Below are 144,179 nucleotides of genomic sequence, written 5' to 3' on the forward strand. Positions count from 1 at the left end.
GATGCACCCAAGGATGCTGAGGAAGTTGGCTGATGTAATTGCAGAACCACTGGCCATCATCTTTGGTAACTCATGGTGATCAGGAGAGGTCCCTGATGACTGGAAAGGGGCAAACATAGTGCCCATATCTAAGAAAGGGAAGAAGGAGAATCCAGGGAACTACAGACCAGTCAACCTCACCTGAGGCCCTGGAAAAAGTCATGGAAAAGATCCTCAAGGAATCCATTTCTAAGCACTTGGAGAAGAAAGACGTGATTAGCAGGGATCTTGATTTTCTCTGATTTAAAAAAAAAATCTCCAATTTTTGGGTTAAAAAAAAGTAACCCAAAATCCACATTTTTTCCGTGATTAAAATGAAATGCCACTAATATATAGATATATATAGTGGTGTTTCATTTTGATAATGGAAAAATGTAGATTTTGGGTTACTTTTTTAACCCCAAAATTGAGGATTTTTTTTTAAATCGGAAAAAGCCAGGATTCCTGGTGATTAGGAACACTCATCATGGATTCACCAGAGGCAAGTTATGCCACACCAACCTGACTGCCTTCTATCACAAGGTGACTGGCTCTGTGGATGTGAGGAGGCTGGTAGATGTAGTATATCTCAATTTTAGCAAGGTGTTTGATATGGTCTCCCACAACATTCTCATAGACCAGCTAAGGAAGTATGGGCCAGATTAATGGACTGTAAGGTAGACAGAAAACTGGCTTTGAGCATTGGGCTCAGAGAGTAGTAAGCAATGGCTTGATGTGTAGTTGGCAGCCAGTATCAAGTGGAATGCCCCCAGGGTTGGTCCTGGGGCCAGTATTGATCAATGTCTTAATCAATGACCTGGAAGAGTGCTTAAAGTGCACCCTCAGCAAGTTTGCAGATTACACCAAGTTGCGGGGAGTAGTAGATATGCTGGAGTGTAGGGCTAGGATTCAGAGTGACTTAGACAGATTGGAGGACTGGATCAAAAGAAATCTTATGAGGTTCAACAAGGACAAGTACAGAGTCCTGCATTTAGGATGGAATAATCTCATGCACCATTACAGGCTGGAGGATGATTGGCTGGGCAGCAGCTCTGCAGAAAAGGACCTGGGGGTTACAGTGGACAATAAGCTGAATATGAGCCAACAGTATGCCCTTATTGCCAAGAAGGCTAATGGCATCCTGGGCTGCACTGGCAGGTGTGTTGCCAGTAGGTCAAGGGAAGTGATTATTTCCCTCTATTCAGCACTGGTGAGGACACATCTGAAGTACTGTGTTCAGTTTTGGGCCCCCCACTACAAAAAGGATGTGGACTTGTAGCAGAAAGCCCCCTTTTCCTCTTGCCTGCAGTTGCTCTCCCCTCCTTGGATATGTTTTTCCTCTTCTACCTTTTCTTCCTTCCTCTTTCTTTCACTTTAAGATAAGGAATTGTGTTTTAAAATTTGTATGTGTACATTTTATATCTCCCCTTGTATTTTGGTATTTTTATCTATTTGTGTGCCATGGCATTACTTTTGTAGCTTATATTTTATACTCCTCACCTTTCAACTAAATGTGTTTAGTTTCAAAAGTAAGTTATACATTGTAACAATGCTAACAAGGGCAGGAGTCAAACTGCTGCTTCCCCGTATCAGGCGGGCCCCTGAAAGAGCGAGTGAGTCAGTGATTGAATGCGTAACACAGTAACAGACAGCAATTAACACCTCGGAAAGCCGCAGATCAACCAACGGAAGAAATCAACAGAAGACAATGTAGCAACCGGGAAATCTCTAAACGTCACTGTTCAAGGGCTAGAAGCCCTGGTCTGAGTTAATCAACGCCGGGGACCAACTTTTGGGATGAATATCTCCAGATTGACCGCTCCCAGAGTCCTATTCAAAATTCATCAACAGACTCCCAAACCTGCACATACATGTGGACAACCCCTGGGGCTGACAGATGCCATCCAGTAGCCACCTAGGGGGAAGTCCCACGAGGGTCAATGACCCCTGGATTGGGCAAACCTGAAAACTGGGGAGTCACCAAAGTCTGCCAAGGACAGATAAAAAGCAGTGAATAGTGACCCTCAGCGGTGCCCTCTTGATCTCCAACTTGACCAGCACCCGAACTGTCCAGCCAGAAGGACCAGCCTGTGACCCTTTTCTAGACGATAACACCACGCTGAAAGAAGTCTCAATGGCAGACTCCAGCACTTGTAGGACAGGTATACCTAACTCTTGTAGCTTGCTACTGTGTGTGTGTGCATGTGTGTGTGTGGGTGGGGACCAGCTCCCCGAGGTTTATGATTTAACTTCATTACCGTGTTTTAATCCACCTAATAAACCAGAATTTTAAGGATCCCGAGTTGGACATTTGTAGCCAACAGACTAGATGACCTCCTGAGGTCCCTTCAAGCCCTACTTTTCTATGATTCTATGATCCGAACTGCAGTATGTAAAGTCAAGAATATGATGATAAATACTTATAGTGTGGTAGTGCACTTGCAAATGTAGGGATTTTTTTCCATTTAGAAGATACAAATTACTTTGGAGTTCCTGATGAGCTTAAACTGAAGCACACAGTTGCTTTAATCCACCCCCCCCCCCCATTAAAATGATAACTTAAATGTAAAGGATCTTGGGTGTACAATGCTTATGCGCTTTATTGTCAATAGTTGTATTGGTAGTATGCACATCTGTGCTAATCCAAGCAACGTAATATTTTTTAACAGAATCAAGCCACCTTAAGATAAGGTAGAAAATGAAATGGTGGGGTGTACACTATCCCTTCTGGTAACAAGGACCAAGGCCTCTATTACTTACTAAAACAGTGGACTAGGATTATATTTTGCTGGGGCCAGCTGCATAACAGTAGCCAGGCAAGAGAAATCCCAGATAAAGGTTTTAGAGCAGCCTACAACAACTTGGGAGCTAATTGGGCGTTAGGTAAAAAAACAGGGCAGCACTCCAGACATATAGAAAGGGCTACAGTTCAGCTGTGCCAACCACAGTTGATCAAAACTGGCTGCTATTTCAATGTATGGAACATTGCTGGGGCTAGTCGGGCATCTGTGACTGGGAGGGGTGGAGCTGAGGGAAGTACGGCCTCTTCTAGAGGACCATAGTGGAAGAAGAAGCTCTTGGCACAGAGCTGAGAAGCAGTTGGAACTGTGGCTAAAGAGGGTCAGAGCTGGGAGAAGTTAGCTGAACAGGGTAGAAGCTGGGGAGAGCCTGGAGCTCATCTGCAACTGGTGATGGTTGGGTTTTTGGTTATTGTGGGCTGTCAAACCACAGGTTTTGGGTTGTGGCTACAGGGGAGGTAGAGACCCTGGGTGAAGTACCTGGGATGCCAGTTAAGGCTGCCTTAGTATCAGGGCATGAGGCCAAGAATGAAACCAGCAAGGCTCTGGGAACCCATGGGATCCCGTGGGCAGCATAGGCCAAAGCCAAAGGCATCAGAGGCAGTGAGTAAATGACCCTGCAAGGGGCCAGAGACCCAAAAGGGATTTAATAAAGCAGAGCCAGGGGGTCCAGTGTAAGAGATGTAAGACCATGGGTCTTTTTCCCCCATTGAGGTTTTTCTGAAAAATTCAAAGTTATTTGTCATTTCTGAGTTCATTGCTCTTCAAAAAAATGTCATTAGATCACAATAAACACAGATTTTTGTGGCAGAAAGTCAAATTAGTGAAGGCCTTCCTGCCTGGCTTCCTGCTTGCTTGCTTGCTTGCTTCCAAGTTAACCACATAAATTGTTTTAAATAACCAGCTCATTAAAGTAATTCAAAAAAATATCAGGTGAAAGTTCTCTCATTGAACAGACCAATTGTTGGTTACCTGCAGTCATATGCCAGAACTACTTGTGCTCCTGTGCTGAATCTAGCATCCTCCAACTAAACTCATTTCTTAACTCAGGCCTTTGGGTTCTTTGTGAGTGGGCCCTGTGGTCATGCAGAATTTCACTGGCTCCTAAGGAAGCCAGCTTGATAGAAGCAGTAGCTTGATAGGAAGAGTAGAACATGAGGGATCTCATGTTCCCTGAGAGCAGGAGGCATGGGAATCAGGAGACCTGGGATCCAATGTAATCTCTACCACCTCAAACACCAGCTATGTGAGGCTGTTGGTACCTCTGGCCTACCACACTTGTGAACCAGTTCCAATCAGTGACGATTGATAAAAGTTAAATTTTATGGGAGTGTGCACCCTAAGGCAGTGTCTAGATGAGTGCAGCTGTGTGGTATGTGGTGCCATAGACCTATCTGTGGCATGACACACCACACATTCAGGCATTTCCCACAATGCTACCTTGTAGCATGGGGGGGGGAGGGACGTGGGAAGGGGGGTGGCCTGTGGAGTTCCAGGGATCAAAATAAACATGCAGAAAAAAGAGTGGGGTGGTTCACATGGAAGCAGCACATGCCACCCAAAACTGGAGCCTGACTAGCTAGAGCCATTCTCTGGCTGCCAGCTAGGCTCCCAGCTGCAGAAGCAATGTGGCTGCAGCTTCCCTGCCCCCCAGGGCCCCAGGTAAGGCTCCTGGGGCCAGCACAGTTGCTGGCCTCAGCCTCCCCTTCCCCACCTGGGGTAACTTGCTGTGCACCAGAGGGCAAATGGCATGGGCATTCCCCAGGGACAACTAGCTGCAGCAGCAGGTGTCCCCCTGCTAGTTGTCCCTGGACAACCAAACACTCCCACTCATCTGGATGCAGCCTAAGAGTGAAAACAAGCATTCATCGCACCTGATTTAGGTATATGCAGCTTACTTGAAGCTGCCTATGCCTAGACCGGGAGCAGATGCATGCAATTTGCTGCTCCCAGGAACAGCATGTACATGCTTTTGCCCCTTCTAGGAGTTGCAGGGGGAAACTGAACTAAGTAACTTGGACTGGGGGGAGGGGGAGGGGGCTGGTGGGTCTGCAGGTATTTTGTAATGTCTGGATGGAGGAGGGTGTTGTCCCCAAAGGACAGTGAGTTCGTGCCTGGTGCGCTTCTGCCAATAAACACGCAGGGGTGAAGGATCCAACTTAATCTTTATTTCTGTGCAGAAAGTGGTGCTTGGCAATCATTCGCAAAGCAAGCACACCCACCCAAGTGGGCATCAACCTTATATAGCCTCTTCTAGCCTTACACACTGTACAGTCACTATAGGTTGCCCCTTTTGGTCCATGCGCACTTCGCCCTAGCTACAGACTACCCCCTAGCCAGCTGAACTTGCCTTTGTAATAGTTAATTTGCTGATGTGGCACCTGTTTATTCAGCAAACTCAGCAAATAACCCCCCCTTCCAGCTCCCCCCCAAGTAACCCCCCTTCCAACTTTCTCCGGGACCTTGCTGATACAGCTCTTCCTTCTAGCAAGGCCAGCAATTAAGCAACTGAGCAACAAGCGATCTCCCCCAGCCTAAACAACCTACTCTATGCCCTTGGTTAGATAAAATACTTTTTCAAAACATACAAAGCTGTTCCCAAAGTATAGAAAATGCATAGTGAAAGTTCAGGGGTGCTCATCAAGGGGAGGTTTGTGGGTCTGTGGCAGGTGAAAGGGGATTGCCCAGTTAGAGACTTAAAAACTAGCCCAGTCAGGGTTGGTGGACCATGGCATTAGAACAGCCCTGGGCTTTCCAAGCTCGGGGGCTGTGCTGCAAATGCATGCAGGCATTTGTGAGATTCAGTTAACCCTTTCCTAAATCAAGTAACCCAAGCTTGATTTAAGTTAGTACACTTACACAGGTGAAATAACTTAGATCAGGCGGACCATTTTTGCCTGATTTAACCCCTCTGAGTGCCTACACAGATGGGCATTTAGATTAATCCTAACCATGGTTAGGTCCATCTAAAGGTAATGGTTGTTCATACCCTAAGATTACTGCCACCTTAAAAAGAATATGTTTGCCAAATGTGCATTTTCACACATAGGCACACATATGCTAACAAAAGCCATTCAAGAAGACTTACCTTGACTTCTTGCGTTCTAGTATGCCAAAATTCATACATGGGAGAGCAAGGGAAGGAGAAATCACATCATTTATATTTGCAATCAAAGGGCAAAACTCTAAAATTATCTACAATTTATCTCAATGTTCAAAAACAATCATTAAGGAAGTTTAATTTTATGAATGGATGTACATGCACATTTTTTTTGGTAACATTTTCTGCTGGCATGAGAAATATGGCATAATTGATTTTTCATATGTACAGGGAAAAAAACAACTTTAGTTTACTTCACTGAAAACAGAAGAGTAAATTGGAAGAACAGTATGAAAACTCTTTTGGAAAAACAACCAAAAGTTTCAAATGCTTCTTGACAAGACAACACCTAACTTGTTAAATAGATACTATTGTGAGGCTGCCAAGAACAAAGAGTCTAAGAATTTCATTCTTTCTATAAGGCTAGGTTGGCTTGCCTTTAGTCATAAACTAGTGAGTTCTCTTTTATAATGAAAGTGAATCTTGCAAAATAGCTCACCTGTCCTGTCTGTTAAGATGTTTTAAAGTCTAGACTGTCTTGTCCACAAGTGTCTGCCAGAACATGTTAGAAAATGCTAACTAATATTATTTTAAGAGTCATTGAATTTAAGGCCAAAGTAGACTGTTGGATCATGTAGTCTGACCTCCTGTATATCATGCATCCTTAAATATCACCTAATTATCAGTGTATTGAGTCCAATCACTTGTGTATTTCTCAAGCAGATTTTATAGAAAGCCATCTAGTTTTAGCCATTTTGAAAGCCATCATCACTGCCTTTAAGTGTGCTCTTTTCCTCCTCCTCCCCCTTCCCCAGCCCTCCACCCAGTAGTTAAAACCCTAACTGTTTAAAGGAAAGGTGCTTTTATTTCTAATTTTAATTTATCTAATTTCAGCTTCCAACCATTTGTTCCTGTTATACTTTTCTCCACTTGATTAAAGAGTCCTTTGGCACTTGGTATTTTATCCTCCTGGAGGTACTTAACACCATAATCAAGTCACCTTTGAATCTTGTTTTTTTTTGATAAGCTAAACAGATGGAGCTTTCTAAAGGTGCTCTTACATGTTGCTTTTCCTATGTGTTAAGGGCTCTTAAGATAGAAGTGTCTGAACATTAAGGCAGGAAAAGACAAACTAAGTGAGGTCTGAGTGTCTCAGAGATAATCCTCTTTGGGCAAGGATTAGTTCTTACAATTTAGTTCTTAGTTAACTGAATCTCATAGCAGCTTTTTCAGTATATTTCCTAGGTCTGACAGCAGACTGATCAGCTTATAGTTACCAGGGTAAGAGTCTGCTACTGGTCATTTCAGAACACCGGCACAATAGCACACATCCAAGCTTCTGGAATGTTCCTGGTATTCCCAGGATTTATTTAAAAATAATCTCAGTCTATTAACTTCAGTACAACAGAGATCTTCTCAGCCAACTTTTAAGGGACTCTTACAAGTACAGGAAGTCAAAAAGTCTGAGGCTGAATTGATTCAGTCTTTGCAGTTTAGTCTAAGCTGCAAAGATTAAACTGAGAAACAACTGGACAGACATTCACTTTTTATTCAGGAAATGCAGCCACATACCTGCAGTGGCTCAGGCCAGAAGCCTGGAGGTGCTACAGCATAGCTCTCTGGCATGCAGCCAGTATGGTCTGTGTGTTCACTTCCTCTTCCTGCTACCCCAAAGGTATCTGGGATTTGCAATCCAGACTCACAGCAGCAGGACTCTGCAAGTTTGCTCATCACTCCCTCTTCCTGCTTACAGGAGCCTCTGGGATTTGTAGTCCACAGTTGCAGCCAGCAATTAGTTTTTAGCCAGGCAGGGCAGGGCAGCTGTGTACTTGGGGGAAGGGAAGTTTAACCCCCCCCCCCCCCCCCAGCCCCAGCCCCAGCCCCAGCCAGGGTTTGCCTGGCCCTTCTTTGCTAGAGCAGACAGCACAGAGCAGACCAAACCAGCCCGGAACTCAAAAGCATGCTGGGATTCTGGGGGACTGTGATTTAACTTGAACCAAGAAGGGGTCTGGGCAGAAGTTTCATAAGCCACTTTGAACCAAATCAGTTAAGTCTGATACTACATTCAACCAGGTTTAGCTTAAACCAGTTTCAACCATTTTGAAACTGGGTTATATGCACTGAACTTCTGTTCTGTTACAGGTTTAAACCAGTTTCTGATCACTTAAACTAATTTGTGTGCAACTTCTGTCCCTAGCCTTTAGCAACACAACTTTAAATTCTAGTTAAGACAAACTCTGGCTCTTTACTGCAGTTACCTTGGGTGCTGGACCTAAATCCCTCATGTGCACCCATCCACACAATAAAACCACTCACTAAAATTCCCTAATGCTCTCAGTTTAACTAGTTGGGTCATGTGGGGCTAATCCTACCACTTTGCACTGGGGACCCAGATTAGGCCAAATCAAGTGCTAATAGTTCTCATATGCCTTCACACAATTACCCATGTATGTAGGACAAACAAGTTCTTCCACAATACACTGAGATATTGAATGAACATCTGGGGTTCATTCAGTCACAGAACAGTCATGTTCACTGGGGAACAAAGAATAATGGGATATTCTTTCAGAAACCCTAGTGACACATGTCTATAGCTTTATAGCTTGGCTACTAACAAGCTACAATATACCATCCAGGATGCTCCAGATTAGATGCTGATGATCCAAGTTATTTTTGAAGTGCAGATACATCCTGAATGAAAACAGAAAATGACAACTTCCCAGATGTCTCCTGGGTCACGTCATTCTCTTGTTGTCCACTGCTGTCTGTCAGTGGGTGCATCTACATGTGCAATTAATGTAGACCAATAAACTGTGAAAAAAATTGCTTCACAGTTCATTTGTGCACACCACATGGAGCCTGGTTGGAGCAGTCCAGGCTAGCAGGGGACCCAGGGGGTCAGCCTGACAGCCCAGAGCTGCTCTGACTGGGCTCTATGTGCTATGTGGGACTAACTGGGGCACAGGGTGCCTCAGTGTGGGGCTAGCCAGCAGGTAATCCCCATGCTGTCCCTGTGCCTCAGCCAGCCATGGAGTGGTGCATGAAGATAGAGGAGCAGCCGGCCTAGTCAAATTAGTCTGCTGTGCAGTAAAACCTCTTGTATAGACATGCTCTGTTAAGGGCAAAGTGGAATTGCTAACCTGAAAACATTTAAACAGATTTTAAAAAATAAAATAGTTTTTTCTTGTAATGCTTTTAACAAACTGTGACTGAGTAGAGCATTCTCTGAAAATACAAATATTCAGCCCCATAAAGGGATGTATTTACCTGCCTTTGTGCACTTTTTCTTTCGACCTATTAACATTTGTTATCTAAACAGATAGTTGGCAGATAGTGGCTCATTGGATCCTAATGAGCTTTAGCTTTATTAGTAATTCAACACACAAATTAGTATTTGAGAGAAAAGAAGAATTCTGTCTTTCCCAAAATGTTAAGGTTTCAACATTTTTTTGACTTCTTGTACACCTTTCATAATCAGAAAGGAGGGAGTAAGACCCAAAAAGAGCCTATACCTCATCAGTTAAAGCATTGACATGAGATACAGAATCCCTAGTTTTAAGCTTTGTTCTTCCTGCTTCAGAGCTTGAACCTTAGTCCAAAAAAAACCCCATGTGAGTACTTAGTGGGTTATTGGCTAGTCTGAAGAGGGGCTCCCTCTGGTGCTTTTGCCCAGAAATGTCAAAACCAGTACATTTTCACAAAAAAAAAAAATTGATTCCAGGTAAAAATTCTGACTAGTTCTAACAGCAATTGAGCCAACACATAACCTTTGACCTAAATTTTCTGCTCCTAAGTTTGGCTCTGCCCTGGGTATCACCTGCCCTCTACTTTACTAGTAAGACACTCCAACCATTAGTATAGCCTACTTGGACTTAACAAAAGCCTCTTGGGCTAGGGCCAGAAGTTACACATAAATCAGTATAAGTGGTCAGAAACTGGTTCAGATCTGTAACACGACAGAAGTTCGGTGCACATAAACCACTTTCAAATTGGCTGAAACAGGTTTAAGATAAACCTGCATGGATGGTATCAGACTTAACTGATTTAGGTTAAATTGGTTTATTGAACTTCTGTCCCAGGTCCTCTCCAGATTCAAGTTAACTCACAGTCCCTCAGCATTTCAGGATGCTTTGCATCTCCCCCACAACCCCCCACCCCATCCCCTGCAGGGTGAACGGGCTAGCCTTGACTGAAGATGTCTGCTCCAGCCAAGCAGGGAGGCACGCTCTAGTGTCCCTTCCGCTCCCCTCCCCTCCCCCCCCCCCCCCCCCCAGCTTCTGGCCTCAACCACTGCAGGAATAGGGCTGCATTTCTGGAATCAAAAGTGAATGTCTGTTCACTTGCTTATCAGTTCAATCTATGCAGCCTAGGGTAACCTGTGAATCATCTTATCTGAAGAACCCTACATTTCCATGCTGTCATAGAAAGGGCTACTTTATTACTGAGAATTTCGAGAAAATTGAGAACATTAAAAAAACTGGTGTTGGTGATCCAGTAAGTGGCACAAGTCTTTCTGGATATTTTTCCAGCTTTGAATTATTACTTACAGGGATATTTGCAATATAAAACAGAGCAACAGGATTATTGGAGAACTGTATTTCAGGATTATGCCACACTACAAAATGCCCTATTTTAGGGCAGGAAAAATAATATTGCATCCACCCAAACTGCATAAGGAATGTAAACAGGCAGAAAATGCAAAAATTCAAATTAGGATATGTCCAGGAGATAATGGTTCATATCCCAGTGACTGATGAATTTTGGATGGGAAACAGGAATACAAAATTAGAAGAAATCTGTAGAGAAGGAAATTTGTCCTAAAGCAGAAGATGCACACAAAGTCTTCAGCATCTCTTAAGCTCTTAATGTAAACTTTAAGTGATGCACACAGTTTTGTTTCATATGGTTGCCTCAGATTTAATTTATTTCAATTACCCATTGTCATTTGTAACAGCAGGCATATTTTCTTGATATAGCAGGGGAGATGTGTTCAGTGTACAAGCATACTTCATCATGCATTGTGCATCTATAGTATATGTTGAAAAGAAATGGGGGTGAAGGGTGACATTTTAAACTTTGAAATTGTGTGCTTTACTAGTATAGTTTTCTGTATCCTTTGGTCTGCAATTTTGCCTTGCTTAAATTACACTACACAAGCTTCATGATGACAGGAAAATTAGTTCAGTCTTAAAAAGCGTCCATTAAAATGTACTAACCTATGCACTTCTTTTTAATTAGATCCATTGATGGTAACAAAATAATTATATTTGACAGAGAGAACTATTTTTACCGTGTTACATTTTTTTGCGTTTGGATACCATCTTTCATTAAATGACGTAATCCTGTTTACAGAACTAGCTATTGTTATTCCAGCATTACAGATAGGGAAACTCAGACACATAGGGCTAAATCAGTAATCCAAGACTGAACTCAGCTCCCTGGCTGAAATAGGTAAAGACATGTATTTTCTTTCTCAGCCCTGTCATCTTCTTAAAGGTTATTCCAGGCTGAATAGTTCAGATCCAGATTTTATACATTCCAATGTTATTGTTTTAATTCCTGTTCTACCTATAAGCCAAATTCCATCATCTTTACTTACATTGAGTAGCCTGTGTGATGGGAAGGAAGAAATGAGCTCTGTGTCTAAAAGCAATAAAACCAAAGTTTATTTTCCTTGTATAGCCATGTATTTCTAATCACTGTTCACTACTGTGCATTTCTGCCCTCTACTGGTCAAAATACCCTATCTGAGAACAACTTCAAATGACTGCATTCTACAATGGCTTGAAAACTACCAACACATTTTTAGCTACAGAATTTATAAACCATGTGTAGACTAGAGTGAATTCATATCAGTGGAGCCAGATTTAGACCCCATTCCAACCTGCTACCAACCTGAATGACAAGAACAGCAGAATCCCCCTGGTCATCCCTGATGGCACCCAGATTGAACACTTTAGATACAGCATTAATGACCTCCAGACCCTCCTGGAAAACGATTATTATTTCAAGGAGTCTTGCGGGACAAGCCTGTTCTGACCTACAGGCAGACTTCCAACCTAAAATGATGTCTCCCAAGCAACAGACTGCCTAACTCCAATTATCCCCAAGCCACCAGACCTCGCTACAGACCTAGAAACCAACACAGACCACACCATCACCAGCCCAAACATCTGGTTACTCATGTGCTTGTTCACCAGTGTTACATACTCCATCACCTAATTAGAGTTGTCCTTTGCTGTCTACATTGTCTGGACTTAAAGAATGAACAGATGTCAGTCCAGTGTTATTTCTGGAAACACAAAAGCCTGTGGCAGAATACTGGACTTTCCATCACTGATCTCAGAATAGCTATACTTAAACAAAAACAGGGAAAAATGTTAAAAAACAACTTGAGCCTGAAATTGTTTGACAGAAAATCATCACACAGACTGGATTGTGTTAACCTTGGTCTCAAAACAAGCTATGGATTTTTATCCCATTACCTGGACTAGCTCTGAGCTTCAGTGTCCCTCAAGATGTTAACTGCTTTGTCCATCTCAATTTCTCTAATTATCCTACTTTTAACCTCTCTTAGTAGCATCACCTCTCCCCATTCCTTTGCCTTCTATATAAAACCCCTTTGTTTATGCTAGTCTATTCATAGCAGGCTGCTGCCTAAAAAAGCTCATGCTTCTCTGAACCAGTTAGTCTCTAAGGTGACACCTTGCCTTAACTTTGACTTGTGTTTCAGGTGTCACCTTCCTCCATTTTCCTCTCTGTGTTGGAACAATTTAGAATAGAATGGAGGTGAGTAAAGAGAGGAAGAATGCTGTTGTTCTTGTTGCTAAGGATCAGGAACTTGGAGCTCCCCTGAATAGACCTCGACTAAAAACGACACTGAACAGAGCACCAGGAAAGTAGAGCAGCCAATGGATCTGGGAAGACCAGCATGATGGTTTTGTTGCAAATCAGCCAGCTTATACACAAAATGGGGGGACTCTTTCTGTGTGTGTTTATAACATTTCAAAATTGGCGAGTGTCTGAAATGTGTTGTGTAGAATTGTTAAGTTTGTAATTAATTTCTTTTTGTTTCTTGACAGTCAGGGAAAAATTCAAAAATATTTTCTGTCCAAAAGTTAGAAAGTTTTTTTTTTCCTTAGAAATAATTACAAGGACAATTCAGTCATCCTCTATAGAGTAGCTGTGTTAGATCTGAAGACTCATTCATCAAAATCTGAAAAAAGCAAGTTTTTTCTGCTTCAGGTGCACATTTCAACACATATGTAACTATGGAGTCGCCACTCAGGTTTCCACAGTAATAAGTGAAAGGTGAGATACTTCCTGTATAAACATTGGAGATATTTCTTACTTGAGTTCCTTTGTACATATTAGAAAGAGCAACAGAGTAGATTTCAGGGTTTGTCCTAAAGCACTGATCAATCCCCAGGATAAGACAACATTGAATTAAATTATTTTAATTTCAGGAACTTGAATTACCCAAAATTAATATGAGCCACACAAACCCAAATTGGAGAGGGCAGAAATCATACATACTGATATCTGATATCTGTACTGGAAGGAAGGAATTTAATCCTACACTTTATGAACTGGTCTTGATAGGTCCCTGAGTAGAGTGGAAGGAAAGAAATAAAAGAAGTTACAGGACTTGACACTTTTATAACACCACAGTTTCCATAGGCTATCCACCATCCCATTCAATAAGCATAATGAATAAGCAAACAAGCCTATCTGAAAGAATCCTGATATTCTACTTATCCCAACTATTCTACTTATCCCAACAAAAGCAACATAAGTTAAAGTGATTTTCCCCCATTATTATTTTTAAAAGTACAGCATGTACATGAGGAGAGAGTCTGAGACTGTATTTACTGCTAAGTAAACTATCCTGGCAAAGTACTGCTGGTGTGGATGCAACGTGAATTGGCAAAACTGACTTCTGTCAATTTGTTCCATCCATCCACACCCAAGTGAAACAAGTGATGCGGGGAAAAGTACAGTTTGCCTGCTATAAGTACATCTGTATCAGAACTGTTTTTCATCACAACTATGTCAGCCAGGTGTTGCCCCTAGGATTCCTTTTACCAGAGACCCCAAGGATTGACCCAGCCCCTTGTCCAATTTGGTATCAACTGAACTTTAATAGAAACCGCTAGGCTTTATTACAAGTCTCCTCCTTATAATATGACCTGGCAAGCAGTTCCTTTAGATCTTACAGCAGAGACCTTCAGTGGTACCAGCCTCAGATCCTCTGCTGGGTGTGTGGGATGTTAGTTTCCACGGTCCTCAGTATTCAAACAAGAATTCCAAAGTTGCTTCCGTCTCTCCAGGGTGGCAACACAAAACACACATGGTCCTTTGTTTGTCCACCACTTTTGTAACTTTTCTCATCCCAAATTGTCCAGTGCCCTGGCTCTGTGCCAAGCACTCCATATATGGTGCACCAGTCCACTGACATTGTGCCAGCCACGTTCCTGTTGTGCCTTGCTCACCTGCTGCCTAATCACAGCAGTCGCATCTCCCAGAGCCATAGAAGGTGCTCTGTTCAAATTTGTTGCTTAGTTCTGGGAAGGCCTGGACTATGGCTAAAAAGCCTTAGCATAACTCAGTTTGTTCACTACACCAGGGATCACATCATTTCATACCCATGACCGACATAACTATACCAGCAAGGGTCTGTACTATAGACCTGACATAAGTGATCAACACAATAGCGCTTATATTGCCTAAAGCTGGTTCTCAGCAGACCGTCATGGTTGTGTTTTCTCTGTTTCTGTCTATACAAGGAATCCAGCATGTCTACCATTTTTGCTTTTGACACAGGCTTACCTATTAAAGGGATAAAAATATATTCACTTGTTCTACGTTACCACTTCAGCCATTGCTGTCACCCCTGGTGCTTACTGGTACTTGACCAATTTTTAAATACTGGTAAATACTATAACTATGGAGCAAGTGGCAGGTGATTTTTGATACCCAAGGGTCATACTCTTCAGGGTTACAAGTTGAGAATACTATTTTTTTTATTGGGGAAAAGGACAAGTAAACAAAGGCCTTTGTCCTGATTATAATGTTTCATAGGACTTCCCATTTCAGGTCTGTGTTCCCATTTCAATTTAGCCATTGTGAGCATTAACTAATACCAGTACTATAAAGTTGTGCTTTTGAACTTGCAAACTATGATGTATCTTATCAGTGACTATTTTCAGAGAAATACTGAAGATGCCTTTCATTTGACTTATTGGCAATCTTAGCTTGATATAAAGTTTCTACATTCCAGAAAAAAAAGGAAGTAGGACCCAGATAATCTTGCAGAGTCTGTAGATATCACTTCAGTCTGTTGTTACTATTTTCTGAGGTTTTCCAAGCTAAATTGTGAGCATGATTCTTTAAATTATGTTCTCCTAATTCTTTAGGTTCCACATATCGCATACATCTTGTGTTTTTTTCTACGTGCTTTGGTTGACCCCCCACAACATTTTTTAGGACTTGTCCAACATTTTTGTGGAGCCAGTCATGAATCCTCCTTATCCCCAGGGATCCTAGTTTTCTCTGATAAAAAAAAAAGATCCTTGATGTTATTATCTTATTGGGAGAAAAGCTGCCTATGGATCCTAGAACAAGCCTGCAGTTGTTCCTATTTTGGGCTTTGGCCTTCTTAGTCTCCACTCCTTTTCTCTTGCTGAGTGCTCTAGCTCCAGTCCACTGTACTGGACTAAGCTTCTGGGTCTCCAGCTTTCTAACTTGCCCTCCAGGGCCTTTGTTTTGGCCCCCTCTCATGTGCTGGGCCCTCTGGCCTCTATCTCCACCCTTCTAGGGCACTGAGCCTCCTTAGGTTCTCCCTCTGTCCAGTCCTGTCTCTGCCCTTCTTGGTCTCTGGGCCCTCTGGCCTTCAAGTACAGCCTGGCCCTGGGCTCTGTACCCACTGGCCCCTAGTCTCTGCTTGAGCCTGTCCTGGGCAGGACTCAAAGCAATTGCATGGCTCTTAGGCACTAATGGGATTGATGCAATCCCAAGCACTACAGGATTGCCCCTTTAGGCACTATGGAGCCCCTCACAGTCCCACTCAAGTCACCAGACTAAATTGTAACCAAAACATAAGCCTTTCTTCCTATAACTAAAGTTCTAGCCTCCTGGCAATCATATAAGTTCTCAGCCTCCTGGCTATCTCCTAAATTCTTTCTTCTTTCTGGGTCTCAGTCCCCTACCAGCCCTCAGTATCTTACTTGCTGTTTTCAACCTGGTGAGGTCTTAGTCAGTCATCCAGCCAGGCCTTTCACAGTTAGCCTCTGGGGCTACACTGCCTACTCTGGGTCTTGCCCTAGCTTATATCCAATAATCCTGGTTTTCTTTGATAAAAAAAAATCCCCAATTTGCAAATTAAAAAGTAACCCAAAATCCACATTTTCCCATGCTTAAAATGAAATACCACTAATATATACAGATTGGATGAAACGGCACTATATACATACATATATATATATATAGATATAGATATATATATATATATATATATATATATACATACACACACACACACACACACCACTAGATGAAACACTACTATATATGTATATAGTGGTGTTTCATTTTAAGCATGGGAAAATGTGGATTTTGAGTTACTTTTATTAGTATGGAAATTGGAGGGGGGGAGGGGGTTAAATCAGAGAAAACCAGGATCCTTGCTTATATCTCTCCCAGTCCCTGCCCCTTTCCCATCAGGTTGCCCTGGGTTGCCTGTAGGTGCTCTCTAATTAGGCTGAATACCAGGACTCCATTGCAACCCTGCTGAAGCTGTGCCATGCCTCCCCTGCAGGGCACTCCCTGGGCTCGTTCTCCCTTAAGGTGACAGAGAGTCCCACTGTCTCTGCTACACACCCATATACTTGTCAGATAGGCTCTCCCTTGCTCTTTGTGAATGTACTCAGTCTTGACATCTGAAAATATTTGAAAAAATGTGCTGTAAATTTTCAATCCTCCCCATGTAGCTAGAGCAGCACCCCACTGAGTCCAAACCTACTGCTTTAGACAAAGACAACCTCAGTCTTGAAAATCTCATGAAATGCTAGTTCTGAGGATAAAGTCAATACATTCTGCAGATTCTCAAAAGCCTGTGAATGTACTTTATTCCAGACCCATAATAACTTAAGTAGTTTTAAAGGGCATGCATTTCTAGTAGAGATTAGTTATAAAGTTTGCCTCCAAAAAAGTTTGCCTCCAAAAATGATCACACCAAGAGTTTGCTTTGATTCTGTAACAACTTTAAGCACAGAAAATCTTGTTGTTTGAATTTTTTCAAATCTGTCTTCATTCCCAGTTGATCTAAAGTAGCTGGATTTGTCATTTTTTACTCTTCTCTGTGTAATTTTAATCCAGCAGTTAATTATTAATATCTGCACTACTCTTACTGGTCTCACATTTTGCTTTCCTTCTATTTTCCAGAGCAAAAAATATGTGGGATAGATATTTTACTCAGCCAACTTCTATTACCTCAACTACTAAATTAGGACCTTAAAAGGGACCTCTGAAAAGAGCTGTTGAAAACTAGCTCCTGCACAAGTGGACTAGTCTGAGTAGTGGTCGTTTTGCTCCCAGTGCATGTTTGTTGTTCCCACAAGAAATAAAATTATGAACAAGAGAGCCTTGTGAACGCCTTGCAGCCTAGCTGGTGCCACAGCTGGAGAAGCCCACTATCAGAAACTGTAGAGCATGGTGATGCTCAGTTCATTCTGCCTTGCAAGCTGTCAGTGGGTGACATAAAGTCAGTCATCTGTGCACATCTGGTGCACAGGTTCCGTCCTTGGTTCCAATCTAGCTCACAGAGCTATGTCATTGAACCCAAGGACTCCCCATGGGTCTGGAAATGTGGGGGCAGGATATGCAGCAGCAGCATTAATTGCTGTGGTTCTGGGAACGCTGAAGAATTAGCACTACAGGCCATAAGATGTGGCTCCTTATCTGGCCTGTGGGCTATATCTTTCGCAACCCTGGTGCAGAAGGTCAGGATTGCCAGCCCTGAAAGCTTAAAAAATTGGTGTCAGACTTGGAAAAATACCCATGAGATTCCACCCAGCACTACCACCAAATCACAATTATTTGTAAAGCTATATTGTCATTATAATATGTATTTGGATTTTGGACTCCCTTCTGTGCTTACTTGCAGCATGTTAGGGGTAGTCACAATGTTGCCAATTTCCCACATACTATAGATTTATGTGATTTGGGTCCATAGTACATGAATTCTCACTAGCTGCCCAATAGGGTGGAGCTTTCAGCTTTCACCTCAAAAGTCTAAATTAGTGGTTCTCAACCTTTTTAGACTCAAGGGACTCCTTGTTACGCTGAAGACACCCCTTCAGCCTGGCCAGCAGCTGGAGTATGGCTGAGGCCGGCCAGGCTCTGGTTTTAGGTAGCGAATGCTGCCGCCATGTGTGCCGCCCCACGTTTTTTCCATGTGGGTTATTTTGATAAGGCAGAGGATTAAACTCCTCTTATTAGTGAAATACTGACTCCACAAGGAGCCAAAATTCTAGGAATAGTCTTGGATTTCTTTTTTTTTTTTATGTTTTCTCTTTAGTTTTGGATTTTGGGATTTTGGATTTTTCTGTTTTCCTTGCTTTCCCCCCCTCCCCCTCTCCCTCCCCTCCCCCTCTCCCTCCCTTAGTCTGAAGGGATTAATATAAAATTGTACTATGCATTATGTAATGAACTGGAGATGTATACATTATATCTTGTACTTTTTCATTATGCTTTAAATTTATAAGTGATATACCATGCTTTGCATTGCACTGTGTCTTTTAAGCTTGTTCTGTATTATTAGATTATAATTTGCAAATACTGTATTCTCTGCAAGCCTATTCACACCTTAGCTGATCACCCAGTGAATGGAAGGCATGAATGGGAATTGATAGCACTACTGTAGACAACAGGGATTTCCTGTAACTGCAAAATAATGAGATCAAGGGTGTTCTTGGAACATTGTATCAATCCGGCGCAGACAGAGTATCAGCTGTAACAGACTGTTGATTATGAAAATACAGAACTGAGAACAGGATTGCTACCTACGCACCAGAGGACATGAAGTGACCTGCCCCACCAGATTGGGCAGCCGAGAATTCTGCCATACAAGTATAAAGGGCAGTGAAAAGTGAGTCCTGGTGGTGCCCCTTTTACCCAGCACCTGACCTACCGAACCGGTGTTATCTCCAGAAGGACAAAGCCGGCGACCCCCTTCTGGAGATAACACTGCCTCGGAGAAGCTTCGACTGGCCATTGACTTCAGACCCACAGTGCCTCAGATAGGTAATAATCGTTGCTCCACTGTTGCTGAAGCAGCTGTGTGTGTGTGGGGGCGAGGGGGTGTTACCTTGGGAGTGATCACTGGGCTAATATTAGATCTTTACTTTCCATTTAATAAATTGGAATGATCGAGACTGCACATTGGCTCTTTGATGTAACAAAATCATAAAAGCTGCAACATTATTGCAGCACAAGGGATCCAGTGAAGAGGATCCTTCTCATAAGCTGAACTTTGCCAAGAAGTCTATGAGTTCCACTTTGACTTTAAGAGGGAATTAGAAAGAGCATATATTATCCTGGAGAGCCTAAACTCTCTACTGGAATGTCCGCATGGGAGGCCACGCTTAGACTTTGAGTTATAAGTGAATAAGCCACTAACCTATGACATTTTCACCATGAACCCTTTCTGCAAGCCCTAGCCATGTTGAAATGATTATTGAGAATCACCATGGCTAGAACTCAGAGGATCCAGCAGTGAGAAAAGTTTCACCACTGGTCTTTGAGTTGAGGTACCTACTGAGCATTTTAAATGTCTCAGAAGATGTGGTATACTATAGCACTGAACATTAGTAGTATTTGCCATATACTCAGGGAAGCAATCTGATGGGTAAGATGGCGCCATATTATAGAGACATATCACTGTAGAACTACACTATAAAAATGCGATCCCAGCTAGCTGAGTGCCTTTATAGAATGTCACTGGCCTGTCCTTCTTCCTTCATACTTATTTAAATGAGCAGTGAACATGGTATATACATCCTCTCCTACTCCTATTATTGCACACAGTGAAATGCTCTACAAGCCAAAGGCAAGTTTCAAAGAGCTTGAAGGGCATATCTTTATACATGTAACCTAGCAGCATACTTGCAAAGCTTGTACCTACACTGTAAGAGCTATCTATCTTCCAGCGCCACTTACTTCCCCTGCATTTTATTTCCCTTCCATACTCAACCCATCAATGGGTTGCACAGTTTTTAGGTGTCTAAGGTTTCCTCCCTCACTCACCTTATCAAGGGAGAACCATCTATTCAAATTTAGTTTACTGAGCATGAACACAATCTACTCTGAGCCAGGTTTTACAAGCATGTTATTCCCAACCACTGTCAAAATCCCACTCGTATTCTCAACAGAGGATTCTCAAGCTATGGAGAGATGTGTTTGCATGATTCTTACTGGGTTAAGTGTTACTGGAAACTCCCATTTATGCCCAGGAGGGTATTTGAATAAGGCAGGTGCAGCAGACATAAATCTCTGTTCTGAAATAAAACACACATTTAGGTTTTAAATTGGCCACTAGAGGGAGCTTGGGCACCATATTGCATTCATCAACTACAGTAATAAAAACTGGTACTAGAAACTCTTTGTATACTTACATTTAAAAGGACTTTACAAAGACAGATAAGCGTAATCTTCCCTAGAGTTTTCTTTTGTGTTAAAAATGATTCAAAATTCCTTGGTTTACACTGAGTGCCATGTAACTATAGACTTAGGGGGCTTTTTGCTTTCCTATTTATTTTTCTTCCAGCTGAGCTTTTACATAAGTGGATCAGTATAAAAGCATGGCATTTTTTAAAGGTCACTAAGAACTAAAATGTATCTATGTTCCAGAAGGGTTTCTTGGTAGGCACATGTCACAATTTGCTACTTTCTTTGGGCTTTTTCTCTGAAAGGTTGAGTATCACTTCCTACCTTACCTTAATTGGGCGCATCCTCACAAGTGTGTATGTGTAGGTGCCTGCATTTCTCGTGGGACAAATAGCAGTATAACATTTTTGTGCCGCTGCTATTTGTCCCTGGGCACACCCTTACACATGCCAGTGTCCCAGGTGGAGTAGGGGAGGCTGGGGCCGCCAACTGTGCTGGTCCCAGAAGCCTTACCTGGGGTCCTGGTGGGGCTCTTAGGGCACCACCAGCACTGAACTGGCCACTCAGAGCCTGGACAGCAGCCACAATATGGCTTTGACATCCTTGCTCTGGTTTCCTACAGTGTACACTGCTGCTGCATGTGCCATACCAATTTTTTTCAGAGGCATTTTTTTTTTTCACACCGGGATCTCCCAGTGTCAAAAAACCCACCATGCTGCTAATTAGCGGCACAGCAAACTGGTGCATGTGTGCCGTGTGCAGTTTGCAGTGCCCCAAATGGGTCTGAGGAACCGCAAACTGCACATGTGAGCTCATGGGGATGCACCAATTATGTTTATTATGGTTAGCACTGGCTAATTTCTATTAGCTGACTGAAGGTAGAATAAATGTGTTTTGTTGTTCGTTTGTTTTTTTTGCTTTTTCACGCCAGTGCAATTAGTTTTACAGTTCTACATTAAAAGCAATTGTTCATACATGGCAAAGTAGGAGACACTTAAAAATTTCCTTACATGTATATATACATGAATATTTTAAAAGGGTATACAAATCTACTTTTTACTTCTTTAATAAGGTAGTTTTATATTTTGAGGATTTTATTGTCCGTTCATAGGTTATTGATGAACTGTTAGAAGTCCCTCCTTGTCAGAAGTGAGGATATGCTGAAGAAACCATTCCCACATAGAACTATAAACATTCATTTGGTTTTTGACCAGATTCTAAATTTAGTAAAAGAGTTGGGAAGTAAGATGATAGTTACAATCTAGTTCTCCATGCCTGATGCCAAACAGTTTAAACAACACATAAAAGCATGAGACAAAGGACCAGATGGAGCACAAAGAAAATTATAGGAAAGCTTCATCTCGACTACAATTAAGATTGAAAAAAAAATAAGTACTGACTTTTCTAAGTACTCTAGAAGTTGCATGCTTACTTGGATTGCCTTGAAATTTATCGTGTTTCAACCCAGTCATTTTTGTCACAAGAGAACCCCAAGATACTACCAGCATTTTTTGCTCCCGTTTAGGGTTTGAACTGTATGATCCCCAACTGATCTCACTCATTTGACATACGTCCCCACTAGTGTCTGGCCTTTTGAGGAAGCTGTATTGAAAATGCTGTCAAGGGGAGATTTTACCTACCTAGCATGTACAAAAGGCGCACCTACCAAGTATGTGGTTTTCTATTCAGCCTGTTTTCACAAGTCTTGGATTGCTCAGAAAGACATGCTGTGGCCACTGACCCAGAGCTTCCCCCTAGGCACAAGATGTTTAGTGTTTCTTGATAGAAATCTAGGAATAAGTTGAAGGCATGCTGCTACAGGCAGCCCTTGTCACTGTTGTTCCCTTTCAACATTGGAGGAAATGTTTTCTTCTGAGTTATTTTATTTGTTGCTGTACTCAGAGAGCAAATTACAGAGGTGATTGCTTGCAAGGGGGGGGGGGTGGGGGGATAGACAAGCAGGGAAAAGGAAGGGAGGAATATTGGGGAGCGGTAGGTGAGAAGGAATGAGACACTAGGGAAAAAGGTGAGAGTGAGGTAGGTAAAGTGGCAAGACTTGTAGGGGGGAGCTATCAGGCCCCTATTCTCTATTTATGTGTATGTGTAGGCCAGTGTCTGGGAAAGATTAGAAGGTCCTGAAAGTAGCAAAAGTATAAACCTCTGAGTAAATACCGACGAAATGGACTGTGTTGGCAGCTTGGACTCCATTTCCCAGCAGGATCTTAGGAAAGAGGCAGGAAGCCCTGGGGGAAGCTGGGGTTTGGTATGCAAACCAGCTGATGGAAAAAGAGAGTGAGTGAAGGAGGGAGGCTGCTATTGGTGAGCTGAGATTCCAGGACTGTAACAGGACTGCTCCTGACAGGCGGTAGCAGGCAAGACATGCAGGAGAGAACCCAAGCATGCAGCAGAGCCAATCTGACAGGTCACGGCAGAGGGGACCCAATTGTATAGTATGGGACGAATGGTAAACAGATGTCCAGGAAATCAGAGTCTGGTTTGAGAGCTCTCCAGGATCCCTTGGTGTGAATATTCCATTGTTAGTGTTTCTTACTTGTCATTCAGTTATTGGCAGCTGACGGGTTTTTACCACTGAGTTACTCTTAATCCCATTATGTTTATTCCCAGTGTAGGAACCCTAATGCTTCATCTGCTATGGCTGTTCCAGGTGTATGAACCTTAATGCCTATCTGCCTGCAGTTATGTGTTTATAATCTCCTAAACCCATTGGCCTATGACCCTAACCCCTCAGTACCGCCCCCTCCCATAAATTCTAGAAATTCATCTTTGGCTCCCATGTGGTTTTGGGGTATGCTGCACTAGTAAGGTATACCATAAGAACAAAAGGGGTGAAGGATTAGCTGGACTGGTGGTAGAGTATGTACTCCTGATGAAGGGTTGGGGAGGCCTGGAACAAACAAGGGAGGGATCCCTGATCAAGGCAACTATAGTGGACTGCCCAGCTATTTGTGCTGCTTGGTTTATCTCACCATGGAAAAGTAAGACCTGCCTATGATGTCTACATAGTAGCAGAGATCAACAAAGAATGGTTCTTACATGCCAATGGCTTCTGAATGGCTAGTAGTTTAGCTGGATGAGGAGGGGAGGATTAGCTACAAATAACAAAGGAGTTATCCTTTCTGAGGGATGGTGGAGAGAGATTCACCAATCTTCTCCCATGCACTTAAAATTATTGTAATTAGTATAGGGGAAAACAGACCTGGGAAGATTTTGGATCATAGACCAGGTCCCTAATTTCTCCTCCAGCCCTGTCAGCAACTCTCTTTTGGAAATATTTTAAATCATAGTTAGCATCACAATTCCACTGAAAGAAAGAATACAAAAGGAAGGAGGACCATAAAGGAATTACAATGCATCTTCTAACTAGCCACTGAATTACAAATGGGAGAGATATCCTGACAAAACTTCATTAATGCAATTTTAATTTCCTTGGAAGTAGTTCATGCCCTTCCAGAATATTCAGTTCAACAAAACTCAGAAATGTAAAAACAAGGAAGTAGATTGTTAAGCCAACATAACCTTATATAACCCATCTTTGAGGAATAAGCAGAAAGCATACAAGAATTAGAACATGTAAGCACAGCAGCATAGAGTTCAATGACTTGTCTTTGTTAAGGCAACAGTTGTCTTTAGGTGAGCTGTAATGAGCAGGTACTACCTGCCCTTGCCCTGGACACTCAAACACAGAGTCTACTCCACAGAAGCATTACCACATTTGCTAAATTTTATGACCCTTACCCCCTCTTATGAACAACCTCACCCTTACACACAAGCTGCCATTTAACACTAAATTTTCATTTGTCCATGATTAAACATACCGATTTTTCCCATATGGGTAGGTCTTAATTGACCAATCTTATTTCCTTTTACAACCAGGTGACCTATTACCTAGACAAGGGGGAAGAGATTGATGTCATATATCTTGACTTTAAAAAAGCCTTCGATCTTGTATCCCATGATTACCTCTTAGCAAAACTGGCCAACTGTGGCCTCGGCCTCACCACGATCCACTAGCTTGGGAATTGGCTCCATGGTCGGGGCCAGTGGGTGGTGGTTGATGGAACTCAATCATCGTGGTGCCCTGTAACCAGTGGGGTCCCTCAAGGCTATGTCCTGGAAACTATATTATTCAACATTTTCATTAATGATGTGGGCATTGGAGTCAGAAGCGGACTGGCAAAGTTCGCCGACAACACCAAACTTTGGGGTAAAGTGTCCACACCTGAGGACAGGAGGGCAATCCAGACTGACCTTGACAGGCTCAGGAAATGGGCGGATGAGAACCTGATGGTGTTTAACACCGAAAAATGCAAGGTTCTCCACCTTGGGAAGAAAAACCCACAACATGCTTATCAGCTCGGCAGTGCTATGCTGGCTAGCACTATAGATGAAAGGGACTTGGAACTCATGATTGACCACAAGATGAACATGAGCCTGCAGTGCGATGCTGTGGCTAGTAAAGTGAGCAAAATGCTGGCTTGCATCCATAGATGCTTCTCAAGCAAATCCCGGGACGTCATTCGCCCCTTGTACTTGGCCTTGGTGAGGCTGCAGCTGGAGTACTGCGTCCAGTTTTGGGCTCCACAATTCAAAAAGGATGTGGAGAAGCTTGAGAGAGTCCAGAGAAGAGCCATGCGCATGATCAGAGGTCAGGAAAACAGACCCTATGATGAGAGGCTGAGAGCTATGGGAGTCTTCAGTCTGGAAAAGCGCAGGCTCAGGGGTGATCTGGTGGCCACCTATAAGTTTTTCAGGGGTGGTCCCCAGGATCTGGGGGAATGCCTGTTCACCAGAGTGCCCCAAGGGATGACAAGATCAAATGGTCACAAACTCTTGCATGACCATTTCAGGCAGGACATAAGGAAGAACTTCTTTACTGTCCGAGCCCCCTAGGTCTGGAATAGACTGCCGCTGCAGGTTGTTCAAGCACCTACTTTGAACGCCTTCAAGAGACATTTGGATGTTTATCTTGCTGGCATCCTATGACCCCTACTGACTTCCTGCCCCTGGATCAGGGGGCTGGACTCAAAGATCTTCCGAGGTTTCTTCCAGCCCTAATATCTATGAAATCTATATCCTACCTCATCACTGACACTCCCTCTGGGAAGAAGATTCCTGTGTTCAAATTTCAGAACTCATCATTGGATGTAGGCATACCATATCTTTCTTAGTATACATGTTTTCCTTTACGCTTACCATGGACACACACACACATGTGTGCTAGGGGGGGAGTTCTCAGCTCCTCAGAGGGTAAGATCTCATTACGTCACACTCACAGCTTTCACAACTGCTCAATTCCTACACCATTCAATACAGCTGCAATACTCGTCTATGGAGTGTATGACAATAATTAGTAACTTAAATCATTAATTTTTTCCTTTACAGAGGTTTGAGTTTTGCTGTATCTGTGCTCTAGAAGGAATGTTATTTGTTAACATTAATTCTATATTAACACAGTGTTTTGTTATTATTAACTGTCCAGAAACAAAATGTAAAGTTTGTTTTTAAAGGTTTTCTACCTTCCTATTCTTTTCTTGTGTTCAGACTTAGTCAGTCAGTCTGAAGGCGAAAGGACTTGAAAGTGTTTTTTAAAATCAAAATCAAAATACAGGTCTATGCCTACAGGTATGATTTAGTATGTGTAACATGATAGGCAATGGCAGCAGTTGGTAGACTTGTAGGTGTATAGAATTAAATTATTTTAGAACACATGAATAGGAGACTGGAGTATAAGAAGTAAAAAAAATGCACACAAATGTACTTGTCACTTGCATTAATCTTTTTAGTTTATTTCATAAAAAATAATAGCAATCATAGAAATTAAGGGCTGGAAGGGACCTCACAAGATCATTAAGTCCAAACCCCACCCCCCTGCTCTAGACAGGAACACTGCTAAGATCAAATGATCCCAGCGAAGTGTCTGTCCAGTCTCCTCCTGAAGACTTTGAAAGTCTATATTGGCCATTTTCCAGCCTTCTGGGACCTCTCCTGAGCACCACCAATCTTAAAACAACTTTGCCAACGGTCCCACAATGAGTGTAGCCAATTCCATCAGCACTCTTGGGTGCAGTCCATCTGGTTCTGATGACTTGAAGACATACTCTAAGTGCTCCCTCACCAGTTTGACACTGAACATCGGTTGGCATTCGTTCTCCCCCGCATCCATCCAGTATCCAACCAGATGGGTGACCACCATTTGTATGCAGGAACAGTAACGCAAAGTACTCATTAAAGAGTCCAGCTTTCTCCTGACTGGCTGTTATCAGCTGTCCTGTACCATTCTGCAATGGCCCCACATTTCCCTTGGTCCTATATATATTTCCTGCTCCTTATATACCTAAAGAAGGATTTCTTATTGCCCTTGATTTCAGTTGTCAACCTGATTTTGGTTGCTGTTCTTGTCTTCCCTGCAAATATGGGCTACACTTTCTCCTTGGTGGAATACACGAGTATAGTACAAGTTTTAGTACATCATCCTAAACTACTTCCTGATAAATAAACGTGTTGGTCTTAGGGGCATGCTACAATCAGAATAGCCAGCTTGAAATAAAATAATTCTACAGGATATTGAATTTTTCAAGGCTTGTCTTGAAATTAGATCATACTACAACATGACCACAAATGTTATATTAAATGACATAATTTGAAATGTAGCTCTGCAGTCAATTGTAGGATCTTTGTGCCATTAATGCTGCATTAGCTAGTTGTGAATAAGTCCTAGTGCCTACTAGGCTTGATCCATGACAGTGCGATGCAGTGTCTCCTCACAGTCCTGCATCGATGGCACTAAACCACCTTGCCCAGAATGAGCTCATAAAGGGGTAGTTTCATCCAAGTGTTGGTAGTTCTTCAGTGGATTTCCACAATTTTCCAATGAGCCCCTGAAGGAGAAAAAGGTTCATTCGCAATTCACTGGGAAAAGAATCATGAAGTAACCGAGCTTATTGTAGCCCAAAAACCCCTGGGATACAACACCAAAAATCGTAATACCACATGGCAATGGATAGTACAGCACTACTGTGGATATAAGAACTTGAGTTAGAGTGTGGCCACTCTCACTCAAGCCATTGTAAAACAAAAGACAAAATTTGAGTGTAAATAACTTGAATTAATTCTTTAGTGGAGCTATACCTTTTATGTGCATTGGTCAGGCCAGCACAGACTCAGAACAACCTTTAAAATAATAACAACAAATGCAAAGGATCCAATTACATGTTCAGATACATATGTCCATATTTATATTATAATTATAATTATAAATATTTTTTTAAACAAAATGAAGGATGACTAAGGATTTGTGTATGTGTATGTATACATATATGTATATGTGTGTGTGTGTGTACATACACACACACACACACACACACAAATATATTTGTATTGAAGCACTTAATCATTAATAGCTCAAAATGCTGAAGTCAGTATCTGAGATGTTTTCCCCCACTTCCTGAAAAAAAAAATTGAACTGTGGCTTTGTAAATGTTACTCCTCACTTTTATTTCCCTGGTTTCCAGGTTGAAATGATGAATGATTGTGAGGAACTGTTTGCTAATGGATTATTATAATTTCCTTGGAATGTGCTGAGCCTGACAGAGGACTCTTAATCTATTTTCTGGAATCCAGTGAACAGGCAGAAATTATATTAACTACACTTTTAATGAAAGACCTACTGTTCAATGATCTGAACCATATGTGAGTCTGAATGCTAAAGTCTGTGCAAACATCAATGGGAGGTGCAGTTTAGGGAATGCTGGCGTAACAAACCTATCTAACAGCAAGGGTATGTAGTAAGCTTTCATTAACTTAGCTGCTTGTGTTGTACTAGCAAGACTAAGCTTTCCCCTGATCCTTTTTGGTTTTGAGCATTGCGCATGAGCAGATAGTGTATACTGCCTTTGGAAAGTGAGGATAGCCTCTGTACTGTGGCAGGACTCCTTTCACAGAGAAACTTAGAATCAACTCTGGAACTGAGATCACATCCAATGCGTGGATTGCCTACTATTCTAAACTACCAGGGTGCAATGTGAAACTGCCAGGTACTGTATTTCTTACTTCCTATGCCTGGAAATGTACAGGGAATTTTTAATAGGCTTGCAGAAAGGCCTTGTACTGCCCTGGACACAAATAATTGGAAAAAAGCTTCTGAAAAGATGCTTGCTATTATAGTGACAGCTGCTATCTGCAAGTATTTCAAGAATATGCCTGTGTTTTGTAAAGTGGGATCAATCAACTGTGGTTGCTTTGAAACTATGAGAACTGCTTTGTGTTGTATGCACCCAGTCTGCCATTAGGAATGTTTTAAAAGCAGCTATTCTAACAAACTGGAGTAAGGAGTCATTATCATATAAGAGATTTCCAGGAGTTCAGCTGGGTGCTACGGCTATGTTCAGCTGGGTGCTACGGGTATGTTGTTCGCATGGAAAGGAAAATGCATCTAACAATGGGCAGATTTTGCCTAGGGAGATGCAAAATTTAAGCTGGATGTTTAGGAATATTTTAATGGCAAAGTGGAGAGGATTTAAACAATGCTATTGGTATAAAAGTCATCTAGTTAATAAGATGTTAAAAGTTAATACTCAATAACAATCTTGATTAATAAAACTGCTGATTTTTTATTTAAATTTTACTTTTTTTGTTTAATCATGACTAATCATAATAAAAAAGACTGTTATATATGAGAAGTTAAGGCCTTGGGCGTTTTGTTCAGTGGGGTGAGGTGTCCTAACCTGTAAATACTTGCAGTCATTTTAACTGACTTGGTTTGATAGACAGGGATTACCAGAACCTATAGTCTTCCCACACGCTATTTCCACCTACACTAGAGAAGGGATTTGAAGAGAGTGAACCTATATAAAAAGAGTGTATTTGTTAATATACTGTTTTAGGCATCTCCAGGAAAGAATTCTGGTGTTCATTCTTGTATTTAGAATAAAGATAACATTGATGTTTAGCTCAGGAATGACTAGCAGACAAACACATTGTAATTTTAACTGATTTTCAATAATGCTGAGACCCTGCAACTTCCACTAACTTCTGCGGATAGTGGGATTACCTAGAACCTCTGAAAAATTCCACCATAGGAGAGATCTGAAAAAAATCAGGATTCGTTTCTGCTTCCTCATACGGTATGTAGCTAAATTTGTGTCCGCACAGACACTGACTAGGGGCAGTAAAGGTCTAATAAACATTTGCTTTTTTGACACCATTTAGAAAGTTACTGTCAGTTTCTTGTGTGTATAGTCTGCGGGGTATCAGAATCATATCCATTCTAAATCCCTAATTGTAAAAAATGCAATTTTTCTGCAAAGGTTTGTAATCCTAGTGAGTTAGACTTACTTTGTTATTGTGAAAGTTATTACCAGTATCTACACAGAACTGAGTATTATACGCATTTTCAGCTCATGTAGGTATTAAACTAAACTGTAGAGCATGGCAGTTAGATTATTAAACAAACAAAACCCACAGTACTGGGATATTTGGTTTATATTCAAAGCTGTATTAGCAATCATTGAATAAGCTTTGATAAGCCCATTCAAATGCTGTGAACCAAGGTCATTTTGGTCTCTCTTTTCATCCTTTGTAACTACAGCTTCTTGTTTTAAATGCATGCCAACTGGAAAGCAGTAGGAGTGATAACACTTACTTAGCAGGCATATACAAAATATGTAAAAGAACAAAGGTAAAGTCCACAGATAAGAGCGGTCCAGAAACAATGTCAGGAAAATCTGACATTTTTTCTAAAAGGAAATAAAAGGTATGTTACAGCAACATGATGCACAGCAAAATACAAAATGAGAAAGATGCATGGACTACACATTCAGAGTACAAGGAAGTCAAATTTTCAGTGTTTCTATAAAAATGACATCAGCAACAAGGGTCTGTGAACATGAATGAGAGCGTACTTTTCGTGTCTCTAAAGACATCCTGAACTGTTAAAAAAACATCGCATTTTGGAGATGACAGTGAACAACAATTGTTTCTATTATTACAGGGAATAAGTCTTATCAAGGATGAAACTGTAAGTAGATCTGTAGGATTCCTTACTTAAGAAAAACTGCTCTTAACTAAATATAAATGTCTGTTGGACATGGTTGAAAGGTAGAGGAAAAGGAAGAAGGGGTTTCTGTCTAAAAGTTAGTGCAGAGACAAAGAAAGCATGTCACATTTTAATTGCCATCATATTAATGGGATATCATGCAAGTTATTGATTCCAGATGCCATTCCAGTTGATTCCAGCTGTAGTTTCTGGTTACTGTGGACTTGCATGACAGTTGCATCATACCTGATTCAATGACTTAAAAATAAATAAATCAGAGAACCAGGTCCAGAAAAAATAATTATTAGATGCATGTGAATAATCAATCCTTTCATTTGCTAACCAGATCAAAATATTTAGGGGGAAGGGTCTTTTTGGTTTGACCCCAAATATTTTTTTCACTTTGTCCAGAGAAACGAAAAATGTGAATAATCATTCTGTTTTAGTAGGATACATTACCTTGCACAATTTAAAAGTACCTAATTTTTAAAGTGAAATATTAGTTCAAAATGTTTTGCTTACAAATGTTGAAATGAAGAATGTGACTTTTTTTGCCTGAGAGTTGTAGTATAAAATTTGTGAATTGTGTTGGTCAGCCTGTGTAGGCATTTTTCCGGAGGGAAAAAGAAGTTACACCTTAAAAATGTTGCCCAGCCTTATAATGTTTCTCTCTTTGAGCTCAAGCAGATAGCTAGCTTTGGGTGGTCATGTGAGTAATGCCCTTTAGGAAAACAAATTAATGGCAAAGTCTAGTATAAGTCTGCTTAATATATAAAGAGGATACATACAGACCACAATAGGAATCAAACAACAGTATACAGCATTTTTGCCCATCGTTCCATGTTTCTTTTTAGACAGTCCTCTGTCCAAAGTGCTCTCCTAGCTTTTCCTCAGGGGCATGTTATTAGCCCTTGGTCTGGTTATGTCCGTGGTTTTCTGCAGCCTTGTCTACAGATACTGTCTCATGCACAGAGACAGAAACACAATTACAACCAAACTAATTCTTTCACCTAAGCCCCGGTACAACAACATAATGTTAATCTCTCTACCTTCTCCAGCTACTTGTTTACTTTTTATTATTTAAAAGTAAAAACTCCTGAGGGGTGGACACATCCCGCCTTCACTGTTTAGAATGGGAAAGCTAAGAGAAGAACAGGAACTATCAGTGATATCAGAGTATCGTGACCTGCTCTTAGACCTTGATTCCTTTTTTATTTTTTTATTGTGATTGCTCTTCTTCATTTTGAATCTGATCTGAAGCCCACTAAAATCAGTTAAATTGATTCCATTCATTGGACTTTGAATCAAAACATTTATCTTTTTTATATAATTCCATTTTTATTATAACGCTTGAAAATGTTATTTAAAACTAAGACTACTGTTTCTGCTTGCTTTACAGAATCCTTACCACAACAAAGAGGCTAGTCGATCAAAATCATGCAGCAACAAACATTTTACTGGTAAAATAAATTATTTTCTGGGATGAATTACTGTTTATCTTCACTTGTGAGTTGTTGTTAGTTTAACAGTGGTACGCTAAAATCTACAAGGTTACAATGAATATAACAGAATATTGGAAGAATATAAAATAACAATAACAAGCTTTGATGGAATCAGTGATGGATTAAGATATATTGGGGTCCAGGGCAAACAGAAAATTGGAGGCCCCTCATACCCCATTATAAACATGAATGTATCAAAAAGCATTAATAAATAGACCTGTTAAATGGTTACATGATGCATTAATAAATAAAACACAACACATAATGTCAGAATTAACTACTCAGTTTTGCCACACACAAAACTGACTAAAACAACTGCCTTGGGAAAATGACTCAGATGTATGAGATCTCCATAAACGTATGATAACACAAAAGGAAAGATGTTTAGGTTTAGTGCTCATGTAGACTCTTAACTCTTTTTTCAAATATATATTCTACATTGTACCTACACTACAGTAAACTACTACAAGAAAAATACAGGCCACACCTATAGCCTCGACTACAAGTCTAAGATTACCGTTTATAATTCTTCAATTAAAATAAAGCAGTAGGCCTACACAATATATCTCAATGTTTTGTTTTGTTTTTTTACCTTTCCTGAAACATTAAACATGTGCTAAACTCCATATGCTGTACTATAAAGCTGTCTCTTTTAAAGTACCCATGTTTTAATGTTACCATCACATAATTATGTAACCAACATATGGTATCTTGATATACATGAACATACACACATCTCTCTCTATACCTGTATCTCTCTATATATAGATATCTTCATAGATGTTTACATGTATACATACACACACACACATATACAAAATCTTTCTCCCTATATATAATGCATCTCTCTAGACAGACAGACAGACAGAGAAATCTATATCTAATCACCCCCTGGAAGAGCTCACGCTTACCCACACGAGCTGCCATCACTTGGGAGAGATGTAGACCTCTCACTAACAGCAGCCTTATTTGGGGTCCAGAACTGCAGGCAGTATCCCAGAGGCAGGGGGATTTCCCTTCTTGGCAGCAGGACTAAAGCACCATTCACTGCCCCACAAGGGGATCTGGTGTGGTTTGCAGTCGCACCTCCCCAACACACACACACACACACACACTGCACCCTCTACGAGAGACACAGCAGCCTATCCCAAGCCACCTGCCTGCCCTGTGACCTGACCTTCAGGAGGGAGAGAGGAAGAGAGAGCAGGATTGGACTCCTTGTAGGCATAGGGATAGGAGAGAGACAGGCCAGCTGGGCAGTGAGCAGCAGGGTCAGTGGGGATCCTCACTGCCGCTTCACCCCAACTATCCCCACAGAGCAGTTGGACAAGTTCCCATCTGCTGCTTCCCACCAGCGCTCATGCATTTAATGCACGATGGAGCTTCAGTGCTTTGCTGGACTTTCCCCTTCAGGCTGGAGAGCATGACAGGCCCTGATCCTGGCCCCGGCCCTGGCCCTGGCCCTGGCCCTGGCCCCTACTCCTGCCCCCAGGGTGTCCCTGATTGTCAACTTATCTTCTGGGTTGTTTCCAAACTTCCCAGAAGATTTCTACCATGCAATGTTTATAGTAAAAGTGGAATTCTTTTTAAAGTTTTATTGCAGGGGTCAACAATGTTTTCCAGTGGCTGGCCAGAATGACCCAGCTTGGGTCTGAGGTGGTCCTGCACTAGGACCAGACCACCTTCACTACTTCTTGTGGCATAGGAAGAGCTCCCTCTCCCCCAAAGCCTCCACCATGTAGCTTTGGCATAGTGCAGACAGAGCCCCCATGACACCAAATACTGTCTTTGCTACAGTTCTAAGGGCTGAATCCAATGGCTCCATGGGCCGTAGGTTGCCAATCCCTGCTTTCTCTCATAAAATATTTATTGCTGTACTCGTGTTGATACCAGCTCATATCAAAGATCACATTTATGCTAAATCAGATTGGTGTTTTCTTTTGTTTGTCATGTATTTACTTCTATAAGGACTTAAATTGTCAGCTATTGTTACTATGGTCCAAATGCAAAAGTCAACAGGTAGTTTCTATAACAAATTGAGAGACATAAAAGCATAATGTTATAGTTCAAGATTGTGCTTTTTTTCCACAAAGAATCACTAATTAACACCAGTTATAATTGCATAGTCCACTCACCTACTACTACAAGTTAAATTCTGCTAAACTTCTGTTTCTTCCTAGGATGGGTTCCTGCTCCCTTGTTGCTAGGAGGTATTAGGTGCACAGAAATGAAGAAAAAATGGAACAAAACTATCTGTAGCCTAACTGATAGATTCAACCACATTAGCTGTCTTTACCTAAACTTGTATGTTGAGGACAATGGAAGTATTTGTCACTTCTAACTGTTCGAGTAATTTAAAAAAATAGGTTGTTTTATTATTAAAGCAGGTATTAAAATAGTTTGAACTTCACTGAAGTCTCCCACATGGCCACAGGCTACCTTTAAAATATATGTTTACATACAACACAATGATTTTGTTTTGTGCTGCTAGCTCTTCATGAAATTTTTAGCTCTCAATTTTTCATTGGGCTTGGGACACTTCGATTTCACTTCATATGTTCCCTGTGGATGATACTTAAATATTTAAATGTCTGTCCATCTATACTGAACTGTTATTCTTTGTATTTCAGGAACACTGTAGCCATCAAGCTGGTTTTGTGCCTGTTTCTATGGCTCCCTGGATCACAAGCTTCATCTAGCTTTAAGCCCAACATAGTGCTGATACTGGCTGATGATCTTGGTATTGGAGATATAGGCTGCTATGGTAATAATACCATAAGGTAAAGAATTTGAGTAAACTAACATATTAATTTACCTTTTAATTTAAGATTGGCATGTTCTGTCCTAAGTGAAGCCACTGAGAGGGGTGCTGTGGTCGGCTTGTGACAGGTTCATGCCCCAGGCCATGAATCCCCCTGCTGGTCATGTGATGGCTGCCCAGCTCAATCTCTATTGCAACCGTCCCTTAATTGCTTTCCTGCCATGCTTTGTTCTTACTAGAGGTTGAATAACGGAGGCTGCCCATGTGCCTTAGAGTGAGCCATAGTCCACTTTTGGTACCACTGGGTCTCTCCTGGACCCCCAACCACTTTGATCTGACCCTTAAGCTCAGTAGACCCTCTCAGCTGATCTGTGCCACTGCAGGACCCCTGCAGCATTGAAGGCTACATGCATAGCTATGCCCCTCCAGGGTACCTGTAGCCTTAAGGGTTCAATGCGTGGCTCTGTTTCCTCCCCTACATCATGCTCAAGCCTCACAGCTGTTCTCTCTCTTTGATTTTAACTCTTTATACACTTGGCCCCCTTGAACCCTCAGACCTCCTGGTTCCTTATGCAGTCTCCCTCTACACTCTCAGACCCCTGGTCCCACATGCAGCCCCTCCTCTGGGCTCTTGGACCCCTGATCCCATACACAGCCTCACCTCTGTGTTCTCTAGTCTGGCTTAGCCTACTCTGAGCTGCAGACCCTCTGACTCAGCCCAGCCCTTCCCTGAGCTCTTGAACCTTCTGGTTTGGGTCTCAGCCTTTTACTAGGATGCAGGAATCCACTAATATACAGATATATAATGGTGTTTCATTGAAAAATGTGGATTTTGGATTTTTTTTTTTAATCTGAAAAGGGGGGGTGGGGGTTGGACTGATTGTTTTTATCAGAGAAAACCACGATCTCTGGTCATAAGAAGGTGCTGACAGTGAACCCAAAAGTCAGTTAAGTCTCCCTGAGAGTGACTTGGGTTTTATATATGCGGAACAGATTGGCTCTCTCAAAAATTATTGCACATTTTGAACACTTTTACTATTATTGGTTGTACATTGTACAAGAGTTGAAATTATTGTACAAACATGATAATTATTGTATACCTGGCAACACTGTAATGCAGGCTCTGGGCTTATATAGCTCAAGCCTTACTCCTTTTCCAACCAGGTGAGTCCCTCATTAGCTCCTCTCTACTACCTGCAAGTAGCCTCTCATTCTCCCTTTCTCCATGTTAAACATACATGGTTCCTCCAGTCTTTCCTCATGTGGTTTCCATTCTAACCTTTTTATCTTCATCGCTTACCTCTGAATTCTTTCTAGTTTCTCTATATCCTTCTTCAAATACAGTGATCCAAATTGATTGTTTTTTTAGGACCCCTAATATTGACCGTCTAGCAAAGGAAGGAATAAAACTGACTCAGCACATTGCTGCAGCTCCACTTTGCACCCCAAGCAGAGCAGCCTTCTTGACTGGCAGATACCCCATCAGATCAGGTCTGGATCTATTTAATAGTATAGTGTTCTCTTAGCAAAAGAATGTAGTTGTTAAGCATTTTCCTTATGTTCTTGTTATAAGAATCCCTTTTTCCCATTTTCTACACGACAACAATTGTATATTACTGATAGGAAAGAAGTCTATGAAGTACAAACAGATGGGATCAGCAACCATATTAAGTCCATTTAGTCACTCCCAGTACCCCTCCACATAGACCATACTATTTTGGGGCTCCATAGATATTTAGGTGTAGCTGACCAATAAAGAGAAGAGCAGGGTAAGAAAGCAGTAGCAATTCTTATCAACATGTTCCCCCCCAACTGTATGTTTTGTGCCACTAAAAAGTATGGAATAATGCTGCTCTGTTATATTATTTAAGTAGTGATATCCTTAATTTTAAGTAGTTACTATACCATTATGAAGTGCAAACAGTTGATAGCACAGTACACAAATGGCAAAAGATTTCTTAAATGTGTTTTGCTGAGAGGTACTAAAAAGAAATACCTTTGGTAGTATACTTACCTGTCAACAGAGGGTAAATGAATGTTCAGAAATGTTTGGACTTATTTATTCCCTCCGCTTAGGAGACAGAATGGCAAGAATGCTTTCTGTAGCTGTATCTTAGAATTCACTCATTACACAAAATAATCAGTTGACATTTACATTATCTGCGTAGGTTCCATTACTTGAGAAAAAGCCATCCTGACAAACTCAGTCCCTGGAATAAAACAATATGGAAACTAAATATTTATACAAGCTTCTATCCATAATTTCTTAGTCATTGTACTATTGTAAATTATAACAATACGGAACACCCCAAGGGTTTGAAGCTGATGTGTTGGCCTAGTGCTATCCTGAGAATTCCCACTGAGATCAATTGGAGATGTGCACACAGAATTGTGTATTTGTCTTGGCACAGTGCCCACATACCACGGATGCTACTGTACAATATAAATAACCTTTATAATATTGTCTCTTTTCAGACTTACAGAAAATTGATATTTGAGTTGCATTCCCTGTGTATTTACATATTTGCTCTCTCACCTCAAAACGTTCACTTTGGTAGACAGACTTCAGTAAAATGTTTTGGCTTTTTACTTTGGTTAAAAAAAAAAAAACAGAACAAAAAACAACTTCCAACTTCACTGCAATAATTATCCTGGTTTTCTCTGATTAACACTCACTTCCCTTTCCCCTACCCTCCCCCCATTTTCAGATTTAAAAAGTAAGATGAACATTGGAGATTTTTTTTTTTTTGTCAGAGAAAACCAGAATCCCTGATGTTTATTAAGAGTTACATTATAGAAGAAAATTTAATATGAATAAAATTCAATGGAACTAGTGCTTATTTACAGGGGCCAAGGCCCAAGCACATCAATATTTTTTTTTCCCATTGGCCAGCTTTGGTATAACCTGGGGGAGGGGTTTTCAACCTGAAAGCTTGCTAAGATATATTTCTGTAAGTATTCAGTTGGTCTGCTAAAAGATACCAGATTGGATTGACCCAAAGGACCTTGTCTGCCAGTGCCATATCCTTAGACGAACAACCCTAGCATCTAACTAGAAGGACACAGGGCCCTGGGCACATCTAAGCCCCCAGGCTGGAGCTGGCAGGCAAAGTTCTCTGGCAGCTGCTAGAGAAGAAGCTCCTGCAGGAAAGGAAAGAAAGGCTCTGTGACAGTTTGGCTGCCTGAGATGCTACTGTGCTGCTCACTAAGTTATTTTATTACCTGTTGTCATTTAACGTGGTGGTCTGACCTGAGGCTGTAGGGGAGGAGGAGACCTCACTGGGGCACACTACCGTGTTGTGTAGAGGCCACAGTGCCAGTGAGGCTGCACCTTATCACACACACAGTCACGAGTTTTGCTTGTCAGCAACCTGAAGTGCAGTTTCCCAGAAACTGCTGCACCTAGCTCCTTGAAACCTGGCAGGCTTCATGGCCTCAGCAGGAGCTACCATGCCTGTATGTTTCATATGAATCGGGCAAGAAATGACAAAGTTATAGGCAGTTTCATGTTTCCCCAAACGGAACAGTGCTTTCAAAATGAAACAAAACTCAAAATGAAACACTGTTCTATCAAAATGGTGGAACGGCAGTCAAAACTAAATGGTGCTGTTCTGCACAGCCCTAATGATTTGTCCCCGTAGGCCCATTTAATAAACCAGAAACCAAAGGAAAAATCATAAAAAAAAACTTCCCTCACCCCTGGGGCTATTTCCATACAGTCTCTCTCTATCTCTCTCTCAGGCAGGGACAATCTGGGCTCCTTATCAAACAGGGCTGTACTACCTCTCTCCCTCTGCTGGCTATCTTTTATCCAGCCCAGCCGCTCCCACCTTCCAGTTATGTAGCCTACTCAGCCACACCTGGCCCTTGCCGGGCCAAAAGATCCTTGTCTTAAAGTGGCCAGGCCTTTGTTCTTCATTCTTTGCAACATGGACTCAGCTCCCTGTTACACCAGTAAATTAATCATTTATTAAAAAAATGTTAACACAGTGGAAGAACATAGCAGAGGGGTTAGCAAGTTTGACAAGTTTCAACTGTGAAGATAAGTGAATTCAAGTGTTATAATATAAAAATGGCCCTAACTATAAGGTTAGAGTTGAATACAAGCATTCTCGTTACTTGTTTAGCACTGTTTTAAATGTATATATTTTAGGTATGGATTCCACTAGCGATTTTCGTGTTATTCAGTGGAATGGTGGTTCAGGAGGCCTCCCTCCAAATGAAACCACATTTGCCAAGATATTGCAGAAGCAAGGCTATATCACTGGACTCATAGGTATGTAAAGGCTCAATAGCATCTGCATAAAAATAATGTCATCTGAACACCTGTTTTTGAGTTTCATTTACTTGGAGATTGATCTGTAGCTGTAATGTTTCCTTTCATGGGTGCATCATGTGAATAACACTTCTAAGCCAAAGAAAGTATTCTATGCAGAGAGAGATTCAGTCAGCTGGGGAAAATAAATAACATGCTTGGCCTTTAGTTAGAACTGTATCAAAACAAGCTACAAGTAGGAATTAAAAATCTAACTGCCTGTACCATTACATGGATCTTACCAGCTTCCTATAATACCAGGATTCTCAAAATAGATTATACACAGAGAAACATTTTGCATGTGCATGTTCAGCTTTTAGACACTGCATGTCAAGTCCTTTGTTGATACCAAGATGTAGCAGACATTAAAATCAATGGAGCTGCACACCATCAGGGGTTTGGCCCTTCAAATATAGTGCCCTTCATGCACCTGTTCTCTGCCTGACTCCTTGGTGTCCCCCATTAGCCCAGGGGCTTGTCATGCCTTGCCCCATCCTCTTAAGAGAAGCCCTCTACCACAAATTGGGACAAAGGAAGCTTACAGTGTCAGACAGGACCGTGGAATAAAAAAAAAAAGAGCATGCTTATCTTTTCTCAAGGCAATTGCTTTATGAAGAAGTTAAACATAAGTTTAATTAGTATTCAGATCAGGCAATCAAAATGCAAAAACATACTCACGCCTGAGTGGATGGGTGTAAGCAGGACCCCCAAAACTCTAAGCTTTTGTTCAATTTTTCCAACAGCTCAGGTCCATGATTCTCCTCTTCCTGCAGGTTTACAGTCACATACGTATACATATATACATACATACACACACGCACACTTATTAGCAACATACATCCATTTACAACTTAATTATGCATAATTTAATAAAAGGGGTTGATTATGAAGACTCCCTCCCCAGCTAAATGAAGAATTTATGACAAATACTTAACAACTGTTTAACTAAGATGGTCTCAGACTTTATCAATTAGGTTTTGACTCTTGACATTGAGTGCTGTTCTATATGGTAATAGGTTTTAATTGCCTTGTTTGTGTGACTATAGTCAAAGCACTTAAATCGATGCTTTCTTGTTTACATTGGGAAGACTCTGGCCTTGTAAGCCTGTCTCTCTACAAGGTTACCCAAAATCTATTCAAACATTTCTATAATGGAGGATGTATACTAGATGGAGGCACTTTTTCCGAGGCCTCTAATGTGTTCCTTACACCCCCCCAGACCTCACTTTAGGATATTCAGAAGCTAGAATATATCATATTATACATATGCACAATTTTTTGATACATTCACATAGTACATCATCTTATACTGCAGAATTAAGGAAGATGTTAATTTTATTTATAGGTATCTAATAATACCACAACATATTCACACAGGCGACTTGTGGAAACAATTTTCCTCCTTCTGATCATGATCAGGGTTACCATATGCCCGAGTTTTCCCAGACATGTCCTTTTTTTTGATCCCCTGTCCTCCATCCAGGTAGGTTTTTAAAATGCAAGCAAATATCTGGGGTTTTGCTCTGCCTCCACTTTTCCCCTGCACTTGCAGTTTGGCTGCTTGGGGCTGGGAGTCGTAGGGGAAGATGATTGGCTTTTGGGGGATCATGTGCTCTGTGCATAGGCCTTGGCAGCTGCTTGCAGGTAAGAGAGAGAGCACGCATGTGAGCTACATGGGTAGCAGGGCTGGGGGGGGCAGGGGTTGGTGGGTTGGGTGTGAGAGTCACTGGCAGGACTGGGGGCAGACGGGGCTGTGGATTGGGAGGGAGGGGCACAGGCAGGCCTGGGAGGAGGGGTACAGTGGGTCAGGAGTGAGAGGCAGCAAGGCTTGTGGGGGATGTCTTAGGAGTGAGGGGCAAAGGCAGGGCATGGGCATATCACTGCCCCCCCCATTATATACCCCTTCCCCCTCTCCTCCCCCCACAGGTGTCCTCTTTTTTGATATGGGAAATACGGTGATACTAATCATGATGCAGTTCTTAAATTCTCCTAAAATATTCCAGTAAGATAACTTTTAGAAGGACTCATCAGTCTGAAATAGGTACCTAAATTTGGGCATCCCACTGATGACCTACCTATATAACATGTACACATGCAAATTAAAAAGATACATTACTACACATTATACTAATGTATGTGCATCTACAAATTGATTTCTATTCATTCAGATTAGACAATAAAGATGAGAGGATGATATTAAAAATGTGACCTATCAAGGCTTCAGAAAAGAGGAAAGCCAAGAATAATGTTCTAATGGCTGAAAATAATCATCAACATTACATTTGAATCTTTCTATTTCACTTTGGCCTTAGCATTTAGTCACTGAAAAAAAGACACTTGTTTTGTATTTTACCATAAAGCTTATCCCTCAGGGACACCATGGCATGTCAAAGAGTACTAAATTTCAGATTCCTACATTTGAATCCTAACATAGACATCAAAAATATCACATAAGTGAGAAAGACTATCTGTCTTGGTTGAAAAGAGTCTCAGAGGTGATGAAGTTTCCTGGTAATAAAGAGCAACATTAAAGACTATGATAGTACCTATCTGCCCCCAAACACTTAGGCTGGCACTAAATTAACTCACAGTTACTTTTAGGATGTGTATCAGATCTGAATAACTCAGAATTGCCTCAGTGCTGAACATTTTGCTCTCTTTTCTAAAAATTCAATCCAGTTTAGTGGTAATGTATATGCAGCAATTAATTATCAGTGATATGATATGAGAGCAATGATTTTATTATGAAAATGTTTGATGAGTTATCTTTTATTTATAGATAATGTTATTTCATACATGACAAAATGATTTCTTTTGTTTACACCCTTTCCCTTTTCTCATAGCTTGCAGAATGCTGTGTATGGAGGAAATTGTTTTGTTCTATGTGGCTTGAAATTTTGTGAGGAATAGGCATGCATGGAAGGATCCAGGATTTTCTAAAGTGGGATGTGAGAGATGAGGCAAGGCATGGCTAGAGCCCCTGGGCTGGTGGGAGGTACCAGGGTGTTGGGCAGGGACCAAGTGCACAAAAAACCTGCCTGTCATACCTGGCTGATTCAGGGGCAGAGGGAGCCCTGAAGCTGCTCCTGCCTCTCTCCTTCTAGATGCTTAGAAATGGCTTTACAGGGTGCCAGGATTGGCTGGGGACAGCAGCAGTAGTAAGCAGGATCCTTTTTCCAGCACCGCTCCCTGCTGTTTCCCACCAACCTCCTCCTACCCATCCTTCATTGGTCAAGAGCAGGCACTGGAAGAAGGAATTGGTGTGCCACTGCCACTGCCACTGTCCCTGGCCAAGCTCTGCACTCTATGCAACTGCTCCCTTCAACTCATGGCTGAAGCAGGCTGGGAAGAGGTATAGCAGCAGAGTTCTGTGCCTAGCCAGCTATGTGATGTCCAGAGCAGCACTGGATAAAAGTGTCAATCACAGCAGCTCAGTCAGTCATAACTAGTATTTCACTGCCCCTCAAAGGTGGTGTTCAGAACTACTGCTCCAGTTGTGCCCCTCTGCCCTCTCAATTACACTACTGGGGGTAGGTGCAGTTCTGGGGCTTCCTCCATATCTGCATCAGCTGGAGACAGTGGTATCAGTGTACACATTCCTTCTTCCCCTCCTGTTCCCAGCCAGCAGATGCAGAAGAAACCTGCTCACTGCTGCTGCTCTTCTCTGCTGCGGCTGGCACCCTGTGCAACTGCAGAATGGAAGTAGAGCAGAACAGTAGGACCTTCTCAGAGTAGAAAAAAAGGAATGTGATTAGATAAATGGTATATAGATGGAAAAGCACATTTTTTAAAAGATTGCAACCTTTTACATGTTTAAAACTTTGTATTTTCAGGAAAGTGGCATCAAGGTATTAACTGTGAATCCCGCAACGATCATTGCCATCACCCTTTAAACCATGGGTTTGATTATTTTTATGGTATGCCTTTTAGTCTAATGAATGACTGTCACATAACAAAACCTCCAGAGAAGGCCAGAGCCTTGAGATCCGAACTTTGGCTTCTTACTCAGATACTTAGCCTTGCTGTACTCACACTTGTTGTAGGAAAACTTGCTGGCCTGGTCTCATTCAGCTGGAAAATAATGATCTGCTTTGCTTGGTTTGATTTCTTGTTCTTCATGTCCTGGTTCTCAATGTATGGATTCACAAGATACTGGGACTGTATTATGATGAGAAACCATGAAATTACAGAACAGCCAATGGTGTTAGAAAGAACTGCATCTACTTTCTTGAAAGAGGCTGTCTCCTTTATTAAAAGGTAAAATACATTCCATTTTGAACATATTTGCTTTGCAGTTTATTAATCAATTACTATATTCTAAACAAATTATTTACAAGCATAAAGCCCTCTGTACACTATTAATAAAAAAAGTAATTAGTCTAAAAGGGCTATCCAGAGGCTTCCTTTATAATTTGCTGTTTTCAGGAGTTTCTAACTTCCCAAAATATTCATGTTTTAGACTAAAGCATGTCTAGAATATCTATATGGATATATTTGATTCTGAGAAGCAGGATAAATTTTGAATGATTTTTACAGATTTGAGCTATTGATCCATACTGGTGCCTCAACATGTTCGTCCTCTTCCTCCTCACCCCACCATCCCAGTCACTGCAACAAGGAAATGAAGTCTTGAGGTCCAGATTCTCAGTTAGTGTACAATGACTTAGCCCCTTTGATTTCAGTAGAACTATTTTGATTTACACTAGCTAAGAATGCTCTCTCCACTACCTAACATCTCCACTCAAGACTGGACAATAAAAAGGGGAGTATGTTAAACATTCAAAAATTAGTTCAATTTTCTGGGACAAAACAAATTTGCTGGATAGTGATACTTCACAGAATGTAAATGATTTGGGGATGAGTTGCTGGAATGTTAATGCAACTAATAGTGCAAATTATATTAACAAAAGAGTCTGCCTTAATATGTATGACTAAAAGCTTTCTTTATAAACAAATAATAGATGTATTTGTGTGTTTGTTGAACTGGTTGTTTTTATTCATTTATTGTTTTGTTTTTTCTTTAAAGAAACAAGCACAGACCATTCCTCCTCTTTGTTTCCCTTTTACATGTCCACACCCCGCTTATCACCACAGAGAGGTTTCTTGGGAAGAGTAGACATGGTTTATATGGAGATAATGTAGAGGAGATGGACTGGATGGTAGGTAAGTTGACTTAGCACAGATGTCTTGCTTTAAGTTATCCAGATGCTTAACTATGATGATTTAGTCAGGGATCATCCTGCCTTGAGCAAGAGGCTAGATTAAATGACCTCGTGAAGTCCCTTCCAGCCCTAATTTTCTACAATCCCCATAACCACTTATGATGTAATTCCAAATGTGGAATAACAAATCAGGTCCTCTTAGAATTGAAAACTTTATAGAAAAAGCAAGGAAATGAAAACTGTCCAAATGCAGGAAACAAAGATGATAAAGGGCTTGGAACATAAGTCATATGAGGAGTGGCTGCAGGAGCTAGGCATGTACAGCTTGCAGAAATGGTGTTTACAAGGGGACATGATAGCAGTTTTCAGATAATTGAAGGACTGCCATAAAGAAGAGGGAGAATACCTTTTCTCTCTTGCTGCAGAGAGGAGGACATGGACCAATGGCTTGAAGTTGCAGCAAAGTAAGTTTAGATTAGATATTAGGAAACACTTCTTCACTGTTAGAACAATGAGGCAGTAGAATAGAGTGCGTAGGGAAGTTGTAGATTCTCCGTCACTGGAGGTGTTCAAGAAAAGATGAGACAGCCATTGGTCAGGGATGATCTAGGTGTAACTGTACCTCTGTTATTCTATAGGTATTTCCTATGGACTTTGCTGGTTATCCCCAGCCCAGTTTTCTGCTACATGTTTCAGGATGTTTTGAGGCCTCACTCAGAGATACTGGATGTTGGTTGCAGCCAAGGCTGGAGATTTTGATTGGGGTGTGTCAATGCCCTGGCTGAGATCAAAGCCAGAGGTTCCTGGCTAGAGGGTCTTGCCCTTCTGCTCAGGGTCAGACTCAGCCCCATATTTAGGGTCAGGAAGGAATTTTACTCCATATCAGTTTGGTATGCACTATGGTGGGGGGGGGGGGAGGGGGCAGGATTGCTTTTCTTTGTAGCAAAGGGTGTGGCCCTCTACCTAGAATCTCTTGCGCGTATATTGACAACCTTTTTTAGAAACAGGACATTGGTTGCCATGTCTCCCCTGCTTTACCCATGGCAGGTTACGGTGTTTGTTCTGTGTTGTGTCAGGGTTGACAGTAGTCTTACTGGCTAAGTAGACAGTCAAAAAGCTTGAGGCTGAAGTGATTCAATCTTTGCAAGGTTTTTTAAACTGCATAGATTGAACCAATAAGCAAGTGAACTGAAGTTCACTTTTTCAAACAAGAAAGGCAGCCCGATCCCTGCAGTGGCCCATGCTAATAGCCAGGGGGTGCTAGAGCATGCCTCCCAGGACGGGTAAGCTGAAACTGTCTCCCCCCACACTCCGAGGTGGGATTGGGACTGGAATCTCCTAGATATGCCCCCTTCTCAGCCTCCCAGCCAGCTGAGGCACTGGGGGAGGAAAGCCTGCACCTGGGCTCGGCTCTGCCCCCAGAGCTGGAAACCAGGAGTCACACCCACTCCTCAGCCTCCAGGCTTAATGGGGGGAAAGCCGACAGTGGGTTTTGGCTCCATCCCCTCCCAGAGCTGGGAGTAGGGCTGGAGTCCCCTAGTCATGCCCTCTTCTCAGACTCTGGTCAAGCTGAGGGGAGAGGGGAAGAAGGAGGGGCTTGGCTCCCCCCCTGCCCCCCCACAGCTGGGAGCCATGGCTCCTTCTCAGTCTCTGGGCTGGCTGAGGACAGGGGGTAGGAAAAAGCCCTCACTGAGGCTTCAGGGGTGGCTGAAGGAAGAAGGGAGTGAGGAAAGGAGGGAGAGGAGAAACCTGTACCCGGGCTTGGCTTACCAGGAGTCACACCCCCTTCTCAGCCTCTGGGCTGGCTGGGAGGAAGGAGAAGCCTGTACTAAGCTTTGGCTCTGCCTCCTAGACCCAGAAGCAGGGCCAGAGTGCCTTTGCCATGCTTTCTTTTCAGCCTCTGGACTAGCTGAGAGTTGGGTTGTAGCTCCCAGCTTTGGGTGGCAGAGCCAAGACTTGCTGCAGGCTTCTGCTTCCACCTTGCCCTTAGCCAATCCAACCAGCAGCACCTGGCTGGGGGTCTGGTGCTGTGCCAGTGGGGTGAGTTTTTTTCCTCCCACCCCATCCTCAGCCATCCAAAGTGATAGTGCTCTGGCTAGGAGCAGGGGGGGCAGGGAAGGCTAGGAGCAGGGGGGGCAGGGAAGGCCCTGCTTGCTGGACTAGACAGCACAGACCAGGGCTGCAAAGCATCATAGGATGCTAAGGGACTGTGAGTTAACTTGAACCAGGAGGGAATCTGGGACAGAAGTTCCACAAACCAGTTTGACCTAAATCAGTTAAGTCTGATAATACATCCAACCAGGTTTATCTTAAAACAGTATCAGCCATTTTGAAAGTGGTTTAAGTGCACTTAGCTTCTGTCCTGCTACAGGTTTAAACTGCTTTCTGACTACTTAAACTAGTTAATGCATAACTTCTGTCCCTAGCCATGTAGAGTTTAGATTATGGACTGTATAGGATGGTTTAGATAGGGATGATGACCTCTAGAGGGACTAGATGACCTCTAGAGGTCCCTTCCAGCCCTACTTCTCCATGATTCTATATAAGTAGAGACAAATTTTGTATGACTTGATATTCGAAAATAATCATGCCACCAATGTGTAGTTTGTTATTAGCTTCTCTTTCCTTAAAAAAGGCCTTAGGTGACCAATCACAATCAGAATAACAGATGACAAATAATTAAAACATACAGTTCACAAGCTATTTTTGGCTGACGGTTATTCATGAGAACTATTAGTCAAATATAAACAAAAAAATAAGAAATGAGGCTTAGTTTGTGAATAATTTTTAAATGAAAGATTTAGTAAAAAAATATTTGTAACAAATTATTTGCTCAGATTTAGTTTCCTATGCTGAGAACTCTACTGTTGTAAAAATGAAATCATAAAAATTACAATACTGTCTGTATCATTTTTGTTTCGTACTTTGACATTCTGTTACTTGGATTGTAACTCTTTGTAGTTGGTGTCCTGTTTTGTTCTCTTTTTGTGCAATTACTAGTATTATGGGGTACTCATCTGTGACTTGGAGTCCTGGGCATAACTGCAATAATACTAATATTAATGAGATTATTGGACAGTACACCTTGTCTTTGCATTGACAGACACTTGAGCCCCTGGCACATGTTACATTTATGATGTGATTAAGGTATCAATCATAGCACAAGTAATAACAGTGCTACACATGTAAGCAATACATGATGCTATAAAGTGGCAAACCGTCCACAAAGATATTCTACAAAATACGTGAAACACCTTTGTGGCTTGTTTGTATGCCATAAATTGAAAATGGAGCACCCCCAGTCCTGAGCCTGTCTCAGGGATAAGGCTGACTATAAGCTGATAGTGAGGTCCAGTTCCAGACAGCCCCAGATCTGGAACTGGCTCAGGGCTGGGGGCAGCCCTGGGTCTAGGAAAAAGCTGACCCCTGCCTGATTCTCAGGATTAAGTAATTTTATGCTCCATCCCAAACATTGCATGTCTGGCCTAGCAGGAAGCTCAGTGTTGGGGCTGAGACATAAAGGGTACTGACATATTTTTAAAAAACAAACAAAAAAAACCAAAACAAAACAACAAAAAAGGATGCTTTATTTAAACTTGGCATGTTCCTGCACCGAGCCCCATGCATTCGCTGAAGGGGTTGGGCATTACTTCAACCCAGGTCTTCAGTGTCTGTAAAGATTGGGTGCTTTAGTGGGGCTGTTTTGGAGTTTTTATCTAATAGATGATTGAATCAGCTTTAGCTAAAAGTGACAAAAAGTCCCACTGAAGCACCCAATCTTTACAGATGCTGCAGCCAGGCTGAAGTAACATGCTGTTGCTTCTGGTAAAGTGTGTTTTTTTGGTTTTGTTTTTGAACATCTGCAAGCAGCCAAAATTCTTCTGATTCTACTTGTGACATTGTTTTAACAACTGCCAAGTGTCTTAATAAATTCTTAAACATATGACTTGATCACACAAAAATTATGAATACAAGAATGTGTGAATACCCCTTTGAGCTCAGTTGAACTACGTATGAAGTTAAACATGTGCATGTTTGCAGATAAGAGATAATATTTGTTTCACTAATATAGATACTCTTTTTATTTTCAGGCAGGATTTTGGAGGCTATTAGCACAGAAGATTTGAAAAATACTACACTCATTTATTTTGCCTCTGACCATGGTGGATTATTGGAAGCTCAAGAAGGAAAAGCCCAGATGGGTGGTTGGAATGGAATATACAAAGGTAAGAACTGTTGTGAAGAATGAGTTCCTGAAAAATACAAATTGATATAATCGAGAGTAGTCATTGAACAACTGAGGCACATCTAAAGCTTGACTGGCCAAAAAATGAAAGGCACACAAGGCTTTTGCCATTACAAAAGGAATTGATAAAGGTGCTCCTATTTTTCTTACAGTACTAACATATTCAAAGAAGGTTAGGAACTATACTAATATATAGTATTATTTAATGAGGAGGATGTCAAACCTGATTGTCTCTAGAAAGCTGACTGATCTCATGTTAAGCTGCATTCAAACATTTATACTCCCATTAAACATGTTTACAGTGTTTAATTTTAGATGTAAATAATTTTCATAGTTCCAACAGGAATATTATATGATTGTAAATGGAAAGTGACCTAAGGAACTGTAAAGAGTATGGGAGAGTGGCAATCATGAGACAATTTCTATATTAAAATGTAATCCACACTATTTTCTAGTATTTTCTTTTTCCTGTAAAGCAAAGGAGAGTCAATAGATGGACTAAGGTGCTGAAGAGGTCAGCTGAAGAGAAACAGCTTAAATGATTATGATGTCTCTAAATTTGTTTTTGAGGTGAAAAAACAAAGATAAAACTGAAAAAGTCAGAAAGGCTTAATTAACTAAACCAGAAATGCTTGGCAGGATATATAGACTCCATTCCATGCATTCTGCGGCTGCATCCAGACAAGCGCGGCCATGCAGTACATAGCACTGCAGACATATCTGTAGCACCAGATACTTAACGTTCAGTTGTTCTCCATGCTGCAAGGGAGATGCATGGAGGGTTTTTCTGACCCCTGGATATTCAGGGGTCAAAAAAACCCTCAGAAAAAAAACCAAAACAGAGTGTCACATATGGCAGCAGTGTCACACATGACAGCAGCATGGAGCCTGGCCATCCAGATCCATGCTCCACTGCTGGCCAGGCTCCATACAGCAGGATCACCACTGCTGCAGCCCCAGGATGCCCCCAGGACCCCTGGTAAGGTTGCTGAGGCCAGCCCCAGCCTCCCCTACCCCACCTAGAGTAAATTGCTACACACCAGAGCATGCCTGACACAGTCATTCCCTGGGGACAACTAGTGATGACACAAAGTGCACCATGGCTAGTTGTCCCTAGGGAATCAAACATTCATGCATGTGTGGACAAAGCCCACATTTATAAATTCCCTTCTTATTTTTAATACAAGGTGGAAAAGCTATGGGAGGCTGGGAAGGAGGAATCCGTGTGCCAGGGATATTTAGGTGGCCAGGAGTGTTACCTACAGACATAGTCATCGATGAACCTACAAGCCTTATGGACATTTTCCCTACAGTGGCTCATCTGGCGGGCGGGACGGTGCCACAGGACAGGTACTGACACCATAAAACTACTGTGGTCAAACTGAAGCTCACGAGCAGCATGCAGCTCACTGGCATGGCACTTGAGGCTTTCCAGAAAGTGGTCAAAGCCCTGCCCACTTCTCCCTGAGGTGGCTTCAGGGGACAGCACAGCCCAGCACCTCCCACTGCTCAGGTGCCCAGCTGCTGATGTGGGGGCTGCAGCCACGGCACTTACTCTGGGGTGTGTTCCTCATGGGGAAAGCTGGAGTGGCTTGGCAGTGCAGGGGGGGTGGGGGGTGCTCATCTCCACTCCAGGTTGCTCAGCACCCCCGCCCCCCACTCCTTCCCCTCTCTCCAGCTCTTGAACTTCGGTGGAGTGTTGGATGTGGCTCCTGGGGTGAGTAACTCTGGCCACCCCTGCTCTAAAACATATTCATTCCTTTTAAGCTCCAAATGCAACATGGTACCCGGTTTGAAAAATACCCTGACATGCATTTTTTCATAAGATTTCCAGTCTGTTTTTCAAATTCACATTTCATACGACACTCACAAATTGTTCACATGTCAGAGTAAAGGTGATTTAAGTGTTTTCAGTTACAATAAGATGTCTGAATAGAGAGCTATTGTCATACAACTCAACCTGTCTGGTGATACCTATTTTTTATATTGTATAAGGATAATTGATGGACGGGACCTCATGCCATTACTGCAGGGAAGAGTTCAGCACTCAGAGCATGAGTTCATGTTTCACTACTGTGGTGTGCATTTACATGCAGTGCGGTGGCACCAGAAAGACAGTGAGTATGAAGGGTCTTCCAACATCCATTGGTTCTATCTTTAGAAATGTATTTGTCCAGCTCAGTTACTCTAATTTAACATTAAATACATTGAGACTTTGTAACAAGCTCCATGGGCTAGAAAGTAGGGGTGTGCGAAATGGGCCATATTCGATTCAGATTTGGCCTGAATCGGGGACAGTGATTCGATTAGTTGATTCAGATCAATGTCCCAATTCAATGCTAATTCAAAGAATCAGCGATTCAGCCATAGACACAGCTTTAAATGTTTTTTTCTACATACTTCAATGTACCAGACGTGGTTCATGAATGCTGTGATGGTGGAACGAACAGAGCGTCCCACAAGGGCACGCCTCTCCCCCCCCCCCCCCCCCATGTGCTCAGCCGTGGACCCGGAAGTGGACCGGAAGTACTTCCAGTCAACTTTTGTATCCACCACCAAGTGTGCTAGGGAGCCCTCCCGCATCCCCTCCAGCTCAGTGATTGGCCATGGGTGGACCTTGGGTGCCCCCCCAGACCTAGGAGGCACCAGTTGCTGAGCGGGGGGCACATGGAGAGGGCCCTGTGCACGCCCCGGTGGACCTGGAAGTGGACTGGAAGTGCTTCTGGTCTATTTCCCAGTCGGCTGCCAAGTGCGCTGGGGACTCTCTGCACTCCTGTGGGGTGCTTCATCCACCCCAGCATCTCAGCATAAATGAGCCACCTGGTACCTTGAGGTAAGTAGAAAAAACATTTAAAGCTGTGTCTATATCTGTATCATCAAATCTTTCTGAATCTCTCTGAATCAATTCAGAAGGTTCCACTTTGATTCAGAGAGATTAAAGGGTCTCCTGATTTGATTTGGATTCAGAGATTCGGCCGCTGAATTGGGCCAAATCTCCACCGAACTGAATCAGCAACCAAAGCTTCACACAGCCCTACTAGAAAGTATAGCATTGTACCATCCAGGTAAAACACTGGTAATCAGAGGGTAGTAACAATTTTTGGGTGGCCTGAAATCATATTATACTATGTGCCCCCAGAGGATCAGGTTGCTGGCCAGTTTACAGGCAAGTCTCCTATTTCATCCTTTCACAGTTGCTCCGAGTGTGGTGCTATTGCTTTAGTTCTATGTAAGCTAAATTCCGTATCCAATGCAGCTACTGTCTTATGACAGCTAAACAGCAATGTCAATCTGCTCTGTTAATTAAAAGGAAAGTATTCTAGGGAGCTGCAGGATACTTTTTTCCATTTTTGCATTAAAAAGAAAGAGATACCAATGTTAGAAAAAGTCATAATTGGTTAAAATCATGTCTGAATGGTACGTTACATTTTGATTGTTCATGTTCATTTTAACCAGCTGAAGTACAATGTCTTCTAGACAAACTCCTGAAAAAACTAATTTTCTATCATTCAGTATTCAATTTGTATTTTGTTTCTTTTCTGCCAGGTGGTGCAATATGGAAGGCTCATTATGTGACCCCAAAATTCAGTCCAGAAGGTGCTGGAGCTTGTTATAGAATTGGAATTTGCCCATGTTTTGGAGAAGGCGTAACCCATCATGACCCTCCTCTGCTGTTTGACCTCTCACAAGACCCTTCAGAGAACAATCCTCTCTCACCTGGCACTGAGCCCCTATTTGACACAATAATAAGCAGAATAGAAAGAGCAGTGGAAGGACATCGCAGGACACTGACTCCAGTCCCACAACAGCTCTCTTTGTACAACATTTTATGGAAACCTTGGCTGCAGCCCTGTTGTGGGACATTCCCATTTTGTTGGTGTGATAAAGAAGATGACAGTGCACACAATACTGTATAAAGAAAATAAATAAAAGGTGAATTTTGTGAAAAAGAAGTTTGAAAGCATTTTTAATTGAACTTTAATTTAAGATCATGCAATTTTTCAAATGAATAAAATGGGCTTGAGGAAGGCCACTTTGAGAGGTAAAATATCAGTCTGAAGGGAACCAACTAGTGTATGTTCCATATGATAAGTCGTCTTTTATAAAATAGGCATAAGTCATGGATGCATCTTTTCACATCTGAATTTGTAATCCAGATATGCTACAGTGTGCCAGAATTAAGGTTGCCCAAGTAATATAAGTTTGATTTTCTTGATGTGTAAGGCTTTGTACATACATGCTCATAATGGGTGCCTTTCTGAATTTCTATACAGTAATTTGCTATATTCCATCTAGAAAGAGGCTTCTTCAATTTTTTGGTGAAACACAGAATATCTCCAAGTGGTAAAATACTTACTGTTGTGTCAGTATACATCAAAGGCAAGGGTCTGTGAAGCCCTACCAGGTGGTGATTGTTGGCTTAGAAATGGTATTTAAAGGTCTGTTTTTTGGGGAATTGGCTTATAGGTATAGATATATGCATTATAAGGGTCCAAGATTGGCAACGGGGTTAAATGGATTTCTAAAGAGCCTGGGAGACACACACACAGCTTCTCATGGCTCTGGAAGCAGACAGGCTATCTAGCACAACAAGGCCAATGGATGGACACAGCCTGAGAACTGAGGGGGGTATCCCATTACACAAGATCAGCCTTCAAGGTAGACAGGTTGTCTAAGGCAACAAGGACACACTGCCTGGGAACTGAGGAAGCATGTACCATACTATCCCATAACACGAGATAAGTGACACCAGCTACAAAACCCCAGAGCAACAGCAGGGCCAGGTCCTAGTTTGGGTGGGGGAACAGACCAATAAGTGACACCAGCTACAAAACCCCAGGTCACTCCCTTTTTCCCATCCCTCCTACCCCTCCTTCTCTTCCCTCAGAAGGTCCCCATCCCTATCCCCATCCCCATTCCCCAGGAAGGGTCCCCAAGGCCACCATGGACAAAGGGCACACACCAGCAGCCCATCTCATGCACCCCACTGGAAGGGAACTGTAGGCCTCGGCATCCCACCTCCAGACTGCTGACATCTAAGAAAGAGAGCCTCAGAGTGGAGTCAGCATCCTGACCAGATGTACCTTGACTTTGATGACAGCCATAGGATTGGTAGATATAGACTTGTTAGATTGTTTGGATTGTTGCTTTTCTGTTATCACTTTGTATCAATAAATTAGCCTGCTATCACCTGGCAGGTGTTGTGGTCAGTCTGAGGGTTGTGCTCGCCCAGAACAAAGGTATAGGGGCTGGATCCAAATCCAGTGCCAACAGTGATAGGAGGAATTGTTTTTGGCCAGATTTTCAAAGGTGCTCAGGAGCTTGTTTAATAGTGCACCTTACAAAGGGGAGAAGGAAACTGTGGGGCTGAACACAGAAACAATTTCATTCCTTGTCTTCTCTCTCTCTTTCTCACACACACACACACGCGCAGACACACACACACACATACACACACACACACAAACATATGCATTTAGAAAGAAGAGAACAGCATCTGCTGTCAGAATTATTTTTCAGTTTATTTTTTTCCTTCATGAGTAATTTTCCCTCATTCCCTTACAGCAGTTTACACTTCTAAGAAATATTTTTATTTGCCCTCACTCCCTCTTGGACCTTGAGAGCGCTCATCCTGGCTGTAAGCCCTTGCTCAGGCTTCCTGCTTCCGGCTGGGAGCTTCAGTGATCTGCTTCTGAGATGGGGGTCGCCCAGGAGTGTTATACCACTTGTACCAAGGAGAAGGGGAAGTATTGGGAAACCTTCTCTTCATATGGAAGGTGTGTTGTTTCACATTCCCTGGAAAGTGGCCAGAACTGTATATTCTTTCTGTTTTCTGCACAGGCTCCCAGACAGGCTTCAGCCCCTCCCCCCCTTCTGTTTTGATGCAGAAAGCTGTTTCAAAGTACTAGGCTCTAGTACAAAAAGAAACTGTTTTTCTTTTTTGGGCTGGCTGTCTGGCTTTCAAATCAAATTGCATCTCTGTTTGACCTCCCACCTGCCCTTCTTTCCAGCCCTCTGTTTAGTCACAACGGATATTTGTGAAAGGACTGACTCACTCTATGATAAATAGTGGAAAACAACATGTGGGCAGAGTCTGAAAAGAGAATAGCGGTTTCTTATCCTATAGTTCCTTTCTTCCTCCAGTATTTTCCAACTCGGCTCTCTTGTCTGGTTTTGGATTTGATGCCGGGCATAAATTCCACTCACTTGAAGTATTGAGGGGTTTACTGTGGATTATCTCTAATAGACTGGGAACATAATGTGCCCTGTACATATATTACATGTGGTCTTCATGCCTTCTCTAGGAACTATACACTTAAGTGGCAATGTTTCCCCCCATGTAGCTCATTTATTAGAATTGCTTCTACCACTATTTATTCCTCCCTTCTGGTATCCTGCAGTTTTGTTTGTAGAGAAGCTTGAATCAGAGAAATTAAGGCTAAAGACACATTTTGATCGCCTAGTATTACTTTATGCAGGGGTCAAATTAAAGGGGAGCTTAGGGAGGCTGAGCCCCCCATAAGAGACAAAAGCCCCTCTGTAAGATTTGAAAATCATAACCTGGGGAGGTTTTTAATTTTATTAGGACATCATGATGGGCAGCCCGGGTTTTTTTTGCAACCCCAAAGAGTCAAAGTATAATTCAAACCCTGACCTCATGTACTTCAAAAGCTGATAAAATTTACTTTCAAGCAATTTAGCTGAGCCTGATATGCCTTTCTGGGTTCTTCAGTAAAAAGATTAATGTTTAGATTTGTAGTATTCAAGTAATAGGCAATCCACCACTTCTCTGGGGAGTTGCACTAGTGGTTAGCTGCCCTCAATGGTAAAATGTGTTTTATTCCTAGTTTGAAATTGTCTGACTTCAGCTTCCAGCCTTTAGTGGTGTTTGGTAATTTTTTTCTTCAGAATAATTGTTTCTTAGTACCTAGTATTTTTTTTTTCCTGAAAGTATTGATACAATGTGACCAAATTGCTTTTCAATCTATTTTTTTTATGGAGCTGTCAGAGTATATGACATTTTCTCCAATTCTTGAATAATTTTTGTGGCTATTTTCTGAACTGTCTCCAATCTTTACCTTCTTGTTTGAGTAGTTAAAAAAGGTAAAATCAACCAAAGTGAAAATGAAGCATGGAAGTAAGGAATAATAAAGTTAGGGAAAAGTAGAGTTTTGTGAGGATTACAACTATACTAGTATCAGTCTTACCATTTTACAGAAGTAAAATTAATCTCCTACTCCCCTTTTTATCCATTGGTTCTTTTTGGCAGTGAATTGAAGTGGCAGCCCATGATGACTTGTTTGTCCATTATGGTCACTAAATTCTATTCAAAATCCCTGCTTCCCATTATACAATTCCCTAATCTGTATGTCTGCATGCCTTCTGACTCAGTGTATGACTTTAGTATAAATTGGTCTGTAGCAGAATTCATATTGTTTGACTAGGCTCAGTTCTTACTGTAATTACACTGTAATTCAGCATGTTTTGTGCTTTTCCAATAGAAATTTCAGTATGTTAAAACATATATTCTCTCCTTCAGTCTCTTCTTTCTTTCTTTTTTTGCCATCCCCAAATGGTCCTCCCTTTTGCACAAATCCCTATGTTGATCTTCCTAGTTTACAATTAGTAAAGTTGCCCAGCCTGCCAATTTCTCAGGAATCAACTAGGAGGGAAACATCTTTTAAAAATAATATTTTGACACTACACTGAATGGTCATATCCTGCATGGAGCACTTAACCTTCACTCCCCGGGGTAAAACTAGCATAGGAATGAGAACCTGCAGGATTTTTTCCAAGATACAACCACTGCCCTAAATTAAACAACAGTTAAAAAGGCTTTCTTAATTGCACTAGGTGGTGATGTCCTGTAATTGGAGACAGGCATTCTTATTAAAGTCTACATGAAAAAGAGCACTTTGTTTTTAATTAGATGCTTATCTAATGGAGTTTATGAGTTTAAATAAAAACAAGGTTCATTCTTCTGAAGGATTTACTTTGGCTATGTATGCAATTGCCTCATTAATGATGATGCAGGGTGAATCAGCAAGAAAATATTTTTGCAGGATATGTTCCATTTACTCATTTCCCCTCCACCATCAGTTGTTCAGTTTTAACTGTGTTGGTTAATCAGATCTTGTCCCATACTTTATGCCATACCTGAGGAAGGATTTGGACATGGTTGTTTTACAGTGCTCAGCAATGGTGCACAACATCTTAGGATATCTTTTTTAACCTGCAGGTGACACACACAATCAATGGTTGCTTTGGTTACTTAAATTGGAATTTGTCCTTGACATTAATGCCAGTCAATGGAGTTATCAAACCCTACTACTAATACCACAAAAACAAAACAAACAAAAAAAAACAATAAAATTCAAAAGACATTCAGAACCTGGTAACATGACAAAATTAGAGTGCTTGTGGATGTTAATAAAAAGAGTTTCATGAAGTCAAGCTGTCTTTATTTTCTTTTTGTTTTATATTGTGGGAAGTTGCTAGAGTTTGCTTCTTCTAGTTAGCATACCTTTTACAATCCTTTTGGTGTTGTTATTTTCCAGTATTCCTCAATACCATCACTGACTGAGCAGAGCTCTAACTGTATCACAATCTTGCACAATGCTGGAGGTTTTAACACAAATATAACACTGTCTAGTAATTCGTAAAAGTCAGTGTGGAGTTCTCCTTTCTTCAGAATAAGTAATGCACCAAAGTAAAACAGTTACTTTCAGGCCTGACCATCTCACATGACTGCACAAATCCCTGCCACAAATTCTTATTAGAGTCTGGCATAAGAACAGAAAGTTTACTTTAAGAAATTCAATTGATGTGGCTGCATGGTCTTTACCAATACTCAGGAGCTGACTAAGCCTTTATATTTTTTTAATTGTTTCTCATTTTGTCTTTGTTTCAAATTTGTTGGTGAGGGTGACCACTACTCTTTCCAATTGATGATATATTTTGGAATAAATAACTTGACATCAAGCCTTTTAAATTAAAGGCTCTAAACTTGTTTAAGAGATTTAGGATATTTTCTCATGCAGGGCCATGACATGATGCTGTTTTTACATGAGTAACATTATCCTTTACTGCAGCAGTAGCTTTGTCCTACAGCAGAGGTGTCATACAAACAGCCTGTAGGCTGGATTTAGCCCACAGAGCCATGCAGTCTGGCTCACAGGGCTTATAGAGAGGTCTGGGATTTGGGGGTGGGGCCTTCTGCCAAAACCCAAGGCATGGAGCCCCATTGGGAATATATGGAGGCAGTGGGGGCTGAGGGGTGGCTGAATTAACTCCCTACCCCTGTGGTTCACTGATGCTGCTCACCCTGTGGCCAGCATTGCATCCAAATCCCACCCAAAAGGAGTCCTGCAGTCCAGAACCAGATCAGGGGTCCAAGCATGTTTGCTACCCCTGCTTTAGAGTCAGGACTTTGCTTTAATTTACATTTGCAACAATTACAAGCTGCATGTTCTAAACAAATATGCTTCATGCAATACAAATTAGTAAAATAATTGAATAGTAGTTTGTAGGTCACTAAAAATGGCTGCATCTATCACTCTGGTTAGGTAATATGTATGCATTTTAGCAACTCAGAATGGCAGAAAAGGACATAGTTTGAAGTCCACTTTTTATAGAACCTAGTGTTATTTACAGTATCTTTAATTCTGTTCCAAACTGACTAAACCTTATTTACTACGGCTAAGTACAGACAGTCAAAAAGCCCAAGGCTGAATCTATTCAATCTTGTCATGTTAATCTAAGCTGTGTAGAATGAACCAATAAGCAAGTGAACAGACATTCACTTTTGATTCCAGAAATACAGCTGCATGCCTGTACTGGCCCAAGCCAGAAACTGGGGGGGGGGGGGGGGGGGGGGGAGGGGCAGGGACAGCAGGTGCTAGAGCACACCTCCATGCTCAGCTGAAGGATGAAGGAGACAGCTTGGGTCAAGGCTAGCCTACCCACCCTGCAAGGAGGAGGGGCGGGTTGCAGGGGAGGTGTAAAGCATCTTGGGATGCTGGGAGACTGAGTTAATTTTGATTCTGGAGGGACAGAATTTCAATAAACTGATTTAGCCTAAATTAATTAAGTCTGATACTACATCCATCCAGATTTATCTTAAACCAGTTTCAGCCGTTTTAAAAGTGGTTTATGTGCACTGAACTCCTGTTTTGTTACAGATTTGAACCAGTTTCTAGTCAGTTATACTAGTTTATGTGTAATTTCTGTCCCTAGCCAAATAGTAATATTATCAAAAGTACCTAAGTGACTTAACTCCCCTTTGCAAAAATCAAATTGCCATTAATTGTCAATGACCTTTAGGCTCCTAAGTGCATTAGCTACTTTTTCATAGATTCATAGATGTTAGGGTCGGACGGGACCTCAATAGATCATCGAGTCTGACCCTCGGACTCGATGAATATGTGAATTAGAAACCTTAGTCACTTAGGATAAAATATTTTGAATATGTGAATTAGAAACCTGAGTCACTTAGGATAAAATATTTAAATATACCCATTGCTAAAATTCTCTGGCTAGCATACCAGTTCTCTCTGCCACCTCAGGCCCTAGAGTTAGACCTTCTACACAGCTTAAGGCTTTGCTCTATAAAGGCTACTTCAGCCCAATGACTGTGAGGAGTGTGGCTGGGGGGTGAGGGTGTCAGTGGTTGCATCTACACAAGACACTGCTCAATAGCTCATTACTACTGTGCAGTAGCATTACATGGCACAAAGTGTGATGTGATGCTACTGTGCAGTACTAATGAGCTACTGCGCAGTCAGCATCACCTAAAAGCCATTTGACAAAACTACTGAGCAATAACTCCAGTTATTGCTCAGTCACTTACAAGCACTTGTATAAACAAGTTCTAAGTGACAGCGCAATAATGACTGTGCAGTCAGCATCTCATGTAGACATGGCGAGTGGGTAGAAAAAAAAGGGGTGAAAAGCATTCAAAAAGCAATAGACCTTCTTGCCTTCTGTTCCAAGAACATGCTTGTGCAGGTAACTGCTTCACATCTCACATTTAGTTTCCCTGATCTGTTGCCCAGCTAGGGCTTTGGAGAGTTCAGGGGCTGAGTTGCATCCTGAGTGGTGTCAAGTCTTGAATCATCTTATTTTCCCTGTGCACAATACCAGAGGTCATCGATTTAAACAGCCCTTCTATTGTGTTTCAGGAGCTATCTAGCCACTCTGCTGGCTTTCGGTTTATTTCTACAGACGTGTGGAATGAGTGCAGCTATGGAGTCTAAGCCAAATATACTGCTACTAATGGCAGATGACCTGGGCATTGGTGACATAGGTTGCTATGGCAACCATACTATAAGGTAAAAGTTCTCTCAGTACTATATGTGTCTATGTAATTGAACTAAGCTTTTAATTTGTTTCTTTTAAAAAAGCATAAAATAAGAAGGGCTTCTGCCTCAATAGCAGTCCAAGACCACTTCAGTTCATATATACATATCTTCCTTAAAGTCTGCGGAGCTATTCACAGATACAACTGAGCACAGATATGTGTGGACTTACTGAAATAAACAAGATAAAGAGAAACAGGGAAAGGAAGCAAAATCTGATCTAATATTATTCTTGCCATTTTCTAAGTTTTAATATATATTAATTCTCCAACTACTTGCCTTATAATTATGCTCTAGCCCTTGCATAACTCTTTAAATATATCTTACTCTTCATCTATTTGTATCTATGTGCAGGCCCCACGCTTTCCACACTACACTTTTCCTCTGTCCCTTATTTATTCTCTTTCTCCTTCCTTCCAGCCACATGATGCGTCTCTGACCTGGATCATGTATGTTAGCACTGACTATGTACTGCTGAGGCATGGCGCACATATACTTTGCCACTCCAGGAAGAAAATCTCTGAGACTTGTCCTGGAGCAGAAGAGTATTTGGAGTACATCTTAAGAACCTGTAGATACTATTCAGTTCCCTTCCTCCTCTTGGGAGAACAGAGCCCTTTAGCAGTCATTCTTTGAGGCTTTTGCTTGATGTGATTGTGCTGGGGTCACAGGGAGGAACACTACAGTTATTCAGAACCCACCTGATGGTGAAGACAGGAGGAGCTGGGAGGCCAGTTTTCTTTCTATTGCTTCTACATACAGGTGTCCAGGGAGAGTTAGTATGTATTACCATGTAAATATATTCTTATATGCTACAATAGATGGGATGCATTCCTAGCATAGAGTTCCAGGCACCAGAGAAAAGGTTTGAGGTCAATAAATTATGAAATGCCAGGATGTAAAATAGTTGCTAAAGGTCATCTTTGCAAATCTTAGACTGAGAAATCAGATCTTTTTTATATTCTCCTTAAACATGTTACTTCAGGAGTTTCATGTTTGCAGATCACATAATATTTGAAGCCAGTGGCCTGATGTAGAGTTCCCACTACAAACAATATTTTCCTTCAAGGATGAATTTCTCCAGCCTTAATTCTCCAGCCATTAAAGTCTGTTCACCTTTTGAAAGAAACACATTACCTGTCATAAACCTGATGAAACAGGAATGCTCTCAGGGATACCATCTGAAAGACTTACTTGTCTCACTTACCAGTATGCTTCAATTTCTTTTAAAACGTTTTATGTTTGTTTCAAGTTTGTTTCAAGTTCATCCCTCAGCTTGCTACCCCACTGCTTTAACATGTCTCTGTTTTTTTTAGGACACCAAATATTGACCGTCTTGCAAAGGAAGGAATAAAACTCACTCAGCATATTGCTGCAGCTCCTCTTTGTACCCCAAGCAGAGCAGCCTTCCTGACTGGAAGATACCCCATCAGATATGGTTGGGCACATATGCAGTGATACAATGCCATGAAAAGAGTCTAATAAGAAATTAATAATCTGATTGCCAATTTTGAACATTCTATTATTTTACTCTATTTTACTCTATTTTCAGCTGCTGATTGACACATCGTCGTAATATGTTTGCTACATGAAAGTCACAAAGTTGTAAGAGAAACAAGAAATTAGTCTATTTTAGGTCAACAGGTTGCACAGAAACAAAGGGCTGTTATCAGATGTGGCTAAATGTGGCTTCTCACTATGATAACTTCATGCTATAGAGAGGACAAAATGTTGTAGCTTTTCAAAACATTGCTGATGGCTAATTGATTTTTGAGATCCTGCCAATCTCTTTAAAGGAATTTGCCATGCTGCTGCTGTTTTTGCATGGGTACATCCAGATACACTCTTATTTGCCTCTTGGCTGCAGAACTACATTTGAAGAAGTTTCCTCTGAATGCCAGAACAAAGTGTTTCAGGATAGCTCTGGCACAAGTTACAGTCTGTCGGATTCTACATTTATCTCTTCTTGCATAACACAGTGTAAACCAGAAGGGGCCAGGCTTCTGAGGCTTAACTAACTTTTATGAAGAATTAAAGAGTTTTAGACAAAAAATCTGTTATATATCTATTTTAGATACCCAATATTGATTTTAAAATATATGAGGGCCACGTACCATATTTTAGATATATTAAATATCTAAAATATATGTTCCCAGTATTATAACATCAGAATGTCTCAAAATCTTTAATAAAATTGTCCTCAACCCCAATGTAAATAAATGCTGTTATCCCCATTTTACCATTGGGAAACTAAAACACCATGAGATAAGGTGGCTTTTGTAAGTATACAGAAGTCTGTGATAGGACAGGGAATTAAATCCAGGATTTACAAACCCAGATTAACACTGTAATTTCTTGGCCATTCTCTTTGTCTGATGCTGAAAGTGGTGCCAATCTGGTTTCTCTCTCACATAAAACTCCTTAACTCTCTCATGCAATATACATGTTGCAATATACAATGCAAATTCCTACCCTGCTCCAATAAACGTTAATGTATTAGCTTTTATTTTTGGATCTTGATTCTGCTTATTTGCATGCTTAATTTTACAACTGTGAATGGTCCCATTGGCTTCAAAGGAAAGGAGCTTTATGAAAAAAAGGGGGTGGAAAGCAAGTAAAAAAATAACTAAGTTTATTGTATCATATCCTGCAGGCATGGCTTCGGATAATAGGTATCGAGCTCTTCAGTGGAATGCTGGCTCAGGAGGACTCCCTGTGAATGAAACCACTTTTGCCAAGCTGTTGCAAAAGCAAGGTTACACCACAGGACTTATAGGTAGGTTGAAACATTTCGTATCGGGAGGGTTTCTGCCATAAATGTTCTAGTCACAGTACCTGTATATAGTAAAAACTATGGGCCACTGAGGCTTGTGTTTTTGTTACTTGATAATGTAAGCATACCACCAAACAGATTATACATTTTAAAAAAGGTCCATGAGGTGGCATGAGTACTATAATTGGAACATATGAGCATTGTATTCATCCTGGGAGCCTTTCCAAACTTATAACAGATCTCTTTCAATGCTCCCTTTTATGTATAAATGTACATCCAACAAAATGAATGGCTTTAATTATTGAATTTAACTTCACAGGGCAAGGGCAACTAGAAATTAGCCCAAAGGAACCTATTAACTGAAAGTAGGTGGTATCTGACTGGCTAATATAACATTTTGTTTGGTCAGAGGGCCCAGCTGTTTTCAGAAACAGCTTGTTCTATTTCAGGGTTATTTAGTAACATGTATAAAACACTTTGAAAATGTAAATTCATATCTAACTCCTACCTACCCAATGTCCCCTTGATTTCACTAGAACAGTGATTCTCAATCAGGGTAATACAGAACCCTTGGGTACCAGGAGATCCTATTGCCACACAATATTAGCAATCTTAGGTGTGCAAACACACACACATAATTCAAAAGATAAGCCCAAAGATTTCAAATAGGAATCTATAGCATCTAAAACACTTTGACCTGTTGTGGTATGAGCTCTTTGCAACAGAAGAATTGTTCTATTATTTTTCCATAGTCGAGAAATGAGGTGCCTTGAGCCTAAAAAGGTTGAGAACCATGGCACTAGAAGTTGGGCACCTAAATACTAGGCCTGTGCAAAGTGACTAATATTCATTTCAGATTCAGATATGGCCAATTTGGGGGACAGTGATTCAATCCGGTGATTCAAATCATTGTCCCGAATCGATTCAGCTGAATCTGATTCGGAGATTCAGCCGCCGCCGAATCGGCTAAATCTCCAAATAGAATAGGCCCCACCACCCAGCCGCTCTCCCAGCACAGTCAATAACTGCCCCACTCATCCCCAGCATCGGCTCTTAAAAAAAAAAATGGGAAAAAAAGCCCCGCATTCACCAGTTCCTGCCATGCAGGGGCGGGGGGATCTGCACTACAACCCACTGCCCTGTGCTGCATGGGGGGCTCTGCCACAAACCCCCAGAAGCCCTGATGGCTGGTGCAGCAGGTCATGAGTGCGGGGAATTTTTTTTTAAAGAACCAGGAGCTGGGGCTGGGCAGGGCAGCCATGGGTGAGCAGGGGGGCTGGGAGAGCGGGCAGGAGATGGGGGCTTGTGGCAGAGCCCCACACACAGTGCAGGGCAGTGGGGGGCAGCGGGGATGGGGCCTGGAGGGGGTCCCCCCATAGTCCCCTTCCCCCTCCTCCAGCACCCCCTCCCCACCTCCTACTTACCCGCATGGTGTCCAGGTCAAGCTCCCTGTGGCAGCGAGTGGGGACTGCCCAAATCTCCAAAGCTCTCTGAATCTTTTCCAAATCAATTTGGAGAGCTTTGAATTGATTTGGACCTTTTTGTTGATCTCCCAATTTGATGCGGATTCAGAGATTTGGCTACCAAATTGGGCCGAATCTCCTCTGAATCGAATCAGCACCCAAAGCTTCGCACAGCCTTTCTAAATACTGTTATGGGTTTGAGCCTAAAAGTTTGATGCTAAAACATGCAAGTCAAATTATTAGTACTGGGCCTCTCACCCCCTAGTGATACTCAGTTGGAAAAGTAGGCGTTTCATTACGTACTGGTTCATATATTCTGAGGAGGAAGAAATGTGTTGAAAAATCCCAGATTTTATGTATTTACATATATACTATAGTAAAGCAAATAATGAATATGAGTATATGAGAGACAAGAAGAAATGCCAAATAAAATTACATGGAACCAATAAACCGTGTTTGTGGGCAAATCTTCCAGAATAGAGACTATTTTGTCTTTTCATTAGAATATTTTTAAAACAGTCTACATGCACTTACTTAAATCTTAGCAATATAGATTGTAACTTAGGCAGGCCTATTTTCTTTAGACATTCAGTGGACTGGTGTGTCAGTCCAGTCCAAAAATTGCTATCCAAACAATTTACTAGTCCTCTATCTCTTCAAGCTGCTGTTGCTTTTGATCTCAGATGTACATGGGTCCTTTCATGTAAATCTCAGGTAACTGTAGAGGAAAAACAGTGATTCATTCTGCTTCCCTTTCTTCTTGCTTTTCCTTTCACCCTTCTTACCAAAAACATTCCAGTATCTATGCCTATGTGCAATATTCATAGATGCAGTCAGCATTGCTTTATTTCCAACAGATTCACACTTCCACCAATGTCTGAAATTATGTTAATGTTTTGAGAAGTACATGTTTCAGTGGAACTTGCATGGTCATTAATGAAACATTTCAATGATGATTCTTTGACTGGGTTTTTCTTTTGTCTCACTTGTGTTCATGCAGTTTGGCCTCTGCTCATTAGTAATTGTACCAAATCAGCTATTAGATAAAAGTGCCAAAAAAACCCCACTGAAGCTCTCAATCTATACAAATGTTGGGCAAGCCAGTCAACTAACACAATGCCTCTTCTGGACATGCACTCAGCTCAGCACAGAGACTCACCAAGTTTAAGTAAAGCACTCTATTTTTTTTGTCTATAAGCTGCCTATGTCCCTACATTAGGGGAAGGCCTACATTTATTTAGGACTGACCTTGAGCTCATTTTAAATCAACCCAAACTCTATAACATCTTTCCCTCATGTACCTCATACTTCTAACCCACATCAAACTTATCCACATTGTGCTTCATATTTTCAAATCTAAATTCTCTCATGCTATGTGAAGCACAGGTCCTTTAAAAATCAGTCTCTGGGATATTTATGTCCTTTTGTGAGATTGTCACTAGCAAAGTTTCTGTGTTTGAGGCCATCAGTAACTTGAAAGGTTGTGACACTGCCTGGAGGGATGGGCAAGAAAGCAAGTTTCCGCAGCACTGACCTCATACCTAATCCTTTGAATAGCATCCAGTCTTGGGGTGAACTACTGCTGGGGATCAAGCATAAGAATTTATGCTATGGATGGTCAACAGACATGGGTTTATGGTCAACAGACATGGGTTTGAGGCCAGTCATAAGCTCTCAACTGAAAGTTAGGGTCAAGATACCCTTGGATTACCATGAAAAGTTCTCTTGTTAGGCAATGCTATGGGTCTTCATATGATCTACTACTGTTCAAAATTGAAAGACTTGTAGATTGATATTAGAAAATGGATTAAATGTTTTTATAGAGAGATATCTGTCCAGATTCTTTAAAGAAATGCCATAGTGTTCTGACATGTAATAATGATAATCACTTTCAGAGTATGGACAGATAAATAAAGTACATCAAATTCAAAAGGGGCAGGAACTTATTGTGCATCATCTATTCTGCATAATTCTGAGTCTGCAGTTGACTCCTCAGAGGATGTCTCTACACATGCAACTAGGGAGGCTTAATAAACTGCATTGCAACCTGCCAACCTGGGGCTGCTTCTACCTGGCTCAACATGCTGCAGAGGTGCTGACTGGGGCATGAGAGTGATCTTGTGCAGGGCTAGCCAGCAGTCACCATTTACAGCTGCATTGCGGCAGAGTAAATAAGTCTACCATAGGATAGTACTTGTGTCTAACAGTACTGTTCTATGGAAGAGTTTAATTAGTTTACTAATAGCACTGCATGTGTAGACACTAATGTTTTACTGAGCTGCTAATTAGTCAGCTTCATAGTAAATGTCTTGTGTAGATACACCCAGTAAGTGAAAGATAATCTGCAGTAGTGGTTTACTAGAAGTGAAAGATAATCTAACACTAGTGGTTTACGCTTTAATGATAAGGAGCTAAAACTACCATGGTTTAGCTTTCCCTAACCATGGCTGAGGTGGGAACATGAAAAATTGCACAGAATAAAAAAACATTTCTACCCTCTTCTAACTTGATGTAATATCTTTCTTTGTTCACACTCTTAGACTCCTTGTGTTACTATGACTTCCAGCTCACTGTTTTGGCTGCTATAGAAGTCCTGTCAGTTGCCAGAGTTAGATTAGGAATGGACATGTTTTAAGCAAAAATAAGCTAAATGGGATAAAGATAAATTACTGACCCAAATTTAAATACAGTATGTATCTTTAACATCATCCATAACCATATGTTACCTCAACACTGATTATTTTACTGTAATCTTGAGTATTCCATTTTACATTGCTCTTGTCTGAAAATGATTTTTTTACTATTAACAGTGTGAACTATTGTTTAGTTAAAACTCAACAACCAGAGGTTTATGGTGTGACTATTTAACTTGTTCCTATGATATTTTATTAGGATACTTAAAGCAACCTATTTTTATCTCTGTAGGTGGCCTTGTTCAAAACACAGCCCAGGAAGTTTCATGATAAAAGCCATACTATTGAAAATGTTGGTTTGAATTTGCCCTGCATTTTCTTTTATTGCTGTCATTAAATAATTCTTGCTATTAACAAAAATATACTGTTTCTTAACAGAAAAATTAATAGTAAGTACATATATTCAGGACTGCATGCTGGTATGTGTTTGGCAATAGTGAGTCTTATATTATCATCTTAATGGTTTTGGAATGAATTTGGAGATGTGGAATGTTATGTATAACATCTCTATAAATCACATGTATCTAGTCCTAAATAATAACATGAAGAAGCCATTGATTTTGCCTCTGAGTTTTAGACCTGCATATGGGGATATATTTTTTCAAGAGCAATTAAAAATTGTCGCATGAAATCACTTCCTGATTGCAATTAAGAGCAATACTGGCACATAAGATCCTTTACTAAGAACCTGGTCTATTTTCATCTTTGTAGACATGACTGGTAGCATTAGCTATTGTTGACTGCTTCTTTTTTAATTTAACCTGATTTTAGTAGACAACCATCAACCTTTCTAGGTCATCTTGTATGTGTAAGAGGTCACCAGGACCTTTGACTCCAAGGCAGAAGTATGGAGTAGTGGAGGCTGCCCAGACCTTCAATCCCCTCTTTAGACTGTTGAGACAGTATCCAAAGGCCAGAATGAGTCCAGATGTTTGGGGCCCTCAATGGCTGTAGTTATATGCACATCCAGGAATCAAACCTTGGTCTCCCATATGGCAGATAAGGATTCTACAAATGAACTTCAGCAGCAAGCTATGCCTGATTAAATATTTGAAAAAAAAGCAGCCAAAATGGAGTGGCCATTTCTGAGAAAACCACTAAGGAAAATACATAATTTTGTTTAAAGAAGTTTGGAACTGCGAGATGAAGTTCAGAGGGGTAGAGTATGCTGTGGAAGAAGACTGGGATGGGAAGCCTAAGCTGAGGAAATAGTTAGATGAGGAGAATGAGACAGGGACCCAAGTTGAAGAAAAGACAGGACTGGGATAGGCATACACTGGAAGGGAAGAGGCCAAAGCAGTAAGTGTTGGAGAAAAAAAACACAATGTTTTTCATTTAAAATAGCTGCCTTATATGTTAATAATTCATGTTTTTTAAATTTTAGGGAAGTGGCATCAGGGTGTGAACTGTGAATCCCTCAATGATTACTGTCACCATCCTTTAAACCATGGATTTGACTACTTTTATGGCATGCCATTTACTCTTCTAAATAACTGTCAGAAAAACAAACTTCCAGAGCTAGATGCAGCTCTTCAGGCCAAGCTCTGGTTTTATACTCAGGTAATTGCCCTTGCTGTGCTCACTGTTATCACTGGAAAAATTGTTGGCTTGTTCTCCACCAGCTGGAAAATAGTCACCTGCATGGCCTTAGCTGGTTTTCTTTTTTTCACACTCTGGTTCTCAAGTTATGGCTTTGTCCAATATTGGAACTGTATCCTGATGAGGAACTATGACATTACTGAACAACCAATGAAGTTGGAAAGAACAGCTTCTCTCATGCTGAAGGAAGCAGTTTCATTTATTGAAAGGTAACTGAACTTTGTTTTTCCCTTAAAAAGAAGAAATAAATAAGAGCTTGAAATAGGCTTAGATTTCTGCAAAAAAAACAGTGGCTGTTTCTAGACAACTATTCTCAAATATTTTTGAGCCATACAAAAACGATATCTGCATACAGATTTGATTTAAATAATCCTGTAATATGAACTACTGGAGCTTTTCAAATGAGAGGGTTTAACCAGGTGATGTATATGCCATGAGCTAGTTTTCAAGTTTAATTATTTGAAGAAAACAGTGAAGTATATGCCCCAAAGATATCAGACAAGCTCTAAACTAAATATATCTCTTCATAGAATCATAGGAAATTAAGGTTGGAAGGGATCTCAGGAGGTGATCTAGTCTAATCCCCCGCTCAAAGCAGGACCATTCCCAACTATATCATCCCAGCCAAAGTCTGTGGGATTGTGTGAGATGCAGGTCACTGAAGAGTTGAGCTGACACTGGATATACATGTAACCTAAATGGAAAGGTTTTTCAATGGGAGGTGTGTTCCTAAGTTACTGACGGTATGTCTACACTACTTGGGCAATGCTTCTCAGGGTGCCCCTTACAAGCACTTCTGAGGGTGCCCCTCCAACTACTTACTTCTGCTCTATATCTGCCAACCCTGGAAATGACTCAGTGTTGGCCTGGAGAACATCTTGTCAAGCACACCAGATACCTGACCATCATGCCAAGCGTACCATATACAGAGAGCTTGGGAGTGATATCAGGGGACACCCTGAGGGTGGCTTTATTGCCTCATTTCCAGGTTTCTCAAATTTTCCAACTGCACAATAATTAAATAACTTTAATTCTTTACAAAAACAAGCATAGGCCATTCCTCCTTTTCATTTCCTGTGTACATATGTGTGCAGAGGAGTAGGGGTTAGATGGAGCCATGCATCTCAGCAGCATTTTGAAGAGCTCCGTGGAAGTGTTATAGGCATACCCCTCAATAGTACTGAAAACCCTATCCTATATAATGCACAATAGTAAGATTTTTATGGACAATTTGTAATAGACTGCAGCATGGCAGCTTAGACTGTCTCTGGCAGTCTAAGTGATACTATTGTGATATGGGATTGCGGCAAACACTACAGTCCAAACAGTCTATTGCCCATGCTCTTTGTCCTTCACTTTCTCTTTACAGGATGCTTTTTATGTTTCCATACCTCCCACTTCCATTGTTACTGGGCCTACATTCCCTCCTTTTGCTTATAGACATATAAACTCTGTCTACCCAGCCTCTCCTGCCATGTTGTAACAAACAGGCTTCTCTCTGGTCAAATACCACATTTCTCTTCCAGCTGTTCTTGTTTTATGTTCCAGCCAGCAGTTGCATGGCTGCTCTATCTCAGTCTCTGACTAGTATTCCTATTCCCACCTAGACATCATTATTCTGCATGGAAACATGCTCTAATTAACCATATGGTATCTATCAATTAGCCCACCACATGTACTATTCTATCTCCTTTGATGGCTCATCCACCTGAGTGCCCATGGGGAAACAAAACCCCCATGAAGCACTTAGATAACTGTACAGTTCTGTATGTGCCAGGGAAAATGATTTAGACAGTAGCAGAAGCACAAGGGAGTGTGAGTCTGTAGGCCAGAGGCTAGGGAGGCTGGCCTTAGGTTCTGGTCCGACATGAATTTTACATGAATTGGTCATTGTTTTACAAGAGAAGAAATAAACCTGCCAGCAAGGTCTGGAAACCAGGGATCACCTTCCAAATCTGGGTCTCATTTCCCTTCAGTGAAGGGAATGAAGTTAGGAACCTGATTCATAGAAGCACTTTTGTAAATAGTAGTATCTATTTATATATATCTTTGTAAGATCTTTGTAAAAATTTGGAAGATCTTTGTTAAAAAACGTTTCAAATGCCTACACTTTTGAGACTGAGATTATGGCTCCCTATCTACCCAGGTGAAAATTGTACACTCCTTGATAAATAATATATAATGATGACCTTCAAACAATGAGATTTCCTTCGGCCTAGTTACAGTATATCGTGTGTCCCTCTCATTTCCTTATTCAGCTTACAGCTTTCCAGGTCTTTATTTTCTCTTTGATATAAGTACTGAAAATCCTTAAATCTCAAAGAGGTAAGGCACAAAATTAGATCTGAGATGATGTTACCTAGGAATTATTGTAAGCCTCTGAAGAACAAGTTCCCTTTGCAAAGTATGCTATCCCTAGTGTAATTAATGTTATCTGGTGTGGACACTAAGAGAAATGTTGCCCTGCATGGGCTAAGATGACATTGGTGGTGTCATTGTGGTCCTAGACAGAAAGTAAGTGTTTGCATATATGAATATAAATGGCTCTAAAATTTTCCAGATGCACAAGAAATAAATAATTGTTTAATTCTTAAAGAAACAAGCATGGACCATTCCTCCTCTTCGTTTCCTTTTTACACGTGCACACCCCCCTTTACACCACAGAGAAATTTCTTGGGAAAAGCAGACATGGCATATATGGAGATAATGTAGAAGAAATGGACTGGATGGTAGGTAAGTGCTCTTTGTGGAAGAGACTCCCTTTAAACAGGTAGCATTGGATTTTAGCCATAGAAAACTAATGCTAAGTGTTTAAAATAGTAGAAAGGTATATTTCTGCTAGGAGGAAGAGGATTCATTATTTATCCTTTAGCCATTTTAATTAATGGGCTTAAACTTTGCATGAATTTGTTTAATACTAGACATTACTGTCTGTCTTTCTGTTTACCCTAATTTTTAAGGCAACATTCTTGATGCTATTGATAAGGAAGGTCTGAAAAACAGCACTTTCACTTATTTTGCCTCTGACCACGGGGGACAATTGGAGGCACAAGAAGGAGAAGTCCAGTTAGGGGGCTGGAATGGCATATATAAAGGTAAGAAAGGAAAGGTATGACCCTTTTAATCTGAAAAATGCAATAAAAATGTAATTTTGCTTGACTAGGAAGGATGGCATGGATTCAATATACAAGTATTATATATTACCTGGGACTGGAAATTTCATCTCTCTGTGCCTTATCTTTCCATTGTATAAAATGGAATTATAATACTTACCTAAGAAGGGATGCCCACTTAAAGCCTATAAATCATTTCTTGTTATCCATACAGAAAGTGCCATAAAAATGCAAAATATTTATATTAAATTAATTACTAACTGTTTTTTTGTTGAATGTGATGATGACATGGAAGAATAAAAAAAATAAAACTTTCTCTTTTGAGAGTATAATCTCTTGAAGATCACAAACTGCCCCCTAATATGGGCAAGCCTGTAGATGGTGATGCTTTATTTCAGAGCTAATTAGTCAGCTCTGCAGTAAGGTGCATGTGTAGATGCACATGTAAAAGCTACAGAGCATCAGTGCCAGATATAACATTTGTAAATGTTTTCATTTATTAAACTGGAGTTTGTTCCAATTTTGCAGCCACACTATTTTAATGTAGTAATTACACAATGTACCACCACAAGCAAAAATTTCAAATTCTAGGTCCATGGCTTCTGAGACCACCTGCCCTGAGGGAAGGGAGAGAGACTCTTTCTGGCTCTTACATAGGCATCTAGGTTTTGATTCATGCTACTACATGGAGAGTAGCTTTCTTCGCCAAGTTTTAGGATTGATTAATGAGCCTCATGAGATTTAAGCCACAAACAAGATTACAACAATAAGCAGCTTAAAAGAAGTGGAAATGTAGTAACTACGTTCAGAGTGTTCAGCTGTATCACAGTGAACCACTTTTATTTGGCTCTAGACAGTTAGAGAGATGCTTGGTATGTGGAGAAATAGGTTCTTCTATCAGTATCTGGCTGGTCCCTCTGTGTGTGCTGGAGGAAGGAAAGCGGGTGGGGGGAGGTATATTTGGAAAATGAATTTGGTTGAAAGGGAAATGTGACAAGTTTATATAATATTCAAAAGGCAAGGTTGCCTTATGGTAACATGGAAGATATTGAAATCTGTCACTTACAATGGAAAATCCATAACCTAAAGAAAGCCAGACTACACAGTAGCATCCTCTTAAGCCTGTACAAGGAACATAACATCATCCCAAGGGAACACATCATCTGCAACCCTCTAGCTAACACACACAGTTACATATATGCAACACAAATATGCAGGAGAACTTCAGAAAAACTGAAAAAAATCTTCACCTAACCTACTTCTACATAGTTGGTCCAATAAAAGATATCCCCTAAGAAATCCTTGCCTCTGATGTAATTTCTAGACCATCATGGCTATCACCACCACTCTTCCACTACTGTAATATTCCAAGCATTTGTTATGGTCTTGAATTGTGTAGGATAATTATTTCAAAACCACCAAAGTCTGGAACTTCAATCTCATTTTTAAAACTGAAATGGGCACTTAGGATATAGGCTCCTATGATTTCAAAAGTGTGTGTCCATATCTCATTTTTCTCTTATAACCAAATACAACCTATCTGTATTCAACTATGAATTAAAATGAGGAATGAAACTTTTACAGCTTAACATTTAGAAATATTTAATATATTCTTTAGACTTGAGCATCCCTGCCCCTTCCATGTCTGTTGTGCAATGAAGTTATTTAGTAAAGAATTTCATCACCCTTAATCCTAAAAAAGCTACCAGATAGCGCACAGTATGCCATGTGAAGAAAAAGGAAAAAAAATCTTACTGATGAATAGAATATACTTTAAAGTTGTTTATTTTTCTACTCCTTCCATTGCCAAAACATAAAATCCAGCAGATCTTAATGATATACATGTTCCTAATTTCATGGCTGGATTTTTTCTTCTGTGTTCTGTTGTGTGCTCTGAGCTCTGAAATGTGTGGAATTAAAATGTAACCATGAAATATTAAGCCTTAGAGATGAGCAATGTGTTACTGCCATCTGTCTGTAACTTCATATACAACAAATTATACGGATAACTTCTAGAAAGATTCATAATTGTCATGTGTTACTTCTCCAGGTGGGAAAGGCATGGGAGGCTGGGAAGGAGGGATCCGTGTGCCAGGTGTATGTAGATGGCCAGGAGTTTTACCTGCTGAGACAGTTATTGATGAACCTACAAGCCTTATGGACATTTACCCCACAGTTGCTTACCTGGGTGGAGGAACAGTGCCCCAGGACAGGTATAGTAAACATGATGACAGTGTCACTTCCTAGATTTTTGCTCTATTTTACTTCATAGGCTAAGTACAGACAGTGAAAAAGCCAGAGGCTGAATTGCTTCAGTCTTTACAGTCTAAAATGCATGGATTTAACCAATAAGCAAGTGAATAGACATTCACTTGTGATTCTGGAAATGCAGCCACATGCCTGCAGTGGCCCAGGCCAGAAGCTGGGGGGGCGCTAGAACACACCTCCCTCCTTGGCTGGCGTAGACAGCTTGAGCCAAAACTAGCTTGCCCAGCCTGTGAGGGGGAATTTGTGGGGGAGATGCAAAGCATTCTGGGATGCTGGGGGATGGTGAGTTAACTTGAATCTGGATGGGATCTGGGACAGAAGTTCAATAAACCCATTTAAGTCTAAATCAGTTAAGGCCGATGCTACATCCATTCAGGTGTATCTTAAACCAGTTTTGGCCATTTTGAAAGTGGTTTATATGCACTGAACTTCTGTTGTGTTACAGATTTGAACCAGTTTCCAATCACTTGTACTGGTTTATGTGTAATTTCTGCCCCTAGCCATAGTGTGCCATATGTGAGCTTTGATGCTCTGAACTTCTGCTGTGCTCAGGTGTAAGGTAAACTATCACAGAGGGTCACAGTATGCCGCCTATGAAAGACCTCTAAGGAAGGAAATATTAGGAACCTTAATAGTTCAATAAAACTAATTCTAAATTCAGATTGTTTACATACCATTAAAAGGGATGAACCTGATTCTCTCTCTCTCTCTCTTTTAATAGCATTTTATTTAAAAGGGATTTTAAATGTATTTATTTCCTAACAGCATCCCAAATGGCCAGATAAATGTATAAACAAATTCTAAATCTAGTGAGAGTTAGCCCTAAGAGTTCTCAAATACACAAAACATAATAAATACAAAATTAATTGCTGCACAGCTTATCTTTTATTCTACTTTTTTTCATCACTTAGGGTAATTGATGGCCACAACTTGATGCCTTTACTGCAAGGGAGAGTTCACCAGTCAGAGCATCAGTTCATATTTCACTACTGTGGGTCATACTTACATGCAGTGCGGTGGCACCAAAAAGACAGTAAGTATAAATACTCTTTCCAGGATGGATGCAAACTCTAGCATATGTTTCCTCTTTGTAACTACAGCAGCATTTGTACAGTATGCAATAGCATCATCAATTTGATAGATGTTTCCTGTAATATTTTTCACACACAGTCCAAAATCTGCTGTCTAGGTATTGACTGATGCTCAAATGGAGAAGCCTTATGGCACAAAAGTATTTACAAGCTATGTAGAGAAAATGTATTATAGGTAGTTTAGTGAAAACAAAGACTGTACTATCCTGCATTCACATTTTTCATATCTAAATTATCTATTGTCTTCAAAATCTGTGTCATGTATAAAAGGGTTAAAAGTCTGTAAAACTTATATTTTTCATGGTAGGTGGTTTTGTCTGCATTTTGGGGGGCTTCTCTTAAAAATTGTTCTGCCATTTTATACCCTCTTCTAGTCATTCTATATGGGTTTTTTCTTTCCAGGCGGCATACTATGGAAAGCTCACTATGTGACCCCAAAATTCCACCCAGAAGGTGCTGGAGCTTGTTATGGAAGAGGAATTTGCCCATGTTTTGGAGAAGGTGTAACCCACCATGACCCTCCTCTGCTATTTGATCTCTCACAAGACCCTTCAGAGACCAATCCTCTCTCACCTGGCACTGAACCCCTATTTGACACAATAATGAGTAGAATAGAAAAAGCAGTAACAGAGCACCGCAGGACACTGACTCCAGTCCCTCAACAGCTCTCTTTATACAACATTATATGGAAACCTTGGCTGCAGCCCTGTTGTGGGACATTCCCTTTCTGTTGGTGTGATAAAGAAGGTGACAGTGCACATGACTCAAAGTGAGTTGCAGTTGACAAAAATCCTGTAACAGCAAATGCTTTGCTACAGCCAGCCTTTAATAACATCATTTCTGAATAGCATGTCATCTTGGGCCAAATTATACCTAAAATAGCCATCTCTACCCCCTCCTCCCTCTTTCTTCTCCCTAAGGAATTTAGTAACTAGAAGCCAAAGACTGGGCCTTAGCTCTTCCCACTTCTCCCTCTCCCACTAGTAAATGTACTGTGGAAAGCACTTTCTATGTGAAAAAGAACCTGCAGAGACTGAGTTCCTAAATACGAATTTTGAAGCCTAACTTTAGGCATACATTTCCAATAGAAAATTGGCCATAGTGCATCCAAATATATTGGTTTCAGGATTACAGCTGCTTCCTTTTCCCAGATCACCATGGCCTACAAGAGGCATAATTCATTCAATGTTTATGTTTGGCTATGTTTATACAGCTGTAGATATGCATACATAAAAGGCAGATGGACAGAGAGATAAAGTGGTTTACCAAAGGCATTCTGCAATTTTTCAACACTTTTTGAACAAACTGCAGCTTTAATGGAACAAGAGCAAAGTAAATGATCTTAAGCTATGTAAAGCACAATATGGCTTTGTAATTTTTTTTTCAGTTGTACAATCATTACTAAAAGAAGAACCCTGTTTTATTACTGAGAAAGGGGTCCTGTTATAGTTTTGCTTTGTAATTGACCATTTTAGTCAACGGCACCAATAAAAATCTCTCCGATAAACTTACTTGGCATGTTTGTAGTCAACTTGACTAAAGAACTACAATGATCATGGGGGGATTTATCACTTTAATACTGAAAAATAAAAGAACATTGATAGCAATTTATTTAATTTACTGTTATAAGTTATTATATTTGTATATTAAGGGTCTCCCAGTCATGACTACTTTACTGGGATCAAAGTCTTCCATGGTTGTAACTACATTCAAATTCACCAGGGACAAATTTGGCATGCTGCACGTATAGTGATCACAAGGTTCAGAAAAAAACACAGGCATATAATGCATGAGAAGAACTAACAGTGAACTTTATTGTAAGATGGTAAGCAACCTCTGTAGGTCCTTTGTCTTCTTTCTAGGAAATCAGATACTTAACTGAGGGACCATCTCCCACTTACCAAGTTCCTCAGTCCTCCTTAGTTCGGGAGCATCTTTAAACTATTTCTTTCACTACAGAATATGTAGTACAGCTAGAATTTATTAAAGCTGGAATACCTAAATTGAGGAAGAATTTGCAATTTCGAAAGTGAGAAATAGGAAATGATGTGTGTGTGTGGGGGGGGGGAGGCATGCACACACATAGTTATAGGACAGTCTGAGAGTAGTCCTGCAAGCAGTTACTTACCTGAGTACTATCACTGCATTGATTAACAGAAATGACATTTAGCAAAATTGTATAGAACTAGGAAGATATTTTTCTTATTTTCTCCAAAATATCAAATGAAAAACAATGAGTGCATGCCCTTTCTCATCTTTTTGACATTCAAGTGTTCAGTTTTCTTCTTCACTGTTGTATTCATTTTATGTTCCCTCACTGATTACTTGTCAGATGAAAAAAAAACAACTTTGTTTTAGAAGACAGGAGTATGAAGGGAGCAAAGAAAGGAAAGATGGCATAAAGAAAGCAGTGAACTGAAATTCAACACCACCTGTTGGCATAAGATTGTCTAAATTTAGTAACTCCTACAAGGTTAGAGGCGAGAATAGGCACACATGGCTCTAATCGATCAGATTATAAAAAAACAAAACACTGCAGGCTTGAAGGGCAAAAAAAAAAAAAAAATCATTTCAAGTGGAGTTCAAGTCAGCATACCACTACAAGGTTGCAATGACTGATTGAATATCCTGGATGAAAGCCTGCCTCTGCAAAACCCATGTCAAATTAGAACTTTTTTCTTAGAAGGAATGAGGTAGGTAAATGGTAAATAAAGCATGACATATTTTTAGAAAAAAATGTATCTTCTAAATTAAATATTCACTACTGGTGCTTGAGAATTTTTCCTAAGACACACCAACAGCAGTGGCTTTAACCAAGATGTTTGTTTGTTTGTTTGTTTAGTGATATATTTTATTGGACCAACTGTATAGCTGAGAGAGATATTAGACAAGCTTTCAGGCACAAAGTGTCCTTTTTGTACACCTCCTCTCCCAACTATGTAGTTGGTCCAATAAAAAGTATCACCACAAAATATCACCCCTTAACTCTCCTAGATTTTCTGGAGCTTCACAGCTATGACAATACTCCATATTGTTATCAGTGATTTAAGTTAGGAGCACTGGAATAATTGCAGAAACAATGACAGAAATCAGATTCTAATTTATCCTCATTTTGATTGATAAAAGTCTCTCCAACTCACTGCTCCCAGAGATTATTAGTATCATCTTTGGAAAACACAATCTGCCTTCTTCCTTAAAATGTGGCATAGTTCTCAAAAAAAAATACTTCTAACCTGGGAGGTTTTGCAAGCTACTGCCCAACCCCAAATGTTGCATTTAGGAGCAAGATAGTCAACAAGTGAAGAAACACTTTTAAACATACCTATCCCTGTCAATATCCTGTTCTCCTCCCACTGGGGGTTCAAGCTTTTCATCTTCATGCTCTAACTTTGTATACTGGCTTCCTTAGACTACCAGGTTATATTTGGTGTCCATGGGGTAATATCCAAGGTCTTCAATGGAAGATAACTTACACATTTGTCTCTTCATAGCAGTAAGCCACCTAGACAGCCAAATTCTGCAGGAGTTATGAAGATGTCAGGCTTAAGGGTGAGAGCAAGAGACATGACACTCTTTTTATAGTAGAACTGAGGCTTTACAATCCGTTACTTAAAAGAGGACAATAATAATGATCTCATTGCTCTCAGAACAAAGTGAAAATAATTTCTTCAGCATTAGTGGTTTGAGTTGGAGCTCTAAGAAATCTAAGGTAAAAAGCAGCAGCAAATGTGGATTTTGATTTTGATTATCTTTTGAGGCAGTGAAATATAACAATGATGGGGGCTGCTACACAAATTTAGTATAAACTACATAGGGAATACAAGTGAGGCAGCAACCATGTTAAATCAGCATTTCAAGAACAGTGACTTTGTACTTAGGCAGTCAAAAATGCATGTAAATCTTTAACGGCAGTAATAGTAAATTTGCTAATCCTGGCAACATTCCCAGTAAATCATTGCACAATGCCCATGGGAAGGGCAGGGGGAGGAGGAAAGAACAGTTAAGAGAAAATCAGGAACTCTGATCCAGTTATGCCAGTTTTTACAACTGTTTCAAAGTGGATCACTGCTTCTTAGAAAATTGGAGAATGAGAGGAATACCTAGTGAAGGAGAAGACTTGAGACAAGGGTTTGTTTTCCCTATCATTTAAAAATGGGATCTTTTTTTCCTTTTTGTTAAATTCTGGTCTCAGTGATTCGTTTTCTGAGTTTGCTGATCTTTAGAAAGAATGTACGTCTAATGGATAGTCATATTTGTATAAGTAAAAGCAGAGGTTTTACTGAATTGAATGACTTCTTCCTTTTGGTATCTAAATAAATTAAACATGTCTTAGGATGTTCAATTCCAGGGTCCTCAGGCCCAGGAAAAACTTGCATTGATTTCCATGATAGATCTTTTTCTAAAAGGGGTTAGGGATACAGTCTATAACAGAACACAGGGACTGAGTGTGTATATCTGTGCATGTATGTTAAGCTGTTCACTTATACAAAGGGTTGTGGAGGTTGTACACATTTTGCGTGAACTCACATGAATTCAGGGCATATTTCTTAACATGCTGAACTCCAAGCATGAGTTTAATGGGGTTGAACACGTCTTAGTACAACCTTGGTATCTCTCCACTTCTGAGGGCAGGCCATAGGTCTTTACTAGCATGATGTTAATTTGTTCTATTGGACTGTTCTAGCAGTGCCCATTATACTAGTGGCGACCCTGGAAAGAGATGGCATGGAGCAGGGATAGGCAATTATTTGGGCCTGTGGAGTTTTGGTGAGCTGTTATGAACTGGGTCAGCACTCCCCACCAGCGCAACAGCTCACCAAGATATGTAGGACGCTCAGCCAGGCAGCTGGGATGGGGCTGCAGGAGGGTGGACAGCAGCATCTGGGAGAGGGAAGGGCTGGTGCAGCCAAGGCTGGGATCGCAGGGTGATGACAGCATGGAGATGGGGACCAGAACAGAGCCTCGTTCTGCTGCCCATATGCCCCTGCAAAGGGTTCCAGTTCTGCGGGGAGGGGCATGCGGGAAGTGAATCGCGACTCTGCCCCAGGCCCAACCCCCTCACTGTCACCACACAGAGATCCCAGGGTCTCCATAGAAACCAGACATGACCTGCAAGGCATTTGACCAGGTGAACAAAATGGGGCCACAGGCAGGCAGGGAGCTGCATCCAGGGCTGGGTCTGGGATTGCAGGGTAGTGACAGTGCAGGGCTGGGCCCAGGCTCAGGGAAGAGCTGCAATTTGCTCCCTGCATGCCCCTGCCCACAGAGCCCGCATCCCTCCCAGGGCTGTGTGGGCAGCAGATCATGGCTCAGCCTTCTGCTGTCACCACCCCACAATCCCACCCCATGATCTGGGCCTCACACACTCATCCATCTCCCAAACACCGGTCCCCACCTGCCTGCAGCCCCATCCCATCTGCCCGGCTGTGCACCCTGCCAGGGCACATTCTGCTCCCAGTGATGGGTGTAGGGTGGACAGGCTGGGGTGCCCAAGCAGTGTGGCTGGGTCCAGTGACAGCAGTGGCAGAAAGGAGCCACCACTGCCAGGACTGTCAGAAAGTGATTATGGCTGCATCACCACCCCAGCCCTGCTGAGCATCTGTAGGCAGTGGGACCAGCCACACACACCACAGCCTGGGCTGCCCCCTGCACCTGGGCTGGGCAGTATCGAGGGGTCCACCATGCACTAGACAAATTCCCTCGGTGTACTGGATCCAGCCTGCAGGCTGTACTTCCTCCCCCACAGCACAGAGTCATTCTAACAGCTCTGCCAACTATGGATTCTCCCCAAGCTAGCAGCTCCTTTGATGACCATACCTGCTGGGTTTGTAACCCCTTTATGCAAGTTTCTCAGTTGAAGGGAGATGTAAGGATCCCCTGGTAATTCATGTTAGGTCACTGTCTGCTGGCATCTCAGGCAGTGGGGTCAGAAGCAAGACACCCAAGTTGTTTGGTGTGTCTTGCCAGAGTCTGGCACTAGCAGCACTTGCAGGATGTGCTGGGCAGCCTGAGAGGCTTGTGCTGAGCAACAGGGACAGAGATGTTCTGTAGAAGGAAGGATAAGGCCTCTCAGAGCCTGATCCTTCTTTCTACAGAGCCAGACCACCCCTGATTGCTTGTAAGGCACACCCTCACAGCCCCTTGCCATCACCGTGAACTCTCCTCTGTAACCAAGCCTAGGCTTCCAGGATAGCCCCAGAGTGGGTCACCATAGTATGCCCAGGCACACAGCCAGCCAGCTGGCCCAACAGCAAATCAGGGATGGCTCCTGCATGACTGCCTTCAGCAATCTCTAGCACTCTGAAAGGTGTGCAGAAGCAGTCCCCACTTTCTGGCCTCAGCCAGTGCATACAACTGCGTGCCCCCCACCCAACCCATGCCACAAAGGGTGAACATGTTCACTTCAGTCATGTTCCAATCTGTGCAGCTTAGAAAAACCTGCAAAGGTTTGATCGATTCTGCCCTGGGCTTTTTGAATATCTGTACCTAGCCAAAATCTACAGATACTCCCACAAATTTCTGTGAATTCTCCAGGGTTTTTGGTTGTAGCCGTGTTGGTCTAAGGACATAGGTATGCAAGGTTCTTTGAGTAGATGTGATATCTTTTATTAGACCAACTAAGTAGTTGGAAAAAAGTTCTTAGCAAGCTTTTGGGCGCAATCACCCTTCTTCAGGCGTAGGGAGTCTCTGCTGTTCTGAGACTCCAAGGATTGAGAGAAGCTAAAAGTGTGGCAGGATGTCAGTGAAAATGTAAATAGGTACAAATTAGAAAAACAAAAGGTGAAGCAGGGAAGGGAGGGAGAGAAAAGCAAGGTAGAATTATTACCACTTTTTCTACCTTGAATTACAATTTTTCCACCTTGAATATAATTTTCTACCTTGAATTACTACTGCTGTAGTATCTCCCTTACTCATCTCTGGCTTTTCCCCCCTTCCCTCCCTCCCTTATATTAGTTTCTTATATAAGTTCTGTTCTTGATATTTTTAATTACTGTAATTTGAATGTTTGGGGATGTAAGGCTCACTGCTGCCAGGTGCTCTACAACACTACTGTAGTCAATGGAGGTTAAAGGTAATCAGCTTCCTGCAGGATGGACCTCTGTACTTTGTAATCTTTATTTATTAGCATGAGCAGTTGTTCACGCTAGCAGTCAGAGTTCAATGACTACTAGCTTGCAGTACATACATTTTAGTTGCAAACAGTGGTAATCTTCCTGCTGAAGGAAAAGTGAATAGCCTGAAGAGAGATGATCCTATCTGCTTGCTTTTTTGGAATGTTGATGTAGCCAGCTATATTGATTGCTACTTTGCAGAAGAAATCATGAAACACCCAAAGCAGCAATAGTAAGAGAAGAAATGTATCAATGATCCTTTCAAAGTTTTGTACATAAGCCAATATAAAATGGTCTTGTATTAATCCATCAGGATTTTAACAGTATTTAATATGAGATTTAGTTTAAGAATCATGTTTGCAGTGCATGAGGGCTATGAACATATATAAGTTATGTTGTGGCAAATACCTGTGTTAAGAAAATATTGCTTGTTTGCTCTTTCAACACCAAAGTGAAATTCTCTCCCCTCCAGATGGCCCGGTAGCAAAAATATGCATTAAAAAATTCTTAAGGCTAGAGGTGGGGAAGAGCTCCCCTGGGTCAAGGAACAACAGTAGATAATTTTGTCATTGCTACAGCCTCAAGTTTGCAGTTGCTGGTAATGACTGGTTTCCTCTTCTGTGTACAAGGAAGGGCTGATGATTTGGGTGATAATGGATTCAGCCGGCAAGTTCTCCATCCCAGAATATTTTTGCCTCCAAATCTGCGTTGTGGGTTATGGACTGCAGAAATTTGTACCGGGAGATGCAAAAGTCCATTTCCGAGGTCATTGAATGAATTCTTTTAAATCTACAGGATGTATGCTAATTCAGGGCAGCCTGTTCCAAGATTTCTGCATAAAGAACTTCACATAAAGGTCATTTTCGCTCAGTTTATGGATCCTATGAAACTCAAGAACTTTTCTGTATATTCTTGAGCACCACCTGGTGGCACTTATCTCATAGAGATTTACATATGTACAGATACCACTCATATGTATATACTAAGAGTATGGAAAAGGTTTACTGTTAACTGAAATTATTGAGGAGCCACCTCAATAGTTGAAATCAAAAGTGTATAATTGTATTGAATATTATTTTGAATTTTGAATTTCAGGAGAAGTCTAGCCATTTTGCTAATTTTGTGCCTGTTTTTGAAGACTTGTGTACCAAACGCTTCCAAACCCAATATTTTGCTTATAATGGCCGATGATCTTGGTATTGGAGATGTAGGCTGCTATGGCAATGATACACTAAGGTAAGGATTCTACAAGGCAGGTTCAGAGGATGTCCTTTTTGGGGGGACATGGAGTAAAAGAGCAGAAGATTCCCCTCAAATGACCCTAGAATTTCACCTGTATGTGTTGTGCACATTTATTTCACCTCACTCTGTGAAAATGTCAAAGAAGGAAAAAAGAGTAGGCCTTCTTGAACAGCCACCCTATCCACATATGAAAAATAACCAGCAATCCTTCATGTTTTTCTTGTAACTGTTCTGATGATAGCACAATGTTTTTCAACCTAAAATAGACAGGAAATCTGTTCCAGTATTATTCAGCAGTAAAACATGTGCTGTTAATTATTGTCAGGGAAATGCTGTGGTTACTTATGTAACTGTTCATAAGTTTAGCTGATTACTTTACCTACATATTCTTCTGTTCAGCTGACATATAGAATACTCCACAGTAGATTTTGCATTATATGAATGAAGTAATATTATAAAGTTGTACTTTGTGAGGAACTTTTGGGGGGGCTCTGTAATATGGAGGTGAATGGATAATTTATCTATATGATATCAGTATATTTATAGTTTGTGTGTCTGTCATTCCAAGATTGTATCGGAAACTGGGATTTGATCCCAAATGACAGTTCCAAGAAACAGCTATTTATATGTTATTATATGTGAGGGGCATGATTATTCCATGTCCATGATATATTTATCCTAAGATGTCCTTTGCTGTCTTCACATAGACAGATTTTAGTAATCTGGAAGGTGACATTTTTTAATGAAGATCATAAATAATTTAAATTGCTAGGATGGGAAAGAAATGTTTTTTCCTCATTATATTCACTATTACATGCATTTAAACCTTCTGCTTCCCAAGTTTGGCATCTGACAGAGAGGACATGTTCGATTACATGGAATACATAAAGGTTCTCTTTTCTCTTTAGGACCCCTAATATTGATCATCTGGCAAAGGAAGGAGTAAGACTGACTCAGCACATTGCTGCAGCTCCAGTTTGTACCCCAAGCAGAGCAGCTTTCCTGACTGGCAGATACCCCATCAGATCAGGTTGGGCCTCTCTTCAATGGTTCACTAATACCATGACTCGCCATTAAAATTCCCTTAAGTAAAAAAAACTATAATTATAAAAATGCAACATTACTAAAAACAGTGGCCTCCTTTTCTAGCACCATGTAGCTACTTCAGAGGTCTTTGCAAAGCATGCATCAAACTGTATTAGTTTGTGTTTAGAAATGGTTTTGTGTCCTGTTAGTCACAGGATAAAGCAAAGAAAATGTTGTTTGGAAGCCCCTAGTCAATTTAGCTATGCCAAAAGCTCTTCACTTGCAGCCGGTCAAAAATTGTCATAAAGCTCTTAAGAACTGGGGCTAAGCAAGCAGGAGCAAACTAACTGCTGCTGTATTGACAGATTGATCTACGTGGGAAAAAAAATCAACATTAAATAGGATTAATTCAGATGTATGTGTTAACCATAAATAGGTGAAGATGGGCACATAGAGGAAGGAATTTTTTCAGTAGGATACGTCTAGGGGCCTGGACAAATGTACACTTGAAGCAATTTCCAAAGGGGAGAGGAGAGCTGATGTTGGAAACAAGCAGCAGCTGTCATACTGTAACTGTCACATGCACCAGCTTATAGCAGTTCAAGGGAAGTGCATTGCTATAATTTTGACAAGGGATGAAGCAGGGTTAAAACTGGAGGGATTTTTCAGGAATTCCTAACTTGTACATCATAACAGCAGCTGCTTCCCCTTCCCTTTTGAAGCTGCTTCGAGTGTATGTTTCTCTGTACCCCAGGGTTATAAGCAATAAGGTAAGCAAATACAACTGTAAACTTTATATAAAGACAAGATTTTTCACAGTGAAATCAGTTAGATTTTGAATAGGCTTTCAATAATAGTAGCACAAAACTCTACAACCAGTCCCCTAGTTGCTTATAACTAGACAAAGATTCCAGGTCACATCCTGATCTGATATTAATCAGTCTAGCATCACTAAAATAAATAGAAATATACTGGTTTATACCAACTGGCAGAAGTCAGTTCAGGTCATGTAAGGTTCATAGATGGCTTTGCAGGTCTGTTACATTTTGAAGTTTATGCTTTTTGACAGTATGTTATTGAAATTTGGTTTTAAGGGGAATGTGACCTTGCGTTGATCTGAAAGGAATATGAGAAAATGAAATAGTCATGCATTATTATTGTATTAAACTTCAGGCATGGGTTCCAGCATCAAGCAACACATTGTTTTTTGGAATGGTGCCTCAGGAGGCCTTCCTCCCAATGAAACAACTTTTGCCAGAATACTGCAGCGGCAAGGTTATACCACAGCACTTATAGGTATGATGCATGAAATCTACTCTTTTTCCATCCCTGTCCATTGGCATGGCAACACTCTGGTAACTGGGAGTTTTTTCATGTTTAGGATCAGTTAGAATTGCAATCTCTACAACACTTTAAGCAGTCTAACATTTTAAAATCCAGTCCATTATAGAAAAAAAAAATCTAAGTCCATGTTTGATAAGCCCAAGAGGAATGTGTGTGGATATACATGCTATTTAGTAGCCACAAAATAGAAATCACTCCAAAGAAATCGATCTAGTATATTCTCAGCACATAAAAAGAGAAACTGGAATGTATTTATGTATGCCAGCTGGTAGCCAGACTTTATTGATGGCCTTAGCAATCATAGCTGAGTCACTGAGTGGCTGGTGGCTGCTTCTGCAGCCTCCTTATTACTGAGCATGTCTACACATGCATTTGATCCAGGAGCAGTTTATTTTTGAATAAACTACCCAAAAATAAATGCTCCCAGGCAGACATCTACATGTGCAGGGAGGCAGGTACAGATTTGCTGCTCCCAACAGCAAACTGCTACTGCATCATAAGGCCCTGCAATGGGCCCCAGCCACCACTAGGGGGAGTGGGAGGCCAGAGGTCATCTTTAAAAGGCAGCCCTGTTCCCTGGCCAGCTACTTTTCTGGCTGGGAGCAGCATGAACCGCATAGAGACAGCATGCAGCAGCTCTCTTACCACAGCCTCTGCCTCCCCGCGCCATGGCTGCTCCAGCCTCTGACCCTGGCAGCAAAACCCAGTGCCCCAGGCTCCTGCTGGCCACCATGCTGGCCCTGCTAGCACACTGCCATGACTGCTGTCTGGCCCACAGCAGTCTAGGCCCTGCCGACTCCCCCACATGCAGCATCTGCCTGGGCCCACCCAGCCACCTTGAATGACAAACAGTGGACGAAGGCATTCTGCATGACCCAGCCCACCTTCCAAGACCTCCCAGAGCTACTCCACCTGTACATGGAGTGGCAGGACACCACCATGAGGCAACCTGTCCCCATGGACACCCTGCTGGCCATCACCACACTCAAGCTGGCCATGCCCACCAGCCTCCAGTGCGTCAGCCACCTCTTTGGATTGGACAAGACCACCACTGGGGAGGTGGTCCTGGAGGTGTGAGCCACCCTCCAGGATGTTCCGGGGCACATGGTGCTCTGCATGCACAACCCCCTGGCAATGGTGGTGGAGTTCCATGCTCTGGGCTTCCCCCACTGCATTGGGGCCCTTGATGGGACCCACATACCTGTCACCTGCCCGTAACATGGTGACTGCCCCACTACAGCCAGCAGGGCTTCCACTCTGTCATGCTTCAGGCCATCACTGACCACCTTGTGGTACCTTCACAAATGTGAGAGCTGGCTAAGCAGGCAGTGCCCAGGATGCCCACTAGGGCTGTGTGAATCTTCGGTCCCTGATTGGATTCAGTGGAGATTTGGCCTGATTCAGTTGCTGAATCTCTGAATCTGAACTAAGTCAGGAGACCCTTTAATCTCTCTGAATTGAACCAGAACCCTCTGATCAATTCAGAGAGATTTGGAAAGATTCAATGATTTGGACATAGACACAGCTTTAAATGTTTTTTCTACATACCTCAAGGTACCAAGTGGCTCGTGAATGCTGAGATGCTGGGGTAGATGGAGCATCCCACAGGAGCACGGGGGGCTCCCCAGCATGCTTAGCAGCAGACCTGGAAGTGGACCAGAAGCACTTCCACTCCACTTCTGGGTTCACTGGGGAGCACGCAGGGGGCCCCCTGCATCCTCCCAGCTCAGTGACTGGTACCTCCTGGATCTGGGGGGGCACCCACGGTCCATCCGTGGGTGATTACTGTGCCAGGGAGCATTGGGAGGGAGGGGGGACACAGTACAATCAGCGGCAAACCCAGAACTACTTCCAGTCCACTTCCAGGTTTGCCACCAAGCCTGCAGGCGCCCCGCCCCACCACTCCTGTGAGATGCTCCATCCGCCCCAGCATTGCAGCATTCATGAGCCGTGCCTATGCCTTGCTGCAGCTAATGGCCCAGGTGTGGCTTGTGTGTGTGTTTCTATTACCAAGGAATTTCTGCCATGTGTGGATGTCATACTTAGAGGACTAAATCCTATTTCACATGCCTAAGAAGCACTGATGCACCCTTGTAATGGAAGTTTTTGGCACTTACAGTCTGAGATTCAGGCTACTGACAGCCATTCAGTGGGTGTGTCTACACAAGCATTTACTGTGCAGTAAGCAGTTTTTACACCAGCATCTACATGAGCAGGAATTACAATGCAGTAACAAGCAGTAAGGCTGTGTGTGGACTGACTTGAGATGAAAGTTAGTCCCAAATATGTCCACGAATATAGCTCCACTGTGCACTTGGGCATGTATAGGTGCCTTACTGTGCAGTAACTACCTGCATCATGCAGGTAGCAAATTTACACCCAAGTTAGCATAAGTCTCCATAGTTACTGCACAGCAGAGGTGCACACATGTAGATATGTGCCCATATGGCACAGGAATTTTCACTTACTGCGCACTAACCTAAGTTAAAACTACAGTGGAATCTGATCTGTGATCCCTGACTGAAGCAGCAGTCAACTGAACAGGACTCCCAGTTGCAGGAGCACATAGTTTCATAGTTTCATAGTTGGTGGGTTGGAAGGGACCTGAGCAGATCATCAAGTCTGACCCCCTGCCATGGCAGGAAAGAGTCAAGTGACCTCAGCATGGTGTTCATCTAGCCTCCTCTTAAAGACCCCCAGGGTAGGTGCCAGCATCACTTCTCTTGGAAGTTGGTTCCAGATCCTAGCCGCCCTGACAGTGCAGTAGGGCCTCCTAATATCTAGCCTAAATCTACCCTCTGCCAGCTTGTGACCGTTATTTTTAGTCACTCCTGGTAGTGCTCAGGGGAACAAGGATTCCCCCAATGCCTGCTGGTCCCCCCTGACCAGTTTGTAAATGGCCACTAGATCCTCCCTCAGCCTTCTCTTCTGGAGGCTGAACAGGTTCAGGTCCCTTAGCCTCTCCTCGTAGGGCCTGCCTTGCTGACTCCTTATCATGCGGGTGGCCCTCCTTTGGACCCTCTCCATGTGGACCCTCTCACACTTCAGGAGGGTCCACATCCCTCCTGAAGTGTGGCACCCAGAACTGAATGCAGTACTCCAGCTGCAGCCTGACCAGTGTTGCGTAGAGGGGGAGGATCACCTCCTTGGACATGCTTGAGATGCATCTGTGGATACATGACAAGGTACAGTTGGCCTTCCTGACCACTTCCCCACACTGTCGGCCCATGTTCATTTTGGCATCAATAATGACTCCAAGATCCTTTTCTGCCTCTGCACTGATGAGAAGGGAGTTCCCCAGCCTGTAGGTATGCTGCTGGTTCTTCATCCCCAGGTGCAGTACCTTGCACTTGTCAGTGTTAAAACCCATCCTGTTCTCATCCGCCCACCCCTGTAACTTGTCTAGGTCCAATTGCAGCCTATTCCTCCTTTCTAGCGTGCCCACTTTCCCCACATCTTAGTGTCGTCTGCAAATTTGAACAGGGTGCTTTTTACCCCTTCGTCCAAGTCGCTCATGAAGGTGTTGAACAGTGCGGACCCGAGGACTGAGCCCTGGGGGACCCCACTGCCCACATCCCTCCAGGTTGAAAATGATCCATCCACCACCACTCTCTGGGTGCAGCCCTCCAGCCAACTAGTAACCCATTTGACTGTGTAGGTGTTGACGCCACAGTCCCCTAGTTTTTTTAATGAGAATGGGGTGACAGACAGTGTTGAAGGCCTTCCTAAAGTCCAGAAAGACTATGTCCACTGCTACCCCTGCATCTAAGGATTTGTGACCTGGTCATAGAAGGCTACCAGGTGTTGGTGCCCCTAAATATAAACTCCCCTGCTGGCCCCTCGCAGACATGTTCCAGGATAACTCTCTCAAAAAGCTTACCCAGGACCGAGGTAAGACTGACTGGCCTATAGTTTCCTGGGTCCTCCTTCCTCCCTTTTTTGGAAATTGGGAACCACATTGGCCCTTTTCCAGTCCTCTGGCACCATGCCAGAGTACCATGAGTGCTCGTAAAGCCATGCCAAGGGTCCCGCTATAACCTCTGCTAATTCCCTCAGTACTCTGGGGTGGAGATCGTCAGGACCTGCTGATTTAAATACATCCAGTCCCTCCAGAAGTTCCCTGACTAGGTCCTCATTGACCCTAGGCCTGGGTGAACCTCCCCTGGGACCTACAGGGTCCCGGTGGTAGGGGTGACCCAGTCCCTGCTCAGAAAAATGGAGGCAAAGTAATTGTTAAATAGTTTAGCTTTGGTGTCTGGTGCAACGACCAGATTTCCTAGCATGTCCTGCAGAGGCCCCATGTTACCCGGTACCTTCTTTTTACCTGCTATGCATTTAAAAAAGGACTTCTTGTTGTTCTTGATCTGGGTAGCTAGTCCCAGTTCCATCTCCACCTTGGCCTTCCTGACCACCCCCCTACAGCCCTGAGCAACCAAAGTATAGTCCTCTGTGGTGATGACCACCCCCTTCCATTGGGTATAGGCCTCCTTTTTAGCTAGGAGACATTCCCGTATGCTTTTGATGAGCCATGGGGACTTTTGCGCCCTCTTGCCCACTTTGATCCGCATTGGGATTACCTCCCTTTGGGCTTGGAGGATCGTCTTCTTAAGGAACAAACACTCTTCCTGGACACCCGACTCCACTCCCCTCCGGGACCTCAGTGCCTCCCTGACTATTCTCCTTACCTCATTGAAATATGCCCTCTTGAAGTCCAGGGCTGCTGCCTTGCTGCAGGCCTTTGCCACCTTGCGCTGGATGGTGAATTCCAGCAGGCGATGATCAATGTCGCCCAGGTGGTTGAGTACCCACAGACCCCTCACCAGGTCATTGCTCATGACCAGGACCAAATCCAACAAGGTGTCTCCCCTGGTGAGGCTGTGCACCTCCTGGGTTAGATGGAGGTCCTGTATCTCAGCTAGGAACCTATGTGAGTGGTCAGACCTGGCTGACTGCTCTTCCCAGCAGATGTCTGGAAAGTTCAGGTCACCCATGATGACCACGTCCTTTGACCTAACTACCTCCGTGAGCGGACTTAAGAATTTCCGGTCTAGCACTTCCCCTTGGTTGGGTGGTCTGTAGTAGACCCCCACCATTAAGTCCCTTTCCCCTTGACTTCCTTGTATTCTAACCCAGAACACTTCAGTGTGCCCCTCCTCTGACCCAGTGCTACTCATTGAGGATGTGTATTTCTCCTTGACACTATGGACTCCATGAACTTCTATGGCTGGAAGCTTTGATAAGCTGACCAGTGTCTCCAGTTGCAGGAGCATGTCCTTTTCTGCCTAAGGGGGAAATAAAATCCAAACTGTGTTTAAGTGCCACTTAGGTACTTCTTATATCACAAAGTTCCTTCCTTAAAGTGAATAATTACTTTGGTATTTGAACTCAGTCACAAAGTTGCTCTCCTAATTTTGGGCTTTTGCCCCAATGAAATTCTGTTAATCAAGTTGAGAAAGAGAAGAATGAATGTTCTGTTTATTGTATTCCTCCCCAGGGCCATCCCTGGGGGGGAATGAATTGGGGCAACTGCCCTGGGCCCTGCACTTTGGGGGGGGGGGGGGGCCCATGGAGCTGGGTGGAGTGGCTGCAGTGACTTCATGCTGATGCTGGCTTCATGTCCAGCCATTCAGCATGCCCCCACTTCCCCACCGCCACCAAATCCACCACCAAATCTGGCGTGTCCAGCCACTCAGCACCCTCACCCCCCTCACTGCCAAATCCACCATCGGCTTCCTTGCGTCCAGGGGCGGGGCCCCACAAAGGCTGATTTGCCACAGGCCCCACACCCTGCTCGGGTCATCTCTGTTCCTCCCCTATGACTTTTACCTGAGACTCTATGCCAACTATATACAAGAAAGTCTTCTTGGTTGAGCCACTACATTATACTTTAATGTAGTGGCCAAATTGTTAACAATAGGAGCAAAAGTACCTACAGTTAATGAAACAGGTTTTAAAGTCTTTGATTTGTATTTTCAGGCAAGTGGCATCTGGGTGTGAACTGTGAATCCCGCAATGATCACTGCCACCATCCTCTAAACCATGGCTTCAGTTATTTTTATGGAATGCCTTTTAGTCTTGTGAATGAATGTCATGGAAGAGAAAATCCTGAGCTAAGCCAGTCTTTGCAAGCTACCTATTGGCTTCACACTCAGATAATTGCCCTTGCTGTGCTTACACTTTTGATTGGAAAACTTACCAACTTATTCTCAGTGAAATGGAAGACTATTTCATGTTTTGCCACATGTGGTTTCCTGTTTTTCATCTCCTGGTTCTCCAGCTATGGATTCACAAAGTACTGGAATTGTATCCTGATGAGAAACCATGACATTACTGAACAACCAATGAAGCTGGAGAAAACCACTTTCAACCTACTTAAAGAGGCAGTTTCGTTTATTGAACGGTAAACTACAAAAAACACGTTACCTTTCAAAGTATTTTACTTATTTTGTTATCATTTGACCAGGCAGCTGGCATGCTGTGATAAATGCCTATTATTCTGGCCAGTATTGTTTAATGGCTTTCTGAGATTCCTTGTCTGTCAGTATCCCTGTGCTGTTCCTTGTCTTATGCTTAGTTCATAAGCTCCTTAGGGAAGGGAATATAATTTTGTTCTGTTGGTATACCAGCTACACTCCATCTTGGTCCATGAATGGCTCTCTAAAACATTAGGCAAACACTACAAAAATATTAGTTTGATGGACAATCTGCATGTTGAGATAACTGAAGAAAATATTTTATAGGCTAAAGAGTTTTTCAAAAGTAATACTGCCTTTTTGGTCTGCATTGTTTAGAACAGGGGCAGTCAATTATATGGTCCCACAGGACACACAGGCAGTTCTGGGAGCTGCTGTGGGACAGTCAGCAACCTCCCCCCCTCCCCACCACAGTAGCTCAGAGCTTTCACGCCCAGCTCTTCCTCCCTGCCACTGCTAACAGCACACAGCCTCAACCTGAGCCTTCCCCATGCCTGATCTGGACTGCCTGCCCACACTGAACAGTGGCAGTGACCAGGCAAAAGCTGCTGCTTTGCATGGGAGAAGAGCAGCCCCTCTCCCTCACTGCTGCCAGGCCCTTCTTTATGCAGCTGCCTGGAGCCCATGCCCAGGCTACTGTGCAACTCCTCTCCACCGCTGTCACTGTCACCTCCGGGCCATCCAGTGGGGCAGCAGTGGCAGTGCAGAGGAGCTACAAGGCAGCCTGGGTGCAGGCTCCAGGAGGCTGCAGCAAGAAGGGCCTGGCAGTAGAAGAAGGGAGAGGTCACTTTTCCCAAGCTGAGCAGCAGCATCTGCCCAGCTGCTGCCACTGCTGCCTCTTCTCAGCATAGGTGGGTAGTCTGGAGCAGGTGTGAGGTGGGCAAGGGTCAGGGCCACATGCACAGGTTCTGCCTGGTCCAGGGCTTGTCTGCTACACCAGGCCAAGTCTGGAGCAGGCATAGGTCAGGCCAGGGTCAAGGCTGTTTGCACAGGTCCCTGCCAGTATCATGGGGCTAGGACCAGCAGCGGTGGCATCCACTGCTACCTTAAAAGGCAATCCAGCTGCAGAGCCACCCTGACCCACCTGCCAAAAGCATTGTCCCCCCACAGGTTCAGAGTAATGTTAGTAAATTCCACTAGACTATAGATTAGGAGCTGGGGTGGTATGGGTGCTAAAGCACATTGTTGATAGACTAGAGATTGAAAGTTCAAGGCCATAGCAAAAGTGCTTACAGCATGGCCTGTCATAATCCACCAAATTCTGTTAAATACCTTGTCACAAGGACACAGGAAAAGAGCCTAAATTCTTTATTTTCATTTGCATGTATCTGAGCCTAGCTGAGAGCCTAGCTGAGATTTTACTTCTACTGCTGACATGACTGTTTGCAGTAAATGAGACAATTCTATTCTCTGTGTAACATTTTAATGTGTCCCATACCCAGACAGAAAACTTTTGGCTCTCATTTCTTTCCCTAAAAAAGATTTTTGTTTTTCAATTACATTTTCAAAGTGAAAAAGAAAGTGAAAATATTATTTTTCTTTAATTTTGCATCAGCTAAAATCTCAGTAACATGGTTGTGCAATATTCAGCTACACCTAACCTAGGACCAAAAAAAAAGGCCTAGTTTTAGTTTGGAAACAATTCAGAAGCAAAATTATTTGAACTCTGTTATCCTAAGGAACCCCCAGATTCAAGAAAGTTGAATCTTTAATTTGTTGTGGCCTCCTGTAGTGCTTCTAATTTATTATTAGCAGGATGTTGGATACAAATTTTAGTAATACATTTCAAAGTGTTTTTGTTTGTTTGATTGATTGATTTTGTTTTCCCACTAAAAACTTTTTTTGTAAAAATGTGGCATTAATTATTTTTGCTGGCTTTTAGAAACAAGCAAGAGCCATTCCTCCTCCTTGTTTCCTTCTTACATGTCCACACACCCCTCATCACAACGGAGAAGTTTCGTGGGAGAAGCAGTCATGGTTTATATGGTGATAACGTAGAGGAGATGGCCTGGCTGGTGGGTGAGTGGTCTTTATTTAGATTTGTAAGTAAGTAAATTAAAATCATATTGAGGCCACTGGCAACACATGGAGGGTGCATGTGCACCCCTTGAGATCAGCCATGCACCCCCTGGAAGCTCCAGCCAAAAAACTGGAAGTGTCACCAGAAGTGCACTTATGGTTTTGCCACTGACTTGGCATTCAGTGGTGAGGGACACCCCCCCCATTGGCGATCTGGTGCCCCCCCAGACTCAGGAGGTACCAGTTGCCCATAATTGAAGCACTAAGTGCCCCTACTACAAATAGCAGAAACACATAACATTAAATTGTCTATAACTGAGCTCTCAATTAAATGCATGCATCCAAAACACTTTACAGTGCCATGTTGAAGATAATCAATGTGTAGAACACACTTTTTTTAATGTTCAGAAAAAGAATGTGGGGGGCCTTTTTCCTAGTTCATATTTATTAAAGAATTGCTGGCATCTGGTCTCAAAAAATACCTTTCTCATATATATTAATCCAGAGTGGTTCAAATATGGCAACTGTTAGTAAAAATGTGGGTGTGCACTTTACTGCATTTTTTTTCTGGGAGCTTCTGTCTGTTGCATGTGTCTATATGGCTCCCACCCCTCTAGCATCACCTCGAAATCCTTAATGGTATTATCCTCAGAGTTGCTGTGAGGATTTTACAGATGGGTAACTGAGGTAAAGAAAGACTCAGCAAACTGTTCAAGGACACACAGAAGTCAGTGGAGGAATACAGATTACACTAATGCCCCAACCAGAAGGCGTTGAATAGCCTGGGTGAAGGATTACTAGTTCAATTTACTTCCTGATTGGTTTTTTTTTTTTCTTTTTTATGGCAATTACTATTACCTAGAAACATGTGTAAAAATACTTTCATCTAGATCCATGATTTTCCTATCATATGTGATTCTTCTTTATATTTTTATTATCGTGGGGCTATAACAAAGGTGTGATAATAGTCAATATCTGATTCATACAAGAACTTCATCCAAGACTTTGTGTAGGGCCTAATACAGTGCTTATTAAACTCAATGGAAAGGTTTCCTTTGACTTCAGTGTGAAATTAATCAGGTCCTTGCTGTCTGTTTCTGTTTTACTATAGAACAACACTCTTTTCTTTATTAATAGGCAAACTTTTGGAAGCAATTGACAAGGAAGGATTGAAGAATAGCACATTTGTGTATTTTGCATCTGACCATGGAGGTTTCTTGGAGGCTCAAGAAGGAAATGTCCAGCGAGGGGGCTGGAATGGAATATATAAAGGTGAGAATCATGTGGAATGTTTTCCTGTGTTTTCTATAGTTCCTACTCCACCTCTAAGTGGTCTAAAGCTGCATACACATGTTCAAATCATCCAGGAGAACTCTCCCAGGTTTGTTTCCTTGAGAGAAAAAATTACCTGGAGAAAACTGTACAGAAGTTCAAGGAGAGAAGCAAAGAGCCTGCAGTGCTGATGTAGGGTTGCCAGGGATCCCTAGAGCAGGCATCCCAATGAGCTTTGCAGGCTCCTTTTTCTGCCCAGAAACAGTTGATAAAAGCAAGGGTGCAAGTCAGCACTCATCAGCTTGCTGCCTCAGGAGACCATGCCCCTGAAGAACTCCAGCTCAAAATCCCCCTCTCCTTTTAGTGAAGCTTTGACAGAGGAAATCCTGAGCTTCTCTCCTCTCTTATCAAGAAGCTATGCTTCCCAGAACAAAGTGGTATAGTCTGGGCAGAGGCAGGGGTCTGCCACACAAGAGAAGGGGACCAAAGGGATGCCACATAAGGCAAGTGGTGTGAGTCTGTGGGTGTCCCATGCATAGAGGTCTGCACCCTGAATGCTCTGTACCATATTCCAGCCCAGCTGCAGCCCAGCAGGGACCAGAGTGCTGCACTTTGTGCTGGGGGGGGGGCGGGGCTGGGGCTGGGGCTGGGGCTACCCAGGCATGGGGGAGCAAGTCAGCTGGTTCTGGTCTGGCCTGAGTAGCCCCACTGAAAAATGCAGAAACAGAACATGTTCCCTAAAGCCTTCAGCACAAGACTTTTCAAAACCCAATGCAGTCAGGGGGTGAGTTCTTCTCCCTGCTTGGCTGAGACTGACACATGCTCTCCCTGGCCCTGTAGGAGGGAAAGGGAGCAAAGCTTACTGGGATTCCAGAGAGCAACTTTACAGCTCCTTTTGGACCCCTACCTGTACAGACATTCGGTCTCTTGAGGGATATTTTCCTAGAAGCCACTTCATTCAGGTTGTTCCTGAGTTATAGTTCTCCCATAGTTGCTAGTTTTACTCTTGTAGAAAAATTATGAACATTTGTGTACTCGTGGTTTCTCCCAAGTGAGCAGAGACTGAACATCTGTACATAGGCTATGTGACCTATGCTGTTACTTACATCTAAATGTTGGGCAGCAGCTATAGAAGCATTAAATTCAATAGAAGGAGGATGAAGAACACCCACTGCCACCTTTTTTAACAATAGCCTACCCAGGAAATGGGAGACTTGAGTTCTAGGCTCCCCTCCCTCAGAGGCACTTGAATCAGTACCTTCTACTTTGCAGGAAACTTGCCATTCCCTTGATTTATCACACAGAAGGGTGTGATATCACAAATCTATTCTGAGGATACCAAACATCTCAATATCCCACTCTCTTGATGGAACTCTCCCTAAGTTACTTGACTAAGTTAAGATACAATGTAGCAGCAGAACAGGGAATTCTACCTGTGCCTCTTACCTTGCAGGCAAGTTTCCTAACTGCAGAACCACACTTCCTCTGTTATCATGAAGCTCCTATACCAGTAATGTATGCAAGTGTCTCACTAAGCTAGCTTTTACCATTTCAACCCTTTGCCTTATCACAAGAAAAACACAACAGTAGCAGAGAAGATAAACAGTGAAAATGACTAGAGGAATGTTGAGATCCCAGTAGAGGAGAAATGAAAAAAATGAGCTAAGAGAAGGTGAGTAAAATGGAACATGATAGACGTATAAAAATAATGTTCAAAAGACTATGAATTGGGTATTCCAATTTATGCTCTGCTCTGTTACATGAACAAGGAGATACCAAATGAAACTGAACAACAATACATTGTACACCAATAAAGCACAACAAATAAGTAAGCTGTGGCATCCATTGCTACAAGTTATCATTACAGCTTACAGCTTTGTATGATATGACAAAAATTATATAAAAATAATATGAATAATAATACTATCAATTGTCAAATAAGATAAAACAATTAAAAAGAGATATACTCATAGGTTTAATTTACATGTTACATAGAACATACTAAGGACACCTAAAACATGAGCGCCCACAGGTTCAAGCTCATTAATTCACACTAAGTGTCTTTTCAAAGTTACAGCACATTAAGTGAAGTTTATCTCTGGATTGTGCTACCTAGCTCATGTTCAGGTAACTTCAGTCTGGTCCACGGAGAGAAAACAAGCAATTTGCAGTCCTCCAGCATCCCAAGATGTTCTGCTCCCAGCTCTGCCTCCCACTTCAAGCAAAGATAGAGCCCAGGTGTCCTGGTCTCTAGCCATGCACCTGTTTACCATCCCTCTAGTGGCAAGCAAGAAGCAATATTACCATATGTATGCAAATACAAAACAAATCTCAACTTAAGATGTATCCCCAATAATTAGATTCTATACACAGAAAATCTATAAATGTATTATAATTGTCCATGTTTGGTAACTAATTATTGAAGGATTATTTAAAATTTGTCCTACACCACTACTGCAGGTGGTAAGGGGAGAGGTCATGAGAAGGGAAGTAATGGGACAGGTGGCGGGGGAACAGGCAGTGGGGAAGGCAGTAGAGGAGGCATGTGATAGGGCATGCATTTAGGGGCAAATAGTGGAGGAAGGGCTGTGGGAGACAGGCAATAGGTGGCAGTTGAGGGAGGCAGGCAGGCAGTGTGGAGGCAATGGGGCAGGCAGTGAGAAAGGCAGGCAACATGCCCCCTGCTTCCATCCCCCCCCCCCCACTTACCACCCAATGTGCCTGCCCCCCTCTGCAGCCCCAGGATGCCCCAATACCCCTTCCCCCATGTCCCCTCTTCCCCACTTCGTGCTGCTTCTGTACCCCATAGCCTCAGGTCCCCAACCCCCCTTCCTCCCATCTCCATCCCTAAAGACTCCCCCGCCACCTGCCGCTCCACCTTCTCCTTTACCTTTGCCCTGTGCCAGCAAGGTCCATCCCTACTGCAAGTTGGGGTATGGAGCATGGCTCCAGCCAGGCCCCATAGCAGTGGCTTGGAACCAGAACTGCTGCTACAGGGCCAGGCTGGACCACATGCTCTGTGCTCCAAGCTGTATCCAGGACAGAGCCTACTGGTATGGCACAAAGGTAAGGAAGAGCACAGCAGTGGGGGAGAGAGGAGAAGAAGCAGCATGGGGAGGGAGGAGACTGGGGGCTGTAGAGGAGGAGCAGTGGGGCATGCAGAGGCAGCAGAAGACAGACAGCAGTTATGGCCCCAGCCCCACCCCTGGCTCCAAGTTAAGGTCCGAGTTGCAGCAGTTGCCTGTCCCCCGCTGCCTCATACTTGATTGTAGGGCAAGAAGCTTTTTCCCTCCATTAAGTGGGGCAAAAAAACTCATCTTTTAATCAAATACAGTAACTCTTAACATGCAACTGCTTGCAGCACATTCTAACACCACTTAATATTCCACAGATTTAGTAGGGCCTAAGTATAACATGTAATTTCACCCTTACATTTTAGGACACAGTAAAGGAACTTCCCTTGTAGGGAAGTTGGTCCATAATTGTCCCCTAGCCTTGTTTATACAATAAAATCAAGATACTTCACAGGATTAGCTTCCTTACCTCTCTGCAGAGATACAGGTTTATGAAATAACCATGGGTATAGAGTCAGAGTCACAGTGAACAGCTTAACAGGACCATTAATGTGCTCCAGATGTTCACTGTAGCCTTTATTTCAGAGGACACCATACTCTGATCAGCAGGGATCCTGGTTTTATCTGATAAAAAAAAATCCCAAATTTTCTGATTTAAAAAAAATCACCCAAAATCTACACTTTTCCATGATTAAAATGAAATACCACTATATCTATATCTATAGATAGATAGATATATTCTATATATATATATATATATATATAATATATATATATATATATATGTGTATATATATATATATATATATATATATATATATATATATATATGTATGTATTAGTGGTGTTTCATTTTAATCATGGGAAAATGTGGATTTTGGGTGATTTTTTTTAAATCAGAAAATTTGGGATTTTTTTATCAGAGAAAACCAGGATCCCCACTGATCAGCTATGCTGGACTGTGGCTGTACTCCAGCTGAGTGGAGAAGCAGCACTCTTTTAAATAAAAAAATTCAGAGCAAGCGGCTGTACAGTTCATTCTTCATTTGTCAACCCACTACAGATTAAGTAGGTTGTAACTGGGTTCTACTGTACCTCCCCCTTAACATCAGGTTTTACTGATTATCTACACCAGTGCTTCTCAACCTTTTTAGACTTGAGGCACCCCTGGACAGAATCAAGGCACCCCTTGGAAAATGTCAGTTCTTAGGACATCTATAAGACTGGGAGGAGGCACTTTAATTAGAGCGGGTCCAAGAGCTGCTCTAATTAAAGTTCCTGGAGTATCTCATATATCAGCATCCTCCAGCTTCAAAATGGTAATGGGGGCGCCATTCATTTGATGAGCTTTAGATAAACCACCCCTGGCACCATTTTGAAGTACAGAGATGCTAATACATGAAATGAAGCGGCTGGCTGGAGTGCAGTAATTACCAAGCTCCAGCAGACTCAATTAACTGAGTAATTACATCTCATTGAACCAGCCTCTGTGCTCGTATATAAGCACTCTTAGTTTTCACTCTTTTTATGCTTACAGAAAATTAATTGAGTAGTTTTTCTGTTGCAAAAACCCAGAAAGACCATAACTATGGATTGATTTTAAATTTCTGTGTTTATTTTATGAATCGTGTTTGTAAATATTGTGTGGCACCCCACAGCACCCTTGAAAGGATTTCAGGGCATCCCAGCATGGTGTGGCGCTCCAGTTAAGAATCACTGATCTACAGGGAAACTAGCAGGTTTGTCTTGATTTTATATGTTGGTTTCCTGAAACAGGCTGGTTTCCAAGGTGTTCTCCTGTGTCTACTTATGATGGCAGAAATAAAAAAGCAGCAATAAGGCTATTTAGGTACCTATATTAGATAATATATCTGTAGTTCCATATTTTCTAATATTTGTCTTCTAACTGTACATTTGCATTTCCTGGTTTTCAGAGTCTGGGGTATAAACTGTGTTGTTTTAATGAGAGTTTTTTTCCCCCTGCAGCTATTAATGCATATTTATAATCTTCTCTATAGCTCCACAATATAATTTTGTCTGGGAAATATTTAATATTCCCTTTGGTTTACACTTTAAAATGGTAGTCAAAGCATGGAATATTTTGAGTTAAAAAATCCAGTACACTGTGGTATATCAGACTGGGGGAGGAGTTGTAGGAAGATTAAATGAATATAAAAGGAACTCAGAAAGAGAGAGCCCCCTTAGACTGCTGCAAGAGCATCCTATCAGGATGCAGACAGCTTCACAGAGTCTCTTTATAGAGTTCCCTTTAGGGCTGTAAAGTACTTCAGATTCCTGCTTGTGTGTGCTGCCTGCTGGAATTGCCTCAGAGGATCTCTACAACTGTAGACTAACTCATAGTCCCTGCAGACTGTCAACCATCTTTCTGAGCCTGCCTCTAGGACTATGAAGCACTCCATTGTGCTCCTTCTGCATCTGGTTTTGGATGGCCTGATGAGACCTTTGTTGCCCCAGTCCACTTTCCCAAGCATCACATGGGATTGCTGCCTCTCTTCCTAACATACTATTCAGCCTGTCGGGTCTTGACAATGAGGCAGGCCTCTGGTGAGAGTGGGGTTTTTCAATCATAAAATTCCACATTAACATAAAGTAACAGATCTGAATTTCTAACAAACTGCTTTTTTGGTAAGAGAGAGATGATGAGTTCACAAATGCCGAGAATGTATCTTAATATAAAAGTATAGAGATAATATTAACTTTGGGGAGAACGAAGTCTACAATGCCTTTAACTCTCCCAAATTAAGTCAGGTCTATTTTCATTAAGGCACTTATTTTGGTTATGTATATTTGTGTATGAATGTGTACTGAGCATATAAATTCTATTATCTTTACTTCCTGACTTATGTCTTACTGGTATTTCTTATTTCTCCTGCAATTGTTTCTTTTACAATAGGTGGCAAAGCTATGGGAGGCTGGGAAGGAGGGATCCGTGTGCCAGGGATACTTAGGTGGCCAGGAGTGTTACCTGCAGACACAGTCATTGATGAACCCACAAGTCTAATGGACATTTACCCTACAGTTGTTCATTTGGCCGGAAGTGCAGTGCCACAGGACAGGTAGAGACTGTTTTATGAATCATATTTTATCTATCTTATAGGTTATGGGAAAAGTCTATGTTCCTGAATTAAGTGAAAGCTAAACCAGGGGGAATGTAACCTTATTTCACTCAGAAGTAAACTGCCTCAGTTTTGTTTCCACTTACTATGAGTAAATTGTGCACACAGGAACAGTTACTGTATTCAGAAACACCCTACCATTTTAACATGCTTTAACTTGTTTGTTGCATTGGGGGTCTCATAGATGTTTAATAAACACACTTTAATTTGTTTGTCCACATTAGAATATTAACAAAAGTGAAAAACGGTTTTCTTTTATAATGAAATAATAGAAAATAGAGCAAAAAGCTGGGAGCTGGAATATGTGGGCCCTGTTTCCTGGAATCATAAGGTTGGAAGGAACTTCAGACCCTCAGCCATCCCAAACAAATGCTTATCTGGCCTTTTGTGGAAAATCTGCAGTGAGGGAAGTTGTACAATGTCCCTGGGCAGCTTATTCTATTGTCCTACTAGTATAACAGTTAGGACGTTTTTCCTGAGAATTCATCCAAATTTGCTTTGCTGCAGTTTAAAACCTCCATGGCAGTGAAACAAACAATGTTTCTCCATTTTCTGTATGGCAGTCTTTACAAATATTAGAAAACTGCCCCCTTCCTCCCCCTGCCCCCACACACACTTTACCTCCTCTTCTCCAAATTAAATATGCCCAACTTTTCTCCATATGGCTTGCATTCCAGTCTCTTTATCGTCTTTGTCATTTGCCCTTGTATCATCTGTAACTTCTTTACATCCTTCTTAAAGATAGGACCTATAGCTAGACATAGTACTCCAGATGAGGCCTAACCAGTGCCAAGTCTAGTGGTACTATTATCTTTTGTGCCTTGCATACATTGCCTTTAGTAATGTAATATAACATTTTGTTCGCTTTCTCTTACAACTGTACTACATTGTTGCTTCATGTTTTGTCATTAGGTTACTCTGTGACCAGAGGTGGTCTAACCCTTGAGACAAAATTTACTAAAATTTGATTCTTCACGTTAGATGCATAAGTCCATATTTAATCATCTAAATAAATAGCCTGATTTTTCATTTCTTCTGGGCACCTAAAGCTGCCACTAACTTCAACCTTGGTACCAAACTTCAAAAGAGTTGATCTGCACCTCTCAATGGCTATAGTTTTTTTACTCTTCTGTAAAATTATGGTAGTGCTAATTTGCATCAACAGAATGGCTTATTGGTAGCATGCTGCTTTTCTAATAGCTTTGGATGAAAGGTACAATAAAACTAGGAGCTATTATTAATTATTGTATGGTTGACTCCAATGTGTCTACATAATTAAAAATTCCCTCTATCAAATCTCAGTTTGTTTAAGAATTGTCATTTTCCATCAGAAACCTGAGGACAGGTATCTGCTCCAGCTTGGTGACTTCCATTCTGTCTATCACATTAGGGTAATCGATGGACACAACTTGATGCCTTTACTGCAGGGAACAGTTCAGCACTCAGAGCATGAGTTCATGTTTCACTACTGTGGTGTGTACTTACATGCAGTGCGGTGGCACCAGAAGGACAGTGAGTATAAACATTCTTCTTACAGCAGATCAACTAGGCCATTTAATAGTCTTTCTTGGCAAGCTAAACCACAAGGAAATATTTGGGGTGATTTATTTCCTTGAGCACTCAATTGTGAAGGGTACACTAGGGCTAAGTGGGGAGCTCTCACATGGTTTCCTAAGCAGTATGGTTTATGACTACTACTAAACCACAATCCTAGGAGGTGCTGCATCATTGCAGCTAGATGTGAAAACAACTAAGAGAATTGCTATGCAATAGATGCAGTCCCATTTTTTTAAGCCAAAGAAGTTATTCACTTGCTTTAAGTCCCATTTTGTCTGCTGAATTGAGTTTTTTTCACTTATAATGCTCTGCTGTGTACCTAAGCTAATTGGCATCAGCTGTCATACATTTCGTAATCATGGCTTAACTCTGAACAGGGTGCCGCACTCAGGCTAATTAGTCTAGCTGTCATACAACCTGGGATCCATCCCTTTCTCTGCTAAGAGAATTCAAATTCACTTCTTCCGCCTCCCAGAGAAGTGTACTAAAAATGAAGCTATGGGGGGATGGGGAGAGGATCACTGTGCATGTCTCCTTTAAGCTTCATCACTGAACATAAAAAGGTTTTAAGATTCATTGGGCTAATGATTCACTGGGCAAAGAGCACAAACAGAAATGTTAGTCTGTAGCCAAGCAGGTAGGAGTCACCTTGGTACACGGGCAATCCTAGATTCTACTCCTTACTGTCCTGACAGTTTCTAAATCAGGACGGGCAATTATTTTGGGCAGAGGGCCGCTTACTGAGTTTTGGCAAGCCATCAAGGGCCGCATGACAGGCAGCCCAGGGTAGATAAATATTAATTTTCTAAATTTTTTAGGGGCCCTGTGGGCCAGATAGAATGCCTGGTGGGCCTCATCCAGACCCTGGGCCACATTTTGCCCACCCCTGTTCTAAATGTTACATTAAATAGGTCTTTGGATATAATCTAGAATCCAGGACTAGAACCCAGGTCTACTATCATCTCCCAGACACTACCAGGCTGTTCTATATCTCATGCTTTTGCTCTAACTCAAGGAGCAATAGTAGGGCCTAGAATGGGAATCTCACTGGGGTTCAGGGGCTAGGCTATTCTGTGTTGTCAGGACATTCAGACTTTAGATTGGATGGCAATTGAATGGGGGTTTTGAAGATCTAAATTTTGGAGTCTGGCACCTAAAGGGCAGCTGGGTGCCTAAGCCCCTTTGAAGATATAGTGCTGGGTCTATATAGCTTAGCTATTCAATGGGTGTGTCTACACATACTTTTACATGCGCCTAAACTTAACGTACATTAGCCTAATGCATATCAAGGCAATTTAGGCACACATCCACACATGCATGCACTAAGGTGCATTAACGCAGGTGTGAGGACCAACTTGGGACTAAAGTTAGTCCAAAGTCAATGGACACGCACTGTGTTAATTTGCATTAGTGTGTCTACATGTTCACTAATGTGATTTAGCTATTCATGCATAAATTTGATACCTGCTTTATGCAGGTATGAAATTTAGGTTTGAATAACCTAAAATCATCAGTTTTAAGGCATGTAAAAAGTGTACACATGTAGACACGTGCCCTTAATGCACCTTAAATTGGGCTAATGTGTATTAGGGCTAAGCACAGAAGTTTCACATAAACCAGCTTAAGTGATCAGAAACTGGTTTAAACCTATAACAAAACATAGGTTCAGTGCACATAAACCAGTTTCAAAATGGCTGAAACTGATTTAAGATACACCTAGTTGAATGTAGTATCAGACTTAACTGATTTGGGTCAAACCAGTTTATGCAACTTCTGTCCCAGACCCCTTCCTGGCTTAAGTCAAATCACAGTCCCCCAGCATCCCAGACACTTTGTAGCTATGCTGTCTGCTCCAGGGAGCAGGAATGGCCCTGCCCCTCTGCTCTCTAGCCCAAGCAGGGGTGGGCATGTGGCCAGATGCATGGCCCCCTGAGGCAAAGGGAGCAGGGAAGAGATTGATTCCCTCCCTTCCCCTCTATCAGGGGACTGTGGCCCCGTCAACCATTCCCCCCCCCCCATCCCCACTACAGCAGCAGGATAGGGTACATGGCCAGAGCTGGCTGGCATGGCCCCTGCCATCCACCTGTAGCCCAGCTCGGGTTGAAGCTGCCAGGCTGAAGGAAGCTCCACCCACCTTGAGAAGTGCTGCACAGTGCAACTGGAGCAAGAGCCACAGCTGGAGGTGAGGGGAGAAAAACAGCCCTGCCAGACCTGGTGGCTTCTGCCCTGTGCATGGAGCTCCAGTTGCAGCCCTTGGGTGCCTTCCACCAAAATGCCTTCTGCCTTCCAAGGCATCCAGGAGATGGAGCAGCAGCTCCATGCATTGGGCAGAAGTCTCGTGGCTGAAGTTTCCAGCCTCCCCGCCCCGCCCCCCCCACCCACACACATAATGGTGCAGCATGGCCATGGCAGTAGCAGCTGAAGGTGAGGAAAGCAGAACAGACCCCCCTCAGCCCCAGCCAGCCCACAGCTGCTTGTGCACCTGCAGCCCCGGGTGCTGCACAGGACAGGGTGTATGATGGCATCTACCAGGCTCAGGGGCCACCAGTGCCTCCAAGCCATCCCAGGAATCCTACTCCCCAGCCAGGCCCTCCCTGTGCTTCCAGGATGGGTTGTCACACAGCTGCAGCAGGCTGGGAAGGACCCTGCCTCCACAGGCTGGCCCTGCGGTGCCCTTCCCAGATGGGTGCGGCTCCATGACAGCTCCACCCAGCCTGGGTGTGGGCAGCCAGGAGCAATCTGGCTGTGCAGCCCCTGCAGCCCCAACCCAGGCTTCCCCTCTGCCTCTGCCCTCAGCAACACCTGCAGGCTGGCTGGGCTCAGCCCCACAGCTGCAGCTATATCCCCAGCTCTGGATGGATAGCAGGGCCATGTTGGTTGGCTCTGGCCAGGCCCTCTACCACCTGAACAAGAGCAGGAGGGAAAGCTGGGCAGGCCCTGACTGGGGTCCCGTGCCTGCCCAGAGACAGGAGAGTTTAATTCCCACCCTCTGCCCCTCTTTGTCTGAGGCACTACCCCGGCCAGTGTCTGGCCTCAGGAATAAGTCTGGCAAGGGCTGCTTCCCCCCTACCCCTCCAGGCACAGCCTGGCTGGGGCCCTTACAGGACAGCGTGGGGGTTTAAACCCCTCCACAATCATATTATCCCCTGTGGGGGCATGGCCATGCTCCCCAGGTTAGGTTCCCTCCGGCCTTGCATTTGCTGCAAAGGAAAGGGAGGGCTGCTCTAGCACCCCCTGACTTATAGCCTGAGCCACTGCAGGCATGTGCCTGCATTTCCAGAATGAAACATGAATGTCTGTGCACTTGCAAATCAGTTCAATCTTTGCAAGTTAGACTAACCTGCAAAGATTGAATCAATTCAGGCTCTGGCTGTTTGAATGTCTGTCCCTAGCCTAAATGCGCACGTGTAGACATGCCCAATATATTCAAAAGAGTAACTTCCCTAGCTCAGCTAAAAATGGAAATCAAGTCAGGCAGGTCATTATCAAACATTCCACTAGAGGGCAGTAGCACACAAATAATTCAAAACATATGACCTGAGCCTATCAGTGTTGCTTTACTTTGCTGTGCCGCATGATACTGCTCAGAGGATGAGTCAAGCGTCAAAGTATTTTGAATAAAGAAAGAGATTAAAAATAATTGCAGAGATTTCTAAATGTGACAGCATCTAATGCCATCAGCTGCAGACCATTCTTGGTCAGCCAGGCATTATACAACATCCAAATTTGTAACTGAAGTGCTAAAGCTCTACCAGCAAGAAGGAATTCAGATATTCAGAGCAGAGAGGAGACAGGACACATTGCCATAAGAAGAAGCATCACCACTAACAGCCAAGTTAACTTTCCCCTGGCCCCACAACTGCCTTAGTTTTATACAGCAAGTGAAGACCCAAAACCCTTAATTCAGTGGTGGCTGCAGGGCCAGGGAAGGGTTCATTTGGATACTGGGAGCAAGCTGACTGCTTCCCTCACAGCAGTGATGCTTCCCACAGAGAGAAGGAATGACAACAGACAAGGGAACTCTTAACCCTGCTCTATTCCATATAGCTGGAGCCTCAAGCCCCCCACTTTCATTCTGGTGCCATTCTTCACTGAGTGCCTATGGCTCATGCCCCAGTTGCCCACCCCTAGTTAGGTATCTAAGTACTCAGTAGCATATCTGCCTATCTGCGTTCATATGTCTGCCTTTCAGGCACTGTTGGCATTCTCAAAATTGCTGCTCAGGTACTGTCTTGCTCTGTATAAGCCCCAGAGGTGAGATTCCCAGAATAGATATTCCTTCATCTATCTTGCAAGTGGGACCTGATTTCCCAAGGTGTGCTCTGAGCATTGTGAAGGGATGGGAGTGTGGTAACAGGCTTGGAGTACCCCAGAATAGTTTAGGAGCTAGAGCATTCTCCAGAGATGTGGGAGAACAAGGTTTCATTCTCTGCTCAGACCAGCTATTCTGTAGCTCAGTTATTTGGAGCCTTTGTTTTGGATGCGGGAGGCTGAAGTCCCCCTGCTCCAATAAATGGTTAATTATCTCTACCAGAGGTGCTCAATCCTTGGTACATGGGCCAAATCCAACCTGTGGAGCTATGGCATGTAACCTGCAGGGCTTCTCACACATCAGTAAATTTAGTGGCAAGAGAGTGGTAACAAGTAATACTGTCATCTCTCCCTTGCTACCAAATTACCAAGCCATGCCTGGTTGGATAAGACCTGGCCTAGACCCCTCCTCTCCTGTCTTCACATGGATAGACCCACCCTGGGGTGCTCCCCATCCCCTGCCCTTCCACAGCTAGATTGGGCCCATGACATCTGCCCCACCACAACAGCTGGATTGCAGCTGATCCAGGCCATTAGCACACCATCAAATCAGGGCCAGACTGTCCTCCCCCCAGCCCACATGGTAAATTGGGGCCAAACCACTCCAACACCCTCCCAGAAACAGCTTATTGAGCCTGGGTCAGGCATCCCCACATGCTGGCTCCAGCCCACCAGCTAGATCAGGGGTAGGCAACGATTTTTGGCTGGAATGCTGAAAAAACCACAATGTCTACCTTGGAAAGTGCCACAGTGCCGGCATGCCAGAAAAACAAAATGAGGGCTGGGGGGGAGGAATTGTACATGGCAGGACGCACTGCATATTAGTATATTTAATAATCATAAATGTTGCTTTTGTTGTTCTGTATTCCTTTTTTTGTTGAGCATGTTGCAATGAGAGAGAGAGAAAAAGAGACAAATAAGAGAGAGAGAGAGAGAGAGAGAAAGAAAAAGGAGGGCAGAGAGAGAACCAGCCACACTACACGCACACAGAGAACCATGTGCACAAACACAGAGAACCAGAGCACACCCAGAACAGACACATGCACACAAACATCCGCAACCAGACACATGAGTGCGCACACAGACACACAGAACCAGATGCTGGGCTCGGAGCGGGTGGGAATCAGGCAGGTTCAGCTGCTGCCAGCCATGAAGCCTGGGCTGATCCCAGCAGGAGGCTGGGTGCCTGCAAGCCCTGCTGCAAGCAGACCAGGTTCTGTGGTTGGTAGCAGCTACCCAGAGCCTGGGCCAGTTGCAGACAGGAGGCTGCAAACATCTGCTCTGGGCTCCGGCATCAACTCCATACCAGTGGGTGCATGTGCGCCTCAGAGAAGACAGTGGGGATAGGGCCTGAGGCAGCACAGCCCTCCTACTATCCACTCTGAGGTCCACGTGCAGTTGCTGTCAACATGGAGCTGATGCTGGGGCTGTGAAGCCTAGTACAGCTGTTTGCAGCCTGCTTGCTGCCTGCTGCAGCTGCCCAGAGCCCAGACTGGCTACAAACAACTATGCCAATCTCCAGAGCCCAGTCATCAGCTCTGTGCCAGCAGCAGGGGAGAGGCCGGGGTTGCGTTGCCTCAGGTTCCCCACCTCCCTGACACTGTCCGTTCCGAGGCGCATGTGCACCCACCAGTATAGACCTAACGTTGGAGCCCGGAGCAGATATTTGCAGCCTCCTGGCTGCAACCTGTCCAGGCTCTGGGTAGCTGCTGCCAACCACATAGCCCGGTCTGCCTGCAGCAGGGCTTGCAGCAGCCCAGCCACCCGCTGGGAGCAGCCCAGGCTTCATGGCTGGCAGCAGCTGCCTAGATGGTGGCATGCCTAGCAAAATGGCCTCACGTGCTATGCTCAGCACATGTGCCGGGGGTTGCTGACCCCTGAGCTAGATCCAGCCTGCAATCAGACTGGACACCACCCATCCAGCACCACTGATCTATACAACATGGAACAGTTCCAGCAGGAGAGATTGAGTGACCCATGTTACAATTACTTGGTCAGGAGATGTGAATTCAGGACCCTGCACTGAATCAGACCCAGTAGAGCAATGGGGGCAAACCCCGTTTTGGCAGTCATGCCACAAATTAAGCCTCATGTGCTACCACTCCAATCCCCTTAGTGATCTGCTGTTTTGCTTTCTGGTCCCTGTCCTGTGCTCCCAGCTCAATCTGCTACTCTGCTTTCTGCTCCCTGCCCTATCTGCCACTGTGCTGCCTGCCCCCTCCCTGATCTGCCATGTGCCACACACAAAGACTGCCTGTGCCATTTGTGGTTGGCTACCTCTTGTTACCAGATTTACCCATCACTTTGGAGTGTGCTCATTCATTAGGGATGTGTTTCTGGGGTCTCTGGAATTCTATCAATGTGCTGCTTTTGTTACTTGTTTTTATATGGAGCTTATCTCTCCCTTCTGCAAGTCCTCACCCCCAATGGAGCCATCTTGCAGGACTCAGTTTCAATGGGGCTGGGTTCCACCAACCACAAAATCAGTCAAACACATATATGCACACACAGAGATTAACAGGACATGCCTGAGCCAGGCCAGTTTATTTAGCATTGTCAGGCTAACACCCTCATATGCCTTGAACTCAGTTCATCAGGGCAACAATAAAATGCAGTCATACACAAGCACACGGGTTAACAGAGCGTATTTGATTCAGGCCAGATTATTCAGTATTGACAGGCTGACACCCTCATGTGCGTTGAACTCAGTTCATCCTTTATTTCATCAGAACAATAATAAAGGCAGTTAGAGACACACACACACTAACAGAGTTCATCTGAGCAGGCTGGGTCCGATCAGCACTTTCAGCTGATACCCTCATGTGCCTCAAAACTCAGCACGTCCCAATCCCTTGTCACAATGGTTCTAGTAGTAACTCCCTTGATGAGCAGACCCCACCATAGTTTTGGACATTACAGGGATCTTTGGCTTAGGTAAAAGAAGTGTTGCTGCAGAGCAAATGGGGAGGTCAAGAGAAGGAAGAGTAAATGAGATTCAGAGAGAGAGTATAGCAACCAGCTTGACCATAAAAGTTATTTATTGCCAGGTATATGAACTTATGATGATATCAGTAGTAATAGCCATAGAAGAGAGACAAATACAATACTTACAATATTACATAGTTTCAATTAGGTATTTGGGAAAGTCTAGCTCAAGATTGATCAGCAAAAGTCAGGTGTAGAAAGCTGTGCCTGGAGTAAGAGAGTAAAAGTCAAGTTCCTGGAGTCAGAGAGAGAGACAGAGACAAAGAGAGTTGGGGTCTCACCACTCAGCGAAACTTGAACCAGTCGAGGTTCCCAGGTGTTTGTTGGAGCTGGCAGACAGGCAGAGCACTCAGCATGATCAATGGAGGGATTCCAGGTAGAAAATGAGTGGAACCGGTGCAGCTTTTGGATCCAAGCACCAGGACAGATGGTTGAGCTCAGGTAGGGGTTTTTGTAGAGATCTAACAATGGCTCAAAGGAGAACACTAGGTTTGTTTATGGGTAAATGATGGCTCATATGCTGGATAATAGGAACTGATCACTGCTAGCTATGGGTAGCATTACTCTGAGGGAGCTCACAATACAGACAGGCAGATTCAGTGTTTTGGGTACCAATAAAGGAGTCATTACTAGAATTGGTCTAATAAATGCTGAGCTGGGTGTGTGCAGACATGGGTTGGTTAGCATTTGGAGCAGAGATCCCCCATCATGCTGTGCTCCTCTGGTCCCAGAATTCAGTGCAGTCCTTGCCTTGGAATCTCTGTTCTCCATCCTGAATGCTAATGAAGGTGCATCTCCTATGTAAATGAGTTGTCACCTGGTTTCCATCTCCAATGTCAGGGGAGTTGCTTCACTCCTATCAACCCTGTCTGGAGGGATTCAGATGTGCCTCCCACTGCATCTTCATTGTCTTTTGTAATCCTTCCTCTAATCAGTTCTTGTTTGCGGCGGGGGTGAGTCCTTTGTGAGTCAGACAGGCTGCGTCCTGTGCCAGGTTCCCCAAGAACATAGAGCTGATATGTAACACCCTGCAGCAGGAATTTCAATTCATGCCTCCCATGCCTAAAATGAATGCATTGATCCATTATGTTATTGGGTATTCTGGGAAGTTATTCAGTTCTTGAGTATTCTAAAACAGGATTCTGTTACACTGTCTTGGTCCCCATTTCCTTGTAGATGGGACTAGGAATCTAGCCCCAGGAGTAGGTTCATGACTTAGGACCCCAGATGAAAGGAAGGGCCTCCCTGGCTAAAGAGAGTTGCCTGTTTCTGGCCACACAGCTGATTTGGTGTTTCAATTCCATTTCTTAGTACTTTGTTCCTGGTTAGCTGAAACAATGATCCTTACCTGGCTGCTGAATATGTATTTGTTACATGCCTAATATTCTACTGCACTGTATGGGAAAGCTGGACACCTAACTTGGAATTGAGGAATCCTCCTGGAGTTATATATTACAGTGATCAACACTGCAGGATCTAAGTACTTTTGGGGATCTGGGCCCAAATAACTAAATAGAACTTCCATCAGCTTATAACACGACAGTTTTACCTTCAAAAGCCAGAACAGATTGCTAATATTTCTGCATTACTCCTAGCGTGTAAAATCCCTCACGCTTTCTGCTTAACTGCATACTTGTCTATGTATCTTTCTACATTTATCTCACTGAAAAACATAGACAGTTGTTTAAAGAATGAAAAATGCCCCAGCTTTAGAGAAATTGTTTAGAAAGAATTTCATAACTACTAAGTCATTTTTTTTCTTCACAAACAGGAAAAAAATATCACTTGCTCAATAGCTTCATAATTTGCATCTGTAGCTGTCCATTAACATGAAAAAAATCAGATATATTTTTAGCATGTGGCTAGAGCTGAAATCCAGTTGCACAAAACTGGGTAAGTGAAAAACTAGTAAGCCAAGAATTATTACATATTGCTAAATTTTATCTGAAACAAAGTTCCCTTCTCTTGCTCCAATGCTTTCATTTCCCTTCATGCAGGCAGACTCTTTGGCGTCTGATTGATTTCTCTTTATATCTATACTCATTTTATAATATATCACATTCATGTTTCACTTTTATTGTCCTTTCATGCATGTGTGTCGGACTGCCTGAATCTGAAACCATTGTCTCCTAATGTCTTCTATTCAGTACACGTCAACTAGGCCTTTCATCTAGGCTAGAAGAGTCTTTTGTCTGTATGTTAAAGAGTCCGTTTCCCTACCCTGGCACAATAAGTCTTATTACTGACAGTCTGCTTCTTTCTGCTTGTTAAATTGATTGATTGTCACCAGATGGGTTGGTGAGTTACACAGATTCAAGAAGCAGTTTTTTCCTGAACACATTTCATTAACATGTTGCCCTAAAATTCACACACATCCTTCAAGTTCTGTCAAGGTTCCATCAGATCCCATCATGCATTCTTCTTCTTCTCTGCCATGCTGGCTGTAACTGCGACTGCCCTCTGCATTTGCCTTTCTACTTGATATTCAATGTTCTCCTCCATTATTTTCTTTTACAGGTACTCCTCACTCAATGTTGTCCTGGTTAATGTTTTTTCATTATTACGTTGCTGATCTATTAGAGAACATACGTGTTTAAAGTCACACAGCGTTCAGTTATAATATTGTTTGGCTAAATATTGGTATTGTTCCTGCTAGTAGGTAACTACTGTGATGTAATTGGATTCGTTTAACATCATTTCACTTAAAGTCCCATTTTTCAAGAACATAACTATGACATTAAGGAAGGAGTAGCTGTATTTTGGGTACCCTGGAAACTCAGCTGGCATTTCAGTTGACTAACAAGCTAACATTGGCTAATTCTGGTTAACTGCACAATGCACCCTGCAATGCTAACACAGATGAACCTTCCACTGCCCTGCAATTTGTGTCATGGCACCTTGCTGCTGCTCTTTACCCATTTTGTACTTCTGTAAGTTTCTACACAGCATCCAATGCTGTGGATAATCAGGCTCAAACGTAAGTAAAAAATCCAAATGTATACCCAGATTGGTGTTTTGAATACAACTGAGTCAAAGTATTATATATAAATAAACACGTATATCTGCCTGCTAGGTATCTATCTAGCAAAAGGATAATTCCAAATACATTTATAGTAAAAGATATGTGCCCACATACCTACACAAAGGCAAACTTAAGCACAGCATATTGGGAAATAAATGGCTTTAAAATACATTTTGTCTAATTTAATGGAGATGTTCCTTAATAAAATCCATATTTTAGATCATATTTTAGATCATATTTTGCTAACTAATGTGAGAGGAGGTTGCCTATATCAATGTTTTATTTTAATCCAGAAAATATTTTGGAAATACTTAACCCTTTGTGTATAATTTCTGTATTTACAAATATAACAGTGCATTCAATTTGGTAAGGCATTCAAACAGCTTAGCTTCAAAGAAAAAAATACTTTGGGAATTTAACCCCAAGTTATTACTTTGAAGTCCTGAAATAGAACCTAAAGGTTTGAATTGGAGAATGGGAAGTGATTTGAAAACTAATTACAGAATGGATTGAAACCAGAATTTTCTTTTTAACAAGAGCATTTGCTAAACTTTCCTTTCAGATGAATTATTATTTTCCCTTCCTTTCTCCTAATAGTTTTTGATTAGCAAAAGATATACTGGCTTCAGCAATACATGGCTCAGGCAAAAGAATGAAGCTGTAGACATAGACTTATGAAGAACAGCTCAGGGCACAATACAAAGTAGGAGAGTTCAGCAGCTTCCATTGAAGCAGAAAGCAAATGCCTTGTATGCAGAATGCAAATGTAGGCGTTTGTGGTCTGTGCACTACAAGGCTCCAAACACTGACTCTCCCTTTTGCCTCTTGAATTAGGCATCACTTCTAATCTTTCTCCCTTTTTCTGGGCACATCCTCTACCTCTTTAGGAATGATTTAACATATATCAGCATGGTGCCTTCTGACCATAGGATGCAGGGGGAAGAAAATCTCCTGTTGAACTACATTCAGTTTCAATCTTAGCACATTGTCATTTTTCATTATTTTCCAGCCTGCTGGCCTAGCCTCCTGCTATTTCCCTGTTTTTACAGTGTTCTGTTCAGATTATAGATTTGCACCTGGAAAGCCAGTGGCCAATGTAACAGCTCGATAAAACATGCTGCTGCGGAGCTGCAGTCTTGTTGTGTTCATCATATGAAGTTTAAAATAGGTCTCTGGACTCTGTTATTTTAGTTACCTACAGCTGATATCTGGTAAAAGTCCCTGCCTTCTACATTGGGTAGCATGCAGCTGGAAATAAATTATGACAAGGGTCAGTCTAGATCTTCTCTGATTATATACTGTAGGGGGGAGGCCTTAAATAACCTTCCCTGGGCAAACCATGTGAGGCCTAGAGCTCTTAGAGGAAGAGCTATGTCCATCCTACTTTCCCAGGGGCACACAGCTCTCCCTTTCATAAGGCACCAGCCAATTCAACTAGCTGTCCATGTGGGAGGTATCCTGCTACAAACACCGCAGAAAAAGGAAAATAAGAGAGTGTATGCCGTATGTGGGCCTGCAAGCACTGGAAAATACTCTGAGTCTTGAGGAAATGTGCTACTACACTCCCACCTAGCCACAGTCAGGATATAGCAGCTCCACTCCACCTCTCACTAAGTGTGCCCACAACCTTTGGAAATTTCTTTGGAAGCTACAGGTCAGGAACAACCTTACATAGGTTGATCCACACCAATCTTGCAAGAAACTTCCCTGGGCACATTTACATGCAATGCTAACAGTGCAGTAGATTAATTCCACTGAGCATTAGCTCATGACGGCAAAAGACATGCTAATGCACTAATGCACTGTAGATTTAGTCTACTGCACACTAACTTCATCTAAAAATTGTGCACTGGCACTACTGTGCAGTAGTGCCTATTACTGCCCATTAAGTTAGTACCTGCTATTGCAAATTAACTTAATGCACAGTAATACAGCATATTAATGCACATGTAGAAGCACCCACTGTCTCCTGCTGCCACTGTGTTATTTAAGCTTGTTCACTGGCACTACTGCACAGTAGTGCCTATTACTGCACATTAGGTTAGTACCTGATATTACAGGTACTAACTTAATGTGCAGTAATTACAGCGCATTAATGCACATGTAGAAGCACCCACTGTCTCCTGCTGCCACTATATTATTTAAGCTTGTTTCTCCCCAGGTGGTGCACTGTGGAAGGCTCATTATACTACTCCAGTATTCCAGCCAGAGGGTGCTGGAGCCTGCTATAAAAGTGGAATTTGCCACTGCTTTGGAGAAGATGTAACCCACCATGATCCTCCTTTGCTTTTTGATCTCTCACGAGACCCTTCTGAGGCCAATCCTCTCTCACCTGACACTGAACCCCTGTTTGATGCAGTAATAAACAGAATAGAAAGAGCTGTGTGGGACCACCATGGGACACTGACTCCAGTCCCACAGCAGCTCTCTGCATACAACATTGTGTGGAAACCCTGGCTGCAGCCGTGCTGTGGAACATTTCCGTTTTGCTGGTGTGATGAAGAAGATGACAGAACATAGCACATTCCTTAATGGGAAAGTAACCAGAGACTCAATAGCCTGAAAAATGTTTTCACGCTTAAATGACTTGGGCCAAACACTACTCTAATCATAGCCAAAGTACACTGGCTAATTGGAACAGATATTCCTCTGATTTGTTCCTCATACAATCAGTGAGTTCCGTTCCATAGAGCTGGAGTTTGCTTGAAGAAGGACTGAATAAATCTTGCCCCCAAACCACCAATGTAACTTGGCCCATAGGCTCATAATTACCTTCAGATAACCGAAGTGAACTTACTCAAGTAAATAATTAAATATAAGGGATCAGTTTCTGAAACCACTTCCTGTTCAGCTTACTCTTACTCGGGTAAAATGATCAGAGAGACCAATAGGATTGTGTCTGAAGTTGGATCTCGGGACTTAATCTGTCACTTACAGAATCTCTCCTGTATTTACAAAAATAATAGTACAATCAATTTGGAAAGGTATTAAAACATCTTAGCTTCACTGGGCACATCTACATGCAATATTAATGTGATACAATAAACTGCAAAACAGTTTTTGCCAACTCCAATACAGTTTGTGCCTGACTTTATTGCTCCCGGGCACAGAGTTTACACATATATCCGGGTCTGCAGGTCATTGAGCCAAGGCAGTGTAGCCACAGCTGACTCGGGACTGTGGGGGGAGGAGGATTTTGAAATGAAAACATTGTAATTTTCTAAGAAGGAAGCACAATTCAATACATTGAGACCTGAAAGCTGACACCCTTGCTCCATGGTCACAGAGCAGTCGCAACACAAGAGAAGTTCCTTGCCCAGGACAGCTTTCCATCACCATCCTCCTGTGAAATATGAAACATCATAACAAGAAAGAAGCATAATTTAATGTCTTATTTGCCATCAAGCAACTCGGAAGTAAACAGACTGCTTCAATTTTTATCTGAGCCTATTCTACATAGAATGAACTTTTCCAATTAGGAGATTATACCATCTTTCAGCTCCCCTGTGAAATGTGAATTTTCATTTCCACCTGGGAGAAAGTTTACACTCTTTAAATTCTCCTATGTCTGAAGAAGGGCGTGTGTACCCCAAAGACTGCAAACAAAGACATTTTTTTTGCAACTATTTGGTTGGGCTAATAAAAGATATCACCTCCCCAAGAGTTCTAATTACTGAGCGTTAACTAAATTCATACCTGACTATGGAATTCTAACCATGTTCTTGTACTTTTCCTGTATCTCTTTTAAGGGTGTTTTCTCTTGTTTTCTGCTTTCAAAAAAGGGAAATGCCAGCACCTCTTGCTCTAGTTCTAAACCTTCTCCTGGCAGAGCATTTAAGCTCCCATGCATAGCTCTACAAGCATGTGAAAAAGTGTCATAAAAAGTCTGATTCAGGAAGCAGCTGTTTTAGGTAGATTGCAAATTAACAGCAATTCATCAGCTGCTAATGGAGCTGTGACTTTAGTAAACTTCCTGTGTCCTGCCTTCTCCCAGAGGAGAGGGAGAGAGAGCATGCAGGGACAGCTACTGGTGGCAGGGCCCCTATGGGATGCAACATCTGAAATGGATGTGCAGCCTTAATGGAGTCTTGAGCTCCATAGGATGTGAAGACTGTGTCAGCCCTTTCTTAGGGCCTAAAACCTTTGCATTTATAATAAACCCATCCTCATCTGCATAAAATCAGAAAAAAGAAGCATGACAGAGAGCCAGGAGATTCTACTACAAGCCCTTGTGCCCTCCCTCTTCTGCCTAGCCTCCCAAAACATCCTATACGGCTTTCTTTTTGCTCTGTTTTCATGGAGTCTGGTCCTGACTTGCCACTTTATTAAGTACCCATAATGTCTGACACATTGTTTATTTAATCAAATACAATGCTAAATAAAAGCCCCAAAATAAGTTAAATAAATTTCCTTTGAGATTTTCCCCTCGTGTCACCCTTCCCCTTAATAAAGGTCACAATGCAAATTGAGATATTTTTCTTCATGAGTCCAAAGGATAATCTGACAACCAAAGGATGGGACAGATTACTAATAAATCTCTAAAAATAATTGAGATTGGCTGACAGCTTTTAAATCTACAAGCAAAATCACTATGAATTTATCTGAATGCTGACATTTTTTCTGTGCCTGCCAGGGATTAAAACCGGAACACTTGTATTTGGTAGTATTTATGCAGGAAAGGAGTATCATCAGTACAAGACAAACATTTATTTCAAAGTCAGTTTGCCCAATTCTGAAATGAAGTGAAAAGTTTGTTTGCTTGTAGGTTGGTTTTACAGTGTAACATTTACTGGGAATTGTGCCAATTCCCTCTACAGTAAGTACAATACGTAATATATGTGCAAACCCAAAACTGGGTTCAAGAAAAACAGACAAGTTCACCAAACTTCTATATCTTTAGTTCTTGAGATAGATTTCACAGGGAACAAAGCAACAGATGGATGCAAAAACATGTGATTACCATTGAAGTGTAGCAAGCTCATGCCCACAGGAGCAGCTTTGATACCACCCAGTGGCTGTGCAGCCCCTGCTTAGCTCAGGCTTGACTGTAACCCTTCCTTGGTCACTCGCCCACCATACATTATTCTTGTTGAACACATTATTCTTGTTGAAGGTTGTGTAAGGGAGGTTCCCCATGAGCTCTCAGTGAGCCTGAGCCTGTGCCAGTTACCACTGGATCCCTCCTGGGTCCCCTTAGTTTCAGTCCTGCCCCCAAAGTTATAGGCCCTTTTAACCTGTCCATAACTCTGCCAGGCACCAATAGCCTTAAGGACAGATTGCATGGCTTCATTCCTCTCCTGTACCATACCTCAAGCCTCATGGGTGTTCTCTCTCATTGATGTTGCCTTTTTATATACTCGGCCTTCTCCTGGGCTCCCAGACCCCTGGTCCCACATGCAACCCCTTCTTCTGGGCTTCTGTAGCCTCAGTCCTGCATGCAGCCCCTTCTTCCTTGTCCTGCACCCAGCCCCTTCTTCTAGGCTCTCAGACTCTCTGATTGGCTCTTAGACGTTCTCTGGGCTCAGGGACCCTCTAGTCTAGTTTAAGCCCCTCTGGGGTTGTAGAACTCCTGGCCTGGCTCAGCCCTTACCTGGGCATGTGGACCCTCTAGTCTGTGTCTCAGCCTTTCCCTAGGCTCCTGGACCTCTTAATGGGCCCTGTTCTCAGTCTGTGGGCTCCTAGATTACTGCTTCTGTAAGTAGGCCTTAAGCCTGCCACAGCAGGGCCCAAGGCTAAACCACTGATGCCACTTAAAAAAGAAGCAGCTCAGCCCTCTGACAGGCACCTCCAACACTCTCTGGGTTTAACATAAAACAAAAGCTACTAGCCTGTAAAACCTAGTTTTTCTCTGCCCAGGTGACCTGCCTCTGTTCCCAGGCCTGCAGAGTCGTTTACATAAATCCAAGTCCTATCAGCTCCTGCTACCAGGAGCTCCTTGCTTCATGTTTTCTGGGGAGAAACTGTCTGACCAGTTCTGGCTCTGGGTGTGCATAGATCTAGACTGAGCCTTCTTCTGGTCAGGTGAGTCTTTCATTAGCCCCCTTTCACCACCTACAAGCAGCCTCTCAGGCTGCTTGCTCACTTAAAGAAGCAGACACAGCCCAGTGCCACACTACATGGTGCTACTTACAATTCCATATAATCCCAGTTGTGAGAGGAGAGAGAACAGGAGAGATGCAAGCCTGTTTACCTAAGTCCCTGCAGGTCACCCCTATGAAGAGGATGCTGATTGTTCCCTTTTCTATATGCACTCAATGCAGGTTGATTTGGCACAGAAAGTTTACATCATCCTTGATGGTACATATGCCACCCGTAGTCTCATTAAATCGAATTCATTAAGGTCTTAGCTCCAGTCTAACTGTGCATTATACTTCAAGTTTGCATGATGAATGAGATAGCTCTTTTCCAGTAAAGCTAAGAACAAAACCTTTGGATTTGTTTTGTTTTTAAATTATGCACAATAGGAGAATTCCTATTGTTCACCAGGGCTAGGGACAGATATTCAAAAAGCCTGAGCCTGAATTGATTCAACCTTTGCAGGTTAGTCTAACCTGGCTAGGCTGAAATGGTTTCCAACCGTACAGACAATCCCTCTAGACTGAGGAAATTCAGGTACATACCTGCAGTGGCTTAGGCTGGAAGCCAGAGGGCGCTGGAGAAGCACTTCCTGCCCTTGCAAAGCTGAGCTGAGGGGGCACTCAGGCCCCAGCAGGACTCTGATTAGGGAGGGGTGTCAACCCCCAGCCTGCCTGCAATCTCAGGCTTTCCCCGACTCGCTGCTTAAGGAGCAGAAGTGTCACCCAGCATGCAGCCCTGGACTAGCACTCTGAGGAAAGTGGAGCAGAGCAGGGCAGGGAGGGGAGGGAAGGGTGTGCAGTGCATGAATCTGTTGATCATATGGAGTTTTTCACTCTCCCTCCCTGCTTCTGTATACTGTCTGCAGCAAACTGACAGGCAAGCAAGCCAGGGTTGTGGGGGCTGATAACCATGTTTATCTCCCTTATCTCAGTGTTTATCTCCCTATGAAGACTGTTGATTTTGCCTGTTGATTCAGCACAGACCCAGCATGTGGTCTGTTAGCTAATACACAGACACCTCCTCAGCAAGGCAGAGGGGAGGGGGGAATTCCTGCTTAGCAGGGATTGGTGAGGGGGAGGAGGGAGCAAACAGCTCTTAAACAGTGTTTCCAAGGAATGACATTAAGCTACCTGTTAATTAGCTTCAAAAAACCTATCTGCCCCTGTCCTCTCACACAGCACTAACAGTAGCCAACATGTGGTCTGCTAGCTAATGCTGAGTATCTGTGAGGGACAGGGGAATGCCTGCTTAGCACAGAGTGGGGAGGGGGGGAACAGAAGACAGGCAAATGCCTGCAGAGACTGCTGTAGCTGTAGCCAGGGAGCAGAGGGGAGGGGCCAGCCCTGCTGTGGAGCAGAGAGCCCTGCCCAGCCAGAGGGCATTCTGGGATGCTGGGGGACTCTGGTTTATCTTAAACCAGCAAAGAGTCTGGGACAGACATTGCATAAACTGGTTTGAGCTAAATCAGTTAGTCTGATACTACATTCAACCAGGTTTATCTCAAACCAGTTTCAGCCATTTTCAAACTGGTTTATGTGCACTAGACATCTTTCTGTGCACTGAACATCATTCTGTTACAGGTTTAAACCAGTTTCTGATCACTTAAACTGGTTTATATGTAATGTCTGTCCCTAGCCCAGAAGACCTTCTAGGAATTTCTGAATATGTCTTGCAAAAAACTGACAAAGTTAAAAAAAAAAATTCTGTCAGCTCTGCCCATTATTCTTTATATATTTTCTCTTCTCAGTGTAAAGGCACATACTATATTCCATGGTGTACAAGTTGATGGGGGTCTATAAATTGACCTCATTTTTTAGATTAAAAAAGTTAGGATTTTTGTAGATCTGGTGTATAAATTGACCTAACTTTTGGGGTCAGAAATACCAGCCCCTGCACACCCTCATTGAAGGCAGGACACCTGGGGGTGGAAATGTGCGAGGCCAGTGCTGCAGGAGGGGCTGGGGCCAGGCATAAGCGCTTACCTGGCACAGCCCAGGCTGTGCCACTCACAGGGGTCAGGCTCAGCACTCACAGGGGCCAGGGCTGGGCTCAGCACTCAGCTGGTGTGGCCCAGGCTGTGCCACTCACAGGGACTGAGACCAGGCTCGGTGCTTGCAGGGTCCAGTACTTGAATCAGTGCTTGTCTGGCATAGCCCAGGCAGCGCTGTTCACAGATGCCAGGACCAGTGCTGCCTGGGACATGCCAGCCAAGACCAGTGAGGTGGGTGGCTCAACAGAGGAACACCCCCTACTGGTCCCACCACACTAACCATGGGAGAATGTGCCCATGCTTAATTAAATATAGATAACCTTACAGAAAGAAGGGATGCACTGTAACAAGTGGAATTTGTTTTTATTGAATAAAGCTGGGGCTCAATCATATAAATGTTTGATATTCATGTTCTATGAAGCCAACTTCCAGCTGAATGCCTTAATCATTATTAAATGGCATTTAGAATTGCTGCATTGGACTGACTCAACTGAGTTTCTGTGTGTTGTGAGACAATAAGCTTTACACAAAATATTTCAATATGTTCAGATATTGTTGACATGTCAGTTTGCTCCTTTTGGGATTCAAAGGAAAGTGAGTTCATTGTCTACAGGACCTTATCTTTTAGCAACAAATACTTAATGAAGAGAAGAAGTAATTTGAACTTTTTTTTTAAGTTTATCTTACCTAAATTTATTATAGACTCTTCAGACTTGAGAAGTATTTCCACAGGTTATCAAAACAGGCCTTTTTGATACTAACTAAATAGTTCCATTTATATTAGCCTTAATCCTTAATAAAGCTCACAATGCAGATTGAGATACTAACATGCTACCACTGTTATTATGTATTCTAAAGAAGTAAACAGCAAAAATACTTGCTAAAAGTTATTTTGTGGATTGATTAGAGAAAATAGCATGGAAAGTTTCAGCTTTAGTAGTTTGATAGTAATTTCACTTAATACAGTACAAGCTGAATTTATAGAAAACTAGTTTTTTCACAAAAAATGTAAGCAGGCTGCTGTCACTATGGTCAGCTTGAGACAGGAAGCATACCATTTCCCTCTTCGTAATATTTTAACAATATCTAAAAGCACACTGGACCTAAAACCCAATAACATGGAGCCTCCCTTTGCACCGCTCTGACAGCAGAAAATGATAGAACATTGGTGTATCAGAGAAGCATAAAGGATACTTCAAACCATTAGGTCTTTCCTGTATTCCTGGACTGCCATTTCTAGTTTCAGTCTTCGGCAATTATTTTTATAATTTTTATAAAGTGAGGTATAAATCATTATAGTTCTTCCAAAGGTAGCCTTTCTAACTATATGGTGATACTACTATCTGTCAAATGTTTATGGGAGTGTGGATCAAAGATGATGTGATGAAATGCTTGTCTCACCATTTTCAGTTACCAACATAAAAAGAATTATCCATTATTAATCAGCCAGGTCAGGAGGGGAAAACTTCACAGAAAATAATCTGTCAATTTGCAATGCACTGACAATGCAGAAGCCATAGATAAAAATGACTTGGGCTTTTGAGGGATATTAAAAACTGTCATGTACAATTCCCATAAAGATGCAAAAGAAAAATAGGCATCAATAATATTTAAAAAAAACACATTTAATAAAATAAGCTAGATACTTTCAATATGTTCACACACATTCAAGAAAAAAAATAAATTAGAAAAGCAAGACATCTATGCCTTCATATGACCATGTTTACAAAGTCATAAGAATTTTATACAGTTCAAAATAGCTTTATGACCAGTAAAGTAATTCACAAAATAATTAGATTAGTTAAAATTAAACAGGCATATTTAAATATTTTCCTACTGATCCAATGCCTCTTTACAAAGGCTTGTAAGTACACAATGCCAAATCCTAATAATATAAGCTCCTGTTCACTGACAGAATATTAGTAGAATTTAAGGCTTAGTTATTTATTTCTGTTCCAGCCTTACAAAACAAAATACATGTAGAATTCAGTTACATACAGTGATGCCATGGTGTAAAGGAAACTATCTTCCTACTGACCAATTCTATGGAGACATGATAAGGTGTCTCACTACTGATCCAAAGGTCCATATCTGAGACTTGTTTCTGATCTGTGCAGATGGCCAATATCAGTCAACCCACCCATAAATGGGTGTTTTGGCATTCGGGCTGGGAAGTCTATGGCAGTGAACTGGATGTGTCCTTCTGTCCCATTTGCTGGCACTGGATTTATGATCCAGATACCTTGTTCTAGATGGACTCAAATCCTCAGACTGAACACAACTTCTCCATTCAATAACAGGCAAATTTTATTGATACACAGTGATCACAGATAAGAATAATGCAGGCAAGGCAAACAAAATATCCCCCTGTAACAGGGGTCCTGCTTGGAGCCGACTTCCAAGTGGCCCGCCCACCTGTTCCTGGGCTAACCACCCACGTTCTTGCCCATCACACCTTGATGGTGATTAATTAATATAGATGTTAATAAGCGGGAGGCTGCCCATTTACTGCCCTGATGCCAGAGGGCACTATCTGCAGCTCCTTTCCTCCCCTACACCTTTCCTCCCCTACACTGCAGCCCAAGCCTCGCACATGGCATCTAGGTGTTCTTATCATCACCAGCCCCACACTGGGCCCCAGAATCCTTCTATCAGCACCCCTCCAAGATCCCTCCATTCAGGCAGCCTACCCCGCTTTCATTCAGCTATCTAGCTCCCTGAAACTATTTTCCCCTCTCGGGTGTGGTCCCCCTGGGACCTTTGGCTACCAGTCCTGGCCCACCTCCAGGTCAGTAAGGACCCCAGGGCCTCAGCTCTTGGGCGTCCCTCTAGGTGGGCCCCTGGCCCTTTTGACCATCCTGGTCCTGGCCCCAGCATGAACCAGTTGATGGTATTCTCTTGATCAGGTCTGAGTCTCTAGCCCCTCACTGTCTCCAGGGGTCTGCCCTCCAGGCCCTACACACAACAGGGTTACCCACCTGGTGGTGGGGGCTGAGGGTTAAGGTGCCCCGACCCGCCTTTCACTGGGATGGTAACTGGCCTGGCATTTCCTGGGGGCTCCCGCGCCACTGGGAGCCCCACCAGGCCACCCACTCTCAGCAGGGTGCAGTTTTAGGTCATTCCCAGGACCAGGAGCCTCCTTACCATCCCCTACAGCTTCTCCCTTATCTCCCGATGACACCAGCAGCCCTCCAGCCAGGCAATGTTGTTGCCTGGCCTCTCACAGCAGAGCTGCCGTGTTTATATGGCCAGCCCCAGCTCCCAAAATGGCTGCCCTAATCAGGTACCTGGCAGCTGCCAGCTCCAGGCCCTTAATGTGGCAGGCACAACCAGTGCCCTGCCACACCCCCCAGCCCCCAATTCTATATCTACTAGTCCTAGGGATGTCACAAAGGGAAGGTACAACTGGGCAGTATGTGAGCTTAAACTTGTGGTCCTTTCTTGAATGTCAACAGTCAGCAGCCTGGAGGTTGAGGGCCAAGGCCCCCCCACCCCACACACACACCTCCTCCAGAGTGGGGTGGGTGAGACGGGCTGGTGATGAACCCTCTGTCCATGGTGGCCTTGGGTTCCCCCCTCAGGGACTCTTTGTAGCTCTGAAATCCCTCCTTTTGTATCCTTTTTCTCCTATGATGACTCTTCATTCCTGGGCACTATTGATTGGTTTCCCTGTGCTTATCATACTGTCCATGTTCCTTTCTGTCAGCGCATTCCTTTGTTTCAACAAACCTATCACATACACATATCTTAATTTAGTCATTTACCAGTCTCCTAATTTGGTCTGTCCACCAAAACCAGAAAGCCCAAGGGATTTGCAGTTGGGCACTGTCACGTAATACCACCTTATCTCACATTATGGAACAGTGTGGTACATGTCTTCAGTTTCCCAGTCGGTGTATGCCTACTTGTCTGTAGGCCTCAGACATGGTGTTTGCTAGTTCTAGACACAGTAGACTTCGAAGGAAACTGTCACAAACAGGCTTTTTGAAACCAATTAATCCTTGCCATTGTCCCGGACCATTGTTCTAATACATATCTACTTTACCTACAAGCCAATTCCTAAAAGCAAACCTCTAAATATCATTTCTAGCCATCACCATTGACTAAACTGCTGTACTAGATAAACTGGTGTGACAAAGTTCAGTCTATGGCAGCTTCTGTTCTTCACTTAACTGGTATCTTGGAAGCTACCACGTCCTCTTACAGAAGGACTTTACTTGAATTTTGGTGAATTATATTCCTTAACTCATTTTTACATCATGAGAAAAGACAGTTTGCTGAAGTTAGTTAATACTTTGGCAGAGTCTACTAAGAGGACATTTGCAGTAGCCAGACACTATTTCATTACACCTTTTTTTTTTAATCTAATCCTATAATGCTCCAAAGCGTAAACTAGTTTGAGTTTTTTCTTGAAACAGAATAAAAAGCAACAATTTTCAGGTAACCCACATGTATGTTCTTAGATTAAAAGAATATACTTAGTCATATCACCATGGGAAAAGACATAATAGGCTGCAAACACATGTTCAAATGAACTGGAAGAGTTCTCCTTGGTTTGTTTACCTGGTAGTAAAACTTACCCAAAGATGCCTAAATAGACATTTGGAGCAGTAGAGTCCAACCCAAGCAACACACGGGGTGCATCTACACATACCCTTTAATGCAGAGTTGACTAATAGCTCCACAGTAAAGCATCACAGTCTACACTTGTGTCAGTATTAGAACACAGTAACTTTATTAACTTCTTCATAAGATACTACTGTTGGGGACTCCAGAATGTGCTCCTGGGCTCACATTCAAATGGAGTGCTTGGGAGCAAAAAACTTTGTGGGCATTAATTGCACATGTAGATGCAATGACTGACTGATTCAAATAAAATTCAAGTACAAGACTTGGTAGCCATTCAGAGAAGTGTTATAAGTAAGTTTTGCTCTAAAAGTATTGCTCACTTCTAGCTTCAATGATGTGGATACAGCTTCTCTCAAATTAATAAGAATAGCAGCATATCACTGATAATTTGCTTTGTAAATCTATATCACCTCATCCATTTTCTACTACTTGAATGACACTTTCACTATTAACCTAACCCACTGTTGTAGGGCTCAGTCAGAAAAATGGGCATCATTTTCAAAACCAACTTCTTTAACTACTTCAATTACATATAAACATGTAGAAATGTTTCTGAAAAATCATGTCTTGCATTTTTAAAAATTATAAAAATAATCATAGGTGGCAGGCAAAGCAGTGGTGGCTCAAATTTGTTCTATTTGCACTGTATCATTTAAATTGATTCCATTACAATCTGAGGCTCCAACAGGATAGAAAGGCATCAATAACCAGATCTAATCCATCCAGAAAGTAAGCCTAGGACTTTCTCATTGTCATTAAGTACAAGTAATTGTAATGCATTAACCATTCCTATTAACCTAGATTTCTTGGAAAAAATACAGCATAACCCCCACAGGGTACGATTTTATATCCCAGCTCATTTCAAAATGTACTCTATAGCTGTACTTATCACTATATTCACAATATATCTTACTCTAGAGCTGTACTCTATAGCTGTACTTATCAGTGATCACTTTATATTTACAGAAATTAGGCTACTCTTAAAAAAATCAAAACTACTAATTTTTCATTTTTAGCCAGTAATTTTCCCTGTAATCTAACTAATATGCCCAGTACAATCTAGTGGATACTGAACATAAAGGAGCTGCAGAAAGCATGGATTCATATTAGGGGAAAAAACTTGCCCTTTTAAATGTAAGACATCTTCAGGTCATTTAAATGCTATTAGTAGTTTCTCTTGCAAAATGGAGAACTGTCTCAAATATGGAAAATCCATTTTACTAAATGTACTGTGAGCAAATAAGAGGTGAGCCAGATAAAGTGGAGGTAGCACTGGGAAAATGAACATAACTCCATATAACATCAATATTACAAATCACATGTTCCAAATGTTCTCTCTCTTCCAACCCATTTAACAATGTTACTTCCTAGAGTGGAAAGGAAAGAATACCTTTTCCTTTTACTCAGTAACATTCTGTGGACATCCCTCTTACAAAGGAACCGTATTATGCCATTGCTTCTTTCAAGTGAATTCTCAACTTAATTCTTTAGGTCATTCTGGCTGCATCTACATGAGCGGCAGATTGTGCAGTTGTTACTGTACAGTCATTTAGTACATAAGCAATGTACACCATTTAGTATATTTAATGCACAAGCAAGTACTAAATGAATGTGCAGTAACTGGAGTTACTGCACAGTACTGTTGCTGCATGATTTTTTTTTTTTACACTACTGCATAGTAGCAACGAGCCATGACACTGTGCGTTACTACTGCGCTGCATCATTGCCACATAGGTAGTGCCTGACAATGGTACTGCATGGTAGTGTCTCATGTAGACGTGCCCTCTGAGACTTAAAACTGGTGACAAAATAGATGTAAACAAATGTTTGTAGGACCTGGTTTAGGTTTAGGCAGCTTATTTTAAGTTGACTAAACTTAAAGTGGGATCAGCATATGCAGGTATTTGCCACTCCTGGGAGCAATGCTGGCAGCCCAAAGTAAGCAGCAGGAAGGACAGAAGGGCTGGTGGGATTGGGGCAGGGTTGGCAGGTCCAGGGGACACAGGAGTGTCCAGGGGGAGGGGAGTTGGTGGGTCTATGGGGGGAAAAAAAGGGTGCTGCTGAGTCTGAGGTGGGCTAAAAATAGTCCCTAGTAAGATAGGAGGCAGGGGGAGTCAGAACAGCACAGGCCTTTGGCTGTGGTGTGTAGCTAGGCTTTTCCAGCCCCAGGACTGTGCTGTGAAAACATACAAGCATTTTCTAGGCTGGGTTAACCCTTGCTAGACTGAATTAAACCAGATCAATCTAAAAGTTGTTTACTTGCATGCCTGGGAATTTAGATTGCTCTAGCCTTGATTAGGGCAATCTAAATGTAACACATGTATGTACTCAATGTGACTCCAGAGAAATAGTGACCTAAATCCTGCATTAAGTGTTATATAATCCTCATTTCTCTGTTTACCATTAATGCTGAACTTTAATAGCCTCATACCAATGGACTTGTATGAGGGTAACAGCCTTCCAGTAGACAGGGAAGTCAACAGTAAGCCCAGACATAACTGAAGAGGCCAATCCAAGATCTTCACATTTGGCTGCAGACATGGCAAACAGTTTCAGGAGAAAGAAGTGGATCCTGATGTTGTTGGGTTAGTCACAGCTCTTTCCCTTTCTCACGTATCTATCTCCACAGTGAGGCAAGTTTCCTCAAAATAGTCAATGCCTTTTGGTACTTCATGGTGCTATTGGGGATGATCCAGTGCTTGAGTCTCTGAGGCACTGATGTTAGTATTGCATTTCTTCAGGTTGGCCTTAAACCTCTTCTTTTGCCCCCCTCCAGAATGGTAACCATTGGCTCTTGGTGAGCTGGGAGTATTAATAAGTCTGTCAAGTTTATTTGGCTTCTGAAATATATGTTTTAAATACATGCATGCACACATTTAAATCTAAGGGTCTGAAATTAAGGATAATATTAAGTGTAAAACCCCAAACTTGCAATCTAGTTTGCTGTCAAGCAGTTATTGTAGCATGGATCTTGTTCTTGACAGGCTCAACAAGAATAACATTCACAGTGTTATTTATTGGTTTCCAGAAGTAGAACCTCAGTTAATAAATGTTAAATAATGGTTTTGTTTAATAAATATTAATTTTGTTCAATGAATATCAAATGTAATTATCCTCTCTGTCCCTGGTACTGCCTGCAGTAAAACTGCCTGAACCATGGACAGCTTTGATGCTTGAGTGGAAAACTGGCAAACAAATTTGCTTAAAGCACCAGTGGACCTACACAGTGTTCCTTTTTCAACCATTTACCTGACCAAAAAAAAAAAAAGATAATAATAATGAGGAACTCTGTTTATAAAAGTGAAGGTAACAAATCCTAGAATATTCTATGGCAATGTTTCAAAAGACTCTGGAGTAGCACCGCTTATAACAGTTTAAAACCTGTTTTAGAGTTTTGCATTGTTTCCTATTACAATCTAGGCACCTTTCATAAAATAAAGATTGTGTATTGTATTCTAAAGATGGTGAATCAGTCTAATCTCCCCTAGAACTTTAATACTAGTTTTAACATTTGGGATCATTATTGCAGAATACTATGGAAAATCCTACAATACAAGTGTTTCTGGTGAAGAGAATATAATTTCTACACTAGTACATGAGGCACACTTCAGATCAATAATAAATGGTACATGAACACAACAGTTAAGAGGAATGGTGCTAAATTTATACATTTTTCTTAAAACAAGTGGTCTGTGTTTATCAATATAACTTTAGCATAAAAGGATTAACCACGAAGATAACCCACCCACCCTCAAAGAAAAAAAATCATATATGCAACAAATATCGAGTGGGAGGTCAATAAATTACAATAGTTTTTGTCTACTGCAAAAATATGTCTAACTTCTTTTTGATATATTCAAAAGCTTTTAGTCTATACAGACTCTCTCTCATATTTTCCATTCGATTCCTGAATTTGACTCCTCCATTTTGAAGTGACTAAACAGCTCTAAAATAGAATGAGTAATCTCAGAGTATGGAAGGAAATAAGACAGTAAAACCAATCACTTCACTATTCTCATTTTAGTTAAAGGCAGGTTAAACTTTAAAATCAAATTCTAAATGTTACCATTCATACATAAATTATCAGTTTATGGACATTATTCAGCATGATTTTATCCCATTTTCTGAGCTTTATCACTTAACATACCTTTCAAAATGTCAAATATATGCTTTTGTTTGACTTCTGTGTTCAGGAATAGTTTGTGTATTAATAGGACCTTATGTTATCTTCAACCTATAAAATGATAACCAGGGATCCTGGTTTTCTCTGATAAAAAAAATTCTGTTTTTGGATTTAAAAAAGTAACCCCAAATCCACATTTTTCCATGATTAAAATGAAATGCCTCTAATACATAGATGTATATATAGTGGTGTTTCATTTTGATCACAGAAAATTGTAGATTTTGGGTTACTTTTTTTAACCCCAAAATTGGGGATCTTTTTTAATCACAGAAAACCAGGATCTCTGATTATAACCCTGAACCTGCATGGACTCTACCTTCCAAAGTAGTTCACCAGGACACAGATGTGTGTACCAGAAAATCCCTACACAAGACTTGAATCACCATTTCGTTTGATTTTTATGGAGATAAGCAGCATTTGCCAGATATCAGCACTGCTAATCAACCTGAAACTCTGTTACAGATTTTAATTAACTAACTACAATTCAGTGCTCCTTCCTTCTTGTCGTTTCAAGTTTGCTGGTTGTGGTTTGCAGACCCAATTAGCAAGATTAGATTAATGCAACATAACAAATGAACACTAGCAATAATTTCATTCCTTTCTGACCACTCCAAGTAAGGATTTTTCTTTCTGTAAAAGGGGAAGTGTCACTTCAAAGTCCCACGCACAGATTTAACATAACTTTTCTTCTTTTAAAGCAATATTTATGAGTTATTTGATAACAGAAAAGTCAGTAATAAAGTCAAAGACTAGATGAATATTTCACAAAAGGGAGGATTTAAAGAGGTGTATATTCTGGTGTTAATAAAATCTAAAGAGAGATGATGGAGAATGCACAGAATAGTTAAAATAGGAATTTTATTTATTAAGTATGCTATTGTTCAGGTTTCTACAACTGAGACTACAAGTCAAAATACAGACAAAACTGAAAATAGAAGGGGTGGGGGGAAGAGTTGATCATTATACTTCAGAACACTTCCTGCCAATTGTCTCCCATCTCAGTCTATTTTATAGCTTGAAAAAGATCCAGATCCTGGAATCAGAAGGAAAAAGTTAAGTTATTTGGATGCAATACTTCTCCAAACCATGTGGAACCCTTAGCCATATTGCCCTTACTATAATGGTCTATACTGGAAATTGGATAGTTCAGGCTTGTCCAACATATGGCCCACAGGCCGCCATGCAGCCCAGCAAGCCGCTTTCTGAGGTCAGAGGTGCTGCAATGGGAAATGAAAGTAAACACTGTACTTTTGTTTCGGGGGAGGGGGTGTGATACGGCTTCCTGTGAGGTCTTTGAATACCGCTTGCTGGCCCATTGGGTGATAAAAAGTTCATGATCCAGCCCCACATTCAAAAAGGTTGGACACCCCTGAGCTAGTCCTATTACAAATAGGAAGATTCTGGGAGATGTCCATAAGGAAGGAAGGAAAGAAGGAAAGACACAGGATTTTAGATGTAGTCCTCTGACTACTGCATTGCTCTCAATGGCTCACAGAGAAGCAGCTTCTCTGATGCTACGAGTAGAGGAACAGATTGTTAAATAAATCAGAAGCTCTATAAAACTTTCTGAAGCACTTGCAAGAAAATCATAAGGCTGCTTCAAAAAGGCAAGTCTTTCTTGTCAGCTCCCAGTACATAGCTTTAACAATCTATAATAAGAAGAGGCTTATTCTGTCTGTCCAGAGAACTCTGGTTGTCTCAGCAGCCAATCACAGTGTTTACTGAAACAATCAATTAGAGTGCTCTGGACAGCCAGAATGAGCATTTTTTTCTCCCCGGGGAGCCTGCCCACCTCTCCTGTGGCTGGGGGACAAGCTGCCAGTGGGCCCCCAGGAACACATGGGCAGGGTACCAGCAGGTGGGTGTGCCTGGAGGTGCCACCACTGTGAAGAGAAGCACTGGGGTCCCCAACAGCTCAGGGGCTGCATGACTCACCAGCAGCTCAGTCCCCGCTTGTGAGAGATGGAGGCAGACTCTGGGAAGAAGAAAAAAAAAATAAAAGGTCAGGCCCCTTGCTGCCTTTCTTTTTTCTTCCTTGGCGGAGCCTATGAACTGCTGCTGGGTTGTGCAGCCCCTGTGCTGCGGGAGGGGCTGATACTTCCCTCCACAGTGGCAGTTCCCCCTAGAAGCTTCCAGACAGGATGTTAGCTGCATGGGTGCAGCCCCAGCTCGCAGGCAACACCCGCTGGATCCAACGATGCATGGGGCTCTGGAAGCCCAGGCGTGCTCAGGGAAGCTCAAGCTTGGTGGGCTTCCAGCACCCTGTACACCATCCCCACTGCCTTCCCGCCACCTGGGACCATGCAGGAACAAGCCAGCTGCTCTGGGAAGGTGGCAAGAGGGTGGCTGAGTGGGCTGACAGCTGGAGAAGGTAGCAGGGATGGTGCATGGGGCACTAGAAGCCTGCCAAGTCCAAGTTTCCCCAAGCATGCCCAGGCTTCCAGTGCACAATCCCTGCTACTTTCTGTGGATAGGGTCTTTGTACACATGAGGAATATCATTAATTTGCTATGCAGCAAACTAAAATACATGATGTGTTTTAGTTTGCTATGTAAAAAACATCATTCAAATCAAAATACGCCACCAAACATGTACACTGTTATGAAATTTAATCATAACACGTCGCCGAATGTGTACTGTTATGCAATTATATCATTAAAAAGGGCAATTAAACCACTAAAAGGGGCAATTTCTTTCCATGTACAAGGGCCCTTCGTCATGTGTACAAGGGCCCTCTTATTCTATGACTATAAACAAGTCACAAGGTCAGACTTTTGACAAAATATATATTTATATTCCTAAGCCTGTGTTTACACATGGACAGCTTTATGTAACCTTTTGGGGGGTGAGAAGTTTTGATTTTGTTAAAGAATTCAGTCAAAGGATAACTAAAAATCCTGTATTTAAAGAAATACTTTTGCAATTAAAATTTAATTGCATATGTTTTGCAGTTTTCAGCTACTAAAAGAATAAGACTTCACAGAGAATGCCTACTTCTGAGAAATATGCAAGAGTGACAACAGCACTTGGTATTTATTTCAGAGACATAACTAATAGTTTACATCTTAGGCAAAACTCAGCAGCAGTAGTGGGGGGAAGCAGGGTGCTGTGGCTTGGACAAAATCCCACAGGGGAGGTGGAGGAGCAAGCAAAGAAGAGTAAAGGTCAACAGTTTTATCTGCTTTGGAGATTGAAAGTGCTGCGGGCATGGAGCAATCTGCCTATCTCCAGTTGTTGATGCTGCTACTAGAGCAGTAGCACAGATCCACAGATTTCCCAAGGAATGCCATTCTGGAGCCTCCAACTGGGCACTCAGGGCTACTGCCCCACTCATCTACCCCTTGTTACACTACTGAGAGTGTGTCTACACAAGACACTAACTGTGCAGTATCCTAATAGTACTGCACAGTAGCATGGCACAGCAAAAACCATGCTAATACACTACTGCACAGTAGTATTAGGCTACTGCACAGTTAGTATCACTAAAAAGCCATGTGCCAGCACTGTGGTCCAATAGCTCCAGTTACTGTGCATTGATTTAGAACTTGGATATACAAGTACTAAACCTAATGTGCAGTACCGATGGCACATTAATGACTGTGTAGATGTGCCCTGCATGTATATATTTACACCATATTACCTTGGATTATAAATAATACGTCCATATTCTTAATTACAGTAGATCAACACCACTAGGATTTCACCTGAGGTATTCAAGAATCAATGCAAAATTCCCAGTGACTTTCTGGAGTCAGGATTTCACTTCTTTTTTGTTTAAGCAGATAGAACATTTAAGCATTGATATAAATTATAATGGAAACAACTATTTATTGCCAGATATATGAGATACCTAAGAAAAATTCCATAAATTTACCACTTTGGTGGGAGAATAAGATGCACATATTAAGAAAATGTGTAAGTATTCAAATGAGGGCTTCTTAAGGATAGAAAATGTTTAAGAAATTGTACAGCTAATCAAGCAGGTACATGGGCAATTTCCAAGATGTGCTTGCTACACTTTAACAAGTACATAATTAGTTGATCTATCTCCAAAATTTGCCTGCAAAAAGGAGTTATATAACCCAAAGTTAACAAGGCTGTCAGACAAAAGGTTTCATGTATTTGATTTCAAAAGGTACAGAGGGGTGAGGGTGAGCTGTTAAAATGTTTTGTGTGGCTTCAGAAATGCGGTATTCAACTTCATGTATGGGTTGCACAGCCACATACAATATACTGGTTGTAGTTCTTTCCATGTGCACACTAAAAGCATTTGTACATTCCAGAAGAACTACAATCTCTGAGAAAAGGCTAAAAGATCAGCTAGCTGAATAGTTAGATGAGAAAGTTCTATGTACAGAGTTAGACTCCAGAAAAGTGCTCTATGATAAAGAGGAAGTACAGCAATTATATTCAAACCTTCATAGGTTGTTTAAAATGTTTATTCAACTTGTATGGTTATCTGGGAGGCAAATGAAGAGACTTTGAGCTTTTCACTTCCACCAAAGTAAAACAAAAGCCTCTCCACAAGGACTTCTGCAGCTGTTTGGCAATTGGGGTTATGACTTCGTCCTAATGCACAAGGTCTTTTGATGAATCACTGATATTTCATTTTAATTAAAAATTTAACTAAGCAGTTTATACCCAATTAACAATCTCCAGAAAGTTTTTGTACCCGCCTCCGCTCGAGTAGGTGTTCCCACGCCACCTTCGCCCGAGCCCTAGATCTTGCAGGCCCTGGGCTTACGGGTGGGCCCCGGAGGCTACCCCTGCTGATGTCAGAAGGACCCCTGAACTCGCCTGCCATGACTTTGAATGTAACTCCAGTGGGGGGTCCTTCCTTGGGTAGCCCCTAGAGTTGGTGCAGTCCCCTGCAGGTAGTCTTGGGGCTCCGTCCTTCCCTACACCCTGGCCACTCGCCACCTGTAGCTCTACCTCTTCTCAGCTTCCACGGTGTCCTAGGCCTGCCGCTGTCTTACCCCCAACCTGCCGGTCAGCTGGCTGTCAAGGTCCTCGGCTCAATGGGCCGTCCGCCGGGGTCGCCAGCCCTGACCTTCCGCCTCGGCTCCTTCTTTAATCCAGCTGCTGGTTTCTTCACCGGCTCTGCTGCTCACGAAGCGGCCGGTTCCTTCACCGGCTCTGCTGCCTGGAATGTGGCTGGCTCCCTCGCTGGCCCTTCTGCCCACAGCACAGCCAGTTCCTCCACCAGCTCTGCTGCTCAGGATGCCACCAGTTCTCTCTCTGGCTCCGCTGCCTGCAATGCAGCCAGTTCCTCCAATGGCTTTGCTGCCTGCAGTATTGTCGATTTCTTCCCCGGCTCTGCTGCTCCCAACGCCGCCGGTTCCTCCACCGGCTCTGCTGCCTATAACGCACCCGGCTTCTTCACCAGCACTGCCGACAGCGGCGGAGCTGGTCCCACCACCAGCACTGCTGCCAGTTGTGCTGCCGGCTTTCTCAGAGCCCACTCGGGCTCTGCCCCCTGCCCTCGCTGCAGCTGGGTGCGGCGGCTGATCTGCTCCACACAAGAGCTCACTCCTCTGGTCTCTCCTCATCAGCTGCCCCACTGCCTCGGCGGGGCTGCTTTTTGTTTCTTCCGGGCGGCGTCCTCCACCCCCGCTGCTCTGCCGCAGCCAGATAAACGCCCGGCTGATCACCTGCGCCGGCGTCCTCGGCATACATGCCTCCCCCGGCTCTTCCAGCTCTGTGGGAGGTAAGTAGGACTCCTTGCTGCCCTGGGGTTCCTTCGGTGTCCCAGCTCCCCTGGGACAGTTTTAAAAAAGCACAACCTCTGTCATCAAGCATCTGTACATTTTGCTCAAAATTACCAATCAGTAGCATCCAGGGAACGTATGGGCCTAACAGTACCCAACACCATCATCAAATTCCTACAACACTTACTAGGTACAGGTCAGTCGCATCATATGCGCATTTAACTTGCGTGAATTCAACTATACAAGGGGCGGGGGATGGGGCTTCAGCTTGCACGTGGCACTCCCACTTACCTGGAGGCCCATTATGGCGGAGACAGCCACTGCCTTCAAAACCTCCCGCTGTCGCCATGGAGCCGTGCCCGGAGCTGTGTGGCCGGCCGCCGGGTGGCAGCAGCAGTGTGGTGGTGGCCGCGCGACACACAGCCATCCCCACCACCACCCCGCGCTGTGCCGCTGCTGCCGGCCGCACAGCTTTAAACACGGTGCCGCATGCAAACTCAAGCCCTGCCCCCACTTCCACCCTGCGTATAGCCAATTTTCACCTTACGCGATTTTCACTTTACGCGCTGACTTCAGCCCCATGTAAGATGTGACTGACCTGTACAGACATTCAAAAAGCCTGAGGCAGAATTGATCTAAGTTACAGTTTTCTGTATGTGTCATAGTTTCGATCAGTAGCAAACAGAACACACTGTCACGGCAGAATCCTCTAGGAGGGCCGTGATCTCCTTGAGGTCCCTCGCTCCGTGTCAGGCCGGCCCAACGCACCCTCTTATTCTCTCCTGCCACGTCTTGTTGGTAAATATAAGGTTGGGAGGCTGCCTATGACTCCCTGGGCACGGCTACTCGGGACCTCTGTCCCCGCAGTTCTCCCAGACCCCCTGGGGGTCTCCCGATACAATGGGCGCTTCCTAGGCACCCCAGCCTTATGGGCTATGCGTGGCTCCTACCTCCCCTGATACCACGCCCCAAGCCTCGCAGATGTAATAGACATTGGTATGTCTGCACGCCCACCTCCCGGGCCTCCTCTGTAATCTCGCCCACTCTGGGCTCTCTCTAATACCCAGCCTCTCACTGGGCCTCTCGACCAGCCCCCTCTGGGCCTTCCCTGACGGTGTGGTCCCGCTCAGGGACTCTCTAGCAGGCCTCCGGTCCTTCAGGCCAACCGCACGGGTACCCTCTCTGACCCCGGCTCACCGCGCTGCTACTCCCCGTCTTCTCGGGGGCAACCGCAGCGCCTTGCCTCGGTCTGGGGGGTGTTGCCGCACTAGCCTGCAGCCGGGCTCGCTATGCCCGCCTCGGGCTCCTCAATATGGCCTCCCTCTAGGGCTGCTCAGTATCGCCACTCTCTAGGGCTGGGGTCTATGTACCCCGCAAGTGATGCCCTTGCTGGCATCTGCTGTGCCCGTCCTGGGCTCCCTAATATGGCGCTCCCCCTCTTTGGGGCTCGCCGTGCCCACACTGGGCTTTCCAATAATGCAATATGGCGCTCCCCCTCTTTGGGGCTCGCCGCGCCCACACTGGGCTTCCCAATGAAAATCACCCCTCTCTCTGGGGCTGGGGTCTATGTCCCCCGCCCGCGATCCGGGGTCTATGTCCCCCATCTGCAACCTAACTGGTTGCACCCACAACCCACTGGTTGCGCTCCTCGCTGCCAGTTGCTCCTGCACTGGCGTGCAAGCTGCGCCTTCACTGGCGCTATGAGAATAATGCACCCTCCTGGCGTTAGGCCACGCCCTCACTGGCGCTGGGGCACCCCACCCCTCTGGGATCCTGTTGAGGCACCTATAAGGTACTTATGAGGCTCAGCCGCTCCTCTCTGAGCTAACCTGACCCCACGACTCTGCCCTGCAATTCTCAGGGCCTAACGCGCCCTCACTGGCGCCGGGGCCTCACACTCCCTTGTGAGCCCCTGACGAGGACACTGCGCCCTCCTGGCGCTAGAGCACCCCACCCCTATGGGGTCCCTATGAGGCCTCCTCCAACCCCTACAGCCTCACCCAAGCCTCCGGGTGTAACCAACAGAGCCAAACATAAACTCAACGTACAAGCCTCTAGGCTATAACATAACTATGAGCCGCATGGCCATAACTAAACTCAAAGCCCTATGGCTCCAACTACATTGCTCAATGTAACCGCGGTACTTGCTCTTAGGCTTCTCTCTGCGTCCTCACTCTAGGAGCTCCTGCCTCTCAGGCTGCTGGCAGGGAAGTGCCAGCCTAGCCTCAGCCCTGGGCTTTATAAGGGCCAGGCCCTGCCCCCTACCGGCAGCTGGCTCCCCTTAGTTGCTCTGGCAACTCGCAGCTGTGCTCAATTGGCCCTGCCAGGGCTCTCTCCCTGGCAGTTTCTCTTCTCTAGGAGCAGGCACCGGGGTGCCCTGCGACACACACATTTACCCTTTGTGGGAGAGGAGAAGGAAAAATCTTAGACTGGGTTCCAGCATTTTTTAATTAGTCTATGTGAAAACTTCTGTTCTAGACAAATTGGGGAATGGAATGAAAACAAATTGCATGAGGTTCAATAAGGACAAGTGCAAAGTCCTGCACTTAGGATGGAACAATTCCAGGCACCAGTACAGGCTGGGGGATGACTGGCTGGAGCTCTGCAGAAAAGGTCCTGAGGTTTACAGTGGACAATAAGCTGAATATGAGCCAATAGTGTGCCCTTGTTGCCAAAAAGGTTAATGGCATACTGGGCTGCAAAGGTAAGAGTGTTGCCAGCAGATCAAGAAAAGCAATTCTTCCCCTCTATTCAACACTGGTGAGGCTACATCTAGAGTACTGTGTCCAGTTTTGGGTCCCCCACTACAGAAAGAATGTGGACGAATTTGAGATAACCCAACAGAAGGCAACAAAAATGGTGAGGGGGCTGGGGCACATGACTTCTGAAGAGACTGAGGGAACTGGGCTTATTTAGTCTGAAGAAGAAAAGACTAAGGGGGAGAGGGGAGAGTTACTAGCAGCCTTCAACTACTTGAAGGGTGGTTCCAAACAGGACGGAGCTATATTGTTCTCAATGGCCGTGTGTAGACAAAATGAGAGACATGTGTACACAACACTTTAAAGTGGGTTAAATACTTTTGCACTGCTTTAATGGTGTTGGTGTTTGCACATGTCTGCAGCGTATTGCATAGTAATTCCAGCTGCTGTAGCAAATTTGGTGGCGTAACGTGCCTTAAATGACTTGGGGCGCAGCAAACTAAAACTCCTCTGAGGAGTTTTAGTTTGCTGCCATACAGCTGCAGAGCAAAGCACCGAGCTCCATGCATCTCAGGGGCTCTGCAGGAAGCCCATGTAGGCCCATGTAGGCAGCCTGACAGCAGCCCAAGAAGGCCCAAAAGCCTACCACTTCAATTTAGGGCCCCTATTTTGTCTATATACACCCAGTGGTAGCAAATGACAGAACAAGGAGCAATGTTCTCAAGTTGCAACAAGGGACATTTAGGTTAGATATTAAGAAAAACTCTCTCACTGGCAGAGGTTATCCAGAGAATTTGTGAAATCTCCATCCTTGGAGGTTTTTAAGACCCAGCTAGACAAAGCTTTGGCTGGGATGATCTAGTTGGGGATGGTCCTGCTTTAAGCAGGCTGTTAAACTAGATGACCTCCTGAGGTCCTTTCCAATTGTTAGAGAGAAGGTTCAGGCTGGACATCAGGAGACATTACCTTACAGTTAAGGCTGCCATGCTCTGGAATGGGCTCCCAAGGGAGGTGGTACTCTCTCCTACCTTGGGGGTCTTCAAGAGGAGGCTGGACAGATATTTGGCTGGGGTGATATGATCCCGGCACCCATTCCTGCCCGGGGCAGGGGGTCGGACCTGATCATCTGTTTAGGTCCCTTCCGACCTTAAGTACTATGATACTATGAACTCTAACTTTCTATGATTCTGTGATTTTGTTATGGGTATATACTGGTTTTGTATGCTGAACTTCTGTCCTGTTACGGGTACAGATCAGTTTCCAATCACTTATGCTGGTAAAAATGTAATGTCTGTACCTAGCCTTAAAATCCTTTGTCTTAAAATTAATTTAGTTATTTTTATCAAATAATTAATTTGATATTTCCTCTTCTCTCATATTAAAATACCACAATGTTCTAAATAACTGACTCAAAAAAATAGTGAAATATCCATAATACTGGGTTTTAGTGGTATAGCTAAATGATAACATGCTGACATAGATGTAACTGTTTAAAAATAAGAAAAAGTTTAGCTACAGTTAAAATCACTCAGGCATTTTACCAGAGTGTAATCAGTAAAACAAACAGCAGATGACTGCACTTGCCACAGTTACTTTTACTTTCTGTCTTCTATTTTATGATCGTATAATATATAAAAAAAAATTGCCTTTATCCCTATATGATTTAAAAGGTGAGAACATGTACAGACTGCACATGCATTTGATATGGGAATCAGTTTACTTGTGAGTAAACTTCTTGCAAGTTGTTACGTCTACATGAGACACTACGTTGCCATAGCAACGAGTTATGATAACATAGCTCATCACTACAGCAACATAGTATTGGTGGGCACAAACCATGATGTCGATGCTACTGTGCAGTAGCAATGAGCTCATTGCTACTGTGCAGTAGGGACAAAAATGCCCTGTGCACCACCAGGACTACACAGTAACAGTGGTTACTGCACAGTCATTTAGTACTTGCTAAAGCAAGTACTACTATGCTTTACTACTATGCTTTACTACTGCTTACTATGCAGTAAAGCTACTGTGCAGTTAAGAGTCTCATGTAGACATGCCCACTATACTGTGATTAAGTCCAATTTCACTCTGGTGTAAAATAAGCAATTCCAGTTGGATAAACTTAGTGCAGTATGCTGCTGATGGCAGCAAACTGCTCCTGCTTCCTGGGGCCCATGCTGCCACCAGGGGGAGCTCTAGGGTCCCTCTGAGTGCTAGACCAGGAGCTGGCAGGGAGCATGGAACCAGAAGACAGCTGTCTTCTGGCCAGAGCTGGGACATTACACCCTGCCATGGGGCCTGCTGCTGGGTCCCAGACAATGTCTCCCTGCCCCAGAATCAGGGAGCTCCTGGCCCTGGCTTCCCAATCAGGGGCAGAGGACTTGAAAAGAACTGCAGGGGAGGGGCAAGTCCCAGCCTCCTGCCATGATCTGCCAGTGGGGCAGGGTGCTAGAACCTATCCCACCCCTGCAGTGCTTTCCAAGCCCCATGCCTCAATCACCAGTCAGGGCACAGGGCTGGGATCTGCCCCTGACCAGAACAGTTCCCAGCCCCCACTCCATGATGGTGGGGTGGAGGCTGGGGAGCCTGTTCCCTACTCAGCTCTATGAGTGCAGAGCTGGATGGGGAACAAGCTGGGGAGCTTGTTCCTCATTCAGCTCTGGAAGCATGCAGCTGGATAGGGAACAAGCTCCTCAGCCTATTCCCCACCCAGCTCTGTGCTCACAAGGCTCGGCAGGGAACAGGATCCCAAGCCCCAACATCAGGGAGGTCCCAGCATCAGCTTCACATCATGGGGCCAGTGCTGGGAGATCTTATCTCCCATCACAAGTTCCACAGTCATGAGGCTCAGGCTGGGAGACACTTGTCTCAAATTTGGATTGGGGGGACTTAGAGCTCCCTGCTTCCAGGGCAGGGGGACATAGCCCTGGCAGCAGGTAGGTGTCAGAGGCAGGGAGAAATCTCCTGCCCCCCTGGTGGATGGCTGACCGAGAGCACATTTGCTCCTGGTCAGGTGTCTACATGAGTGCTACTGCACCATTACTAATTGAAAGCAAATTTGCTACTTGCATTTGCAGGGAGCAAATTTACTCATGATTAGTGATGTTTACTGTATGGTAAGCATGTGCACGTGTAGGTGCACATGCTTATTATGCAGTAAACTACGCTACTGTGCAGTTAACAGTCTCATGTAGACGTGTCCACTATACTGCGACTAAGTCCAATTTCACTCTGTTGTAAAATAAGCAATTCCAATTGGATAAACTTAGTGCAAGAGACAGGAGGATCATATTTATGAAACCAGAACACAAACTGCCTTGTAGAATATAGCCTCTACATCAGAGAAATTCAGAGTTAAGAGCAGTCTTCTGAAATCACATTAATGTTTATAAAGAGCAATGATAAAAGGGATTATGGTTTTAAATGTATGCGATTATAATAATATTGATATTCAATAGGATTCCTTGGTATGGAATTCTCACGATACTTTATTTAGCATTCACTGGCAGCATCTACATGAGATGCTGACTGAGCAGGAGTTACAGTGCAGTCATTTAGTACTTTACGCAGTACTAAATGACTGTGCAGTAGCCAGAGTTTGTAAATACAAGGAGCAAATATACTCCCAATTACTTACTACATCGTACGGCACATGTAGACGGCCAACTGGGAACAAATGTATTCCCAGCCAGGCAGGCAGCAGGAAACTAGAGCTTGCTCCCTGCCCCCAGGAGCTGCCTGCTGCTAGGGCCGATTCCACCACCAGAGCCTGGGCAGGGACAGTGTCTCCCTGCTCCCAGCCCCACACTTCACAATGATGATCGGGGAGGAGGGACTGGGAGATTCTTATCTCCCAACCTGAGTTCTGCAGTCGCAAGGCCTGGGCCATGGGGCCAGGGCTGGGAGATAAAAATGTCCCAGTCTAGGCCCCATAACTGCAGAGCTTGGGCTGGGAGATAAGTCTCCTATCCCCAACCCCAGAATTGTGATTGCAGAGCAGGGACTGGGAGCTTCCTGCTGCCAGGGCAGGAGGACATTGTCCCCTCTCAGGCTCCGGTGGCAAAGCCCTCCCCAGCAGCAGGCAGCTCCCAGGAGCAGAGAGCAATGTCTCAGCCCCTGCCAGCTGAAACAGCTGTCTCCTGGCCCTGTGCTTCCTGCCAGCCCCTGAGCTATCATGCAGGGGAGCTTAGAGCTCCCCTTGGCTGCTGCAGGGAGCTGGTGAATGGCCAGCTGGGATGGGAGCGGACTGATGCCATGAGCAGCAAATGTGCTTCTGCATCCCTGCATATGGAGATGCCTGTCTGGGGTAGGTTTACACCAGAGTAAATTACTCTAGAGTAAACCCACGCCAGAGCATTCGCACATGTAGATGCACCCAAGGAAAACTAAATGGAGAAGTGACATAACTAATATGTTGTTCAATTTCCATGCTAGCTTAGTTCTAATGTTTACTTATTGTATTAAGTATCTAGTGATAAATATTGGACTTAAATGCTTTCAATATCCAAAACTAACCATAAGGATCCAGCCCTCCTTCTCTACATCTGTTTCTAGGCAGTGTTTCTCTTGATTCTCCTCCTGTCCACCTCAATGACAACAAGCCAATTGATTTTATGAACTTGCTGAAATTGTTATGTTAATCACCATAATCTAAGTCTAAACACTGCTATGAAAAATCCATTTATGTGTTTGAAGGAGATCCCAATATTAATGCATTTCTTTCAAAGTCAAGGTATTTCTTCCTCCTACTTCTAGTTATGACTTTAACTTGAGGTTTGAAAAAAAAGATTAATTATCAGCAACAACTCTAGCTACTTTAAAAATTAAAAGTCTTTGATAAGTCATAAGAGGAAGATTGCTATTTTAGAGAACCCAATAAATTCTTACAGATATAGATACTTAAGATACTTAAAATAAACTGTACCTTAAGGATAAATTATAATCCCTTTCTGTCACTGGTATGTAACAATTTGCTATACCCGCATAAAAGAAGTTACAGTTCTGAAATAGTAAAATGAAAGAACATTCAAACATTCAAAGAATAAGTTCTCCAGGTGCTATAAATCATCTAAGCTTTATCAAAGTCAGTGGAACTGCATTGATTTATACCAATTGATGATCTGTATATAGAGAACTTCGAGTTTTTTTGTTTGTTTGTTCTTAAATCTCAGATTTTGTGAACATTCATTCCTCTCTCAACTTTGATACAGAAGAAAAAGCTTTGGAAAACTTGTAATACTTCCTAAATTGCTATAATTATCAGCTCCATCTCTGCATAACTTATGCATTTAAAAATAGTCACTGCAATTTCATTGTCAATATAGAGCACTTGTGCTTTCCC

The 144,179-nt window shown here is 42.7% G+C and overlaps 3 protein-coding genes across 8 annotated transcripts; all 3 read left to right on the plus strand.

Annotated features, from left to right (window-relative positions):
* The first annotated feature begins 28,392 nt into the window (after window positions 1-28,392).
* Window positions 28,393-52,573, plus strand: LOC106737070 (arylsulfatase H). Of its 4 annotated transcripts, XM_014600477.3 has the most exons (12): window positions 28,393-28,634; window positions 30,590-30,616; window positions 32,034-32,094; window positions 34,767-34,916; window positions 36,267-36,388; window positions 39,051-39,173; window positions 43,046-43,469; window positions 44,239-44,375; window positions 48,466-48,600; window positions 49,808-49,970; window positions 50,616-50,737; window positions 52,167-52,573. In XM_014600477.3, the coding sequence occupies exons 3-12, from the start codon at window positions 32,072-32,074 to the stop codon at window positions 52,535-52,537; spliced, it is 1,770 nt and encodes a 589-aa protein (XP_014455963.1). In that variant the 5' UTR covers window positions 28,393-28,634; window positions 30,590-30,616; window positions 32,034-32,071; the 3' UTR covers window positions 52,538-52,573. The 4 variants fall into 4 exon arrangements, with proteins under 4 accessions (XP_014455963.1, XP_006274657.1, XP_059576921.1 ...); XM_006274595.4 differs by lacking the exon at window positions 30,590-30,616; XM_059720938.1 differs by lacking the exons at window positions 28,393-28,634; window positions 30,590-30,616 and adding an exon at window positions 28,649-29,723.
* Window positions 52,574-54,263: 1,690 nt separating this feature from the next.
* LOC102570121 (arylsulfatase D-like) lies at window positions 54,264-76,488 on the plus strand. Its single transcript, XM_006274593.4, has 10 exons — window positions 54,264-54,397; window positions 59,801-59,950; window positions 61,294-61,415; window positions 62,631-62,753; window positions 68,291-68,714; window positions 71,102-71,238; window positions 71,466-71,600; window positions 73,669-73,831; window positions 74,798-74,919; window positions 75,380-76,488. Exons 1-10 carry the CDS (start codon window positions 54,318-54,320, stop codon window positions 75,748-75,750), a joined length of 1,827 nt encoding a protein of 608 aa, XP_006274655.2. The 5' UTR covers window positions 54,264-54,317; the 3' UTR covers window positions 75,751-76,488.
* A 2,508-nt stretch (window positions 76,489-78,996) lies between these two features.
* On the plus strand, window positions 78,997-118,020 carry LOC102570588 (arylsulfatase D). 3 transcript variants are annotated; one of them, XR_002089702.2, is made up of 11 exons: window positions 78,997-79,105; window positions 83,185-83,325; window positions 84,240-84,361; window positions 85,531-85,653; window positions 91,678-92,101; window positions 94,057-94,193; window positions 95,331-95,465; window positions 101,454-101,616; window positions 103,067-103,188; window positions 112,301-112,422; window positions 115,713-115,801. XR_002089702.2 is itself a non-coding variant. In XM_006274594.3 (10 exons), exons 1-10 carry the CDS (start codon window positions 79,065-79,067, stop codon window positions 116,069-116,071), a joined length of 1,767 nt encoding a protein of 588 aa, XP_006274656.1. In that variant the 5' UTR covers window positions 78,998-79,064; the 3' UTR covers window positions 116,072-118,020. The 3 variants fall into 3 exon arrangements, 2 of the variants coding, with proteins under 2 accessions (XP_006274656.1, XP_019340964.1); XM_006274594.3 differs by lacking the exon at window positions 112,301-112,422 and having other exon boundaries at window positions 78,998-79,105; window positions 115,713-118,020; XM_019485419.2 differs by lacking the exons at window positions 78,997-79,105; window positions 112,301-112,422 and adding an exon at window positions 82,153-82,321 and having other exon boundaries at window positions 115,713-118,020.
* The last annotated feature ends 26,159 nt before the right edge of the window (window positions 118,021-144,179 follow it).

The sequence above is a fragment of the Alligator mississippiensis genome, chromosome 1 (genome assembly GCF_030867095.1).
Source record: "Alligator mississippiensis isolate rAllMis1 chromosome 1, rAllMis1, whole genome shotgun sequence".
Taxonomy (NCBI): domain Eukaryota; kingdom Metazoa; phylum Chordata; order Crocodylia; family Alligatoridae; genus Alligator; species Alligator mississippiensis.

Coding starts and splice junctions, on each gene's coding strand:
- LOC106737070 (XM_014600477.3), top strand. CDS start 32,072: ATGCAGCAACAAACATTTTACTG. Junction 36,389..39,050: donor CAGATACCCCATCAGATCAG/GTCTGGATCTAT, acceptor TATATATTTTAG/GTATGGATTCCACTAGCGAT. Junction 44,376..48,465: donor GGAGATGGACTGGATGGTAG/GTAAGTTGACTT, acceptor TTTTATTTTCAG/GCAGGATTTTGGAGGCTATT.
- LOC102570121 (XM_006274593.4), top strand. CDS start 54,318: ATGGGGGTCGCCCAGGAGTGTTATACCACTTGTACCAAGGAGAAGGGG. Junction 62,754..68,290: donor TTACACCACAGGACTTATAG/GTAGGTTGAAAC, acceptor TTTAAATTTTAG/GGAAGTGGCATCAGGGTGTG. Junction 68,715..71,101: donor GCAGTTTCATTTATTGAAAG/GTAACTGAACTT, acceptor TAATTCTTAAAG/AAACAAGCATGGACCATTCC.
- LOC102570588 (XM_006274594.3), top strand. CDS start 79,065: ATGAGAGGAATACCTAGTGAAGGAGAAGACTTGAGACAAGG. Junction 83,326..84,239: donor TATGGCAATGATACACTAAG/GTAAGGATTCTA, acceptor TTTTCTCTTTAG/GACCCCTAATATTGATCATC. Junction 94,194..95,330: donor GGAGATGGCCTGGCTGGTGG/GTGAGTGGTCTT, acceptor CTTTATTAATAG/GCAAACTTTTGGAAGCAATT.